Genomic DNA, 144,179 nt, shown 5'->3' on the forward strand with positions numbered 1-144,179 from the left:
GTGGGTGCCGACACTGGAACCACTGAATGAATGTGAAGAGAAGTAAAGTTGGAATATGGCCATGGGGCTATCAACACAGCTATACTCCCTGGTGGGGGTTCCAGGAAAATCAGAGACATTGATAAGAGTCTAAGAGGTTCATCTTGGTTAATATCTTGGTTACAGTTACCAGATAAAGCTTTAAAATCTACTGGTTGGCAAAATCTAGACTAGATGACCATTAAGATCCCTTCCAGCTCTGATGCTACATCATTGTTTCTGGGATTTTTGGAAAGCTGACTTTGTTTTCAATGAATTTTGCAAGCACTTATTAAGTATACAAATGTAACAGGAAAGGCTCATAGTACATTCACTCCTACTGATGCCATCTTTTGGTGTGCAGAGTTAACTGGCTTTTGTTCTGGCATGGGCTTTGGTTATATCTGTCTAATTTTGTAAGGTGGGAATTAGTAAGTGGAAGAGCTTCTATAATATACATCCTTGACAGCTGGTGATGGCACCTCTTACCTACCTTCCATAAAAATCACAGTGAATATCTGTCCTACAGTGACCAATGATGGGCATTTGTAAGATTGCTGGCTAGAGTTAGAGTTTCAAGCACAGGACTTCTGCAATGTGAAATTAAGTGATTTCAGGACCTACAGTCTCATTCCTTCTTAACCAGGCAAGACTTTAATAAACACTCAGTAAAAACTCTTTGGAGGAATGTAATCAGAACACTCTCTGGCACTCCATGAAACTACAGATTATTTTCAGAATGGTGAAGATCCAGAAGTGCCTTCCAGAGCATAAAGACCCATACAGGCTGTGGCTTCTGATCTGCTAACTACATCCCTGGTCCCTGGTGTAGGCCCTGTAGAGGATGCAGAATAATTGTGAGGATGACTGCACTTTCAAAGAGAACACAGAATTCGCACTGACTAGGCAAACATCTAAGTGCTCAGCTGTGTGCTCATGCCTCCCCCCTGGGCTAGGCCTGGTCCCCTCTACTACAGACCCTTCTCTTTGTCAATCACAATGTTCTTCCCACTTACACTTAACTTCCTCAGTGTTTGTCTCACCTCTAGACTGTGAGCAAAGATCTCCCCAGTTCACGGCTATATTCTCAGAACCATGGCCAGTGCCTGGCACAGAGCAGTCCCCAGTAGACATTGAATAAAAAGTTATAAGATGACATTTCCATTATATAAAACAGTTTGAAAACTCAAGTTATGTCAGGTGAGGTTTTTCAAGGCCTTTCCTTTACAACACAAGTATGCCATTCTCCGAAAGGCTTCCTTGATCCCTGACAGCAACCTCCTCTCCACAAAAGCTGGTCCCACTTATGTGCCTTGACCCTATTACATTTGAAGCATCTGTTATGCTATTTATCACTCTCTACTGTTTGGGTTTTTTTTTTTAGTTTTTTTCCCTGTATTATTCCCCACTAGACAGAGTATACCTTGAGGACAAGATCCCTGCATCTCTGTATTCTAGAATCAAGATAAGCTTCCATTTCCTGAAGTTATTAAAGCTGAATCCATTTATTAAACATGTGGTAGATAGAATTAACCAGACTCAAGAGTTTGTAATATTTTGATAAGATTCCCCTCAATGAGTATTTGTTGAAAACTGTTAAAGATAAATTATTAACTCCTTGCAATTAGTGTTCCCAAAGGCATCTAAGAGCTCATTTCCTGTTCTGAGTAAACACTATCATCTTCCAAGGTCGAAGGTTTATTTCACAGGAAACTGAGGCAGATTCTCTCTGACAGTATGTTGGACAGTGGTGGTAACTCTCACTGAGAGGACTGCACTCCTTCTCCTCTTTGGTAGAGGAAAACCAAATTTCTAGGATCTCTGAGGTTGACATACAAGGCTAATAGTCTAGAATTAGTATTGGAAATTGGTAATTGCCATGGGGGTAATTATTTAACTGGAAAAATAGATGTTTACGTTACTGAGGAACATTTCAAAAAGTAGGCTATACCAATGTAGATATAATTTTGTGCTAGTGAGTGTCAAGGAATAAACACTTAGTAATTCTACTCTTTCTTTAAAATGAAGACCCCCAAACATGCTGTTACATTGAATAATCTAACAGCAAAATTATTATCTGAGATTGAAACAGGTCTATCTGATTCCACAGTCTATACTTTCCCCTTCTGTAAAAAGAACTCTCATAAATGATATACATGCTGAAGTGTTAAGAGATGAAATATATCGATGTCTCTCAATGTATCAAAAATATCAGCTGGATTGATGGGTGGACAGAGGAATAGGTAGATGGGACATTATATGAAAAGGCAAATATGGTAAAATGTTAATCGTAGAATCTAGGTAGTCATATGGATGTTTGCGGCATAAGCCCATTTTTCTGAAAAATTTTCACAGTAAATTTAAATAATTTATAATTATTTAATAATGTATAATAAAAGTAGTAAAATAAATAAATAGAAATTTAAAGCTAATAACTAAAACATTTGAAATTGTTCATAATAAAATGTTGGTGAGGGAAAAAGTGGCATTATAGTCCTTTCCAGGCCAACCTGGTCTAGGAAGCTAATGCTCAGAGAGCGTGTCTGATCCTATTATTCCATTGTTTAAGATCCCTGAAGCCTCTCCATTCCCTGTACAATAAAATTCAAGCTCTTTGGGTTGGCACACAAGGCCCTTCATGACCCATCCTCTGACCCGCTCTCTGATCACATCTTCAATCCTTCAAGCATAAAAGCAGAGCCGTAATGCCACACGCGGGCAACTGAGCTGTGTAATAATTTGGTGCCCCTTGACATTTTTAAACTAATTTTTACTTATCAAAGCAATATATGTACATAATTTAAAAGGTCACGTAGTGCCCCAAAGCCTATAACAAAAAACCAACAGTATTTTCACACAGCTCTGTTCCACCCTCACCACGCTATTTTACAGACACAATCATTTCCAGTTTTTATAGTTGTTTCTATTTGCCTCCAAGTTTCTCAGCATGTGATCCTCTCAGTCATCAAGTTAGATATTATCTATTGATTTTCTTTCATTGCAGGCAAGGCAATTAGCACTTGTCCCCTGCCCCTTCCCTTACCCCCCAACATAGTTGTATCATATTTTTTGGCTGAGTCCATATTCAGTGTTAATTAATAGGACTGTAAGTATTGTTTGCCGATGAGTCAAGAACAGTGATTGCATTTTCTTTCTTGGAAGTCTTTTAGCTTGTCCTGAAGTTGATAACTGCCTTTATTTTGTCCTTTCCTCAGATTTCATTTCATTGAACAAATTGTGTTTCTATACCCACCGACAGACAGTTCTAGAAAATGCTTCTCACTAAAAATTCTCATATGACCAAACCTGTTAGATAATCTAGTAGCTCTGTTTTGTTCCCCGCTGACAGCATCCTTCCTGGAGCCCTCCATTCCACTTAACTTACATAGTGACTCAGGAAAACACTTACTTAGGTTTACCTGATTACTAAAAGATATAATAAAAGATACAGATGAACAGCCAGATGACAAGATACATAGGGCAAGGTATAGGAGGATCCTCAGAGCAGGAGCTGCTGTCCCTGTGGAATCGGGGTGTGTCACCCCCCCCCCCCCCATACATGGATGTGTTCACTGACCTGGCAGCTTTCAGAATCCCATACTTTTGGGATTTTTACAGAGGCTTCATCACGTAGGCATGATCAATTATTAACTTCTTTCCAGGTCCTCTCCCTTCTCTGGAGAATGGGAGGTGTGGCTAAAGATTCCAAGCTTCTAATCATTGCTTGGTATTTTTGGTGGCCAGCCCAGATCCAGGAGCCCACCAAGAGTTACTGCTTTCACCAAGGAAATTCCAAGGGATTTAGTAATTCTTTGTCAAGAATGGGGATCAAAGACCAAATATTAGAACAAAGGGTGATCTTACTACTCTTATCACTTAGTTTTAAATTACAAGGGTTTTAGGAACTCTGTGCTGGGAATTGGGGCAGTGACTATACACACACACACACACACACACACACACACACACACATATGTATTTTCTATTATCTCACAGATATTCTTTATTATTTGTTCAAGAAGTTTTTAGAATAGTGGCTGAGAGAAGAATGGGGAAAGAAGACCAACAGTGGTAGAGAGCTGAACTCTGCCTGCTAGTAAGTCTTACAACTTCACAGGTTTAATCCAAAAGGGAATGTACTTGCTTATAAAACCAAACCCCTGATAGGGCAGGGGTGACTGGATCTTACTAGATGTAGACACCTGATCCTCTCAGAACTCTCTAGAGATGGCTATATTCTCCAAGTAGTGGGGAATAACTTGTGCTTATACCTTGACATTAATACTAACAGAGAGGAAAGAACTGCTATCCATTACTCAGCTATTGGAGGAAGAAAACCTACAGAGATCCTTTTTTTTTTCTTTAAGGATTTTTAAAATTCATTTTAGAGAAAGATAGAGAGTGGGGGGGGGGCAAGGGAGAGGGAGAGAGAGAATCCCAAGCAGACTCCACATTGAGTGGGGAGCCTACAGGGGGCTGGATCCCAGGACCCTGAGATCATGACCTGAGCAGAAATCAAGAGTCAGAGGCTTAACTGACTGAGCCACTCAGGCACCCTTCCCTCCTCCCTGCCCGAGAGAGATGTATGGCCTTTCTTGGCTTGTATCATAGAGAGTGGCCTGGGAAACTCCATTTGGGCCACAAGAGTGAGAGAGAAAAGCAGCAAGTTTCTAAAGTAAGGGGAAACAACACCTATGTTACCTGGGAGCATCGCTGGTGTCCTGCACCTTCACTGAGCTATGGACATACAGCTCACCACTGCCCTTAAAAGGTTGTTTGTTGAGGTGTTTGTTGTTTGCTGTTTGTTAAGGTGTTTGTTGTTTGTTGTTTGTTGAGGTGTTTGTTGAGGTGGTCAGAAAACATAAGCTTCACTTATTACTTCAATTTCCAAATATCTATGAACATCAACTAATGCCACTGGATACTGGGAATAAAAAGAAGACGACCCAGTCACTGGACTTAAGGAGCTCACAGTTAAGAAAGCCATGTAAACAAACAATTGCAGGACAGTATTGTGAGTATAGCAATCCAGATGCCTAGAAGATGTACAGAGAAATGAGGCCATAATTACCTTCTAAAGGAGCAGTATCTTGGAGTAGTAATATAAGCTAGGTTTTGGAAAACATAAATATCAGATCATCAGCCAAAAAGGAACTGGAAAGACAGTCAAAGCAGACAAAAGAAAAAAACAAAAACAAAAAATAAAACATATGCCAAAGCTCATTTGTTCAAAAAATATTTACTGATTACTACTAGATACCTTGTACTTGGTAGGCATTGGAGATACAATTCTAAATGAAACAGTCATAGTCCCTGTTTTTGAAATTTGTAGTATGATGAAGTGAGACAATCAAATTTTCAAACAAATAAATTAATTATAAACTGTGTTAACTACCACAGAAGGATACAATGCTCATGCAATGCTATGAGAAACCAACAGGGTCGGTAACAATGGGATGGGGATGCAGGGGGTGGGATCCACAACATGGAGTATTCAGGGAACCATAACCATTACCATGTGGCTGGATAAGAACAGAAGTCCAGCTATCTTGCACAGGGCAACAAGTTCATTGCCCCATTTTACCCATAGGGTTGTTTCACACTTGTAAATCGTTCTTCAAAATGAGAGAGCAGAGAATCATAAATTCTAGAGGTCTTTCCTTCTTTTAGCAATTTAGCTTATCTGAGAATTCCTAAGTTCCTTTTGAAAATTATGGATACTCGAGTCAGACCTAATCTGTCATATTGCTCCCTGCTTCCATCAACAAGTTCAAATCCATCTGGAGTTTCTCAAAATTCTCTAGTGGGTTTTCTTGTCTTTTTTTTTCTTTTCTTTTTAAGATCTTATTTTTAAGTAGTCTCTACACCCAAAATGGGGCTTGAACACACAACCCCAAGATTAAGAGTTGCATGCTCTACCAAATAAGCCAAACAGGCACCCCTGTGTTTTCTTTTTTGACCTGTTTTTCTTTTTTTTTTTAACTTCTCCAAACCACCATGTCATCAGCTGCCTTCTCCAACGTAGAGTTTTTTTATTTTTCATATTTAAGATCAATTTTTAACTTAAGCATACATACCATACAGAAATCTTATCTCATAAAAATATGCCCCAAATTAAATAGTTTTAAGGATACATAATTACTTCTGTAAAATGCATCCAAGTAGTTTATCTATTATCATGAATACTTTTGGTCCTCGAACCTGCATTTGTTTCTTCTCCTGGGACTGGGTGTAGAATATAACTGCCCCTATGGAGAGGGGCAAGAAATCAAGGGTACTAAGGAGACCGGGCTCAGTTATCACTGATGATGCCGAGAAGCACTCAGCACCAGGACCATGTTGTTTAAATATAAATGAGAAATTAAGCTGTATGAGTGACCTTCAAGAGATGTGTCCCATAAAGCGTATTTCATATATCACTAAAGCCTGAACTATTAATAAGCTATACCTGAGTTACCTATTTCTGAGTCCTTCGAGATAATATCAATATTCAGCTTCCAGTTTCTACCCTTTGTTGAACCTCTTTTTGTTGAATGCTTTAAGCACACCAAGAACTGGAGACATTTTTATAAGTTGACTTTGGATGTACTCACCCTTCCACTATAAAAAAAATGACTAGTATTTTTTTTTAAGATTTTATTTATTTATTTGAGAAGAGAGAGTGAGAGAGCGTAACCAGGGGGAGGGGCAGAGAGAGAGGTAGAAGCAGACTCCCAGCTGAGCAGGCAGCCCAACCTGGGGCTTGATCCCAGGACCCCAGGATCAGGACTTGAGCTCAAGGCAGACATTTAACTGACTGAGCTATCCAGGCACCCCCAAAATGACTATTTTTTTTTTATGCCCATTTAGCAAACCAAGGCTATCAAGTTTTATCCTTGTGTGTGATATTACCACATCGTGGCAGGTAACTGGTCTGTCCCATAGTAGCTTCCTGGTTATGCCAGACTGGGTTCCTCTGATTCACACTTAAGTATCTGCAGTGTCCAGACTCACATTCACAGTTTCAGAGAACACCATCTAGAGCAGTCTATGAAATGCTTCACCTAGAGATCATGGCCAGAAGCACTCAGATCAGTTATGAAGGGCCCTCAACAAAACGGCAAAGTAAGTATGATGTTATATTTGGTGTCTTCCCAAAGTCTATAGTTTTGCCACTCCCGATGTCCCCTTCTCCTCAACTGCAGTTTTTTATGCTCTGCTAAGAGCATAAAAGGTCTGAGGTAGCATGAGAGAGGCATTGAGAGAGAGGTCTTAGAGGGACTCTGACAGTACATGATTCTTTGGATATGGGAGTATTTGAGTATCTTCGTGTCTACACACAACCTGTACACATCTTGAAAGTGAGGCCACCAGGGGAGGAGGAAGGGATCTGTGGGAACAAGATAAGGGACGGAAGAGGTGTAGAAAGGAGGAGCTCTGATGAGAGCTCCACCCTCAGAGGCAGAAAAGGAGCCATCTACACTTCTGGGTACCAGATAAGGATAAAGTTAAATGCTGTGTAAGGTTTCTGGAGACTTCATAACTTCTTCATGTTGTTATTTTTTTAGACCCTCTGTTTCCCCATGATGCCCCCTCAAAAAGTCCTTAGGATTGAAAGGGCCTATGTACTTATTTTGGTGCCCAGCAAGGAAGGGATACATACTACTCCACAACCACTCTTGGAGGAAAATGAAAACCAAGAAGTATAGTAGGTATTAACAGGTCAGAAAGAAAAAGAAAAAAGCTGAATTTTTTAGAACTGTAGAAAGGAGGAAAGAGGGTAAGGAGTCAGGTCACTGAGGATAACTGGGAAGAGTTCCACAACAACCCCTAGGGCAGTACAACCTTCCTCCCCCACAGTGTCTGTCCTCCCCTAGTCCTCCATGGTTTCAAATGACTAACTTTTCCTTCTTCACACTTAATCCAAACTCCCATTTGGGCAAAAGAGGTAGAGGCAGTATCTGGACCACCACAGCAACATCGAGGAAGGTTTTGCAGAGAAGGAAGACACACATAAGCTTCTTAATTTGGCATCATGTCTAACAGAATTTACTTTTTAAAAGATCATTTATTTGTTTGAGAGAGAGAGAGCACAAGTGGGGTGAAAGGCAGAAGGAGGAACAGACTTCCTGTTGATTTATTTGACAGAGGGAATGAGCAAGGGGAGCTGGGCGGGGGGGGGGGGGGGGGGGGGAGAAGCAGACTCCCCGCTGAGCAAGGAGCCCGACTCAGGACTCAATCCCAGGACCCAGAGATCATGACCTGAGCCGAAGGCAGGCACTTAACCAACTGAGCTACCCAAGCACCCCTCTAACAGATTTCTTGTATGACTATACCCTTCTGGGTCATTATCCACGGGATCTATAGGGCAAAGATCATTTTTCAAGAGGAATAGGTACTTTCTATTTAATTTTTGGAAGGAGAATGTAGGGCAGAACCAGTCCCAAGAGAAATATCCAGTAAGAGAACTTTTCAGAGTCTCCTACCTGTACTTCAGAATCCATGATTTCCTTGCATTTATTCCTGGATGTGATTATATTAGCCAGACACAAATGGCAAATGGTTCACATTAATGACTGTAATTTGTGTTTCTTTCACCTTGCCAAGTCAAGTGTCTGTATCTTTTCCTTTTATTGGGTTAATTATGCAGCATTAAGGAAAAGCACCCTTGCAGTACTTTGTACCAATACCAGATTTCTTATGTCACTTTCACACATATTAGGAAATGAAGACCTCAATCACCCCATTGGAAGCAGGAGATCTCTTTCTTTAACTGTCTCACTCTATCTCTGGTCCTGAGTGTTCTTCTGATCTAACCACATATTTACCTTCCTGTTTTCTAGGATGCTCTACCATATACATCCTCATGGGAATCTTGAGTAGGACTCAGGCTATACCCCATGTCTGGCCTTGGCTCCCCCTCCCCTTATTCCTTGGCTTTGGACTGGTGGCTAGAAGGCACTATGAGAGTATAGTCTGCCTTTGGAGGGTAGGGCCTTATAGAGTTCTGGTTGGGAGATTGACCTCTGCCATCTGGTATCAGAATCCTTCTCTCATACTAATAGTAGTATTACCTTGAGCAAATGTCTAAGTTCCTAACATCTATAAAATGAAAATCAAAAAACCTCAGCATGCCAGTCTGACAGTGGTACCAACCTAATTTCTACTAAAATAACAACTGATATAATAATCCCCAATTGGTTTTAATAATCCCTAAATGGAATATGAGATGGTCTTCCAATAATCCACACCTCCTGGTGGAGTTCTCTCCTACATTATATCAGAGTTGGTCTATGTGATGGATAGAACATGGCAGGAGTGACAGAATCTTACTTCTGAGACTAGGTTACAAAAAGACACTGTGGCTTCTGCCATGCTCTCTCTTGGATTAGTCTTTCTGGAGGATGCCAGCTACCTGGCTTGAGGCAGCCATGTGAGGAGATAGATGATGCGAGGAACTGAGGTCTTCTGCTAACAGCCAGTGAGGAACTGAGTCTTGTGTCAAGAGCTGCATGTGTCAGCCACCTTGGAAACAGATCCAATAGTCTGGTCAAGCCTTCAGATGACTGCATCCCTTGCTGACACTAGACAACCTTATGAGACCCTGAGCCAGAGCCATACAGCTAAGCTGCTCCCAAGTTCCCGACCTTCAGAAACTATGAGATAGTAACAGTTTGTTGTTTTCAGCTGCTAAATTTGGGGTAACCTTGGGGAGTATATACAGTAATACATAACCAATATAAAAATGCTTTCTCTCTCTAACCTAAACCCCAGAACCAAAACTCTGTGCTGTTTTGCTGCCCCCAAGAAATGTCCACTCAGAGCTTACTGTGTGGTAGTTAACAGTGCCTATCTCATCAGGTTGGGAGGTTTGAGCATGATAATGTATGTAAACTACTTAGTGTGAGTCTAGCTCATGGTAAGTAGTCAACCAATGCTAGTTACCACTATCCTGCAGAAACACAGGCTTGTGGGTAGTTGCCCCAGATTTTGGAAACTGGGAGGCATAGTGAATGAAGACTTAGAGTCAAGGGGGCAGGGAAGGAAATCCTAAGGCACTTCCTTCCACTCCTAATAGCTCTTAGGGATTAGGCCTCTAGCTGCTGCAGCCAGGGCTCCCTTCCATGAGAGCAGGAGGAATAGGTCAGAGGAGAGACATTCCCTTTGACTGGCCTTTAAATGACTAAAGCAGTATGTAAAAAAATACACTGGGGTGTAAGCTGCATAATTTTTATCTGTTTCAATCACTATCATGTTCCCAGTGCCTATCAGAGCCTGTCACATAGTAGGAACTTCATAAATATTTGTTAACTAAATGAATGAAGATGTAACTCAACATAGGTCAAGAAGAACGGGTACATAGAGATCTATTGTTTACATAAACATATGGACTTATTTCTTAACTTACTCACTTTTGATTCACATTGGTTTTTTACTGATCTCCAATTATCTCAGTAGTCAATAAGTAGTATGTATCCCATCTGAAGACTTGGTCAGGTTTCAAATTCTTCCTGTCCTCAAACTTTGAGCTCCACTCATTTATTAGACAAGTTAGAAAGAATACTATAGCTCTGTGGATTGTGGAAATAGGCAAGCTGGCTGTTTCATATATGTTATACGAGAAAATTCTAGCTTGAATTCATAGGTTAGTAGCAACATATTAGCCCAGAATTAATTGTCCTATACTTCCTTTGAGGGTTGTAAGCTATCAGTTCTTCGAGGGGTAGAAATACTCAACTGGTTGTCTAACTTATGCCCTAGTCCCCAGCCCCCCACCCAAATGATCCACTCTTAGAGAAACTGCTTTGGTAAGACGAGCTGTTTACCTTAACATAAAGGCTCTACAGGGCCACTGCGTTACTGTTTTTCCACTTGTATGAACAAAGAGGAAACCTAAGGAATTTCAGTATTTTCTCTGTCATTTCTGGTATGGAAAAGAGACATGAACTTTATTTGACTAGAATCCTTTAATCCTGGAGGACTGTATCATTTCAAAAGTCTCCTGTGAGGTAAACAAATCTAGACAAGGGGATCCTACAGCATAAAGTTCAGGTCAGAGGACACGTAGGAAACACTTTCCACAGTTTCCCACAAGTTTCACCAATTGTCTGTCCACAGCCAACTTAGTTTGAGCTTCCTCAGAGCTCAAGTTGGGAACAGTACAATCATCTGGAGCCATTCTGTGCCAGATTAACAGCCATCTGCTTCCCACGTGCCCTTTCTACTTGGACAAATAAAAACAATCACCCCACACGAAAACCCGTGAATTCACATTACCTCAAAGACACTCAGCCCCACCTCACAGCATACTACATACTACCTCTGACAGCAATTCTTTGGGTATTAAGAATGGATCACCTAGAACAAACTTTGGAAGTACTTAGAATGTTTGTGCATTTCCACTAGAAAAAGACTCCTTATTCCTTTCTGGGAAACTTTTTTTTTTTTTTTCTCCTTTCTGGGAAACTTTTATCTTCCCATCTGTCTATAATTGGATTACTCAAATGATGTACAAAAAAATGGGTGAACAATTATTTATAAGCCTTTGCTTAAAGCACTAAATTTTGACCAGAGCAATATTATTTTTCAATGACGCATGATTTGTTATAATCCTATTATTTATGTTAGTAGCATGTTTCCTTATCTTCACAGATAATCCGTTCTTTAGATATGAAGGATCTGGGAGTGGTGGATAAAATAAGTGAATTTAATTCATTCATTCAACAAGTATTATTGTACTTACTGCATGTTTTTGGCCTGTTAGCAACCCTGGGTGATTTTTAAAAAATATTTTATTTTTTTATTTGAGAGAGATCGAGAATGAGACAGCACAGGCAGGGGGAGCAGCTGAGGGAGAGGGAGAGGCAGGCTCCTTGCTGAGAAGGGAGCCCAACAGGACCAATTGTATCAATTTGCACTATAATTTTTTTAAGAACAGAGTTTTATCATTTTTATACTATATGTATAATAAATCTGGGGCAGTTTGGTGGAAATGTATTTAGTTTTCCTATCAAAGATTATTTTGTCAAAACAAATGAAATCAGGGAAACACTTACTTTGAGAAATCAGTGTGGTCCCAGGACTATAAAATTTGCCACTTTGACACAATTGATGAAATAAAAAACTGTGGTTAAGAAGTAGCCAAATTCCCAGGCTTGTGGAAGCTTGGGAATTGCTTAGACCAAAAGAGCAGGTGGTGAGAGAGCTCCAGCATCAAAAAGAGAATCACAAAGGCAGAGGTTTACAGCTTTGGCACCCTCCTGCCTTTGATAAATCTCTCTAGAGGGCAAAGGGTACTAAGGTGACTACTGATTTAAAAATAACAATCTCCCCAGAAGAGAGAGAGATGCATATGTACAAACGTACAGATATATAACCATCAGTATACGTCTGGGGGAAGTACTAGGGAGAAGTACAGTAGTCAAAGGGAAACTGTGAATCCCCTTCCACCCCAGGATTTTGAAAGGTTCTCCTTGACTTTTTGAAGAATGTACCTCCCTGAAAGGGAGAGCGATCAGAAAGAATTCATACCTGCTGAACCTGTTTTGTTTTTTCTTTTAATTTGCCTGCTACTAAGCAGCAGAATGGGCTGGGAATTCTTTTTGGACGAAGGGTGGTTTAGCGCCTGCTACTGTGGGAAAGTTAGTCATTTTAGAGTACATAGTTTGGGGGGGAAAGACGAATCCTGGGATTTTTCCCTTATTCCAACTATTAAAATGGAAGTTTCACAAGAGCACATGCTTGCTCATAGCTATATAACTGCAGCGTAGAGTCGGTCTTCAGCAAATACTGTTGACTGAATACATGGAATTATTAAAGGATCAGTCAATGAAATCAGTGAATACTGAGTGTTTGTTTTTAACTTCTTCTTTAAAGATTTTTATTTACTTATTTATTAGAGAGAGAGAGAAAGAGAGAAAGCACAAGCAGGGGGAGGGGCAAGGGAGTCTAACACAGGGCTCCATCCCAGGAACCTGGGATCATGACCCAAGCTCAAGGCAGACACTTAACCAACTGAGCCACCCAGGCACCCCAGTACTGAGTGTTTTCTATATGCAATGAAAAGTGCAAGAAAGCCTAAAACATCACTGCTGCCTTCAGGAAGTACTGTAACCATATAAGGACACAAAGTTAATAAGCATAAAGCAGTTGAAGAGCAATGTACAATACTGGCAATAATAAAGACTAGGTTATGCAGTTCAGTTTAAAAAGCTTTCAAGGGGCTTGAAGAACAGAGAGATGATACTGAGCTGGGCCTTAAATAACTGACAGGATTTAAATAACTGCCTGCTTAACCTTCTTTTCTAAATGGCACCTTGGGGGTTCTGGGCATATCCTCGGAACCTCCTGGACCTGTTCTAAAAATTTAAAAATTTAAGAAAAAGTTAAGTCCATCTGTCAGATCTACCTATAAGGGCAGCAGTGTTTTCATTAACACTGGAAGAAGAAAAGGAAAGAATGATTTTATAAAATAGGTATGGTGACCATATATTTGGGGCTCCAACCCCATATTTGAAATTAAGAATTTATAGAAAAATCCGTGCTCAATAAATACGTGCAGGTTGTCTGATCCAGAGCTCACAGCCCTCTCTTCGCTCATTGCAGGGAATGTGTTATTGCTTACACAGTGGACTCTGGTTCTTTGTTTTAATGAGTACTTCAGGAAAGTTAGCTTTCAGAGAGATCTTGCTGATAACTTAAAGATTGATTTGGGGTGCAAACTGATCTCCACGTAGACTGTGCAGCTTTAAAAAAGATCAGTGGATCAAATGGATAGAAGCCACTTTGTTTAATTTGAAAGAAGTGAAGCTATAAACCTCAACAGACAGTGAGGGATTCTGTAGTTTCTCAGAGAGCTGTTATGATACTACTATACTAAATGCTGCCATTTCTATACCTGGGCTTTCCCAGTTTTGCCATATATATATATATATATATATATATATATTTTTTTTTTTTTTTTTTTTTTGCAGGAATATGCTTGGATGGCAAAACGTTTTTCTTTTCTACTTTGCTGATCTCTCACTTGCTTTTCTTCCTACCCAGCCTGTAAGCCAGGTTGTAGACAGAAATGAGTTTGCCTATTATCCCAAGAACAGGCTTTGCTGAATTTAATGGGAAATGGGGTCACAGTAGCACTTCTGGAAGACACTGACAAGTATCCTGGAATGAAAGCAGCATATGGCATGGAGCTCTTCTAAAGCTCTTTGTTTTGCTCAGCTCTTAAACCAAAACAAAACAAAAACACAAAGAAGACAAACTTTTTTACTGAGAAACAAAACAGGTACAGAAAAACACACAAAACATATAGCTTAATGAGTCATTATAAGGCAAACATCTTTATAAACACTACCCAGGCCAGGAAATATTACTCTGCCAACCCCAGCCCCTACCCAGAAGCCCCTCCCTATACCCATTCCAGTGATAACGCCTATGTTGACAAAAGTAACTGCTATTCTGAAGATTAAAGCAATCCTTGCTTTATGTTTATATTACCCATGTATAATAAGATATCCAAGTGTGCAACCCAGGGATACTGTTTAGTGATCTATTGCAAGTCTCTTATTGCATAGGTTTCTCCTCCAATTCTTTTCTTCACATCTTATCTGTTGAAGAACCCAGACCACTTAATCCATATACTCTCCTACACTCTAATTGGGGGGGGGGGTGGATATAAAACTTTTTATTTTATTTTTTATTTTATTTAGTTTTATTTATTTAATTATACTCCAAATGTTGTTGACTATGCACCCATAGGGCAGTTCAACAAGTTTCTTTGTCCTCTTCATTTCCTGCACATTGGCAGGTGGACCCAGAGGTATGCTCAGGTTCATGTTTGGTTCCTTAAGGAAGACTATGTGGTATGAACTGAATGTTTGTGTCCCCTCTAAATTCATGTTTTGAAATCCTAATCCCCAAAGGTAATGGTATTAATAGGTGAGGCCTCTGGGAGATTATTAGGTCATGAGAGAGGAGCCCTCATGAATGGGATTCATGTTCTTATAAAAGAGATCCCACAGAACCCCCCAGACCCTTCCACCATATGAAGATACAATGATAAGTCTGTGACCCAGACGAGGGCCCTCACCCGACTATGCTGACACCCTGATCTCAGACCTCGAGCCTCCATACCGGTGAGCAATACATTTTTGCTGTTTTAAGCCACCCAGTCTGTGCCATTTTGTTAGAGTAACCTGAATGGAAAGATAGTTTTCTTTCGCTGGAGCCACATGTTGGGTTGCCTCCCTTTTTGCGATGTCAGCATATTGCTAATGCTCAATGCCTATCCATTAATTTGCTAAGAATTGGAAAATGGTGCTACTCTAATTCTATCATTTCTTTTCTTAAAAAAAAATTACTTATTTACTTATTTTGAGAGAGAGAGAGAGAGAAAGAGAGAGAGAGTAGGAGCGGAAGGAGAGGGAGAAGAGGGAGAGAATCTCTAGCAGACTCTGAGCTAAGTATGGAGCCCAATGAGGCGCTCAATCCCATCAACCCAAGATCACAACCTGAACGAAAAACAAGAATTGGGCCCTTAATCAACAGCCATCCAGGCACCCTTCTTTTTTCTTTCTTTCTCTCTTTTTTTTTAAGAAGGCTCCACACCCAATGTGGGGCTTAACCTCATGATTCTGAGAGCAAGTCGCATGCTCTACCAACTGACCCAGCCTGGCACCCCCATCATTTCTTTTTCAGTTATTAGTTGGAATACTTCTATAAAAAGATGCTTTCCCTTGTTTACTATTTAGTAACACAATGGCATTGTTCATATAGGAAATAAATAACTAGTTAATTGTTTTATATTCAGTTCTCATAATGAATTATTTCCCTGTCATCCTCAAAAGGAAACCAATTTATTACATATAAAAATATATAACATATTAATAATATGCAATAATATGCATAGTAATTAATATATGAAATATAAATTATATATATATATATATGTATAAAATCAGCTTTGAAGCTCAAATTGTAATTTTCCCACCTTTTCTTTGGCCAGTGGGAGCCTCTTTAGGTTGTCTCCTTGGCCTTTGGACATGACTCTGATAATCCTTTTTTTTTTTTTTTTTAAGATTTAATTTATTTATTTGAGAGAGAGAGAGAGAAAGAGAGAACCTGAGTGGGGGGGAGGGGCAGAGAGAGAGAGGCAGAAGCAGACTCCTCACTGAGCAGGGAGCCCAACTAGGGCTTCAATCTTAGGACCCTGGACTCACGACCTGAGCCGAAGGCAGACACTTAACTGACTGAACCATCCAGGTGCCTGATCCTGATAATCTTAATAAACTTCCTCACTGTTTAGTATAACAAGGTGTTTAATGTTCATTTTATATATTTACTACCTGTTATTGGTTGAATTATAGTCCCAATGCATACCATGAAGTCTTAACCCCCAGTATCTCAGAATGTGACCTTATTTGGAGAGAGGGTCTTTGCAGAGGTAATTAACTAAACTGAGGTAGTTACAGTGGTCCCTAATCTAACTGATGTCCTCATAAAGAAAAGGGACTACAAAAATACATATAGAAAGAAGACATTGTGAAGAAGCATAAGGCAAAGATGGCCATCTATAAGCTAAGAAAAAAGGCCTGAAATAGAGCCTTCCCTCATGACCCTCAGAAGGAGCCAACCCTGTCAATACCTTGATTTTGGATTTCTAGCCTACAGAACTGTGAGACAATAAATTTCTTCCATTTATGCTATTTTGCTACAGAAGCTCTAGCAAACCAATACACTGCCCCAAACCTGAAATCAGCCATTTCCTCAAGAAGTTCAGATTTCTTTTATTTCCTTTTTAAGATTTTATTTATTTGACAGAGAGAGCTAAAGAGCACAAGCAGGCAGAGCAGTAGAGGGAGAGGGAGAAGCAGGCTCCCCAGGGAGCCTGGGATCCCCTGGGATCATGACCTGAGCTAAAGGCAGTCGATTAACGGAGCCACCCAGGTGCCCCTCAGATTTCTTTTAGAGAGAAATGGCATCATGGTATTTCAAGACCACAAGCTGGCTGCTAAGGATGCTCATGGCCACAGGATTAGTCATTGTTTCTAGGGTTCTTCAGTGGACAGAGATAAGAAAGTTTAAAATGAAAACCTCCTTAACAAATAATCCAGTCAAGAAATGGGCAGAGGACATGAACAGACATTTCTGCAAGGAAGACATCCAGATGGCCAACAGACACATGAAAAAATGCTCCACATCACTCGGCATCAGGGAAATACAAATCAAAACCACAATGAGATACCACCTCACACCAGTCAGAATGCCTAAAATTAACAAGTCAAGAAATGACAGATGCTGGCGAGGATGCGGAGAGAGGGGAACCCTCCTACACTGTTGGTGGGAATGCAAGCTGGTGCAACCACTCTGGAAAACAGTGTGGAGGTTCCTCAAAAAACTGAAAATAGAGCTACCCTACGACCCAGCAATTGCACTCCTGGGTATATATCCTAAAGATACAAACGTGGTGCTCCGAAGGGGCACGTGCACCCGAATGTTTATAGCAGCAATGTCCACAATAGCCAAACTGTGGAAAGCGCCTAGATGTCCATCAACAGATGAATGGATAAAGAAGATGTGGTATATATACACAATGGAATACTATGCAGCCATCAAAAGACATGAAATCTTGCCATTTGCGACGACGTGGATGGAACTAGAGGGTATCATGCTTAGCGAAATAAGTCAATCGGAGAAATATAACTATCATATGATCTCTTTGATATGAGGAAGGGGAGATGCAAGGTGGGGGGGTTTGGGGGGAGGTAGGAAAAGAAAAAATGAAAAGATGGGATTGGGAGGGAGACAAACCATAAAAGACTCAATCTCAAGAAACAGACTGAGGGTTGCGGGGGGGAAGGGGGACGGGAGAGGGTGGTGGGGAAATGGACATTGGGGAGGGTATGGGCTATGATGAGTGCTGTGAAATGTGTAAACCAGATGATTCACAGACCTGTACCCCTGGGGATAAAAATACATTATATGTTTATTAAAATAAAAAATTAAAAAAAAAATATTTTAAAAAAAAAAAAAATGAAAACCTCCTTGGGGCACCTGGGTGCCTCAGTCAGTTAAGCATCTGTGTTCAGCTCAGGTCATGATCCCAGGGTCCTGGGATCAAGCCATGAATCTGGCTCCCGGATCAGTGGGGAGTCTGGTTTTGCCCCCCCTCCCCGCCACTTGTGCTCTCTCTCACTCTCTCTAATAAATACATAAAATCTTTAGAAAAAGAAAAAAAAAAAGAAAACCTCCTTGTAAAAAAGTTTTCATATTAAACAACACACAGATACAGAGAAATATGCATTTTAAAGATTTTTTTTTTAATTTGACACAGAGAGAGAGATCACAAATAGGCAGAGAGGCAGGCAGAGAGAGGGAGGGAAGCAGGCTCCCCGCTGAGCAGAGAGCCTGATGTGGGACTCGATCCCAGGACCCGGAGATCAAGACCTGAGCCGAAGGCAAAGGCTTAACCCACTGAGCCACCCAGGTGCCCCGAAATACTCATTTTAAACATAAAATACCTGAGTTAATATTGATATTTCCAAGTCAAATTCAGGACTACAGGTTTTGTGGTTAAGCCTGCCTGCATTTAGTCTTCCACACAGGAAAATCTGGGTTTTCAAGGGCAGAGGGTGATAGACAATTTGAATATCCCAGAATTGCCATTTACATGATCCCATGTTATATACATCATGGGCACAGAAAAATACAATTACTGAGGAAAGATAGAAGTTTTTCATGTATTCCTCTCCTGTTCTCCTCTCAGTTTGTTTTTTTTCTTCTCTCAGTTTTAATAGTTGTATGGTAACTCCATTGTCAGAGAGCCATTACATACCATACTCTCCCTTTTAGCCCTTTAGTCTGCGTCCTACACGTAATTATTTGTTTAATGCTCATGAGCTGGTCTTGTGTCAATGTCTCTCTAGTTATTTTGGTACTCTAAAGCCTGATCTCTAGTAGATTCCTCAGAGAGAAAAATGAAGGTACTATTCCCTGAATTCCTGCATGTTGATAAACATTTGTTTGTGCTTTTGACACCTGATGGTCAGTTTTGCTAAATATACCCTTGGTTCACATTTGATTTCTTTGAGTGATTAAATATGTTACCCCATTTATGTCTGGCATTAAAGTGTTGACAAGACTGATGATAATATAATTGTGTTTGTCATATAAATCACACATTCCTTTTGCCTAGATGTCTAAAGACTTTTTATCCCTTTTTCTTTAAAGTCCAATAATTTGGGGTGCCTGGGTGGCTCAGTTAAGTGTCTGACTTTTGGTTTTGGCTCAGGTGATCACTTTGGGGTCATGAGATTGAGCTCTGTGTCAGGCTCCACACTCAGCAGGGAGTCTGCTTGGGATTCTCTCTTCCCCTCTCCCTCTGCCCCTCCCCCACTGCTTCTCTCCCCCTCTCTCTCTCTCTCCCTCTCAAATAAATAAGTGAAATCTTAAAAAAAAATAAAAATAAATAAAACCCAATAATTTTACTAAATTATGTCTTGATGTTGGTTGTTCTGAGTGAAGATTCTCAGATACATGGTGTACTCATTCCATACGTAATTTAAATTCTTTTTTCTTTTTGTTTTAGGAAAGTTTTCTTGAATTAATGTTTTTTAGTCTTTGTTTTGTCCCCTCAACTTGATTTCTCTTTCTTGAGGACTTCCTATTATCTATATGTTAGATATTCTTTGCCTTAAATTTGTCACTTTCTCTTGAATTGTGTCTATCTTTGTTAACTTATTTTTCATTTTGAAAATTCTTATTCTTTTCAGCTCTTGCTTAACATACTATTTGTCAGGGCACCTGGCTGGCTCAGTTGGTAGAGCATGTGACTCTTGACCTCAGGATCATGAGTTCAATGCCTACAATGGGCATAGAGCTTACTTAAGAAAAAAAAAAATATTGTTTTTATGTTCTCTAGTGTTCTTTTTATTTAAGACTCCGTTTCTGAAGTGATTTTTCTTTTATTTTTAATTCTCTGAGTTCTAGCATCCCATTTCTGAATTTATAATAAGATCTGATTTATGGTTTTCCTTTTTTTTTTTTTTAAAGATTTTATTTATTTATTTGACAGACATCACAAGTAGGCAGAGAGGCAGGCAGAGAGAGAAGGGAGGAAGCAGGCTCCCTGCTGAGCAGAGAGCCCGATTCGGGGCTCGATCCCAGGACCCTGGGATCATGACCTGAGCCGAAAGCAGCGGCTTTAACCCACTGAGCCACCCAGGCGCCCCTATGGTTTTCCTTTTTATCTCTTGATATCTTTTATATTATTTTTCTTAATATCTTCTAGATTATTTTGAAATTAAAGGTTATAATCTTGACATATGCCATGAACACGTTTCGGATGTGCTTTCACTGTCTGATGCCATTGTGCTCTTTATTCTCTTTCTTTTCATATAGTAAGTGATATGTTGCCCGTTTTAGAAGGTGGCATGGTTCAGGGTAGCTTGGCTAACTTCACAGAGCTCCCTCTTTTATTTCCATTAAGTGTTTAAAAAATAACTCTTTACTTTCTGAGATTTCCTGGCTATGGCTCTTCTCTTTCCTTTGTTTCTATTGTTTTTATCCTGATCAATTTGATTCTGCTCTCAGAAGTCTAGGTCAGGATCTATACTGGAAGGGAACAGACTGGCCAGCTGCATGAGTTCATTGGGACCAACATGTTCAAGTGCCTTCCATCCTTACTGGAGACCTCTTGCATTCAGCTGTCATTTGAACTACCTCCCAATTTCAGCTGCTATTCTCAAATCGGTCTTCTACACTTTCCAGTAGATAGCTGTTGGCCATTTTTTGTGCTCTGTTTTCAAGTTCACTTAGAGGCTCTATTGCTTTCCTCTGCTTTTTACCACACAAGTGGTAGGACTTGCGGATTTTTGTGGCTCATTTTCATTTGCTTGTATTGTGGGTTTTCAAAGGATACTCTGTCACCTAATTTCACTGTAAATGTTATCTGTCTTGCTATCTAGTGGCTCAGTGTTTTGTTATGCAGGGATTTGGAGAGATTAAAATACTATGTCCTGGCTGCCATCATCTCAGAATCTTCCCAATCCTAAAACATTTTTTTAAAAATGTATATTGTCAGCACAACAGTATTGTCCAGCACACAGCCCACACACAGGAAGATGGCCTCCTGACCAGGCAGGTTGCATCAGAGATCTTAAAGCTAGACAGAGCTCCAAGAAATCATATGGACCAGTTCCCTGTTTTCAGGTAAAAGAAGCATCACCCTAAATTCAGAACAGATAGCAGTGGTATTTCAGAATTAAGCAAGACGTGGAACCTATTATTTAGCAGTTTTAAATTCTGTGATTTTCTTAAGTGTTCATACAGTAAAATCTAAATATATATGTACACATACCACAAAATATTGCTTACTCAAATTAAACTTGAACATTCAAACAGTTCAGAAGTACAAACAGCAGGCTATGTTACATCTGTGTATGGATGGGTGTTAAGATTTCTGTATTAGTTATAGTCATGAAAGAAATATTAATTCAAAGGAGCTACTTTTTAAGACAAGTCTGAAAATCAGCTAAGAGTAACATCCAATTCAATCAGTTTGTGAATGGCTTTTTGAGTAAGCCAGAATATTTTAATGCAAATTCTTGTGAATTAACTAGGGACTAAAATCTCTGGTGATGATAAAATATTGAATTAACAAATGATAGAAGCCTTTTTTTTTTTTTTTTTAGAAAGGAAAGACAGCTCTCCATAATAACAAAAAGAAATAACTATAATACAAGACGAAAATAACCTAAAAGCAAACAGAACATGTCATTAATAGAGTCCTTCATTATCTAGCATGGGCTGTAATGGAGAACACGGCAAGTGTAATTCTGTTATCTCACCCTAGGCAGTACGCGCACACTGTAAAATCCATCTCTTCATTTTCTGGTTGAAAAGATCATTGTAAAAAAGGACTGCCAGGGAGTGGAGGTCATGCTGATTTATTGGCAATTAAGTCTGCAGGATTTCTGCACTCCCTTCAAAACAAAGTATCTGAGGCTATTCAGCCAGGATGATTACATAGTGGGCTATCTACTACAGCCCAGGAGTCTTTCTGTTAGTGCACAACAGATACAATTGACTTGGCTGTATTTAGAAGATTACTGCTATTTTCTGCGCAAATTCTTGTTGTATCTTCCTCAAATCACCTAGGCCCAAAGAATTACCTTGTTAGACAGTTTAATAAGCAGAATATTACCAAATGGTATATAATTCTGCTTGGGTGTATAAGAACTTTGGTATAAATACAAATATGGATTCACATAAAGCAAATGAATATATTACTGAATCTATGTAATTGGCATATGGTGCCTCAGCCCTAGCTTTCTGAAATGTTTGAGATGGTGTTTCTAGGGTTTGATACTTGTGATGAACTGAATGTTTGTGTCCCCCCAAAATTCATATGTTGAAATATTACTCCCTAAGTGTGATGGTTTTAGGAGGTAGGGCCCTTGGGAGATAATTAGATCATGAGGGTAGAGCCCTTACGAATGGGTTTAGTGCTCCTATAGGAGGGACTCCAGAGAGATCTTTTACCCTCTTTTTGTGATGTGAGGACACAATGAGAAGTCAGCAGTCTGCAACCCAGAAGTGGGCTCTCCCCAGAACCTAACCATACTGAAATCCTGATCTTGGAGTTCCTGTCTCCAGAACTGTGAGAAATAAATTTCTTTTGTTTATAAGCCATCTGGTCTATGGTGCTTGTTATAGCAGCCTGAACCAAGACAATACTGGTGCATATTACTAGCTTTTACCTATTCCATGTCTAGACACAACCCAGGTTACTTAGGGCAGCTATTTAGATCATGGGTGCGATAGATAGATAGATAGATAGATAGATAGATAGATAGATAATAGATAGATATTTCTGCTTGTCCTATAGATGGTGATGGGCAGGCTTAGGTGCTACGAATGATGGAATCTTAGCAACACATATAGGTGGGACAGAGAAGGAAGGAATACATTAGCTGAGGGTGGAGAATAGTGATCAAGTTAATAACATTTCTGCCTCTGCCCAACCCCACCTGCCAAAATGAACGTGATTATACCCAAGTTGTTCTGCTCTTTAGAAACAGGAATATGGTCACTCTACCTTGTACCATATGGGATTATCTGCCTCAGGTGCTAGCCTGCCTGTACCAATCCTAGCTTTCTTTTCCTCCCTGCTGGTTTGTATTGCTAAGGTCTCATTTATTCACCCATCCATCCATCCACTCAATCAGTAAATATTTACTGAGATTTTAATATATGCCAGTTACTGTTCTAGGTCTTTGCAATATAGCATGTCTCTGTAACGTACTCTGGTTTTTAATTTTTAAAAAGATTTTATTTATTGATTGATTGGAGAGAAAGAGGGAGCATGTGGCAGGGAGGAGCAGAGAGGGAGGAACAAGTAGACTCTGTGCCCAGTGCAGAGCCTGACACAGGGCTTGATCCCACAACCCCAAGACCACAACCTGAGCTGAAACCAAGAGTCAGACGCTTAACTGACTGTGCCACCCAGCGCCTCTTGGGTTTCTTCTATAAAGTCATTTATCCCATGAGCCCTCATGACCCAATCCCCTCCCACAGGCTCCACCTCTGAAATACTATCACTTGGGGATCAGGTTTCAGCATATGAATTTTGGGGGAAAATAAAACATTCAGTCTATAGCACATTCAGAAAACAATGGTGTTATTGTAACAGAAATATCCTGCCTCTCTATGCAGTAAGTGTGCATTTTACTGCAGACTTCTAACATATTTTCAGAATATTTTAGAATAACATGTTATTACTATATTTTAAAGATTTTATTTATTTATTTGACAGAGAAATCACAAGTAGGCAGAGAGGCAGGCAGAGAGAGGGAGGGAGGAAGCAGGCTCCCCGCTGAGCAGAGAGCCTGATGCGGGGCTCAATCTCAGGACCCTAAGATCATGACCTGAGCTGAGGGTAGAGGCTTAACCCACTGAGCCACCCCGGCGCTCTTACTTAAAATATTTAATTACATTTTTTAATAATAAAAATCTCAATTACCAGCAAGATTGCCATCAGTACAGGCCCATATTATTTTCCTTCCCATGGGTATCCACAGCAAGGTAAAAGTTTTGCATCCATGGCTAGGAAAGAGCTGGGTCATTCCTTTTTTTTTTTTTTAAAGCTGGGTCATTCTTAACTAGGAGCTAGTTATCTGAACTAGTTATCTGAAAAAGCTATTAGAAAGTCTCCCTGTCACACTTTCTCTTATCAAAATGGAGCTACTCTAGATCACCGCAGGACCTAGGTAACTCTGAGACTAAGAAAAAAGGAATCATTCATTAGGAAGTGTGAGAAATGTCTTAGGGTTGATTTTGTTTAAATGCCAATGTGAATTGATCATTAGCATTTGCGAGAGCTGTGCAAATAACACCACCTAAGGGGCTAAACCAACATGGGATTGTTTCAAAGCAATTAATTCACTTCCAAGCTTCTTGTATTAACACCACCTTATTTCCCCAGTGTAGATATACAATTTGTCTTAAAAATCAACCCAAAACTGTGATATTCCACCAACAAGATTACAGGGTGAAAGCACAACCCCCTAGTCAAATGCAAATTATAGTCATATTAGTATGCTAATGAGCTAGGTGATAAACTGCGGGTCAAATTTCTCCTTCTTCAGCTTAAATAGCACTTGAAGAGGCTTATTTCTAAATGTTTGGAAAACCTAGGAGCAGCAACAATTAAGGTTTATAACATGAATGTTATCTGTTCAGCAATATGAAAAATTAATAGACAGGACTAAACTAAAATGAGACATAATTCTTTCTAATGATTTGCAAGTTAATGGGAAACATGGCTTCAAGGAAATATATTTAATTATTCTAAATTTGGAGGGAAGTCTTTTCAAAATTCCTTGTTTTACAATTTTAAAAAATTAGGTCTGTTTTGTCTAGCCGAGGGAAATTTCAGGAGAAGCCAAGGAGGAAAATACTCGAGTAAAAAAAGGGTGAAAGGAGATGAAGCTTTTCATGAGAAAGAATGTTTAGAGATGTCAATTTCTCTTTTCTGACAACTTATCAAAGACTTTCCTGATTGAACCTACTTCCATCACTAGATTTCACCCAGTCACAAAACAGCTTTGTGCTTCTACAGAGTTTTTCTACAAATATTCATTATCTTTTATATATTCATGTTCATTTTCCTTAAAATCCAAAGCGAGTCTGATCATATTTTGCAGCATCCGGCTCAGCTCCTTGCCTGCAGGGCAGGCTGGGGAAAGCCCAGGGAAGACTCCAGATGTCCAGGAAGTGTGTTGGAGAGAGCCTGAAAATGGGGTCACATAGACACCCCCACACACTCCGTTTTCTGTGCATCCATGTCCAGCTCTAACCCCTGCACTTTCACAAGCTGTATCACCATGGGCAAGTTATCGAATCTCCCTGGGCCTCAACTTTGACAATTGGAAAAGACACATAATAAAGCTTTAGGTCCAAGGCGGTGGTCCCAACCTTGGCTGCACAGCGGAATCACCTGGAGAACTTTAGAAACACTGCTGACTGGGTCCTACTCCCAGAGCTTCTAAATTTGTCTGTATGGCTGTTGCAAGGGCATAGGGAATTTTAAAACTCCCTATGTTGTTGTAATGGGCTGTATAATGTAATGGGATGAAGTCAAGAACTAGTGCTGTAAGGGTGTTATAGGAATTAGTTTGAACAAAGAAAAACAGTGCCTGACAAGCAGTAGTCAAAGTATTTGTTTCCTTTTTTTCTGTGGTTGGTTTTTCTCTTTGTGCTGATAGCTGTGCTTGATCCTAGCTGGAAGCTAAGAGGGAGAATTCATTCAAAGATTTGTTTTACTTTTTAAAAATTTTTATTTTGAAACTATCTTAAACTTACAAAAGAGTTGCAAGAATAATACACAGAATTCCCATATACCCTTCAACCAGATTCACCAGCTGTTAACAATGAAATACATTTACTCTATCTCTCCTCCACATTCTCTGTACACATATAATTTTTTTCCTGAACTAGTCAAGATGTAGTTGCAGAAAACATGGAACTTTACCACGAAAGAACACATATTTATGAAGAACAAGGGCATTCTCCTACATACCTACAGGACAATTATTTGGCAAATTTAACCTTGTACAATAGTATTATCTAATCAACAGTCCATATGTAACTTCTCCAATTTTTCAGTAATATCCATATGGCATCCCACCATCCCCTCCCCCCAACAATCAGGATCCAATCCAGGATCATGAATTGCAGTTGGTGTCATATCTTTTCATTTCTTTTATTCTGACATAATTCTTCTGCCTTTCATGAAACTGAGAGTTTTTTAAAAGAACTGGCTGGTTGTTTTGTATCCCATGCCATTTTTCTTGTAAGTGTACTGTTTAATGATTTCTGGTAAATACACAGAGATGTGCAGCTATCACTATAATCCAGTTCAGAATATGTCCATCATTCCCCCCAAATTCTGCTTTCCCCACTCAAACCCCCAGCCCTAAGTAACAACTAGTTTTCTTTCTGTTTTGATAGTTCGGCCTTTTCAGAATGTCAAGTAATAGAATTATACAGTACTGTATTTGATCTTTTAAGTCTGACTTCTTTCATTTAGCCTAATGTTTTTGTGGTTCACACATTTGCAGCATATCTTGGTAGTTTGTTCCTGTTTTTTGCCTAATAGTACTGCTGCATGGATTTTACATAGAAGTGGGCAAATTCAAAATGGTCTTAGATGACTCCTGCCTTCTGGTATTCATGCCCTTGTGTGGTCCCTTTCCATTGAGAGTGGGCTGGACCTAGCAACTTGCTCCTAATGAACCGAATTTGGTGGGATGTCATTCCTAAGATTAGGTTATAAAGAGACTATAGCTTTCCTCTTAGGGCTCTTTCTCTCTCTCTCTCTCTCATGAATCCCTTGCTCTGAGCAGCCATGTTGTAAGCAGCCTTATGGAGAGATCTCTCATGGCAAAGGAACTGATGTTTCTGGTCAGAACTAACGAGAACCTGAGGCCTATGAACACCACATGAGTGAGCATGGACTTCAGATGAGATGCAACCCTGAATAGCACCTTGACTGCAATCTTGAAAGAGACTAGAGTTATCCAACTAAGCAAGGTCCAGATTCCAAATTCACAGGAACAGTGATAAAATAAACACTTTTTTTAGTCATTACATCTTGGCGAGAGGCGGTGATTTGGACATAGTAATACATAACTAACATATCATATTTTATTTCTTCGTTTACTCGTTGATGGACAGTTGGATTGTTTCTGGGTTTGGGCTCTTATGTCGTATTGCTATGAACATTCACATACATGTTTCAAAGGACTTTTCTTATGGCACCAAGCTCTCTTGGCTTGTACTATTCCTATAGTTCCATTTACCACTTTGGTTTTTAAACTATTTCTGTGCTTAAAGCACTTTCTTATCTTGTCAAATAAAATTGTGCAATCTACCACCTATCCCTACAGTAATATTTTAAATCAGGACATTGTATGTTAGAGAAGGAAATTTACTTAGTTTAAAAAATCATTAGGCTCCAAACTATACAGAGCACTAACTACTTCTTGATAGCCAGAGTATTAATAGTTCAGGATATTAAAAAACTATTTGGGGACAGCAGTGGTTATTTGCTTAATTTTATACTGGATATGTGTATGGGGTAAAGGGTAGCTTTGTGTCCTGGTAGAATTAAGGTCATATTTTCTTTTTCGGCTTCCTTGCACTCCAAAGAATATATCTCTTAGAAAAAACATTTTTAATCTAGTATGCCTGCACAGTGGTAACTGCATTCCTTTTGGTTGTTTTTTTTTTTTTTTAAAGATTTTATCTATTTTTTAAAGATTTTATTTATTTTATTTGCTTATTTTTAAAGATTTTATTTATTTATTTAACAGAGACAGACACAGCTAGAGAGGGAACACAAGCAGGGGGAGTGGGAAAGAGAGAAGCAGGCTTCCCGCTGAGCAGGGAGCCTGATGTGGGGCTCAATCCAGGACCCTGGGATCGTGACCTGAGCCAAAGGCAGATGCTTAACCACTGAGGCACCCTGCATTCCTTTAATTCTCAACTAAGAATACAGTCACCATGACTATGTTTTCAAGATTTTCTTTGCATAGCTAAGATATGGACCAAATTCTAATAGTTAGCATCTAATGAGCCCTTACCATGTGCCAGGTATTATTCTAAACCTTTCATATGCATTATACTTTATTTAATCCTTATAATGATCTTAACTGTTACAACTCCCTCAGGTAGGTATTCCTGATGGTCCCTTCACACATTTCTAGGGGATGCCATTCATATGTTGGGGTCTATATGAATGCCTGCAATTATACAGCGCCAGGCTGCTTGTTAGCATTGTCTATTACATTCTCTACTCAACAGATGAAGAGGCACAGAAATGTTAAGTATCTTGTCCAAGCGGCTTTGTAAGTGGCTGAGCTAGGATCTGCATCTAGGTTATCTGGCTTCTACCAGGGCATGAACTCTCTTAGACACTGTACTCTTTTGAAGAATTTTAATTCAAGGTTTTAAAAAATTCAAGTTAGGTATGGTCATTTTATTTTTTTATATGGTCATTTTAGATAATTATTTCTAGAGCGTTGTTTCTCAAGGAGTGATCCTTGGACCGGAAAGATCAGCATCACCAAGGAACTTGTTAGAAAAGTGAAATATGGGGCGCCTGGGTGGCTTGGTGGGTTAGGGCCTCTGCCTTCGGCTGGGGTCATGGTCCCAGGGTCCTAGGATTGAGCCCCTGCATTGGGTTCTCTGCTCAGCAGGGAGCCTGCCTCCTCTCTCTCTGCCTGCCTCTCTGCCTACTTGTGATCTCTCTCGCTCTGTCAAGTAAATAAATGAAATCTTAAAAAAAAAAAAAAAAAAAAAAAAGAAATGTGAAATATAATGCCCTCCATCCCATCCTGGACACACTGAATCAGAAAGTCTGGAATGGGACCCAGCAATTTCCACTTTACAAGCCTCCAGCTGATTCTGATGCATGCTCAAGTTAGAGAACTACTAGATTTAGGAAATAATAGGTTATTTTTTTTTAAGGAAAACAACAATGGTATTTATATTTTTTTCTATTTGCTTTAGACCAAGTTTTATTTCAAGTAACCTACTCAAATTAGCCCATGTGTTTATTATACTCTTGATCTATACTATAAGAAGTAATAATCTTACAGAATTCAAGGAAAAGGCAAGGGTAAGAACAGGGCAGTCACTTTCTCCAGCTCCCCTATGAAAGTGATGTAGCTACCCACTCTCTAGGTTTCTGTCTCCTCTTTCAAATGTTCAAAAAGGAAAATTTGATTGATTTAGCTGTGCAATGGGGTGTATCCTCTTGTGCCAGCCAACTGTCTACACATGGCTTACTTGCCTGAGTCTGGGGGAGGAGTGAGGTTACATAGTACAAATAGGCCAGAGGGGGTCTGTTGTGATGGAGGCAAGTCAGAATCTTTTGGAGGGGAGGATGGATGGAATCAATGACCTGCATCTTTGATACACAATTTATGTTTAAAATAACGTGGTAAATACAAGAAGAACGCATTTGTTCTATCATGTTTGTTATTGAACGTGCAGAATTTGAGCTTCTTAATTGGTTTGGGAAAGGATTCTATGGACCTGGCCAGAGCAGAAGCCCAGTGTAGAGCAGCAATGAGGTTCAATACATTTCTCCGTCAAGTGGGAACACAGACACTGAAGTAAATAAAAGGAGAAATTTTACATGCCAGATTAACTGAATTAAAGTTGGCATTTTTTTCTCTTAATGATCTGAAGATATTTTCCAAAAGAATATGAAATGCAGTATCTGCTTATGAGAAAATAATTCCAGTGGTAGTTCAGACTTGTTCAAAGTGACACCATCATTAGCTGACTTATGTATTGTATCCAGCTATTACCTGAACAGTATGTGACCTTTGAACAAATCCTAGCTGAGTAGTCTGGCTGCCCTGTTTCTATCCCATTTACGTTCTCCTGAGCCACAGCTGATTGGATCAAAGGTAGACATCTGACCAAGGAGAAACAAGCCATTTCAGCAAATTAGGTTTTCTATCTCCATACTTTGGTAGCTGAGGCACATTAATGATGGAGCACTAGAGCAAAGATCTCTAAAATCTTGATATTGAGAGTCCTCAAAAGTATTGATTTCTGTCTTTCCTGTGACTTAATCATTCTCTGTTCCTTTGTGGACTATGAAAGTATTTTTATAATGTAACTACTTTTAAAATAACATATTAGTGGTGCCTGGGTGGCTCAGTTGGTTAAGCATCTGCTTTTGGCTCAAGTCATGATCCTGGAGTCCTGGGATCAAGCATCATATTGAGCTCCCTGCTCAGTGGGGAGTCTGCTTCTTCTTCTCACTCTGCAACCCCATGCTCTCTCTCTCAAATAAATAAAATCTTTTAAAAAAGGAAAAAAGAATTTTTACTTGAGCAAATTCAATAGGTTTCTATTACGTTCATACAAACATGTTCTAAGACCCATCGTTATTAAAAATAGTTTAATAGTAGTAGTATTCGTTAAAAAAAATAAGAGTGTGTGTGTATGTGTTTAAAGCATGATTCAAATATCACTAAACTCCAGGGTTGGAAGAAAACTGAGAGATTTGCTACTTAAGAGCAAAAGCCCAGTGCAGAGCAACAATGAGTGAGGTTCAATACAGGTCTTTATTTATTAACAAAGATAAAATTGGGAGCTAAAAAAATTAAATAATTTGCCCATTTTCTTCTTCTAATTCAGAATTCTGGGTTCTTTCTACCAAGCAGTACCACTTCCCTAACACGGGAAGAGACAGCAATCATATCAGTAAGAAATGCATATTTCGAAGTTTCAATTATTTTTAATGCTTATTTTATTCTTAGAAGACTTGACTGCCACAGAACTGAAAATAAATTCTCCTATGTAATATAATATCTATACATAAGCAAAATTTTATATCATGATTGCTGGATATCAAGGACATTCAGAAAAGAAATTACTGCAATTTAAAATGGAATTTTACTGACAAGTACTAAATTTTCTTCCCTGCTTATTCATTTTAAATCATATAATAAAGTGAATTTAATGATAGAATGATTCTTATGGGTATAGGAAAAAATTGCTTCCCCTTTGCTAAACCCATCAAAGGTAATTGAAGATTAATAATACTGTATGTTGTAAAAATTGGCTTATTTTCACTAATGGAAGACACATCACCATTCAGATGTTATAGTCTGTGACTTGGAAAGGAAAAAGAAGTAGAATGCCTACAGACCGGACTGACCACATTATTTGTACAGCCCAGTGAAATATGAAAATATGGCACCTTGTTCAAAAAAGCAGAAAAAGTGCCAATGTGCTGCAATGCTAAAGGTACTAAAATATAAAATGTTTTTCTTTCTTCTTCTCCTCTATCTCAACTCATCTTGCTGTTTTTTAATACGTTACTTAATGTCTTGCACAGGGATACTTTCAAGATGAGGGCAGCTGCTCATTGGTACCTCAGGGCCCCATCCCATGACTGTGTACACTCACCATCCTCTAGCTGCCAGCTTCACCTCTCTACAGCTGCGGGACCTACATGCTGTGCCCTGGGAGGGACAGGAAGTCAGCCTTCCTTCACATGGCCCATCACCCTAACCCATAGCAGACAGGCAGCCCCAGAAGACTGCAGTCTCCACACCTAAAATGTGTCTTGCATAGTCCTGCCATGGAAAGCCTCCACTTTCACCCGATGTCAACCTTGAAGTAGGAACCAGAACATATTCAGATCTCCTCAAAAGAAAATCCATCCATCAAATATTTATAGGTGATGCAGATTCTGCTGAAGATTTTGTAAGGGAGCCAGGGGAGGATTTCACAAACCACAGTGAATAGCACACACCTTTATTAATGCCCTCCTCCAATTTGTCCTCCTTCTCTTGTCCCATAGGGGGAGTAACAAAGATTCATCATTTTCCCCTAGATGATCCAACTTTCAAATCTTCCTCTGTGCACCACTACTATTCTCTCTCTTCTTTACTGCATTAGACCTAACCTGAACTATTGGCTTGAAAATGACTGCCTCTTAGCCAATACGTAACACCAGGCAGTCCCAGAAATAACGGCTATTTAGAGATAAAAGTTGTGCTCTATGAACAGATTGGGTATGGCTGAGTACTAGAAGGGGAGTGGGAAGGGCAACACGGGCAGCACTAATTCTTAGGTGAGAAAATGCACATCAGCTTAAAGTAGAGTCATATTCAGGACATTTGGGGGTTTCAGCATGGCATGAAGAAGAAAGTGAAAACAAAGAGAAGTCGAAAGAAAATGAAAAACCCCCACGATGTAACAATTGGCTTTGTTAAATTATCATCCATTTGTTTAATCTTTGTCTGAATAAGACAGTGCAATAAACACACACAAACTAACCACAAAACTAATAAGTTAATTCAACAAATATTTTTTTAATTGTTTAGTGTGTGCCAAGCAGTGTTCAAGATAATTAGACTATATCAGAGGACAGAAGAAAGACTTGTCCCTGGGAAGCTTACATTTTAGTCAGGGAGCCAGACTTAATGAAAACATAATAAATAAACTATCCAGTGTGTGGGAAGATGATGATTGCTATGGGAAAGAAAAGGTACAATAGGGAAAGGGGATTAGGATTCTTGGGACTTGGTTGGGGATAATTTGTAGTATTAACTAAGGAGGCCAGGGCAAGCCTCATTGTGAAAGTAAAATTTAAGCGCAGACTTAAAGGAAGTGAGAGAGTTAGCTAAGCAAGTATCAGGAAGAAGAACATTCCAGGCAGAAAGCAAAGGTCACAGGGCTGGGTGTGCCTGACGCCGTCAAGAAAGAACAGGGAGGCCAGTGGTGGCGGTGGTAGGGTTAGAGCATGTAAAACGTGGTGGGATATAATAAGGGTTTTGGCATTATTCTGAATGAAATGAGGAAGCCACGGAGTAGTTATGAGATGAGGCGTTACATGAACTCACAGATTTTAAGAGAATCACTCCGGCTGCTATGGTAAGGAAATACTGCCTAGGCGCAAGAAGAGAAGCCGAGAATTAGGAAGTATTAAAGTCATTCAGCTGAGAGAGGACTGTGGCTTTGAGCAGGATGGTGACAGTAGAGGTAGGGAGATGGGGTGAGATTCTAGACATATTTTAAAGAGAAAGAGAGGAGCCAAAGGTGACTTCAAGGTTTGGGGCTTGCACAATCAAAGAGACAGAGTGAAGCAATTGACCATAGTTACTAAAAATGCCTAACTCTTAATGCAACACTACTGGGGAACAAAAATTTGTATTTGCTACAATATAATTTGGAATCTCTTGAATACTGCCTTCCCTAAACAATTACCTCATTGGTCAAAAGTCAGCTTCACAACTGTATATTAAGTTTTGAATAAACTCTATTTACTAGATAGCCAATTGTTATAGACATAATTTGTTTTATTCTTCTAGCAGTAGAAAAGGAAACCGACCTCTCTAGCATCTCTTATGCAATCTTTTTGCAATTCCTAAAATTGCAGTAGGTTGACTTTCTAGTTGTTGTTCATTTAAAAAATAACAAGGGCCGCTAGCATTTACTGAGCACTTATTATTCACCAGGTCACGTGCTCCATTGTTTTACATACATTGGCCTCATAGCACCCCTCTGAGGCTGGAATTGCTATCTTCATTTTAGACACAAAGAGGTTCAGAAAATGTTGAAATATTTTGCCTGGGCTAGTAAGTAGCAGAGCCAGGATTCTAACCTGAGTCTAAGCCTATAGCTTTTAAGAACTGTACAAATTGTCTCTCTACTTGACTGCTAAGGAGGGAGGGACCAGGGAAGGGATATAGAATTTCAGCACTTTTTGTCCCTAAGAATTATTGAAGCTTTAGGTTTCCCTCTGTCTTAGTCTATTTGGGCTGCTATAACACAATACCAAAGATTGGGTGGCTTATAAACAACATACATCTACTTCTCACAATTCTAGAGCCTGGGAAGTCCCACTATTTGGTGTCTGGTAAGAACCCAATTCCTAGTTCATGGCCGGTCATCTTCTCACCGTAACCTCCCATGATGGAAGGGGCACGGGAGTTCTGTGGGGCCTCTCTCATGAAGGCACTCATCCCATTCCATCTCCCCTCTCAAGACCTAATCACATATGACTTTGGCGGGGGGGGGGGTAATATTCAATCTATAGCAGCCTCTTCTGTGACTGATTAGTATAGTTTTAAATGTGCCTATGTTTTAATTGAGTTTCATTGGTCACATTCTAAGCCTTAGTTTCCCCATCTTTAAGACAGGAAGCTAGACTGGTGATTTCTAGGTCTTTAAAAATTTCAACTCTTGGGGGATGCCTGGGTGGCTCAGTTGGTTAAGCAGCTGCCTTTGGCTCAGGTCATGATCCCAGCGTCCTGGGATCGAGTCCCACATCAGGCTCCTTGCTTGGCGGGGAGCCTGCTTCTCCCTCTGCCTCTGCCTGTGCTCGCTCTCTCTCTCTCCCTCTCTCTCTCTGACAAATAAATAAATAAAATCTTTTAAAAAAAAATTTCAACTCTTGGGATTCTTGGGTGGCTCAGTTGCTTGGGTGTCTTCCTTTGGCTCAGGTCCATGATCCCAGGGTCCTGGGATGACACCTGCATGGGACTCCTTGCTCAGTGGGGAGCCTGCTTCTCCCTCCACCTGCTGCTGCCCCTGTTTGTGTTCTCTTTCTCTCTCTAATAAATAGGTAAAATCTTTAAAAAAAAACAATTCAACTCTCTCAAGGTACATACCCTATCACTATCAGGTATTCATTGTAGAAGTTCTCAATGAGGTAGAAGTAAGAGAGCCTGGGTGGCTCAGTAGGTTTAAGCTTCTGACTCTTGGCTCCAGCTCAGGCCATGATCTCAGAATCATGAGATGGAGCCTGGCAAGAACTCTGTACTCAGTGAGGAGTCTGCCTGAGATTCTCAAGATTCTCTTTTACCCTCTGCCCCCCCCCCATTCTGCCCCCCCCAAGCCCGAATATTCTCTCTCTCTCAAAAATATAAATAAATATTTAAAAAGAGAGAGAGAGTGTGAATGAGTGCCTGGGAATTTGACAGAACTTGGCCCTAAAGATTCTGATAGTAGTTCCTCTAGATCCATTAGAGCAGTGGTTTTTCTTTTCTTTTTTTTTAAGATTTTATTTATTTATTTGACAGACAGAAATCACAAGTAGGCAGAGAGATGGGGCGGCGGGGGGGGGAGGTAAGCAGGCTCCCTGCTGAGCAGAGAGCCCAATGCAGGACTCATCTCAGGACCCTGGGATCATGACTCAAGCCGAAGGCAGAGGCTTTAACCCACTGACCCACCCAGGCGCCACAGATCAGCGGTTTTCAGATTGTGTTCCTAGAGGAACACTGGATGAAAATGCCTGGGCTTTCCCAGCCTTTCAGTATCAGCCCATTTTCAACCACAGCAGGTCCACTCTGATCTGTTTTATAGAGTTGGATTACATATAAGGTTTCAAAGAAAACAAAACCCTATCAGTCTACTTTGAATAATATGAAAACTGCCATTCTAATTAAGTGCTCCTTATACTTTAATGTGTATATGAATCACCCATGGGGAGTTCTAAAAATGCCGATTCTTATTTAGTGAGTCTGGGTTAAGGCCTGGGATTCTGCATTTCTAATAAAGTCCTGGTGATGCCAAAGCTGCTGAGCATGCTCGGATTACACTTTGAATATAGCAAGCACTAGAATGATCTCTAGAGCTTTAAAAACTCTAATCGTTTTTCTACTCAAATGAAAAGTCTTTCTTTGGAATTTTCCTCAGAACAATCTTAGCTTAGGTTACCAAAATTGTAAATTCTAGATTTCGTCTCCTCTTACTCCCCAGGTCTTTGTCTTCCTTTGTCTTTTCAACTGTCTGTCTCATCCTCTCAATGCCTCTCTTTTCTTCCTCTTCTGAAAAGTAGATACTGAACCTTTCGGACATGCATTTAAAAATCTTTCTACACACCATGAATGTTGCGCCTCAGCCAGTTCCTCTCAGCAAGAGCTAACTATGGAGGGTCTGTGAAATTTGCCACAAGTGAGTTATTTAAAGGTAGTTATGGTGACACTTTCTTCTAGATTTAGCAACTTAATGAACTTCTCCAGATTAAGGAGTAACTGTCTTGCACTCTTCCACCCTTTGTGTGAAAAATTTAGCACATACTTGAGACTGATTATTTTCTTTCCTGTGTTAGAGCCTTCAAACATTTCCTTTCTCAAAATACTTCCTCAGCTGCCTTTCCCCCACATTATCCTTTTTCTGCAAAGAGGGAGAAGGGTTTATCCACTTCTCAAAGCTTTGATACCCAGCACTGTCTCCTCCTGAGCCTCTATACAGCCCTATGTCTCCACATCCAACTATCCAACCCAGGGGTCAGCAATTTTCTTCTGCAAAGGTCTAGATAGTAAATATTTTCAGCTTTGTGGTCCATAGGTTCTCTGTTGCAACTACTCAACTCTTTCTTGTGACGTCAAACCAGCCAAAGACAACACGTAAATAAATGTGTGTGGCTGTGTTCCATTAAAACTTTATTTACAAAAGCAGGAGCCAGGCCAGATTTGCCAACTCCCCTCCCACCCCTCAAGGCCATAAGTTTGCTGACCCCTGATCTACATGCATGTTGAAACTGGACTAGTCAGATTGTACAGCTCCTGGGAATTTGGAACTGGCACTGGGAAATGGAGTTAAGTAATAAATGTGGGTTGCTTAGCAGGAAAGTTGGGCAAACTGGGTGGAGACCAGAAGTAGAGAGCAGGGGCCGCTATTTGGGACTGCCATAGTAGCATGCAAGCACACAAGTTAGCAGAGGAGCCCATCTGCAGAGGAAATGAAGCAGACATACAAAGAAAAGCTCAGATTAGAGACTGGAAGTTGAGAGAGAGAAAGGGGGAAGGAGGGTTCTTGTAATGTTGGCTTTGCTTTCCACAGTTTTGTCTCACAAAATCCCTGCCTATTTTTATATTCGTTCCTCCTTTACTTTAGCCAGCTGGTGCGAATTTCTGTTTCTTGCAACCAGATAACCCCTAACTCGAGCAACCTTTTATACACCAGACATTCTAAATGACTGACAGTTCTCTGACTTGAACAGTTAGGCTCTCACATAGCTGAGGCTTTGCTAGGTGTAGTTCCACTCCTCACCCCCACCCACATTGCCACTTCTCCTCCATACTCTTTTCTTTCTGCAAACTTTGCTCAGACATTATCTCCTATGGCTGAATTAGGACTTGGTTCCCACAGCTCCTTATGTAAAGCTTTATCATTGCACTCATAATGCCACATTATATTTTCTGATTTGCTTCTCTGTAGTTATAACTACAACTTTTATCCCTGTGCTGTGTACAGGGCCTGGTACATAGTAAGAACTTAACACAGAGGTAAAGCTACCCAGTGGTAAATAAATCTGTAAATTAAGTATAGGTTCTAACCACCCTGAAGGCTCCAGATCCTCAGCTGTCCCTTCCAGCTTCATGAGCCAAAACAGAAATAATATAAACTGATAAATTTATTCATATGTAAAGGATTATAGAAAAGTAGTCAATATGTCTTTATAATCGACTTTGCTAATTGTTGTTCAAACCTATGTTCTCAGTGAATATTTTGTCTGTCTATTTTATCAGTAGCAGAATATGTTAACATCTCATGCTAAAATGTTGATCTTTTTACATTTGCTTTCAGTTTTGTAAAGTTTTTGTGCCATCATTTTCCAGCTTCAGACTATTCTATTAAAAAGTCAGTTCTAAATCTATTGTTTCTTTAAAGATAAGCTCTTATTTTCCCTAGTTCTTCTTTAGATTTTTCTCTTCGTCTTTGGATTTTATCATTTTTTTCATGATGTATCTACATGCCAACTGTATCCTGCTGGTGATTCATTAATTCAAATATTATTTCTGCCCAATACTATTTTTTCTTTCCTTCCAGAATTCCAACTACATGCATATTAAGTTTTATAACTATATCTTCTATGTGTTTTCCCGGTTTTGTGTATTTTCCATCCTTTTTCTTATGCCTCATTCTGCATAGTTTCTTCTCAACTATCTTCTAGTTCACAAACTCTATCTTTATCTGTGTCTAATATGCTGTTATACCCACCACTGAGTTCTTATCTTCAGCTAGTGAATTTTTGGGTCTAAAATTTTCATCTGATTCTTTTTTTCAGGTTTCTAGTTATCCATCTAAATTTTTATTCTTATGTTTTATTTACTTATACATAGAAAGTATTGTTATTTTAAAATCTGTGTCTGATAATTTCACTATCTGAATCCCTTTTGTTCAGTTTTTGTTGTTGTTTCTGTTGGTTTTTTTGTTTGTTTGTTTCTTTGTGTGACTGATTATTTTTCATTGTGTACTAGACATAGTTTTTGTAAAATGGTACAAAGGATTTGAGGCCTAAAATGATAATACTTTACTCCAGAGAAAATTTCAGTTTGCTTCTGCCAAGGGCTTCGGGGCATTAGCTTAAAGGAATTACTCTAATCCAATCTCAGGGGTGAGATGATTTGAAATGGAGATGTCTCCCTTTACTTCTAGGATATAACCACTTGTATTCCTTATCCAAAGCAAGGGGGCTTCAACCCAGTCATCCTCCTTCCCCCTTTGCATACCTTGAACTCTAATCACTATCCCCCATTCCTGTTCATACTCTCAACAACCTTCTGTGGAATATATAAGTGGATTTACTGGGCCTCCATCAACCCTCAGGTCATGGACAATAATTTCTATCTAACATATTCAAGCTGATATTTTTTATATTTTGCTAAGTTTTTCCAGTGTCCTTAGTAAGACACTAGTCCTAGTAAGTGTCCTTAGTAAGAAACTAGTGAGACACTAAGTCCTAAGTAATTTGGTCCAAATTACTGCCAATAACAGGGTCTATAGAAATGTAGGTTCTGGGGTACCTGGGTGGTTCAGTTGGTTAAGTGTCTACCTTCAGCTCAGGTTTACGATCCCAAAGTTCTGGGGTCGAGCCCTGAGTCAGGCTCCCTGCTCAGCAGGGAGTCTGCTTCTCCCTCTCCCTCTGTCTCTCCCCCTGGCTTGTGCTCTCTCTCGCTCACTCTCTCTCAAATAAATAAACTAAATCTTTATAAATAAATAAGATTTTAAAAAAGAGAAATGTAGGTACTATCAAATACAGGTAGTTGCACTTAGGAAGTACATTGAAAAAGAACCTCAAAGGAAAAAAAAATAGACCTTCATTAACAATTCCATCTTTTTAGCCCAAGTGGCAGACCAGTACTTAGGACTGTTGTATCCTAGTCCTGGCAGCTTGTAGTTTGAGAAAAGTTACTACTTTTATCAACAAATATCACTGTTATATATTATATATTATATACATAATATATTATATGTCACCTCTGTCCCAGAAACTGTTCCAAGAAATTAGACTATAAGAATGAACAAGATATGGTCATTGACTTCAAAGGGCTTAAAGCCTACAATTGTTATCGGTAAAATCATCACCAAGTCATGATTAAAGAGTCTTTGTTAAATATATGTAATACGATGATAAATACATTTAAAATGTAAACATGCACATTCGAGTTTATATCATATTTCAGCCTAAATATGAGGGCATTTCAAACAATATATTTTCTAATGCATTTGTCTTCCAGGGAGGTTTATTACTGAATATGTTCCTTTAAACTATTTTGGAGAACGAAGAATACAAACTTCGCAAGATATCTTAAATGCCAGGATCCTCTTTTTCCAAAAGAGTTAAACTATGGCTTCATAGCCTTTTTACTCTTGTAAACTCTTGGGAAAAGCTACTCACTCTGAATCATCATTAGTTTTAATCAGAGCTTTTCCTTGATAGGTGTCCAAATTCCTCTAAAATAGCCTTTAAGTATACAAGTGTCCCTGGACTCTAAACTTAAAGTGTAACAGATTTCCTAAGGGACCTGAGCTTTACCCACAGAGATTATTTAAATGTTCCCAGCCTCTCTACTGAATTAGTTGAGAGGACCAGCAGAGAGATCTTAGTGGATGCCAGTGCAGTACATTCATTATTTGACCTTGAACAAGTTACTTAACTGTTCTGGATTTGTTTTTGCAACCATGATAAACCAGGCTCCTAGATGACATATCTTTAAAGTACATATTAATTCCAGATCTCAAATTCTGTGATTCTCCTAGAGTTGAGGAGGACTGTTTGGTCACCTGAGTTTAAAGTTGATTAGAGGGGCACCTGGGTGGCTCGGTGGGTTAAAGCCTCTGCTTTCAGCTCAGGTCATGATCCCGGGGTCCTGGGATAGAGCCCCACGTCGGGCTCTCTGCTTGGCAGGAAGCCTCCTTCCCTTCCTCTCTCCCTGCCTGCCTCTCTGCCTACTTGTGATCTTTGTCCAAAAAAAAAAAAAAAAAAAAATTGATTAGAAGGAAAAATATAAACTGAAGTTCAATATATCAAATAAGATGCTATTACAATAATCTGTAAGGAGATGAAGACCTATATTATATTAGGGATCACCATGGGCAGCAGAGATAAAACAAAGGACTAAGTTATGAGAAGGCCATGGCTCACCAGAAGCTACCTCCTCTCAATCTTCCCTTCATTCCTCTGCTCCCTTTCTACTACCTTCTCCCTCCAGGAACTTCCTTCAGTTTGTCCACACGAGGAGGCAACAGTGATTACTCTAATGGGAAAAAATGAAGCAACTCTTGCTTTAACTGAAGCTGACTGTATATTTACCTTGTGGCCTCTTACTCTAAATACAGTTATGAGGGCTTTCAGGACAGTGTAATGAGAACCAAATGGAACTGGCAGGTGATTTTGGACAAATCATACAGACACAGCATTCTCCTCTGTGGAATGAGGACTGAACACTTCCATTTTTTATTGTATACATTCTGATGCCTGTAATTCTTCTGTGTCTCTGTCATCCCCACAGCTTGACTTGTTTTATTATCAGTAGGAAGGTTGTTTCATAATCAGCTCACTTTATACTCACAGCCTGGCACATAGTGAATATTCAGTTAACATTCATTACTCAGGAAGAATGTGAACCTCCCATGCATCAGTCACTATGCAGGTCTCTTTACCTTTTCTTTCAATCCATTCAGCACATTTGTGAGATAGGTATGACTACTCTAGTTTTTGAAGATGTGGATATAGATATTCAGAAATCTCGTAATCAGAATCATAATCTTAGTAAGACGGAGCCTTAGTTCTGCCACTTACCTTATATTTGTCAGGTTATTTTTCTAAGCCTTGGCTTCCTTATCTGTAAAGTGGGAATTTTTAAGAGTTAGGATAGGGTTTGCAGATTTAGTAAAAAACAAAACAAACCACCAGAAGTGTATCCCCAAATGGAACATTCTCTTGTTAAAAAATATGATTCTGTATTTATCTGAAATTCCGATTTAATGGGACACTCCTGTGTTTTATCTGGCAACGCTATCTTAGCATTATGGTTATTACAACGCATGTCAAAAATTTAGCTCAGTCCCTAGCACTTGGTGAGGGCTCAATAAATGCAATGCTTACTAAATTTTGGATCTGATTCCAAAGTCCTTTTTTTTTTCCACCACAAACACGCTGAGCTCAGTTTTCACTTAAAATTTCAGTCAAGCGAGTGTAATAACTACTTTTATATCATATTAATGTTTTACCGTTCCTACAGCGCTTTCAAAGCCTGGCCAATGGCGGAAAGCTCTTGGGGAAGCCCCCAGAAGCTCCGGCTGTTGGAGGTCTTCAGGGTAGTCCCAGCACCAGGCTCTCCCGGCCGACAGACCCGGGAGGCCACCCTAGCCCCGCCTCCGCACCATATCGACCACTCAGGGGCCGTGCCGCGCCCCGCCGTCCTCCTATAGGTCCTTCCGGACAGGCGAGGCCTTTCCATTTTTCCCGCCTTCCCAGCCCCTCCTCAGCCCGAAAGCGGCACTGGCCCACAACGTCTCCTCCCTGCTTTCCGTACGAACCCCGCCCTTCCGGACACTGCATCACCCTTCCTTCCCACCAGCAGTTCAGAGCCGCAGGCGAGGTCCCGGGCCGGCCCTTAGGTAGGAGGTGGGAGGGGACACCGAGGGGCGGGCCGAGCCCCCTCCGGAGGGGTCGCTAGAGGCGGGGACCAGAGGGAGGGGCGGGGCTAATCCCCTGGGCGCCGCGTTGCCATGGCATCGGGGGGAGGGTGCAGGGAGGGGGAGGAAGCGAGCGGGAGGGGGATGTGGTGCTGCCGCGGCCGCCACCGCAGCTGCCGCTGCCTGCTCTTTGCCGCGTCTTCCCGGAGGCGGCTGCTGGAAGCCGTCGGGAGCAGCTGCGCTGCTCTGCCATATTGTGTCTTCCCCTGCCCGTCCCTTGCCTCCCCGCTGCGGCGGCCGAGCAGACGGTGAGTCCCGTGCGGAGTGGCGCCCTCCTGGGCTGGCGCCGCCGGGCGGCTGCGCTGCCAGCCCCGGCCCGCCGCGCAGTTCCCGGGCGCAGAGGCAGCGCGTGCGGTCGGCGCCCGGCGTGGGGCGCGGAGGCGGCTGTCCCGTGACGCGCCCGGACATTTTTGTCCTGTGAGGAATTGGCGCCGGCATGGGGGTCTCCCCTGCGCTTGGCTTGGGTCCTGCGTGGGCTCCCGGGGGTGTCGAACTAAGGGGAGCGCGGCCCCGTGAGGAGTTAGGAGTTTTTCGTGAGAGGTAATGACTGCCCCGGAGCGGGTGCCGCGCGGCGGGATCCCTGGCGAGGGGTGCCCGCTCTCCGGCAAGGCTCGGAGGTGGCCCTGAGGACGCTTCGGGCTCCACTCAGGGCGAATCTGCTGTTAGAGGAAGTGCCTGAAGCCCCTTGGGAGTGTGTGCAGCACCCCCTCCCCCGCCTCCAAGTGGAGCGAGACGTGCCGGGCGTGAAGTCCTGGTCCGGCCCCAGGCGGCCTGGCTGGGCCGGGCCAAGTAGTGCCCGGGGAGGCGCCCGCCGCTGCCTGGAGTGAACTTGTTAAGCCCCGGAGCTGCCGGGCGTTGGGGGTACAGGGGCGGGTCCCGGATGTGGGGGTGGCCGACCCCGGCACTCTCTGGCCCCTCCTCCAGCGGGCGCGCTGGGGGCCTCGCCGGGTGGCTGTCTTAGTGGGGTGCGAGTTAGGGTTTTTCTGCGCGGCAATATGGACACTTCCTGTTCGCCAACTCTCTTGGGCCCGTGGTTACTTCTGCCCTTCTGTCTTGTGTCTGGGAGGGTGAGAGGTCTTAGGCGAGGCCCTCCGCGTGCTGGGTTTGCCCCACCGCAGCAGCAGCAGCAGCAGTAGCGAGTCTGAAACCCGGGAGGACGGTGGGAGTCAGGAGAAAGCGGGCCCCAGTGCATAACCCTCCATCCTCCAGTGTTACTCAACTCCACCTTTTACCCCTTTGCAAAATGCTTCTGTTCCCATCTTAGCTCGCGGGAGTGAGCTTAGCGAATTCAGTGGGGTGCACACTCGGGATCTTCTTGGACCTGATTTTTTATTTAAAGTCTCTTTAAAGCAGCCCCTGTACTTCGTTTTCATCTTACAGAAAAAAAAGTCTTATCATGCAAAGAAACGGCATGGTCTTTCTTCTACCCCAGCTCCGCGGTGGAGGGAGGAGGAAGGTTATTTGTTTCCAGGTTAGTTTGTGCTGTTTCTCCTGTCTTCTGATTGTGACAGCCACGTGGCCGGCTGAGTGTAATAGAGTGCCCTAGCGCCACTAGGTGTGAGGCTTCACTGGTACCCGGGGCTTTGCAATCGTGCTGTAGCCTCAAATCCACATTTATTTTGGTGTTTTCTGAGATGAGGAAGTGGAAAAAGCTGAACTGTTTATGTCTATCTCTGTTCCATCCGAATTTTAAGACTTACCTGTTACCTTGCAGTCCTTCTAAGGGTATATATTGACGTGGTTTTTTGCCTTCCTATGCTGTTTTGATGATTCATCTCTAAAATCTCAGCAGTATTAGGTACCATTAAGAGGTGGTGGGGCAATAGAGTAGAACATTATGGAGTTCCCCAACTCTGGAAAAAAAGTCGTTTGTATTTCAAAAGCGTTAGTGAGAGGTTCTAATGCAATAAGAAATAATCATGTTGTGGGATATTTCTTTTTGAGTTTTATAAAAGACTTATTTTTTTCTTCTTACATACAAATTCTGACCTGAAAAAATATATTATTAGTGAAAATACTTGTTTAGGGATGAAATAAATACCCGTTTGATTTGTATGTGAGCGCTTTAAGCTTTTGGGGGGAAAGTTTTAATAGTTAATATGAATGTTAATATGAACATATTTTAAGGAATGACATTTAATTTTAAAATAGAGGGTCAAAGGGTTGAAGATGGAAAAAATCCAAACTTTTGGAGAGTTGGCAAATTTTAGAATTTAGGTGTAATCCCTGGACACTAATGCATCATGTTTCATTTTGTAAAAGCTTTGGTGGATTTGAATTATTTCTGTAACATATGTTTTTATTTGAATCAATTTTACTTGAAGGGTGCTAAGCCACAGGAAACATTTAGAATGTGTAAAAGAATTATGTACAGAAGTTACAGCAGCACCCTTTATTAGAATTTAATTATGCCATAACAGTGATTCTCAATCAATGAAGTTAATAAAAGGTTAGAGAGGCTTCAGAGCAGAAAAGATAACGTGATTGAGAAATTAGTATATGTGTTGACCACTGAGAGGAATGCTTAGTTGAGAAAGAAAAGTAAATGAGGTGATGAAATACTTATATAAAGCAGGAAGCACTGAAAACATATGCTGTCTGACACATTATTAGTTATGGGCTTCAACTATTGAATGAAACTTTAAAAAGTGCTATCCCAACAGGACTTAACTCTTGTTCTTATGGTAGCTTAGCTACTCATAGTATGTATGTTGTGTGTTGCTTTTAGATTGTTGTCATTTTGGTAACTGGGTTTTGCACAAATGCAAAAAGTCCTCCCGAAATAAAGCTTCAGTGGCCCAATGCTTTTCTCATTTCTTAGGGAAAAAACAGAGGTCTATGATATGATCCCTATTCTTCAGTTGAAGAGACCAGACTAACACCAATGAAAATAAGAATTTATATTGTGAGAGGATATAGTTAGGAGTTAAATTTTATAATGCAGGCAGGTACTGTAAGGCTTAAAAGGAGAAGGAACCTAAAGGGTTTTGATTGGGGAGGCTTCTTCAAGAAATAAGGCTCTTGCTTTCTAAAGTCTAACCTATGTCATTCCACTCTTATGTCAAGCATGAATTGTATCACCCTTTATATCAAACATGAATGCCATATTTCTTCTCAGGACTTTCCCAACTTTGGTCCCTGTCTTCTCCTATCTTATTTTCCAGTAACTTTCAGGAACTGTTCTTTAATTACTACTTCAGTGTTATAAAAGAGTTTTACTTCTTCTTACCTTTGCTGGTGTAACATTTTTCTGTTGGAAATGTACCTGCACACATCCTCTTAACCATGCAAGAAATACTTGATCTTGAGTCTTGGCTGCCCTTAGAGCCTTAGAATCACAGAAATACAGACCTGCTTTCACTTCTCCAACTGAAAATTCTTTACCTTCTCAAATTGCATATAATTCTTTTGGCTGTAGCATTCTATACTGCCTTGTTTTCACTTAATGAATACTTTTTGAGCCCTTACATGTGGCAGGCACTGTTATAGGAACTGAAGTTACAGCTTTGAATGAGAAAAATTCCTGTGTTCTTTGTTAGTCATCTTTTTAGGTTTTATCACCCCCAAGGAGATTATAAAGTCTTTGACCACCCAGAAGAATCTTGTTTTCTTGTGTATATGTGATACGCTTAGTGACTATTGAATTATTTTCTGAATAAAGGAAAGGCTTATGGTATGACATAGAGAGATGGATGAAAGGATCTTTACAAGTGAAGGTACAAAAAAGCATAAGCAATTATGGATGGCCCTGAAAGTATCACTTCTGAATTTAAATACGGTTTAGTTAAAAGAAAGTGTTTGAGCCTGGGTTTATGATAAAATCCTTATTTGAGGAAGATTCGTTTGATAGCAGTGTGTACTACTGATTATAAACTGTGGGGATGGAGAGGCATAACTTTGAGAGGGAGGTTTGGAAGAGGAGCATTATCAAGAAGATGAGTTTAGTTAGTTGAGTGTAAGGTGAATGGGAGATAGCAAGGGGGAAATGACCTTAAAGTGACTAAAGATTAGAGATGTGGGATAGTCCATTCAATACAGAATGACAGCTAATGTTATGAATTTTTGTCACAGAGTAAAATGAAATGTTGAGGACCAAGAATGATACTTTGGGAAACTAGAATTCAGAGGGCATTTGCTTTGGCCATATGTAACTTCGTAATTAATACTATAGACTTATACGATGCCTACAGTGTGTTTTATTAATAACTTTATTTCCACTATAGGAGAATGCTGTCTTTATCTTACCACAAACATAAAGGGACTAAAAGAATGTTTATCATCATTTACTTCCAAGGGATTTTGATTCATTCCTTATTTTCCTTACTCTGTTTTTATTTAAATAAACTTTCTTAGATTAGTTTTTTACATTTACATTTACAGAAAATTTGCAGGACAGTACACATGAGTATACCTTACTCAGTTTCCATTTCATTTTTGTTAACTTCTTATATTACTATGGTACATTTGTTATAACTAAGGAAACAAAACTGCTGCATTTCTAATATCTAAACTATATACTTTATTCAGATTTCACTAGGTTTTTCCTAGTATGCTTATTCTGTTCCAGAATTCCATATTCTCAGACTTTTCTTGTTTTTATGACTGACAGTTTTGGGGAGTACTAGTCAGAAATATTAGAGAATGTCCCTCAATTGAGATTTGTCCAGTGTTTTCCTCGTGATTAGACTGGGGTCATGGGGTTTAGGGAGGAAGACAACAGAGGTGAAGTGCCGTTCTCATCACATTACTTCAAGAGTACATACTAACAATATGATAAAATCAATGATAATCTTGATCACTCTTTGAGGTCTTTGCCACATTTCACCCCCACCTTCCCTATTTTATTGTTTTAGAAGCAATTTGCTAAGCATATCCCATCCTCAAGGCCTTAACCTAATTTTGATTAATATATTTTTCCCCCTCAGCCTAATTTTCTTTTCCATAAATAAACATTTAAACTTAGATAGATATTTTTTGAGCATCTACTGCATTTCAGTGCTAAGAATATAATGGTGAGCGGGAGATGTCATTTCTACTTTTCTGGAGTCTGCCTGATAAAAAACATAGAATTTATCCCCTCACTTACATAGGTATTGATTTCACTGTCGGTTATGAAGGTAGTGTTATAATAATGTGTTATTGAGAATATTATCAATAAAACAGTGCTGTTTTATTGGACAATAAAATTTGATTAAAGGCATGTTGAATGAGAATTTCAGTTAATTTTTTTTTACTTTGAATTCTTACTGAAGTTCTTTCTAAAATGTTTTTAATACATTATACCTTTCACACTATATTGTACAGCCCACTGAGCATAATTTATTATTTAAGTTAGAATTTTGACACAGAGCTAATATAGTACTTTTGAGTTTTATTTGTTACCTTGGAGGTGGTGAATTGAGAAAATTGATAAACACATATCCTTGTGGTTTGTTTATCTTAAAAGAGGAAATACAGAAAAAGAAGTGATTTCTTGTAAATATTTTTCTATTCCTTTTGTTTGCCCCCTGCCTTTGTCCAGCTCCTCCATCCTCAAAAGTTCAGTTTGAATGCTACCTCTTATATAGTTATTGAACAACATTTATTAATAATCATAGCAGCAATCAATACCTTTTACTGAGCACCTACTGTAGTCTTATGGAATTATACTATATACATAGTATATAGTATATAGAGTTTATTAATTCCCTATAACAACCCTATAGGAAATATTTTTTCTTATTGATAAAGAAAGATAGTGAAAAGTTATATAAATGCACTGCTGGGTATTTGAATTCAAATCTGTCAGACTTTAAAAATGCATACTCTGGGGTACCTGAGTGGCTCAGTTGGTTGAGCTTTTGGGCTCATGGTTTTGACTTAGGTCATGATCTCAGGGGTCCTGAGATCTAGCCACATGGGCTCCATGCTCCTTGGGGCATCAACTTGAAGATTCTCTCCCTCTGCCTCTCTCTCCCTTCTCTCTCTCTCTCTCTCTTTGTCTTAGGTAAATAAATAAATCTTTGAAAAAATACATATTCTATGTACTGTGACGTGAAGTCTTTAAAAAAGGGTTATTTGCCAGGATGAGACACATCTTGATCTGTCTCCAGGAAGGAGTAGGGAAAAATACAGGGTAGGGAGAGGAAACTAATACTAATTTCCAGGACATTTTCACTCATTTGATGCCAAATTTATAGAATGCCTCATCTAGGAGTGCTACTACTTTATTGTTATAATGAGTTAAGTAACTGGTGTTAACTCCTTGGGACTCAAGGAGGTTAAGTCACTTCTCAGATTGTATAAGCTTATTGGCTGATGGGTCTGTTTGATCTCAAAACCTTGCTCTTTGACTTTTCTGGTACAGGATGCTGCTAAATTTTTCATTTATTTAAACATTTGCTTACTAAATGGTCTGTACGAGAGCATAAAAATGAATATATTGAGTTCTGCCTGCAAGGATTTATAGTCTAGTGCAGTATTTCTTAAGTGGATGATAGAACCAATGTAGTAAACTGTAATCAGCATTTCTTAAAAAAAAAAAAATCGAATAGAAAATTTCAATGTATTGTATACGGTAAGTGTAAAAGTGTAGTTTCATTTTGTATCAGTTATATATGTATATCATGGATCTCTAGGAATGTCATAAACAGCAAATAAGTTCTATAATAGGGTTCTGTATAGGATGCTAAGGAAGCTCGGTGGAAAAGCAAGTAATTCAAGGAGGGCTGGAAGATGACTTTAAGCAGTTGTAACAAATGGGGTAGGGAGCCTTAAATACATCTAAAAGTCTGAAGGAATAAAAGAGCATACTATATTCAGGAACTTGAAGTGGTGTGAAATACTGGCATACAGGAGCCAGATTTTTCCAGGAGCTTGTAGGTTACTGTACCAAAAAATTTAGATTTTACTAGCCCCATGATTTTCTAGAGTCTCATGGTGTTCTTTTGTTAAAGAACAAATACATGTATATATTTGATTGTATCATATAATCCAGAAGCGGTTTTAGCAAAAGACAGTTTGACCAGGGGTGCCTGCGTGGCTGAGTTCTTTAAACGTCTGCCTTTGGCTGAGGTCCTGATCCCAGGAACCTGGAAGAATCCCATATTAGGCTCCCTACTCAGTGAGGTGTCCGCTTCTCTCCTGCTCCTCCCCCAGCTCGTGCTTTCTCTTTTTCTCTGAAAGAAATAAATAAAATCTTGAAAAGAAAAGAAAATTTGACCATATAACATGTATGCAGTATAAAATGGTGCCCATGAATATAATTGTTGATAAAAACAATCACAACCAAAAACTGGTTAAGCAATTTTGAGGTAGCTCTCAAATAAATGTTCCTCTTTTACTTTTCCTTGTGTTTTGTCATCTGTTAGCCATTGCTAGCCAACCAGTGGTAGCAGGTGCTAACGTTTTAAGAGAAACTTTGTAATTGTTCACTTTTCCTTTGAATTAGAAAGACAGTCATTTTTGCAGTTTTGAGGACACTTGGGCCAGCTATTGGGATATTAATGTCAGACCCATTTCTGAAGGCAGAGTTCACAAATTTTGCCTACAGCTGTTTTTTGTTTGGGTTACTTTTGTTATTTGTTTTTGTTTTTGTTTTTCAAATTTTGCATTATTTGCCAACATTTAAATATTGGTACATTTCACATGCAATGACTAGAGTTCTGTCATCTCTGGAAAAATTGAACATTGTAGTAACAATGGTTTCCTGTTCCTACATGGTGGTAATTGGCTAACCCTTATAATAAGAAGTTGCCTTCTTTTTGACAGTTTCCATCATTCTCTATTGTCTTACACCGGACCAGCTTCATGCATTTGTTGCCTACCTTGTCCTTGTAAGGCATTTAAATTGCCTGTGGACTGTACATTGTGAAGAGTTTTTAAAAGGGGATTTGGGTGTTTGAAAGATCATTCTGCCATTACTGGAAAGGATAGATTGGAGGAATATGAGAAGGGTCTGGTTAGAATATTAATGCAATAGGGCAGGTGAAAAGCCCTTTCTTTCTTCTGTACCTGCAGTACTTTGTACCTTTTCTCAAAACACACTCTATATATAGCTTTCTATTATAGGTGTTATTTATTTCTTCAAGTGAAGTGTAAATACCTCATACATAATATGTCCTGGATAAATGTTTGTTGAATTTAATTTTATTTATTTGGAAGACCACCATATTTGTTGCAAAGATGAGCTCTCCAGGCAGTTTTAGAGTATCTCTTAAAAAAAAAAAAAAAAGTTTTATGTATTTTTTATGTATGCAGTTAATTCTAAGAATTAGTCGATATCAGATACTTTTTAAAGTATGTGTTACATGTGAGAAACAGAAGGTAGGTACTCTATATTGAGATAGTAGACTTTTAATTCACCATCCTGTTTGCCTGTAAACATAAGGACAAAACATTGTGAGAAAATTTGTCTCTTGGTTTGCCACGTCATTTTATCAAGTTGGTTTGAAGATTATTCCAAAAGTTTTTTGCACCTGTTTTCCTTTGATACCTAGTAGTTTTAAATTAATTTATCTGTAGTTTTTGGTTTTCTTAAATTCCTTTTTTACCCTTTTTACTGTAAAATAAAATATAGATGTAGAAAACAAATGTGTAGCTTGGTGAATTGTAAGACCAACACCCATGCAACCATCTTCCAGGTTAAGGGATAGAATTTTGCCAGCTACCTTAGAAGCCCTTCCATATCTGCCTCTTTCCCAAACATAACTCCCTTCCCTCAAGAAATAACTGCTATTCCTGACTTTTTTTGAAAGTCACTTAATTTTCTTTTTTGTTTTATTACCAGGTATATATCCCCAGACACTAGAATTAGGCTTGCACACTTCCTTCCTCTTCATTTCTTTTTGACTCTTTTCTTTACACCTTCTGTTTTTCTTAAGGCTTTATCTTGTATGTTTATTTTTTCTTCTACTTTTTAAGTCCTCATTTCTGAAATGATTTTTTCCTTTCATAAATCCAGATTCTTTCCTGAACTCTTGTCAATTTATTTCTGAGTTTTTATTTTGATAAATTTTTTCTTTCAGGTCTTGTATAATTTTTTTAAGTTCATTTTGAAATAGAAGCTCATTTTTATCTCTCCTATGAGCATCCCTTTCTGGCATGCTTTAATTATCTGTAGGATGTTATTGTATCCCACCCCCCCCTTTTAAAAAAAATTTATTACTCTGTGTGTGTGTGTGTGTGTGTGTGTGTGTGTGTGTGTGTTGAGTACATTTAACATGAGACCTATTCTGTTAAAAAATGTTTATGTGTACAATATAATATTGTTAACTGGCACTGTATTGTACAGCAGATCTCTAGAATTTACTCATCTAGCATAATGGAAACTTTATACCTATTGAACAACTCCCATTTCCCCCTGTCTCTTGCTTCTATGAGTTTGACTCTCTTCCTGTTTCTTTTTTCTTATTGTAACTTTGTATGATATTCAGCCCCAACACTTGGACTTGTTTTTTGTATGGAAATAGTTTTCTTGAACTTGTAGGAGGAGACTGAGTTCAGATAGCTCTTCTGACTTCACAGATTTCTCTTTTGTTGTTTTTGTGCACCATTAAAAAAACGGTAGATGGCTTTCTGAAATTTCCTGGCTCTGTTCTACTCTGACACTTCTATTTGGACCTTCTCTTTCCTGTATCTTGTTTGTATAACCTGCTCAATTTTATTTTCATTCCCAGCACTTTCTCTTAAGTGTAGGCTCTATCCTGGAAGACAGCCCCAAGTGCCAGATTCAAGTGACCTAAGGGGACCAGACTGCTCCAGGCCTGTATGCCTTATTGTGAACTGCTTGCACTTATTACGAGAGTGGTTTTAGCTTCTCACAAATTGTCTCTCACTGCTTTCCACTGAATACCTTTTTGGCTGTTTTGTACTCTGTTCTCAAATTCTTCATACGTCTCATTGCCCACCCCCCCCTTCTCTCACTTAGACACCAATAGAAAACAGGTTGGGGGAGGAGTGAGGGGAAAAAAGGTTGACTGTTTGTGGTTTGTTTCAGTCCTTTGTATTATGGGGTTTGTGGTGAGACTGTCAAATAGTTTTGTTGTAAAAGTTACCCATGGGTTTTTGGTTTGCTCGAATTGCTCTCTTATGTAAAGATTCACAGGGAATCAAAAATTTGCTGCCACCATAGCTGCCATTTTCCATAATCCTCTTCCTGATAATTTTAATTTGGGGAGTGGTTATATCTCTTTCCCCCCCTAAAATCTTGGCAAAAAAACTAATTTCTTCTAAAATTATTGCCACTTAATGCTGTCCATTGATTTTATATGTCATAGCACTCTGAAACTTTTATTTGGCCCTGATTATTTCTTCTTAGTTGAGCAAGCATTTAAAAGTCTATTAAAAATCCTTTGGGAAAGTTTGAAAGGGTCATGGGATTATCTTTCAGTTGCAAATACACAAGTGTTAGCTCTTTGACATTTAATGCTTTAGCGCTTTCCAATATTTAAAAGCTAACCTACATTATTTGCACCTAGGGCTATTCTTAAATTATGGAGAAAGAATTGGTTAGTTTTGAGAACTTGTTGATTTTACTTTATATAAGATAGTAATTAAATTCAGAAATAAATAATCGGAAGACTTAATGGGGTAGTTTCTTGATGTTTAGAAAAACAAAGATTTAAATTATTTGTTCAAGGTAAAGATACTTATTTACAGGGGCGCCTGGGTGGCTCAGTGGGTTAAGCTTCTGCCTTAGGCTCAGGTCATGATCTCAAGGTCCTGGGATTGAGCCCCGTATTGGGCTCTCCGCTCAGCGGGAAGCCCCCCCCCCCACCCCGCCTTGTGATCTCTTCTCTCTCTGTCAAATAAATAAATAAAATCTTTTTTTTAAAAGATATTATTTACAAATAGCAGATGCTGCATGTAAGTAAATAATTGCAGTATGGTATATACCCTTCTAGACACAGATTCAAGAGTAGTGTAGGAACCAGCTTTCCCCAAGGAGTGGGGAGGGTCAATTTTTTCGTTATAAAAGAGGTTTACTAATGGTGTATCATTACCTTTAATAAGCTCATTTTCTCTTTGTTTTTTGTTTTGTTTTTAAATATTTTATTTTATTTATTTGACAGAGATCACAAGTAGGCAGAGAGGCAGGCAGAGAGAGAGGAGGAAGTAGGCTCCTTGCTGAGCAGAGAGCTCAAAGGGGCTGGATCCCAGGACCCTGAGATCATGACCTGAGCCAAAGGTAGAGGCTTTAACCCATTGAACCACCCAGGCACCGCTTCTCTTTGTTTTTGTAAACTTTTTCCATTATAGTGCTTCATACAAGTGGTTTTACTGTAGTCTTCCTTTAATTACTACTTCCAAATAGCAGATTTTCAAATGGAATTAAAATAATTAATGCTTAAAAAGTTTTCTGATGCAATATGGGGGGTTGGGGGTAGGAAAAGAAAAAATGAAAGAAGATGGGATCGGGAGGGAGACGAACCATAAAAAATCTCAAAAAACAGACTGAGGATTGCTGGGGGGAGGGGGGACGGGAGAGCGTGGTGGGGATATGGACATTGGGGAGGGTGTGTGCTATGATGAGTGCTGTGAAATGTGTAAACCTGGTGATTCACAGACCTGTACCCCTGGGGATAAAAATACATTATGTGTTTATTTAAAAATTTAAAAATTAAATTTAAAAAAAAGTTAAAAAAAAAGTTTTCTGATACTATTTTCCAAATACTCCTTGCTTAAGTACTCTGCTGAGGGTTGTTATGTCCATTGTTTTCTAGGCTTTTTGTTTTTGTTTTTCATTCTGGAGTAAGTCTTTTTTTAAGGTATAGAACCTTAGTGTTTATAAAGTGTTTTCATTTCTGTTGTTGCTTTGAGCTATTGATACAAATAACCACAGTAAAAAAAAAAAAAAAAAGACATATAAATGCAATTGGAACATAGTAGGAGAGAGAAACATTTCTAAAAGATGTTCAGGTGGTAATTGCATGGAGGAGTTGTCCTTAGGGTTTTGGCTGAATGGTGGTAGGGAAGGTAGACAATCCAGATGTTAGAAAAGCAGGAACAAGAATATAAATAAAGAAATGCACAAGAAGTTTTTGGACAAAATTAGTCAGGTTTGGACTAACTTCAAGTAGAGGAGTGTTAGCTTGATGCTATAGAATTTGAGTCAGATATATTTATGTTCACATGTACTTTTTTTTCAGTCTTTTGTACTTGTGGAGCAATCTAAGCAGGGTAGCAACTAGTGTAGTGGTGAGAAGTGTGAGCTCTAGAGCCATACTCCCTCAGCTTGTATCTCGTTTGTGCCACTTTAGAGTTTGTGGTAATGAGCATACCATTTAATGTTTCTGTATCTGTTTCCATATGTAAAATGGACACTAATAATAGCAATTGCCTGGCAGAGTTGTTGTGAAGATTGAAAGAGTTAATACTGATAAGTCACTAAAAACAATTCCTCGTATCAGTAAGCATTTAGTGAATTTTTTTATATAAGAAACTACTAGCTCTCATTTACATAAATCCATGTGTACATGATTTATATACACACATAAGAAATATGGGTAGGATATATAGGTTTTACCATGTATGTATCTATAAGAAAGCTGGTAATATTTTAATTTCAGTTTTTGATGGCATTTAGATTAGTGTAGAATGAAAATCCAACCATCTCATTTTATAGATGTCCAGGTTATGTGGTAGCAGAGCTAGAACCAAGATCTGACAGACAAAAATTATTTGAGCCGTAAACAAAACAGAAAACCAGCTCTGCCATTGTGCAGCTTTCAGTCAGTTAGGAAAGATAGGTCTTAAGCCATCTCAGGTGTGCTAAATGTTACTAAAAAGTATAGAATATTGGGTGCCTGGGTGGGTCAGTGGGTTAAGCCTCTGCCTTCAGCTCAAGTCATGATCCCAGGGTCCTGGGATCGAGCCCCACATCGGGATCTCTGCTCAACAGAGAGCCTGCTTCCCCCTCTCTCTCTGCCTGCCTCTCTGCTTGCTTGTGATCTCTCTCTCTGTCAAATAAATAAATAAAATATTTTTTTAAAAAGTATAGGATATTATGGAAGGACAGAACTTAGGGCCCTGTCTAGTCTGGGGTGTAGAGAAGATTTCCTTTAAGATTTTACAACTGTGATGTGAGTGATAAATAGCAGCCAGGGCTAGGTGAAATCAAGAGTGTGTCAGGCATAAGATGTAACATTTCTAAAGGCCCTGGAGGAGGAGAAAGCATGGCCTATTCAGACATCTAAAGTGGGGAGAATCAGGGAAAGAGTGGCAAAAGATGTGGCCAGAGAAGTTAGGGGCTAAGTCATGCCGGGTCTCATGTACCATGTAAAGGACTATACATTTGGACCTCAAGGTCCCCTTGCTGGATTAAGAAAGAAAGGGACCTTGTCAGATTTGCATTTTATGAGATTATATTGTAGAGAACAAATTAAGGGAAGATCAGACATAGATGCAGGGAGACTAATTAAAAAGCTATTGTCAGAGCCACTGTATATGTTTGTGCAGCAATTATAATGGGTACCATTCATGTAGACTACTATTATAGGGGTCTAGATGAGCAATATCTACCTCCAAGAAGGAAAGCAGCCATTTTGCTGTCAATATTCTCTGTATTATCAAATGGAACTAACATCCATTTGGTGGCTGATCCTATCTACTGGTAGTGACAACTAGACCTCCTAGCTACATATAGCCACAGTTGATTTGGCTGTTTAGGATTTAGGTTATATTCTGAGTACGTTTATTTAGAAACTTAGTTATTAGGTTAAGTTTTACTTTCTACAATGCCCTGGAGATAATCTATTTAATAACATAGGTGTCTTTAATAATTTTTAGCATAAATGTATTTTACTTCAGTAATTACTCAGAGAGGGTTAGTTGAGTCTTATTTAAAATGTACTTACTTTTAATCATACTTTTAATTAATCATATTTTGTGTTTGTGATATATATTATATCAACTGGTATAGAGTCCTAAGTTTTACTTTTGCTTTCCAAAGTTAATATAGAAGGCTATTAAGGTAAGATACCATTTTCTGCCTTTATTAAATGTAATTTCCGATCTTGAATGTTCTTTTAAAAGATGCTTATTTTCAGTGGAAAAATTTAATTGGCTGTAGGGGATTTATTGCATGGCTGACTGATTATGGCTTATTTCAAAGGATTAAAAATAATTTCTATATAAGTAAATTTTGATGACAAGGAATACTTACTATTTGTATTCAAATGCCAGCCAAATTTACCTGTATAGTTTAGGACATTAGATCTGTTGACTTTCAGGTTTCTGTAACTTTGTTCCTTTCAGCATTACTTTTCCAGTGTGGTTGGCATAGGACTGTCAAAAAACCAAAGGGCTGGTTAGTTAACAGGTCACACTATATGGTTTGTGGCATGGTGATATTACTTCTAATACTAGATGGCATGGATAGTTCCTTCTATTAGCAATTATTTTTATTTTTTTTATTTCTATGTTGTCAGTGTTTTCCACCCTTTAACATATTTTCCTCTGTACACAACACTGATTGCAGCCCCAAAGGTTTAATTAATAACAGGTAAAGTAAATTAATGCTATGTTTTAGATGGTAATAGAAGTTTTCAAGTTATTTTGTCATCAACTTTTTTAAAACATTTATTAGAACTAGTAATTTTCCTTATCAGAGAAAATAGTTTTCACTGCATTTAGATCTTTTGTGGTACTATTCTTTTAAATCAGTATTTCTGTGTGTGAAAGGTGGGGTTATTTGCTAGCATTCATTTTGAGGAAAAGTATTTGGTCTTTATACAGAAAATACCAGGTTTGTTGACTGGTTAGAAGCAAATGTGTTTCATTTTTTCTACTTATAAAGCTTTTTCTTCATTTTAACTTCCCCAAGAAACTATGAAAAACTGAGACTTTTTTTTTAAAAGACAAATGCTGCAATAATGTGTAGGGGAAGTCTATATACTGTGTACAGGTAGCACAAAACTATTTAGATAGAAATGGCATTTAAATCATGGTTTACACTAAGTACCTAGGCAAGTTAGGGGTGGAGAAAAATGGATTCAGTGGAAGGTTACAACAGAATTTTTCCCCAGATTTTAGTGTTTGATGCTTTCAGCATGAGTTGGAGAAAGGTCTTTTCCTTCACTCAGTTTTATTTCTTTTTTTACCCCTATTCGAAAAACAGTTTCCCTATGAGAAAAATCTTTGACCCTTTTGTATTCTGCCCCCCGCCCCCCACTTTCCTGCCCTTTCTTGACTGGAAAATGCAGCTGCACACATTTTTTGTGTAGAGACAATGGATCACATGCTGTGTCACCTAAATCTATGATCAAGAGGCAGTTTTATCCCTAAGAGACCATAATGCTTCAGTTGTCCTGGATACATGACATCATGTAGCATTATAATCAAACACACGTCTTTTTGCAGTACATTTGGTATTTGACTCTGCCCTCTAATCTCAGTATTGGATTTTATGGGATGGACAGTATTTATAATAGAGAAGAATCTTAATCAAAATGAAGGTTTTATTGTTATTCGGTAGAAAATATTGAGTTCCTTCCTTTTACGTGTCTAAATTTTTTCTTACCTGAGGGTTACCAACATTATCAGATATTTTGAGTTAATGGAATATCATAAAAGTTCCAGTATGTGTTAGGTTTGTTACACAGTGCCTTGCAAATAGTATGTGCTCAATAAATGTTACACTTTGTTTTTCTCTCAGTATGATAAATTAATAGGAATAAAATTGTTTTCTTTTTTTAAAAATGAAGAACTCTTAGGATCTTAAAAAATAATTAGTATCTGTAAACTGCTAAAATAAATATATAAATATATATAAAATATATATTTTAAATATATTAAATATATAAATATATAAAATAAAATAATTTTATATTGATCTTATGATAAGTTTCTTATACTGTTGAATAAATCCTGGGAATATAGTGCTGTGGGTTGAGAAAAGGTATTTTATTATAATTAATCAATGAAAATAGTTCACTCCCAAGGAGAGTGGAGGTGAGGGAATGAGAGGAAAATTGAGTGGAAATTTCTTTTATATATTTATCTTCATCAGAGAAACCTTTAAATTATGGTAAAGAATTGAGATAATTGCCAGGCTGTGCTATTTAAATTACAAACATTTTGGAATTCTGTATTATGCCATGTAGATTTGTTTTTTCTATGTCAAACATTGTTTAGTGATCTGAACTAAGTGAAAGACTATTTCCCTTTGCTAGGGTTGTCTTAGCCCAAGTCAAATAGTTTTTTATATTGGTTACTTTAAAGTGATTGGATGAGTAAGCCATAAATCTAAGATGGGGCCTACCCTTTGGTTGCTCTTTTATATTTGCAGGATTGTTTGGTTTCTCATGACATTAAGTTATTGGTAGGAAGGAAGAAGGAAAGTCAATTAAAATAAAGTTTCCAAATGTCTTAAGGCCATGTAAAAAGATAGAAATTGTAAATGCATTTAGTTAAATATAACCAAAAAATAATACTCATTTGTCACATGCTTCATGAGTTTACATGTTGAAAGTATTTATAATGAGACTGATATTAAGTAGAAAGCTAGACTAGAAGAGTGTAATAGTGAGAAATAACTTTATCTGTGGGTTAGATGCTGCCATATTGTTGAAGGTTAGTCATCCCTTTCTTTAACCATAGGACTGACAGCAGTCTTCTTCAGGGTTTCTCTGTACAATTGCTCATGTGTTGGTTTCATCTGCTTCCCAGTTCTAGTAAAACATAACAGATGGCATGGTTCCTTTTTACTCTAGTGTAGTAAAAGCTTTTAACAGCAAAATTGATTTTCCTTTTGGAGTATTCCTTTTTTTTTTTTTTTAAATGAGGAACTCTCTAGATTTAGAAAATAATTAGTATTTGTAAACTGCTAAAATAGTTTATGTTGAGCTTATAATCTTATATGCTGTTGCATTAATCTAGGAAATATGGTATGAAAAGAAATATTCAGTGATTAGCTGGCAAGGGAATGCAAGGAAAAAATTGAAATATTTGCTTTGGGATATCAAGAATTGATTGTCATATTTTATTTTGATCTGAGTATTTTTTGGTGCTTTTTAAAAAATTTCTTAATGAGAATTCCTGGGTAATGAATTAAAAATAAATTTTTAACAATTAAAAAATTATTTCACAGATAGTATCTTAGAGTTAGGGGGCTTGAAGAGCTATAATATAGGTAAAGTAAAAACTTAATTGAAATTGAAAAATGTAACATCAGGAGATTCAGTTATATTGAAAAGCACTTCTTAGAAGTATTGAACACATCATTAATAGAACTGAATTAATTGCAATTATTCCTTATTTGCTATGGATCTATATTACTAAAATATACACTAAAAAAGTCTCATATACATGAGACTTGCTGGACTGAGCCTGATTTGGAGTGTTTTAAGTAAATTTTATATTCATTAATGCATTTTTTATGAACCCTTTTTTTTTTTAAAGATTTTATTTATTTATTTAACACAGAGCGAGAGAGAGAGAGAGAGAGCGAGAGAGAGATCACATGTAGGCAGAGAGAGAGGGGGAAGCAGGCTTCCCTCTGAGCAGAGAGCCTGATGTGAGGCTCCATCCCAGACCCTGAGACCATGACCTGAGCCGAAGGCAGAGGCTTAACCCACTGAGCCACCCAGGCACCCTGAACCCGTATTTTTAAAGTACTATAGATATTATGCTCAAATCACAAAACTATAAGTAATACCTTCAAAGAAGAGATTATTATCTTGAATATTCTAACTTGATAGGAATTCTGTAACAGTATAGTAGATTCTGAATTAGTTGGCTATAAATGAATGTACTATATAATATGTAGATATTTATATTCCTGTTCCGTTTGGTTATAGCTTTATATTTGCCACTATATTTTTTCTTTTTGTTATTGAGAATGTCATTACTAGTGAAAACTCAACATTTTTTTTTTACTTGAGAGGTAATGTATTTTCTTTATTTTTTTATAAATTGTGCGTGTGTATGAGAATGTTAACATCAGGCAGAGCTGTGAAACAAGGAACTTAAAAGAGTTTTGGGAAGCCCTTAATAACAAAATTTAAAAAGTTCTAAAAGTTTATATGGTTTGATTTCTTTTAGTTATTTAAACTAGAAAGATTTGAAGAGTTCTGTCATGTAGTGTGATTGGTAAAATACTGATATATAAAGTGCATAGAAACAAATAGAATAAGGAAGTGAAAGTCACGTCATAAAGAAAATGATGAAATTTTTATTGCAGCAATTCTTCTGAGAAGTCCTAATTTCAGGTGGCTGCCTTGCCAGTCATTGGTCATAAAGGAGACCCATCCTTAATGTTAGGATTTTTTTAAATTTCCGAACTTCGAAACATGAAGTATTATTACTGATTTTGTACCCTAATTTTTATATTTGAAAGATATACCATTTATAAATCTACCTTAAGAAGGAAACTAAAAATGATTTAAAAAATTAACAACTAACAATAATTACCATACCTCTAGCTAGTATTCATTGTACCATTACTCTCTACCACTCTTCTAAGTGCTTTATATTCTCATGTTAATTTGTATTAACAGTCTTTTGAAAGTCAGTACTGTTAAAATTCTAAATTAGGTTTTATAATCTGTTGAGTGGCAGAGCTGGGATTTGAACCCAGGCAATATCTCTTCACAGCTCATGCTCTTAACTCTCTGCTTTACTGCCATCAGATGTGAACTGCCATCAGATGTGATTATAATATCAAGAATAGTGATTTAGATTTTACGATTTTTTGTAATATGAAATTGCTTATCCTTCACAATTTTAACTTCAGATACACTGTCCCCTCAAGTTTCTGTTAAGTATCTCCTAGTATTACATGTATTAATTCCTTTCTCAAGGACGAAGCCTGTCATTTCACAGTGTGCATACATACATATACACATAGTTGTTAGATTCTGTGGTAAAATAGTATACAATTACGGCAATAGAGCCATGAATGTAGTAGGAGTAAAAGGGTTGGGTGTGTTTTTTTTTTTGTGGGGTGGGTTTGTTTGTTTTTTTTGGAAGCTTCTTTGAATAGGGCCAAGAAAGGTTATTCTGAGTCATATATATGTTATACTTCTCTTTCTCTATCTTTTCTTCACATTGCAAGATGTATAGATAGTATAATCATAATCCAGTATAGCTAATATATTAGCTTTGGGATGTATTTTAAATTTCTGTATACATTTAGGTACTTCTGACATTTTTAGAATTCATAATATATATTTCCTGTTGATCAGGAAGTTACTTAATCTGTATCCTCAACTATTAAACCACAAATGGACAAAAAGGGACTCCTAAATAGTTGGGGAAAAAACTACAAAGTTTATGCATTAAACTTATGCACCCTAAGTATAGATACAATACTATACTATATATCAATACCAGTATATACTATATATCAGTACAATACTATACTTCATATACTTTCATATAAGATCACAGTAAGATCAATAAGTATAAAGAACTTAGAATATAAGTATACTTAGTATTATACTAAATATTATACTAAGTAAAAATACTTAGAACTAAGTATAAAGGAGAGTTCTTTATACTTACTGATCTTACTGTGATCTTATATGAAAAAAAAAATTTTTTTTTTAAGATTTTATTTATTTGACAGAGAGAGACATAGCAAGAGAGGAAACACAAACAGGGGAGTGGGAGAGGGAGAAGCGGGCTTCCCGCTGAGCAGGGAAGACCTGAGCCAAAGGCAGATGCTTAAGGACTGAGCCACCCAGGCGCCCCTGTATATGAAATTTAATAAAAATTTTTTGGCTTTCTAGTTATAGCAGATAATGGTAATATAATACCATGTTAATGATTTAGAAATCCAAAATGCTCTGAAAACCAAAGTTTTTTCTTAGCATATTTAGTAGCAAAACATGATCTGAACTGATGTAAGACTATTAATGGTCTTTGTTTACTCTCTTCTTAGTGTGAAACTACATTTTGCTACAGAAATATTAACACGTTTATTAGGGAGTACTGCCTCAAACCTCACCAACATATCATATTTGCATTGTAGTTCCTTTCTAAACTCTAAAATATTCTGAATTCTCAAATATATCTGGCCTCAAGGATTTTAGATAAGGGATGACACACCTGTGTAATCAGGTACAATGAGTGCAGTACAAATGAAAACTAGTATATAATGAACTAAGAAGATTAATCCAGTAACTCAAGCATAGCAAGGTGAAGCCTTTCAGCGTGGAGCATTATTTCTCAACTTGAATGATACATGGATCTCTTTTATCTATTTATTTTTAAAGATTTATTTATTTGAGAGAGAGAGATCACAGTTGGAGAGAGCGAGGCAGACTCACTGCCGAGTGAAGAGCCCAGCATGGGGCTCCATCCCAGGACCGTGAGGTCATGATACATGGATCCCTTTTAAAGAAAAAAAGTTATAAGTCCCATTTTAAGGATCACTGACTTTAGTTCCTGAAGTTTTTAATAAGTCTTTCATTATTCTCTTTGAAAATAGTAAAATACATTTTTATGCTGTTACTGAAGTAAAAGCACAAAATGAAAGTTTGCAAAACTCTTGGCCCCCAGAGTATATCTATGGGACATCCTCACTTGAGAAACACTTTTTTTTTTTTTTTAAGATTTTATTCCTTTATTTGACAGAGGGAGAGATCACAAGTAGGCAGAGAGGCAGGCAGAGAGAGGGGGAAGCAGGCTCCCTCCCGAGCAGAGAGCCCGACGCGGGACTCGATCCCAGGACCCTGGGACCATGACCCGAGCCGAAGGCAGAGGCCTTAACCCCCTGAGCCACCCAGGCGCCCCTTGAGAAACACTTATAAAGTGGCAAATAGTCCTGTATGCTTGAGGAATCCATATACATATACCTTACAAGTCTGTTTATAACGACAAGCCTGAATCGTAGTTAAAGGGGCTAAAATGTCTTTATGTCTTTAATGAATATGATTTTTTTAAAAGGGGTGAGAAGAACCACCTCTATTTAGAAAAATGTGCACAATTTTTGATAAGTACCTTCCACCTCCAGGGAAGTGTCCTGTACCCACTTCCAGTTGGGAATCATTATCACAATGAGCGACTCTTACTGATAGAGGAGTGAGTCAAATTTCTCAAGTGTGTTGAAGCAGAAGAAACAGTGCTTTAAGATACAGGATAATGGGGCGCCTGGGTGGCTCAGTGGGTTAAAGCCTCTGCCTTTGGCTCAGGTCATGATCTCAGGGTCCTGGGATCGAGCCCCGCATCGGGCTCTGCTCCGCAGGGAGCCTGCTTCCTCCTCTCTCTCTGCCTGCCTCTCTGCCTACTTGTGATTTCTCTCTGTCAAATAAATAAAATATAAAAAAAAAAAAAGATACAGGATAATGCAGGTTAGTGATAGTGCCATCAGGAACTAATATAAATATCTGTTTCCAGCAGCATGGCAAACTAAATGGCCTTTCTGCTGAAAACAACCTAAAATATTCAATAAAATGCATCAGTGCTCTGGCACAAAAGTAAAGAATATTTAGACCGAACACTAATTGGAAACCCAGAGAGAACCCAGTGCAGTAAGCTGAGTATTGAAGCTGGCTCTTGCCTTGAGGGTATTTACCAAATCAAGTGAGTTTCTGTTTTCTTAGCCTTGTGGGGCTCAGGAACAGGAAGCAAAGCCCAGACCCAGCCAAGGTAAAACACCTAGCAGGAAAGAGTCTTCCCCATTACTGTGGAGCCCCAAAGGGCTATAACTTCTAGATATGTTATCTAGGTACTCTTTCTCTTCATGTCCTTAGAGAAGACAAAGAAAGTTATAAGAATATTGCTGCTAACAGGAAGAATAGAATCACTATTGAAAATTTTTTTAACCACAAACTAGCCTCTCACACAGGTTTACTTGAATTCACACTAAGGATTTAAAATGATTCTTCATTGTTACTACTCCTGGGGACTTGACAGAAGCAACACAAATCATTATCATCGAAGAGTTGCTTTTAGTAGAGTTCTAATGAAATGAGTAGCTTAAGGGCACCTGGGTGGCTCAGTTGGTTAAGCATCTGCCTTCGGCTCAGGTCATGATCCCAGAGTCCTGGGATTGAGCCCCACATCAGGCTCCCTATTCTGCAGGGAGTCTGCTTTTCCCTCTGCTCCTCTCCCCGCTTGTGCTTGCGTGCTCCCTCTCTGAAATAAATAAAATCTTAAAAAAAGAAAGAAAATGAGTAATTTGTAATAAAAATTTACAAACGGTCTAGGGAAACAAGGCATAATATAAGAGAATCAGCAGAATCAAACTTGCCAGTAGTTCACATCTTGGGATTATTAGATGTAAAATATAAAAATTATACATTTAATATGTTCAGTGACAACTTAAGGAAAAGCAGATATTTCATTAAGAATCAGAGGTTCTAGAAATAAAAATATATAGTAATTAAAATTAAAATTCAAAAGATAGATAAAAGTAAATAGACCCCACTGAAGGAAAATTGGTACAATGAAAGGTGGTACTCTGAAGAAATCCAGAATGCAACACAAAGAAGAAAATGGAAAACATAAAAGAGGCTAATAAAGGGGAAAATTGTAAGAGAAAACAGAACACCTTTAGAGGGATATCAGGTCTCAGTAACAATAATGGAAGTAGATGACCATGAAATTATATACTCAGTAGAAAGAAATTTAACAACTGTGACCTATTCTAGTTCAACCTAGAATTCTATAGCTAGCAGAAATGTCTTTCCTAAACAAAGGATAAAATAAAGATATGCTCAAGTAAATAAAATCTGGAAGTTCAAAAGCAGTCCATATTTTATGTAAAAAGAAAATGGTCATAACTAGTATGAGATTCAAGAAGGAATAATCAGAGTGGTAAGTATATGGGTAAATTAATAAAAATTAACTATAAATAATATTATTATTAACCATGAATAGTAAAAGCTAGAACTAAATCACCAGTTATTATAGTTGTTTACTAAATACCCATTATTTTATAAACCAGGAGGAGATGATTGGAGCTAGTATTCAAAAGGTCTTTTTTTTTTTTTTTAAGATTTTATTTGTTCATTTGACAGAGAGAGGGATCACAAGTAGGCAGAGAAGCAGGTAAAGAGAGAGAGAGGAGGAAGCAGGCTTCCTGCTGAGCAGAGAGCCCAATGTGTGGCTCGATCCCAGGACCCTAGGATCATGACCTGAGCCGAAGGCAGAGGCTTTAACCCACTGAGCCACCCAGGTGCCCCTCAAAAGATCTTTTTATTACTCAGATTAAAGGTAACTTTAGATTTTGATAAGAATGCATGATAAAAATTTTAAGGTAACACTTTAGTAATAGAAATAAATATATAACTTCCAAACTAATAAATGATAAAAAAAGAAAGCAGGGGAAAAAGAATTCTAAAGAAGGCCTTTTAAAAAAAAAGAGAAAGAGGGGCGCCTGGGTGGCTCAGTAGGTTAAAGCCTCTGCCTTCGGCTCAGGTCATGATCCCAGGGTCTTGGGATCGAGCCCCGCATCAGGCTCTCTGCTCAGCGGGGAGCCTGCTTCCCTTCCTTTCTCTCTGCCTGCTTGTGATCTCTGTCTGTCAAATAAATAAATAAAATCTTTAAAAAAAAAAAAAGAGAAAGAAATATGGAGTAGAATATCAAATAAAGTGTTAGAAATAAACATATCTATACCTTATATTTAAAATGGGGTTTAAAGCAGAGACTGGAAGGAAACAAGAGGAAAAAATGTTGAAAGTAAAATATATATAAGTAAAAGTATAAAAGTAAAAAAAGTATAAAAAATAAAAAGTATAAAAAAAGTATAAAAGTAAAAAATATATAAGGCAAATATTAGTGGAAAGAAATCTGGCGTATCATTTGAAATAGATGTTAAAACTAGTAGAATTACTATAGAAAATTGATACAAAATGGTAAATGCTTCATTTTTGCCAGGAATACTAGAAGCTTTAAATTTGTATGCAACTAATAACTGTAACCACAAAAAAAAGCAAAAATTAACAGAACTTCCAGGAAAATCTGATTAATTTCACCAGCGTAGTAGGAGATTGTAATATATCTTCCTCAGTATTTAATAAAGAAAACAGACCCCCCAAATTGGTACAAATAGAGAAAATTTAAATTATGTAGCTTAATTCAGTGGACATCTATTTCATCCAATCACTGGAAACATCAGCTGAATCATGAAAATCAACTACACAGTAGGACCAAACAAGTTTTAATACATTTCAAAGGATTAGTATTCTATGGACCATTTAAATTAGAAATCAGTTAGAAAAAAAAGATCACATGGCAATTAAGAAGCATTCTTCTAAATAACTCATGAATGAAAGAAAAAATGTTAACGGAGCTTGACCTGCTCTTTGGGAGGAGATGTTAGTTAGGTCATCCCTCAAGTTTGCTTGCAGCAAACAAAACCTTGAAAAAAAGGCCCAAGTGAAGGCTTTTCATTCTTGACATATATAGCAAGAATGTTCAAGGATGCCAATGCTCAAGATTGGTTCCCATAACAGAAAGGATACAAGTTTTTTTAAGATTTATTATATTTTAGACATAGAGACAGAGAGCAGGACCTGGCAGAGGGACAGAGGGACAGGGAGAGAATCTCCAAGCAGACTACAAGCTGTTGAGGAGACCCATGCAGGACTCGATCCCAGGACCCTGAGATCATGACCTGAACTGAAATCGAGTTGGATGCTTAACCAGTTGAGCCACCCAGGCACCCTGGGAAGGAATTCTTTTTTTTTTTTTTTTTTTTTAAGATTTTATTTATTTATTTGACAGAGATCACAAGTAGGCAGAGAGGCAGGCAGAGAGAGAGGAGGAAGCAGGCTCCCTGCTGAGCAGAGAGCCTGATGATGTAGGGCTTGATCCCAGGACCCTGGGATCATGACCTGAGCCCAAGGCAGTGGCTTTAACCCACTGAGCCACCCAGGCACCCCTGGGAAGGAATTCTTAAATGAGAAATAAACTACAGTAACTATAAAGCAAAGGGTTAATAAATTCCATCATATTAAGGTTAACTTTTTCATTCATAGACAACTAATAGACTAAAAAGACAAACCACCTACTAGGAAAAGATACTTGCATCACATGTAAGGATTAGTATACAAACAAGTGACTTAAATAGACAATTAATAGAAGATTTTTTAAAAAAATAAAGATTACTTATTCATTTATTCATTTGTTTATTTGTTGGTTGGTTGTTTGTTTGTCAGAGAGCCAGAGAGCACAAGCAGGGAGAGCAATAGTCAGAGGGAGAGGCAGGCTCCCCGCCGAGCAAGGAGCCCCATATGGGACTCCATCCCATGACTCTGGGATCATGACCTGACCTGAAGGCAGGTGCTTAACCAACTGAGCCACCCAGGTGTCCCAGAAGATAATTTTTATGTACAGGTTTCTCCTGCTATCCAAAAGTAGAATCTTCCTACAAAACTTTAGGAAGCCCAAGTGGTGTAAAGTGAAGAAGAAATTACCATTAATTTATATGGAAATTTATATGAACATTCCCAAAGCCAAAAAAAGGAACCTCCCATAGGCTTTTCTGGTACCTTAGGACACATCTTACCAAGGGATACACAAAATAAATCAAGATAAAGCCCAGAATTCCACAGGTACCATTCAAAGCTATGGCAGTTTGACACTGAGGGGCTGAATATAGACCCTCTGGGGAAGGAGCTTGGCAGTGCCACTCTCCTGCTCAGGGTTCACACATGCTTCAGAACAGACCCTAAATCCTATTTTCATTTTGTGCCTTTTCCTAAAAGTGAAAATCATCTTCAACAGGTACTAATGTAGGTCTTTTGTAGAAGCAAAGTAGTATAATAACTTCAAAAAGTGGGGAATACCTGCATGTTCAACCCCATTACTAATCTGGGAAATGCCAAGTAAAACACAAGGAGATGAAATTTCATAGTCATCAGGTTGGCAAAAAAATGTTTTTGATGAGTACATGGAGTAAACAGAATACACGTGTATTCCTGGTAGCAATTTGTCATGGCCAATTAAAGTGGAAGAGAAGAATGCTCTGTGACCCAATAATTCTACCCAACATATCCTGCTTTTAGTTGTGTACCCCACTAAAGTTCTTGGCAGTTGTATTCCAAGAGATAGGAACAAGGACATCCATAATAATGGTACTCATAATAGCCTCAAACATAAATAAATTGTCCACAAGAGTATAATAAATTTTGGTATATTCATAATGTAGAAAGAATAGTTGTCATCTTTAAAAGTGAATTATTGCTGCAATAATGTTAATGAATTTGAAACTTACTGAAAGTAAGTTTCAGTACAATTCAATTTTATATGATGTTTAAAAAACAAAGGGGGCGGGGCACCTGGGTGGCTCAGTCCTTAAGCATCTGCCTTCAGCTCAGGTCATGATCCCAGGGTTCTGGGATAGAGGCCCCACATCAGGCTCCTTGCTCCACGGGAGGCCTGCCTCTCCCTCTCTGACTCCCCCTGCTTGTGTTCCCTCTCTTGCTGTGTCTCTCTCTGTCAAATAAATAAATAAACTTCAAAAAAAATAAAAGGCGGGGGGGAGCTAAAATAATGGTTAGGGGTCCTAACATGATAGAAGTATGAAGAAAAAATGTTTTTGTTTGCCTAGTCTTTGATACAGTCAATTAAAAATATGGATAAATAAATCAAAAAACTCTGTGTGTCAATAACCAGCATTTTGTGTTTAGAAGGTTTCTAGTTATTTTGGGCAAAAGAGCTATCAATAATAGCTCTTACAATACCTCTAATACCAGGGTAATACTGAAAATTCTATACCTTAGTTTCCCTTCTCTGAGCTCTGTCAAGCATTTCCTCTCAGACCTTTGTTAATACTGACCTAAGCAAAAATGCTCTTCTCTAACCTTTTGGGAAATGATCCAAGAATTCCAATATGGAATTTTATTTCTCTTGTCCTAGAGTAGACTATCAGTATAATATTGAACATAGTATGGAAATATGCAGATCTCTATTAAATATCTTTGAGAGATGCATGGGCTGCACAGATGTGAAAAAATGTTACATTTTAATCCTGAGCCCTCTTCTCAAGATACTGCTATGGCCTTACCCAGTGAAGCTCTAGGCAGGGGTTGCAGAGTGATTATACTGGGCTTGTTTGAACTTTCCACTTTTAAATTATTCTTGTCTAAAGAAATTCAATTTTTTCCTGAAATGTAGAAGACTTGCGAGTCTTAACACCAATGTGTACTTTGCAAAATTGTCTTGTACGTTTACCTACTTTTTTTGTAGCATTATCTTGGTTTTAGGAATTGGTTTATTAGTGGATATATTCATTACTTGGGTTATGCAAGTTATTCTCCTAAGAAATTAGAGTACAGTTTTTAAACCCCACATCATAGTCTCTTGACCCTAATGCTTATTTTGAGTGACATTTATTATGTGTAACAATTACGTGTGGTTTGTTGAGGTATTGTTCTTAAAAGATTAATAAAATGAAATGTTACATCACTAGCTCAGATTTCCTTTTATTTCTTTACTTGTTCTGCTTTGAAGCAAACTTCCATGCACATTATTAATGACATGTTACTGAGTGGTTTCAGTTCATTTTAAGAAGCAGTTTCTTACAAAACTAGATTTTGTTTTGGTATAAAACTAGAATTTTCCAAACAAAAGTAAAAGCTTTTAAAAAAAATTTTTGGTGTGAAATATACAGGTCTTTCTTGTGTAATATTACATATTATATATTTCTGAAAACATTAAAATACTGTGCTAGCTGATAGTCAACTTACCTAAAAGTATGAAGCTTTGTAACCAGAACACTAACAAAAATAAATTTTAAAAATATTAGAATATTTTAAAAGACATATTAAATTTATTACAAATAAAGAAATACAGTTTAGGAATTTTTTTTAAAAAAAGGTGAAAATAGCCTGATGGAAGGGTATGCAAGGAAGGGTTGAAGCTGCAAGGTTATGGAGGGCAGGGTAAAATGCATAAAAATTTGTGGAGAGAAGAGCTCATTAACACTTCCAAGAAAATGCATGTGGCCAATCTGTGCCAAGAGGAAGAACATGGGTTGAATGAGAATTGTGTACAATACTGTATTTTCAGCAGCTTGCAGCTTTCCACTACGTTAGCCTATTTTGGGTTCAGTTGTTATTACTTAGTATTGCAAAAACATAAGCTGGTAAAAATCACTTACAAACCAGTGTGATTTTCACATTGTACTAAAATCTTTCCCCTATTTACCAGTGAGCTAATTTGTGTTACAGAAAAGCTTGGTAGCAAAATAGACTGTACTGAGTTTAAGAGGTGACTTTTGTTCAGGTTTTTTTTCTTTTTGTTTTGTGTGTGTGTGTGTGTGTGTGTGTGTGTGTTTCTGACGTGGCTTCTGTTTTTGACTTAAGATCTTTGATAAGTCCTTGATCTTTTTGTGATTTGATTCTTTAAGTGGAAACACTAAAAAATAATCCAGCACAGCTCTTCCCATTGAATGTACTTTAATTTTTTACTCTAAAAATAATAAACACATTAAAGAAAAAGTGGTAAAGAGAACAAAGAAAAAATTATGAAGTTAATATAAACCACTTTTAGTGTTTTATATATTTTTACTTTTTTGTTTACTTCACAGTCTTCAAGAAAGTTATTTTTAATGACTAAATATTAGATTGAATAGATGTACTTCAATTTAATTAGCTGTTTCTCTATAATAAAAGTATAAAGTTTATACTTTTCTACTGTCTTTAATAATTCTTGGATGAGTGTGTGTGTGTATAAAAGACGAGGGAGACAGAGACAATATTTTTCCTGTGTAGGATTATTTCACGAAGTGATTCATAAATGGAATTATTGGGTCAAAGAATATGACTTTTTTAAGTTGAAGTATAGTTGACATAGCATATTACACTAGTTTTGGGTGTACAGCATAGTGATTCAACAGCTATATACGTTACAAAATCCTCATCACAATAAGTACATTACAATAGTACTGTTATTCTTTTGAAGATTTATATATTTATTTTAGATGGGGGAGGAGCAGAGGAAGAGGGAGAACATCCTCAAGTAGACTCCCCACTGAGTGCGGACTCCCCCTCAAGATTATGACCTGAGCTGAAATCAACAGATGCTTAACTGCCTGAACCACCCGGGCACCCCAGTACATTACAATATTATTGACTATATTCCCTGTCCTATACTTTTCATCCCCATGACTTACTTATTTTACAACTGGAAGTTTGTATTTCTTAATCCCTTTCACCCATTTCACCCATCCCTCCATACTCTTCCTTTTAGTAACCACCTGTTTTTCATATTTATGAGTCTCTCTTTTTTTTTTTTTAAGATTTTATTTATTTATTTGACAGAGAGAAAGAGTGAGAGCAGGAATACAAGTAGGGGGAGGGAAAGAGGGAGAAGCAGGCTTCCCGCTGAGCAGGGAGCCCGATGTGGGGCTCCATCCCAGGACCCCAGGATCATGACCCGACCTGAAGGCAGACACTTAACGACTGAACCACCCAGGTGCCCCTATGAGTCTGTTTCTTTATTGATATTATTGGTTTTGTTTTGTTTTTTAGATTCCATATGTAAGTGAAATCATATGGTTTTTGTCTTTCTGTCTTATTTCACTTAGCGTAATATTCTCTAGGTCTATCCGTGTTGTCACAAGTGACAAGATTTCATTCCTTTTTATGACTAATATTCCATTGCTTATATATACCATATCTTATTTATCCATTCATTTAATAGTGGACATTTTGCGTCTGTACTTTGGCTGCTGTAAACATAGGGGTGCTCCTATCTTTCTGAATTAGTGTTTTTGTTTTCTTTGGATAAATACTCATAAGTGGAATTACAAGATCCAGTGGTACCTATTTTTAATTTTTCAAGGGACCTCCATACTGTTTTCCACAGTGCTGTACCAATTTCTATCTCACTAGTGGTTCGTGGGAGTTCCCTTTTCTCCCCAGCCTCACCAATACTTGTTATTTCTTATATTTCTCATAGTAGCCATTCTGCCTGATACAAGGTGACATCTCATTCTGGTTCTGATTTTGCATTTCCCACATGGTTAGTGATGTTGGGCATCTTTTCATGTGTCTGTTGTCCATCCTGTGTGTCTTTGGGAAAATGTCTATTAAGGTCCTCTGCCCATTTTTAATTGGATTATTTAGGGGGGGGTTGGTGTTGTGTTCTATGAGTTCTTTATATATTTTGGATATTTAACCCCTTAACATATATATCATTTGCAAAACTTTTCTCCCATTCAGTGGAGAAAACCTTTTATCTCGTTTATGGTTTCCTTTGCTCTGCAAAAACTTTCTAGTTTGATATAGCCCTATTGTTTATTTTTGCTTTTGTTTCCCTTGCCTGAGAAGACAGATCCAGAAAAATATTGCTATAGTTGATGTCTAAGAGATTAGTGACTGTTTTCTTTTAGGAGTTTTCTGGTTTCAGTTCTTTTCTTTCTTTTTTTTAAATTTTCTTTAAAGATTTTTATTTATTTATTTGACAGACAAAGATCACAAGTAGGCAGAGAGGCGGGGGTGGGGGGTCGGGGGGGAGCCAGATGCAGTGCTTGATTCCGGGACCCTGAGATCACCACCTGAGCCGAAGGCAGAGGCTTTAACCCACTGAGCCACCCAGGTGCTCCTGGTTTCGGGTCTTATATTTATTTAGATCTTTTATCTTTTTTTTTTTTTTTTAAAGATTTTATTTATTTATTTGACAGACAGAGATCACAAGTAGGCAGAGAGGCAGGCAGAGAGAGAGGAAGAAGCAGGCTCCTTGTTGAGCAGGGAGCCCAATGCGGGACTCGATCCCAGGACCCTGGGATCATGACCTGAGCCGAAAGCAGAGGCTTTAATCCACTGAGCCACCCAGGTTCCCTTTTATCTATTTTTTAATGTACTATTATTATTTTTAAAGATTTTATTTATTTATTTGACAGACAGTGAGAAAGGGAACACAAGCAAGGGGAATGGGAGAGGGAGAAACAGGCTTTCTGGTGATCAGGGAGCCCAATGTGGGGCTCAATCCCAGGACACTGGGATCATGACCTGAGCCGAAGGCAGACGCTTAACAACTGAGCCGCCCAAGCCCCAGGTCTTTAATTTATTTTTAGTTTATTTTTGTATATGGTTTAAGTGGTCCAGTTTCATTCTTAGGAATGTAGCTGTCCAGTTTTCCCAACACCATTTATCAAAGAGGCTCTCTTTTCCCCATTTTATATTCTTGTCTCCTTCGTTGTACCTTAATTGACCATATGTGTGTGGGTTTATTTCTGGGTTCTCAATTCTGTTCCACTGATCTGTGAATTATTGAGTCAAAGAATATGACATTTTTAATGATTCTTGGTGCATATTGCCAGTTAGTATTCCAAAATGGTACTCCTTGCCCAAAATTGTGTATTAAATATGATATTTTTTAAACCATTGTTAATTTGGGCAAAAGTAGATATTATTTTTATTACTAATATTTGTGCTTACTGCAAACCAGGTACTGCCAAATACATTGTCATATTTAATATCACATTTGTGTTTTGCTTTGAGTTTCTTTGATTATCAGTGAAGTTGGGTATTTTCTAATACATGTTTGCTTTTTATATACTTACTTCATTTGTGAGAAAAGATGATTTGCCTGTTTATTGTGGTGGACTTATCCATGTTCTAAGTGGATGATGTGCTAAAGTATACTAAAAGGATAGTTTAGAAACAGCTCTTTTTCTCTCCATGAAAATACAGTCACAGTTCAAAATTCCTAAGAGAATGTCACCCTTTCAGTGTCAGTACTTGATTTTTTTTTTTTTTTAACTTGGCTTGGCTATACACTTTGTGTAATCTTTGGCATGTATGCTGCCATAATACTGCTTTACATCTTAAAGTAATGGATTTTATTCTAAACTTGTAATTCAGAGAAATAATATATATTTGCAACCATCTGAATTAGTTTCTGAGGAGAATATATGTTATTCTCATATCTGTCAACAATGTCTGTCTGAATTAGTATTGCTAAAAATATCAGTTACTTAAGAGATTGAGTGTACTCTAACGGACAAAAGAACTTGCATATTGAACTCAGTCTGATTTATAATTTTGGCTCTACTGTTAATTAGTTTTATAACTTTAGGCAAATGGCTTTTTTTGCTTCAATTTCCTTATTAATAACAGGGAATTTCAATTTTCTGATTGTTACCAGTTAGAATGTTTTCTAGCATTAAGGATTTTCTTCTAAAATAAAGTAATTCTTAAAGGCAGGTGACATGGCACTTGGTACAGAGTAAACATATATGTTGATTTTAAGTTCATTTTAGTTTGAAATGATTATAACTTGGATGCCTACTCATGCGCCCAACATATTAAGATTCCTTAGGAATACAAAAGTAAAATACTCAAACATTATGGAATCCATGGCTGTGAATAAAGGACCATACACAGAACTAAGTAGCAGTGCAGAGTAGGTAGAGATTTTAAAGCCCATAGCATAAAAAAAAAAAAAAAAAAAAAAAAAAATAAAGCCCATAGCATAATATCTATAATATAGTAAAATCTCAGTGTTAGCTACTGGCTTTTGGTACTCTCTGATTTCTGTATGTGATTGAAGATCAGTGGAGATAGATGTGAAAGGCAAAAGTAGAACATTGGAAGTTAGTCATTCCCGTCTTTGAACACTGACTACTATGTGTGTTTGGGTTTTTTTTTTAAAGGAGTCAAGATATTCTTCAACCAGTGAATTCTCATTGACACATTTTTTTGAAATTCTCTATGGGTGGAGAGACTTTGGTGGTAAAGTGAAATTTGGTCAGCTACATAGGACAGAATGTCATCTCTGACATATATTACTTGCGCATATGCATGCACATGTGTGCATGTTTAGGAATATGTGGCTTTCATACCTGAAATACAAACCAAATTTTTACAGTTTGATCTTTTCCTTCTTAAAGTATCTTGGTGTGTCAAGTTATAAGTACAGGTCTAAGTAAGAAAAATAGGAACTGGATGTGGAGAGAACAGTAGTAAGATTTAAAATAAATGGGACTGGAGCATTGGTATTCAACAATGATGAGTTTGCGTTCTTACCAGGATAATGTAGTAGTTGTGGTTCCGAAGTCAGTCTGCCCAGGTTTAAATTCTGTTGTTTCCCATCACTAACCAGGTAAGCTAAAACAGGATGCTTAACCTCTGAGTCATTTTCCTCATTTATAAAATTGGGTTAATAATAGTGCCTACTTTATAGGGTTTAATTGATGGTTAATTGAGATATAGTTTGTAATGTTTAGCACAATGCCTGGCCTCAAAAATATTAGCTGATGCTGTTGATAATAAGAGCTTTGAGACTACATCTATTAATAGCTACCAGAATCCAGATAGACTGTTATACATGTAAAATTGACTGGTTTCATAGTTCTTGGAGTAACCTGCCAGCTTTGTTCTAAGTGAAATAAAACTGTGGGGGTATTTCTCTTATTTCAGTTATATAAGCATAAGTAGATTGAATAGGATAATGGAAGATAGAAAGTTTTTCACTGAATTCATAAATGAGGTACTTTTATGAACCACTAAAAATGAATTTAATAGTACATTACTTATATCACTTTTCTCTTTGGTCACTTATTTTCCCATGATAGGTTTTTTGCCTTGAAGTATGTTTCAAAGGCAAAACAAAAGACATTTAAGAAAATAGAAATAAAAAAGGATAGTTTAGAAATAGCTTTTTTTCCCTTCTCCTGGAAAATTATGGTGATAATTCAAATTTTACTTAGAGAATGCCAGCCTTTCATTGTCAATACTTGATGAGATGATATAGAATTCAGTTAAAATATTGAATGTAATAAATTTATAGTAAATAATTTTGCTGTTAATGAATTTAGTAAGAAATGTTATCTTTTTAGTATAATCTACAAAAATATTAGAAGTTATTTATCTCTTTGTAGTAAATATTTCGATTTGAGGAAAGGGTTTGTTTGGAATTATTGTTTAAGCAATATTTTAAATTTGGCTTAATATCGAATTTAAATTTGTTAAATAAATATTTATTTGAATTTCAATGTATTAAATATAAATTTGGTTATTTTCTATATCGAGTAAGGTCATATATCCTTAAAATGCATGAATTATCTAGTCTTATAATTCAAAGAAAGTCTGCTCATTTTTTTAAAAAAAGATTTTATTTATTTATTTGTTAGAGAGAGAGAGAGAGCACGAGCACAGGCAGACAGAGCAGCAGGCAGAGGCAGAGGGAGAAACAGGCTCCCTGCCGAGCAAGAAGCCTGATGTGGGACTCGATCCCAGGACACTGGGATCATGACCTGAGCCAAAGGCAGCTGCTTAACCCACTGAGCCACCCAGGCGTCCCAGAAAGTCTGCTCATTTTTAATAACAAAAACCACTACAAGGCTGTTACTGTAGGCTGGGACTTTAATAAGTATTCAAAATACATTATTTACTTGTTTTAATATCACTCACATATGGTGTTACAATGCTGTATTTTATTTACAGCCATTTCAAATAACATGAAATAAGTTCTCTTCCTTGGATTATAAGCTTTAATGTCTTTGTTATACAAATATTGTACTTCAATATTATGTGGGATAACTGATTGCAAAATTTCTCATTTGTGATATTTAAATATGTATTTTCATTTTCCATGAGCTTAAGAGTCTTAAGTATTATTGATTGACAATTGTTTTCTTTATTGCAGAACTGTAAGAGTAAATGGGTCCAGTAATTGGAATGACTCCAGAAAAGAGAGCTGAAACTCCAGGAGCTGAAAAGGTTGCAGGATTAAGCCAGATTTACAAAATGGGAAGCTTGCCTGAAGCTGTTGATGCTGCCAGGCCAAAGGCCACTGTAGTGGACAGTGAGTCAGCAGATGATGAACTCACAAACTTGAACTGGCTTCATGAAAGTACTAATCTTCTAACAAATTTCAGCTTTGGAAGTGAGGGTCTTCCAATCGTTAGTCCATTGTATGACATAGAGGGAGATGATGTGCCATCCTTAGGACCATCTTGCTATCAGAACCCAGAAAAAAAATCAGCAACTGCAAAGCCCCCATACTCCTTTAGTCTTCTCATTTACATGGCTATTGAACACTCTCCAAATAAATGTTTGCCTGTCAAAGAAATTTATAGCTGGATTTTGGACCGCTTCCCATATTTTGCTACTGCACCAACAGGCTGGAAGAATTCTGTTCGACATAATCTGTCCCTGAATAAATGTTTTCAGAAAGTGGAAAGAAGCCATGGCAAGGTCAGTGTTTATGAACATTGCTGTATTTAGGGAGGTGGGGGAGAATTAACTTCGAGGCCTTAAAATATGGAGAAACTAAAGGAAGACAAAAAATTGTCAACTCATAATTACTTCAGTTTGAGCTTAATTATATTCATCACTTGCTTTCATTGAGATGTTTTAAAATTTCTTAAATATTGATATAAATCTAACAATTTCAGTCTACTATAGGACATAAATTAGTTTTCTAATGTTCTAATTTTCTATGCTTAGTTTCTATAGTGTTCTGCCACTCTCAGTATGTTATTTATTCAGTATGACAGTCTCAGTCTTATCATTGGAATGTACACCAGTTATATTAATGTAATGGATATGGTTGGCTATAAATCTGTCATTGTGCTATTTTTTGTTTGCTCTATTCTTTTCCCCCACTTTTCCCGTCTTTTTAAGGATTGAGTATTTTTTTTTATGATTCACTCTTATCTCTACTATTGGCTTATCAGCTATTCCCTTTTTGGGGGCTGCTGGCGATGGTGATGGTTGCTCTATACTTTTCAGTATTTATCTTTAATTTATCACAGTCTATCTTCGAATAATATCATCATTATACTATTATACCACTTATTATATGGCTTTACACAGAAAAAGTTGACTAATCCTGATATTTATCAGGATCAATTCCTTTTTTGTGGATAAGTATATGTAATATTTCTTATAGTTGAAATCTAGCAATGAATTTATAAGAATCTTTTTGTGGATGTTAAGAAATTTCCTCCTTTTTTTTTTCTTGAAGTATTTTAAAGATGGTACTGTCTTGTGTTCTGGCGTATACAGTGTCTGATAAGAAGTCTGCTGCCATTCTTATCTTTGTTCCTCTGTAATGTTTCTTCTTTTTCTTTTTCTGTCTTACTTCCAAGACTTTTCTCTTTATGTCATTACTTCAGCAGTTTGACTGGTGCACCTAGGTGTGTTTTTCTTTATTTTTATCCTGCTTTGGTTTTTTGGAGGTTCTTGGATCTGTGATTTGTTGTCATTTATTTAATTTAGAAAAGTTTTGCTCATTAGCTATTCAAATATTTCTGTGGCTCACTTCCCACTTCTGGGACTCCAAGTAAAAATATGTTAGACCATTTGCTATTGTCTCACCTCTTAGTTGCTCTGCTCTAGTTTCTAGTCTTTTGTCTCTTTGTTTCAGTTTGGATAATTTCTTTCAATCTTTTTTGGTTTAGTCTTCCCTCTCGTGTGTTCATTCTGTTGAAAAACCTGATAAAGGACTTCTGCATATTTATCATTTGTAGCATTTTCATTTGCCTTTCTTTTGTTTGGCAGCAAAGCAAGGTTTATTGAGTGATAATAAAGTGATAATACAAAGGTCCCAAAGAGGGAGGGACCTCAAGAGGTTTGCCCTTCATTTGCCTTTTTAAAAGTAGTCTCCATCTTTCTGCTGAAATTTCCCACCAGATCCATAAACATATTAATTATAAATATGGTTTCTGTCTAATAATTTTAATATCTCCTCCATCTCTGGGTCTGATTTTGTTGACTGTTTTATCCTGTTCTCTGTGTGTTTCATAATTTTGGATTAAATGTCAAACATTGTAAAAGAATGGTAGAGACTTTGGTCTGTCCAGAAATAAACATGCCTCTACTTTTGTAAGGTTGTTAGTGTGAAACAGATACAGGTCAATTTAGGTAATAACTGGGCTGGGTTAACTTTTGTGGTTGTCATAGTTACCTTCTGAGTACCACAGGCTTCAAATTCATACAGAGATGGACTGCTAATACTTGGGCTTAATGTGAGTACTGGAGTGTCAGATGATTTTTTTTAGCATTTTTGCTCTACCTTGATCTTTCAGCTTGTGATACATTTGGGGGCAAGAAGGGAATTAGATATTTTGCTCTGTGCTCTTGCCCCTCCCATAGCAATTGCTGTTACTTGGTATGAGGTTCTTGGGGTGGGAGCGTTAGTTTCTTGATTCTTCTGCTCTAGTTTTAGTATTTTTTTTTAAAGATTTTTTATTTATTTATTTGACAGACAGATCACAAGTAGGCAGAGAGGCAGGCAGAGAGAGAAGGGAGGAAGCAGGCTCCCCGCTGAGCAGAGAGCCCGATGTGGGGCTCGATCCCAGGATGCTGGGATCGTGACCTGAGCCGAAGGCAGCGGCTTTAACCCACTGAGCCACCCAGGTGCCCTAGTTTTAGTATTAAGCTGGCTTTGTATGCCTGTGTCTCAAAAGTAGGACTTTCCTTACCTTCCCTTGGAGCAGACAGTCTCTCCCATCTACTCAGAGTGAAGTCTAGGGCTATAATCATCAGTAGTCAGTTATCTTCATGTGGCTAGTGGTTGGCATATTGGACAGTACAGATACATGATATTTCTGTCATTGTAGAAAGTCCTATTGGACAGCACTGCTCCAGAGCTCAGGCCAGTTTCCTGCTCATTCCCTTCAAGGTAAATAAACTCTGCCTAGTATCAATGAGAGGTCCTGGTACAAGTAAGTTACCATTCCCTTTCTCAGGGCAGCAGATTTCTGCTTTGTATCATCTGGGCATGAGCGGATTTCCTGCCCATTACCTAATGACACATGGCCATTGCCTAGTGTCACTAAAGTGTGAGGATAGTCGAATGTTGTATTTTTCTCCAGCAGTAGCCATCCCTTATCTAGGACTGGGGTGTTTTGCCTCTCTCTGAGTGGCAGACAGCTTTTGCTTCATAGCGGAGCTTTGTCCAGTATGTAAGGCAGATTGTGTTCCTGTCCCATAGTGACACCTGATCTCATTTTATGGTCATGTAAAGCCCAGATTATGGATGAGGTTTGCCTGATATCTTTGTCCAGGCTTAAACCTTAGTATGTTCTGCACATCCATCGCCATCTCCATGGGTGTCTCTGTTAGGTCTCCTGTCCTGTCTAAAGTCTTCCTATGGAGCACTGGATGGAGGCCTGTAGAAAAATGCTGGCTAATAGATACAGACCTTTTTATATGGGAATGGCAAGGATGCTAAATTATCTTGCTAGCTCACACCTGGGTTTTAAAAATTTGTTGTTGTTTAAACATTTTATTTATTTATTCTTGAGAGAGAGATCATGGCAGAGATAGTGAGAGAGAGCACCAGCAGGGAGGAGAGGGAGAAGCTGACCTCAGCTCAGGGGTCAATCCTGGGACCCTGGGACCATGACCTGAGCTGAAGACAGACACTTACCTGACTGAGCCACCCAGGCACCCTGCTTTTAAGAATTTGTTAAAATTAAAAAAAAAAAAAAAAAAAAAGAATTTGTTAAAATTTAGTCTTTTTTTTTTTTTTTTGAAATTTTATTTATTTATTTGACAGAGAGAGAAAGAAAGACAGCGAGAGAGAGAACACAAGCAGGGGGAGTGGGAGAGGGAGAAGCAGGCTTCCTGCCAAGCAGAGAGCCCGAAGCCTGATATGGGGCTTGATCCCAGGACTCTGGGATCATGACCTGAGCTGAAGGCAAACGCTTAACAACTGAGTCACTCAGGTGCTCCATGTTTTGTTTTGTTTTTTAACCTTACTTTATGACAGCCACTATTTCTGTGCTCTCCCAAAGGTAAAACAGTTCCTGTATTCCATCTCTCCTAACAGGGGCCTGTCACACTTTAGAATTTAGTTCTTTCAGTTGTCTGTGGCCTTAGCTCTCAGATGAGCTCATAAAAAATTATAATTTTATGGATTATTTTTTTTTTCTTGTTAGGCTGTGAACAATGTTCTCTAATGGCTTTCTGTACCCCCAACTGGTAGCAGAACTCTCCTGTTCTTGTTTTGAATAAAAATTATGAGCAAGTAATTATGTTTTTAAATGACTGAAGGATTTTTTTAAGGTAGTTCTGTTCAAGTTTAAGTGTATACACTGATATCTGGGGCTCTTGTTAAAATGCAGATTCCGACTCAGGAAATCTGGAGTGGAGATGAGGCTTTCTTTTCTAACAGGTGCCCCATTGATCCTGGTGCCATTAGTCCATGAGTAGCAAGACATTAGGATATATCATCATCCATCATCATCTTACAGCTAACTTAAAGGAGGTTGTATTAGTTATCTTTCATAACATATTGCTATCTAACACACTGTCTACTACACATGGGATATTTATGAAGACCAACTAAGTGTTATGCCATTAAAAAAGCCTCAGTAATGTCAAAGGATCAATCTTTGTCATAGCCTCCAAGAGGCCTCCAAATGAGCCCTACCTTCCACTATTCTTGCCCTAGTAGAATTCCCTTCAGTAATGAATAGGGTTGACCTGTGTAACCATGAGGATATTGTGGAAATGATGCATCATGCCTTTTGAGGCTAGGTCATAAAAAGCAGTATAGCTTCCATCTTGGGCTCTTGGATAACTAGCTATAGGGGAAGCCAGATGCCATATCATAAGAACATTAAGCAGCCTTATGGAGAGGCTTATGTGTCAAGGAAATATGGCCTTCTGCCAATAGTCATGTGAATAAGCCATCTTGGAAGCAGATTCCCCCAGCCTCAAACTTTCCTTTCAGATGACTGAAAGTTTTAGGAATGTTGGACATGTTCTTTCCAACATGTATTATTAGATCTTATTTTGAATTATATCACTTCTTTCTTTTCTAGTTTTAGACCTATTGTGTTTATGCTTATATTGGGACCTAGAACTAGAACTGTCTACTAGGTACTTAGAAATATGGTACAGGAATAATGGTAATGTTAGATTAAAGCTCTAAGTTTGGAAGTCATCAGCACTGATTTTTTAGTTGAAAAATTTGCAACTGAACTAAACAACTGAAACAACTGAAAAATTCAGTTGTAGGAGGGTAAGTTTAAGTGTGAGTGAGCAACAGTATCAAATGTTGCAGAAATCTTGAAAATGATTGGTTAAGAAGTGATTGAGACAACTAGCTGCAAACAGATTAGGATTCAAAATATGGTGTGCTGGTATATGTGGGGTAGGGATTGAGTAGGGGTGAGGATATAGCTTTTATAGATTTTCACGGTATAAATATTTCCATCATGGCCAGTTTCAAACTATTAGCATTCTGTCATTAAATGTGAAGTTGATAGGAGATGTTTACAATGAGCAGTACACACTGTGTGTAAAGAATTCATCTAATTCAATAAGAGAAAGAAAATTAATAAGAAAACAAAATGGATAAGAATATGAACAGGCAGTTAACAGAGGAGGAAATACAAATGGCCAATAAGCATGCAGAGATGTTCATCCTCACTAGTAATCAGGGACAAATTAAAAGAACCCACAAAAATAGTTGTACCCCATGAGAATGCAAAAATTTTAAATGCTTGATAATATCAATTTAGATAAGAATGGGAGAAATGGGGGCACCTGGGTGGCTCAGTGGGTTAAAGCCTCTGCCTTCAGCTCAAGTCATGGTCCCAGGGTCCTGGGATCGAGCCCCGCATCGGGCTCTCTGCGCAGCTGGGAGCCTGCTTCCCCCTCTCTCTCTGCCTGTCTCTCTGCCTACTTAGATCTCTGTCAAAAAAAAAAAGAATGAGAAAAATGATACCAGCATTTTCATACCACTAATAAGAGTGTAAATTAGTATGACCATTTTTGAGGGTACCTTGGCTACAATTATTAAAATTAGAAATGTGCATATCTTTTGATCTAGTGGATTAGATTCTGATTTCTCCCCTAGAGTAACATTCATACTTGCATACAAAGAGGTATATATCCACTGTGGTATTGTTTGTAATAAAAATTGCAGAATAATATGTCCAGTGTAGTTTAATTTGTGGTAGTGATCAAAAGGGATTTGTTTTTATCCTTAATTTTTAAATGTGTGTATTATTTACATAATTGACCTGAGCATTTTTAAATGCTCAGAGAAAGAAAGAAATTAAGGAAGTGAGAGCTAGCGGACAAGAAAGCATACAGTCCAGAGTACAGGGAGAATGTGATAAAGAGAAAGAAATCATCTTAGGAGATAATAAAAAATATTAGGATAAATATAGAAATTATAATATATTAGGATAAAAATTAGTCAGCAATTACAACAGGTCAGGGTAGGAGGAAAGAAACTGGCAGAATCAGTAGCCACTCTGCTTAAATGTCTGAAGTTTGGACAGAAAATGATAAATTCAGGTAGAACTGGGGCTGCTTGTGGGTTTGTTGTGGGTTTTTTTTTTGTTTTTTGTTTTTTTTTAGTTTATGAAATACTTCTAGAATCAGTGTTTCAGAATAACAGTACTTCTGTTGTAATCTGCAGAAGGCAAGTAAGTTACACTTTGAATAAATGTTGGAATTGAATTTGGCAACCTTGCCAGCACTTTTCTGATGAATATCTCTTATCTATAGATGATAATCTCAAAAAAATGGCAAGATGGCAAGGTCTGGGTCAAACTACAAAGTGGTAATGATACGCAGCCAGCTGGATAGCTGCTGATTAGATTTTCTCCCCTATCATCCATACCATAGTTACTACTCTGAATAGACAGATCTAAAAATCTTGGCTTGGTGTTTATCTGCCTCAGTATTTTAAAATTATAAAAGTTAGACATTGTCTTTTTTTGTTTGTTTTGCTTTGGGTTTCATGTTTTAAATATTTAAACATCCAGGTCTTATATCTACTTCTCTTAATTTTTATAAAGCCAAACCAAGACACTGTAACTGTGAGACTTGAGCTGGGAAACACAAAATTAGAAATTTTGCCTGGGTTAGTACAGTTTTAGTCTGTACATTTGCATAGTGATGACTCGCTTCAATAGCTGAATTCCAGGAAAAGAAGTCATGCCAACCACTATAAAAGTTCATGCTTTAAGCTATAAACTGGACTTATGAATGCCCTTTTTAATCAGTTATTTCTTTTTAATTCAGTCATTCTAAAAACCACAGAAAAGATAGTTGGGGAGAAGCTGTTAAAATATACAGGGCAAATACATAAAAACATTTCAGGAATAGTGAATATTATTTGCCTTTTCTCCCAAACTGTTCTTTACAACTAATCTTAAGATCTTTTTAAAGTTCATTTCTTAGTATATTCCTTGTTTCTTAAAAACCTTCAGTGGTTCTCTATCAAATAAGTTCAGAAGCCTTGTAATTCCAAAATGCAAAATAGTAAATTAGAGAATGCACATTTTCTGTTTCCATTGCACAGATTTATTTTGTTTTAGGCAAATTTAGTTTAAAACAATACCTAATGTCTAAAACTCTTCATTATTTGTGTTCTGTCATCTAAGCAAAATAATAAAGGGGCAAGGTTTTTAAGTGAGAGTTAGTTTAAAATAAATTCCTCTTTGCTGAAAACTCTAAAACATAGTGTTAGCAAATACATAATTTTATCTCTTGTTACTGATAGTTTGTGAACAGACCCAAGTGAAAGGAAATGCTGCCATGGTAACATAACCAGACTGTTATTTGGAGACCTTACTCAAGATACTTAACTGCCCTTAACAGCAGGTTTTCGGTACTAGTTCTTCCAATTTACTATTTCAAGGAAATAGCAATTCTACTATGATCAAAACAATTTGTAATTCTCACAGTAGAATTTAAAAAGTAGACTCTTGAACCAGTTTCTAGGAGTGTCATGTCAGGAATACTAAGATAGAATGTGGCTAGAATTGTTAAAATAATTGTCTTAGTCAATATATGAAAAATAATACATAATATATCTTTTCTATATGAAACTGAAGTGGGTTGGGGCAAAGGATGTTGTGGCTGGTAATGTTTTAAAGTTTTATTTCCCTATCATTAAAAAATACATTTATCTCCTAAGCCAACTGACAGAAAACATACCTAATTTAAGTAATTTCATCCAAAAATACATTTGTAAAATTTAACTTCCTTTAAAAATCAAATCAAAATTTCAAATACTTACATAGTATATACATATGATATTTTGCTGCTGAAGGCCAGAAAAAAGTTTCACCTAATAGTATGGTATGTTTCTTTTTATATTACAGCATAATGTGACAGCTATGGTTTTTCTTTTCTGATATATTTAGGTTGCTAGGATGTTAAAAACTGCTTACGCTGATAGCATACTTTTTCTAAAACAAGAGCTATTTTCCTTTCTGAATTTAGTTTATTTCTTGTTCTTTATTACCTTTTATCTCTTACTCAGAATTAATTGATTTTGTTCCTATTGTTCATTTTTTCAAAGCTCCATCTTAGAGGTAAAGGAGAAGGAATACGCTGTTACTAAACCATATAAACTTGGGGCACATTGGTGGCTCAGTCCATTAAGCAGCCGACTCTTGATTTTGGCTCAGGGTCCTGGCGCTCAGTGGGAAGTCATGTTCAGGATTCTCTCTTCTGCCCCCTCCCCACTTACTCACTTGAGCTCTCTCTGAATAAATCTTAAACAAAACAAAACAACAACAAAAAAAAACCGACAGCGGAGACCTGGGTGGCTCAGTCGGTTAAGTGTCTGCCTTTGGCTCAGGTCATGATCCCAGGGTCCTGGGATTGAGCCCCATGTCAGGCTGCCTGTTCATCCAGGAGCCTGCTTCTCTCTCTCCTTGCTCGTGTTCTATCTCTTGTTCACTCTCTCTCTCTCTCTCTCTGTCAAATAAATAAAATCTTAAAAAAATAAACAAACATATAAACTCTAACCTTATGCCAATTTCAGAATAACCCCCAGAAATAGGTAAGTATCCACTTATTTTGCAGCTCTATATCACTTACACATAAATTACCTTATTTTTGTTGTTCTAGTTTAAAGATTTTATTTATTTATTTATTTGACAGAGAGAGAGAGAGTGCACAAGCAGGGGGAGTAGCAGGGAGGAGAGGAAGAAGCAGGTTCCCCGCTGAGCAAGAAGCCTAATGCTTGGCTCTATCCCATGATCCTAGGATCCTGGGATCCCGGGATCCTGGGATTGTGACCTGAACCAAAGGCAGGCACTTAACTGACTGAGCCACCCAGGTGTCCAGAATTACCTTATTTGAATCTAATCAAAACTCAGTGAAGTGGACTGGTTTTTTAAAATTTTATGAATAAAATATGAATAAGAACACTTACATGATCTGTCCAGTATCACATAAGCAATGATTAGGACCTGTTTTTATACCAGTGGAAATATTCTTATATTATGCCATTGGGCTGTAATAACTATGACATGATGTTCAGAAGATAAAAGAGCCTCAGTAATAGAATAATATTGCCTTGAAAAAAAGTTTGGGAAATGGAAGCACTCAAATTCATCACGTTAAATCTTAAGCAATCATAATAGCTTACATCGTATAGAATTTTATATGAACAAAAAGGAACCAGGGAAATAGAACACACATAAATTTTATTGTTGTCTGAGTAATTCTTAATGAATTGTGAAGTGTAATTCAAATTTTAAGAAAGGATTTTTAAAGTAGAAAAAGTGTAATATAAAACAAAAATTAACAGTTTGGATCTCACTAATCTTATGAGTTCTGAGGAAGTTTTGTACATCACATGGTGGGAGAGGAGGAAAGTTATACCTTATAGTTGGTATTTAGTATTTGTAGAGAAAAAGAAAAAAAATCTTCAGAAATATTTGTTAAAATGTAATGCCAATATCTGGTGGAATAGAAACAGAAAAACAAATTTGCATGCTATTAGACTGGAGGAAACAGGAACTGTTTTTGAAACTACAAAGAAAATGAACATATATCAACAGCAGCAGCCAATGTTTATTGAGTGTTTATTGTCTGTCAGTGCTCTAAGCACTTTATGTGAATTAACTCTTATAATACAGTAATTCTTAAAGTGAAGTGGGTACTATTTTTAATATAGTTCTATTTTGAGTATCCTAATACATAGGAAACAAACACATTTTTCTGAAGAATACACAGAGCCAGGATTCCCAAGGAGGCAAAATTGCTTTTAGGTTCACACTCTTAACCACTGTACAAGTAGTGTTTAGCTCTGGAGGAAGTGAGAAGAGATTGAGTTTGGATTTCCTTGCATGGCTGTGGAGTTCTGTATGTAGGCTGTGTGTGGATGTGGTACATGTGCTAGGATATACTTATAGTCCAGCTTCTTTTCAGGATGTGCAGTTAGGGATGTTCAGCTAAGGAAATAGAAAAGGTTTATCCTGAAGGAAGAAAGAGTTAGCAGGTGATAGGAATCATAGCTCCTAAAGTTCTTCAGTCATTTCCTTTGACTACCTCAACTAGGGTGTGTAGCATATTGATGGTTTTTTTTAGAATACTCTCTTGATTTATCAATTCCATTCTTTTCCTGATTTCCAATTTATTTTATTTTTTTTTAAAGCTTTGATTTATTTTTTTGACAGAGATCACAAGCAGGCAGAGAGTCAGGCAGAGAGAGAGGGGGAAACAGGCTCCCTGCTGAGCAGAGAGCCCGATGCAGGGCTCGATCCCAGGACCCTGAGATCATGGCCTGAGCCGAAGGCAGAGGCTTTAACCCACTGAGCCACCCAGGCGCCCCACCTGATTTCCAGTTTAACAGTTTATCATTTTTCATATGATATAGTTACATTATATAAATTATATAATTTTCTCTCCCCCCTAATTTTCTCTCTCCCCTTCTCCAGATATGATAAAAGCTTATTTCAGATATTTCAGTTGTTTAAGAATGAAAATGGATAGGGACACCTGGGTGGCTCAGTTGGTAAGTGTCTTGACTCTTGGTTTCAGCTGAGGTCAAAGTCTGAGGGTCATAAGATGGAGCCACCAGGAGGGCTCTACACCAAGTGTAGAGTCTGCTTGAGATTCTCTCTCCCTCTCCCCCTCATGCGCACATGTGCACCCTCTCTCTCTCATAAATAAATAAGTCTTTTAAAAAATGAATGAAAGTGGATATAAATTTGCCTTTGGCCACATTCTCTTAGTTTTCATATAATTGTTTATACCCTTTATCTACCAGATAAGCTATAATTGTAGTTTGGATATCTTTTTAATCTAAGAGAATTATAAATTTCCAAGTGGTCATAGAATTTTGTTGTTGGGATTTTTTTTTTTTTTTTTTTGCGCTGGAGTCTTAAAATTGTGAACTTTAAGAGGGAATTTATTTTTCCTCATGGCCTAATCAATGTTTGTCACTTTTTCCATTAATATTGGGAAAGTATATTCTACCAGAATTGATTAATTACATCAGTTTTTCTCATAAGTGGTCCACAAAACACTAGCTTCCTCAAATACTACCTGGGAGAAGGAGGTTCTATATCAGATAACTTTAGGAAACCGTATAAAACAGGTATAATGATAGCAAGACTATTTAGATCCCTTAACCTGCTGGTATGTAGTGTGACCTTCTAAGAAGAAGGGGAAGTAAAATAATGCAGCATTTTTCAAACCTATTTGAGGGAGTTAGTAGCTCATAGCCTGGCCTTGTTCCCTGCATGTTAGATAATACTAGTGAGGTTTTCCATGTATCTTGTCCACTTGCTGTTCCTTCATAGTGAGGAAACCGTGGATCACACAAGCCGTTCTTTCAGGCCCCTTCCATTTGAAATTTAGCAGGCTTTTTTTTTTTTTTTTTTAATTTAAGGTTTTATTTATTTAGTTGAGAGAGGGGGAGAGACAGAGATAGCAAGAGAGACCAGGAGCTGGGAGGAGAGGAGAAGTGGGCTCCCCACCGGGCAGGGAGCCAGACACGGGCCTGGATCCCAGGACCACAGGATCAGGACCCGAGCCGAAGGCAGATGCTCAACCACCTGAGCCACCCAGGCACCCCAAGCAGGCACTTTTGTTAATGGTTTCTCTAGTTTCTAGTAATCATAAAAGTTCCATAATTTTTAGATTCTGTTGATTATTTCAGTGGAATCTGGGTTTGTGTGCTCATTGCCATATTATCTAAAAGTCCCTCAAATGTTGTAATTTAATCATCTTGCACAAAGATTCTTCCTTCCTCTTTGTTATCTTTTGCAGGAGTCTTTTCCATACCTCGGTTGTTGATTTACCCTTCTTTGAGACGTTTGCTGTGCTTTTCATGAAACCATTTGCCTTTTTTTTTTTTTTTAAGAGTTTATTTATTCATTTAGAGAGAGAGTGCATGAGGGAGGGGCAGAGGGGAAAGGGAGAGAATCTCTAGCAGACTTGGACCTAGTGCAGAGCTGGATGCTGGACTCAGTCCCACAACCCTGAGTTCCCACACCCAAGCTGAAATCAAGAGTTGGTTGTTTAACTTACTGAGCCACCCAGAAGCCCTTGAAATCATTTGCTTTTGAAAATTAAACTTACCTTAAATGAGAACTTAAGCAGTACTGTTAATGCCATTAAAAAAAATTGTTTTTTGCTATATCACTTGATCTCATACTGCTTATCACTTTGGGGGAAATGATGCTGCATAGAAAGCTTAATTTTTCCTTTTCTTTCTGGTTTTTCTGTAACAGTAACACTAATGGCTTGTATTTGTTACATCTTACCATGTGGAAGACCACATTGTACATCTTGAGGTTGTACCATTCTCACAGACTATGAAGTGGTTGGCATGTTCTGTGGCCCTCTGTGCCAGGCACCATGCAGAGTGCTTTAGGCATAATTTAATCCACATGACAGCCCTATGAGATAGGTAGTGTTATCATCCCTACTTTCCAGATGAAGGAGTAATGGCCTGGAGAGGTGGAGATTGATTAACTTCCAAGATCACACAATAGGTAAATAATAGAGCTGGAGATAAGAACCCAGGTAGCTGCCTCCAGGGCCTTTAAACATACAATTTATTTACAACAGTCTGTCTTTTTTTTTTTTTTTTAAAGATTTTATTTATTTATTTGACACAGAGAGCACGGGTAGGCAGAGCAGCAGGCAGAGAGAGAGGGAGAAGCAGGCTGCGCACTGAACAGGGAACCCGATGTGGGGCTCGAGCCCAGGATCCCAGGACTCCGGGATCATGATCTGAGCTGAAGGCAGCTGCTTAACGGACTGATCCACCCAGGCGCCCTCCCCCACCCTTTTATAAAGATTTTTACTTATTTATTTGACAGAAACCACAAGTAGGTAGAGAGAGGGTGGGGGAAGCAGGCTCCCTGCTGAGCAGAGAGCCCCAAGCAGGGCTTGATCCCAGGACCCTGAGATCATGACCTGAGCCGAAGGCAGAGGCTTTAACCCACTGAGCCACCCAGGCACCCCTACAGCAGCTACAGCAGTCTTAATTCAACCTTTGCATTGTACTCAAAAGGGTACGTAGGGTTCTTTTTTCCCCACCCAAATTTAGTAAAAACATTCAGGCACTGATTCAGGCACTGTATGTCTTAAAGTTGCAGGTTAATAATTCTTGTGTATTTTATTTTAGGTTAATGGGAAAGGTTCCTTATGGTGTGTTGATCCAGAATATAAACCCAACCTTATGCAGGCACTGAAGAAGCAACCTTTTTCCTCAGCATTGACATTTTACACCCCGCCTGCATCTCCACAAAGGTACAGGATCTTCCATATAAGTGTCAGTGGTGACTTACAAGATTTCATTGTATGACATAGAAAAACCTAACAAAGTTGTATGGTTTGGGGGAGGAGGGGTTTATTGCATTGAGAATAATTTATGGGTAAGAAATTAGCCTAAGGTAATTTAACTTATAGTCTAACTTGTGTTATTAGGAAACAGGATATTTGATAGGTGAGAACATAAATTTTGGAAAATATAGTCACTCCTGAGTATATTATAAGTAGACCCTAAAGAAAGTTATAATAATGATTTCAGGTACAAAAGGTTTAAATTATTTTAATTGCCTACAATACTAATGCAGACTGATGAAATGGGAAAAGTATATTTGAACTTTTTAAAATAAGATGATTAAGTTTGTCATTATAACATTTTTATGTATATATTTACTCCTTTTTCTTTCTTTTTTTTTTTTTTTAAGATTTTATTTATTTATTTGACAGAGAGAGAGGTCACAAGTAGGGAGACAGAGACAGAGAGGGGAAGCAGGCTCCCTGCTGAGCAGAGAGCCGGATATGGGCCTCGATCAGATGACCCTGAGAGCATGACCTGAGCTGAAGGCAGAGGCTTAAGCCACTGAGCCACCCAGGGGCCCTCCTTTTTCTATTTTAGGTTGGTTTTCTTTCACAGCACATTTAATATTTGAAAATTATGTTCACAGTCTCAAATCTTAAAATGTCTGACAAGTAAAATAATGCTTTGACTTTTTTATTTGTTTTGTTTCTGCTGGTAAATATTGTAATGTATTTCCTTAGCTCTTGTTTTCAAACTCAGTGACTCCTATTGATCTTACAGCTTTCCCATTTTAAGTGAAAGCTGAAAATGATACCTCAAATCTGGTTTTGTTTCCATTTCCTAAAGAAGCCTTCAGAATCTTTTTTTTTTAATCCTCTTATGTAAATTCATTTGAAAATGCCAGATTTTGTTGAGATACTTTTGAGAGTGGCCTTATAATGGTTAAAAAGCTTTTTAATAGAATACTAGATGGAGAATTTCAAACATACACAAGAGGAAGGAGAAAACTATAACGAACTCAACTGCAATAATTATCAATATTTCCATACAGTGTTTAATTTCTTAAACTATTATTAAATAACTTAGTTCATAATAATAATAATAAAGTTACTATTAAATAACTTTAAGTGGAGTGACTGTAGCTGAAATACAATAAATTAGGCTAAAGTCGAAATTAGTAATATATATCTACTCAGTGAGATCTTAAGCTTGTTTACTGGTAGATTGGAAGGATTATTGTCACAAGAATGATTGAGTGGTTTATCTTTATGAAATGAAACCTAGAAAACTTATCAGAGTTTGTATCTTCATTGTTTGGAACTTGGTATCCTCTTTATCAGTTAATGTTGGTGCTTATGAGATATCCTAGTTTAAAAAAAAATTAAAAAAAATTTAGAAACTAATGGTAAGTTCTGCTTATTGTCATTTATGTGTTTTATTTAGCTATACTTTTTTTTAAAGATTAAATGAGGGAATTGACACTCTTATATACCATCAAATATGCGCTTCATTGTGCCTTTGATAGGTTGCATTTTCATGATTATATCTTTTAGCTTTATCATATGTTAAATAAAAATGATTTTATGGTTTAAAAACAGATAGATAAATGATAGCATAAAGATAATTTTTGACTTTAAGACATTACCTTAATATTTCTGGAAACATTTTCTCTTTTTCATTGTTTGGCAAAATGATAGTTCCATGTAACACACCTTTGTGTAGCACTTTCATGTCATAATTGGTAAGTTGAGAAAAAGAATGAAATGTAGTATATGTAAAACTATTAATGCAAAATAGAATTATAATTTAGTTAGCAAAACAGATTTTTTATGCTTTCACAAATTTCAAAGAACAGAAGTAGTATGTCCCAAAAATGATTTAATTTTTGGATGAAAATAAAAAAAAGGCCAAAACGGGACACCTGGCTAGCTCAGTCAGAAGAGCATATGACTCTTGATCTCAGGGTTGTGAGTTCAAGCCCCATGCTGGGTGTAGAAATTGCTTAAAACTAAAATCTTTTTTAAAAAAAGCCTAGGGGCACCTGGGTGGCTCAGTGGGTTAAGCCTCTGCCTTCGGCTCAGGTCGTGATCTCGGGGTCCTGGGATCGAGCCCCACATCGGGCTCTCTGCTCTGCAGGGAGCCTGCTTCCTCCTCTCTCTCTCTGCCTGCCTCTCTGCCTACTCATGATCTCTGTCTATCAAGTGAATAAATAATAAAAATCTTGGGGGAAAAAAAAAAAAGCCTAAAGACCTGATCTCTTTATGACTATAGCAAGTTTAATCTGATACTGATATTTCTTAATAAAATCAGGAACTTTATCTGTTTTGCATCATTACCATACATTCTCTTCACACATTTGTTTTGATAAACGCTTTCATTTCTGTGGTAACACCTATATGATATCATATCAAACTTAGAAACATCCAATACAAAACCAAATAGTAACTATTATGTATTGTCTATTGTTACAGGCATTTTAAATGCATTATTATTATTCATCACAGCAGCCCTATGTGGGAGGTTTAATTATTCCTATTTTACAGATGAAGAAACTAAGAAATTAATTATTTTGCCTAAGAACGTCCAAATAGTTGTGATTTAATCTTGGATCTAATGCTCTTTCTGCTTTGGCAGACTCTTCCTAAACTGAATAGTATTAGCAAAGCAAACAAGGTAAAAATAGTTTGTGTTTTTTATTGTATAAATTGGTTGTATTTGTGACTAAGTTCTATAAAAAGTGAAACAAAGATTTGTATAAGTGCATTTATCTTATCTTTATTTTTCAGTGGCTCTTTATCGCCTCACTTCTTAAACTCTGTACTCAAGCAGAACCAGGTGCGAACCCTCAAAGGTATGTGTATAAAAACTTTATTTTAAATTGTAACAGCTCAGGTCAAAAATCAGGATTTTTGGTTTATTTAATATTTTTCTAATTATAAAAGTATTACATGTTCATTGTAGAAGATTTGGAAAATAAAAACATTTATAAAAAAGAATCTAAATTTTAAGAAACAAAACTGATGAACATAGGAGAAGGGAAGGAAAAATAAAAAGGATAAAAACAGAGACAAACCTTAAGATACTCTTAGATCTAGAGAACAAACTGTGTGAGGGTAAGTGGACGGTAGGGGAGTGGAGTTAATGGGTATTAAGGAGGGCACTTGATACGATGAGCACTGGGTGTTAAATGTAAGTGATGAATCACTAAATTCTACCCCAAAATTAATGATAGACTATATGTTAACTAACTTGAATTTAAATACCCCCCCCCAAAAAAACTAAAGCTTACTCTTTATTATCGTCCACATTTTGTTTTAGTTACTTTGATTCTTCTTACACCTTATACATGAGTAGATGTGTCTGCCCATATGCACACACATACACACACACACATTTTTTTCCAAATGCTAGGCTCATACTGTGTATACTGTTGTATATTCCGTTTTTTAATTTCCTTTTGTGTATTTCTCCTTGAAAATAGGAAAATATTTCTTAGTAATACTATCAGTACAGAGCTGTCTTTTCAAGCCTGTCTTAGACTAGAATAGAAATTGGCAGAGTATGCCTTGGGCCATATCTGGCCCGCCGTGGTTTTTATGTGGTCTGTGAGTTTATATTTATAAATAGTTGAAAAATAATAAAAATAATATCTCAAGGGATGTGAAAATTCACTATAAGAACAGAGTTAAGTAGTTGCAACAGAGATCTCTGTATGGTATCCTTGTTTTTGCCTCTTCTCTGACAAAATCTAAAATACTTACTGACCCTTTACAGGAGTTTGGATCAGAATATAGTTTAGAGTATTTCTTTTATAGGTTAAGTGTAAAAAACTTTAAGGAGGGAGCAAGTTAACTTTCAGAATTTCGTAGGTGACTTTTCTAAAGTATATAAAAATTCTGAATTAGTAGTTTTTTTCCCCCTACTCATAATTAATATTGTAAGTTAGTGATGTAGTAACATAAGGTTTTCTAGCATTGTTGCTTTTGGGCCTAGAAACATTTCTGTGACCTTTAAAAACAGAAATCCTCAGACCAGAGGTCTTTTTCTGCATATCAGATACATTTTGGCTCTTTGGAACTACACTAAGCCAAGCCTAGGAAGCAGTGTGATGATGGTCTGTAAAAATGAGGGAGAGAAGGGGTGTGAAAAAGCTGAAGAGAATTCTGCAAAGAAGTTAAGTGTATTGAGCGTACATTCAGATTATGTTCTGGCTTAACATAATGCAAATATCTATTTTCTCCTTCCTTCATGGGTAGATGTGGTTTCTCTACATTTAGGCATGCGGAAACTACATATTTTTATTATCTCAATAAGTTCTGACCTTTAGTCTTTCAAGCTCCATTCATACACAGATTTTGAGAACATTTTCTTTGTGAATTCTGGGTTTATTTAGAATCTCTTCTTGCTCTTACTCCGTTCTATCCTGATTCTGCTGCTGCTTTTGGTGAGCAGACACTTCTACAATTTTTTCTTCTGCTAGTTTTATTTAATTTTTTTTTTTTTTTTAAAGATTTTATTTATTTATTTGACAGAGAGAGAGAGATCACAAGTAGGCAGAGAGGCAGGCAGAGAGAGTGAGAGAGGGAAGCAGGCTCCTGCCGAGCAGAGAGCCCGATGTGGGACTCGATCCCAGGACCCCGAGATCACGACCCGAGCTGAAGGCAGCGGCTTAAACCACTGAGCCACCCAGGCGCCCCCTAGTTTTATTTAATTTTTTAAAAAAGATTTTATTTATTTATTTGAGAGAGAGAGAGAGAGCTGGGGGATAGAGTAGAGGGAGAGGGACAAGCAGACTCCCCACCAAGCAGGGACCCTGAAACAGGGGCTCGATCCTGGGACTCCAGGATCAGGTTCAAGATCTGAGCTAAAGGCAGCTGCTCAACTGACTGAGCCACCCAGGCACCCCTCTCCTGCTAGTTTTGCCGCAGTTTTTTATAACTAGAGCATAGCCCTCTCCTTCATCTAATGACTTAGACATATGGTGTGTCACCTCTCCAGTGCTGCTAATAGCTTACTTCCCTCCATCTCTGCACTGGTGAGTCTTAAGCTTGGGGACACAGGGGCTTGGAGTTCCAGGTTAAAACAAATGCAGGCCTTTTGTGGAATAGAATATACAGTTCTCATGAGTTTTAGCAGAAAATATAAAACCACACAAAAACTTACGAAAATTTTATATTTAAATCAGGTTGATTTAGGGCCTACTGATAGACTTAAGAAGAAATTTGCTTTTTCTTCTCTCAATGTTATTTCTAGAGAAAGGTTTGGGAAAAAACAATGCTAAATGGACTAAACATTCAACTGTTTATTCTACAAGTAACTGTTGACTTCCCACATAGTGCCGAACAATGTGTGGGTACTTTGGGATATGCAGAGATAAAAGTGACCCAGGCCCTGTTCTCAAAAACCATACAGTTTAGTTGAAAAAGGTTGGCAAGGTTATGCAGAGTACTTTGGGGAAAAGGAAAGTAAGTTGGCGGGGTGCCTGGGTGGCTCAGTGGGTTAAAACCTCTGCCTTCGGCTCAGGTCATGATCCCAGGGTCCTGGAATCGAGCCCTGAGTTGGGCTCTCTGCTCAGTGGGGAGCCTGCTTCCCTTCCTCTCTCTCTGCCTACTTGTGATCTCTGTCTGTCAAATAAATAAATAAAAATCTTAAAAAAAAAACAAAAACAAAAAGGAAGTAAGTTGGCAAAGTAAGCTTAGAGGTAGATCAGGAAAGGCCCCTTAGAAAAGAAAGTGGTGCTTGAGCTGGACCTCAGAAGTTGGGGAAATACTTGACCTTGTTGGAGGGTATCTGCTAGGACCTGCAGGCCAGTGAGTATGGTTGAAGCCTAGGATTATAGAAGAGGATTCGGCAGCGTTGGCCCACTGACTGTAGACGTGATCATTTAGCATGTGAAAGCCAAATGAAGAAGTTTAAGCGAGCATTAGTCAAGTCAAGGAGAACTTATTTAGCATTATGAGTTGAACTCCTTCTATATAATTATAACATTAGTTAGCATTGAGTTCCTTACTACGGTGCTTTGAATGCATTATCTCATTTAATCCTTATAATTCTTTGAGGTATTGTTACCTACTTTTACAAATAAAATTTGGAGAAGATTGGAGTGATTAAGTAACTTTCTCAAGGCCACATCACTAGTAAAAGGCATACAAGGAATGCAGAAACTCTGATATCAGAACCTGTACTCCTACTAGGTATGAGGCATTGGGGGAGCTACTGAAGCGCATTAAAGAAGGAGGCAACATTGTCAGTTTTGTGTTTTATAAAGGTCACTTAGGTGTCATTGAGTTCCAGTATTAGAATCCAGTATTAGGTTTATCTCTCACTTCACAAACTCGTCTTTACTAATCATTATAATAAAGCTACGTTTAAACACATAAGAGCAACAGGAGAACTTATTTAGGCGTAGAAACTCCAGAAATAGTTACTATCACCCAAAGTAGTTATAACAGTTTGTTTAAAGTCTAGTTGTCTCTCTTGCTCACCTTACAATGACAAATTTTATGTGCCAATGTATATGTTAGAGTAGTTTATAACAGAGGGCAGGAGGCACAGGGATCTCTTACTGAGATAGCAGAACAAAATCTTTTTTGTCAATATTTTGGTTTGGTGTGGATTTAGAATAAATTCATCTGCTTAAGAAATATTTATTGAGCATACCTGTGGGCTAGGCACAAGGATATATCAGTTAACAAAGATGACAAAAATGGAACTTTACTGAATTGTAGTATTTATACTGAAGTCATAGTATACTGCAAATATAAATATACATCTACATATATAAATATATATTTACATATATACACATATTTACATATATATACATATTTATATATATAAATATAAACTTTAGATGGTTAATGATGATGTTAGGGGCTAAGTGCAAATCTAGATTCAAATTTTAAGATTCTAAATTAGCATAATTTTAATCTATTTTTATTTTTATTTATTTATTTGATAGAGAAGACAAGTAAGCAGAGAGAGGGGAAAGCAGGCTCGATCCCAGGACCCTGAGACCATGACCTGAGCCGAAGGCAGATACTTAACCCAGTGAGCCACCCAGGCACCCCAACATAATTGTTATCTTAATAGAAATGAAACTAAACCAGTGGTCCAAGCAGCTTACAGTATTGGCATTTTATCAAAATTGCTCTCCTCTATTAAAGAATCACAAGAGACAGCTTCTCTGTTTGGATGCTCTGTAAATGTATATGTTAGCTTTGATAGAGCTAGGAAGTCCTTATAGTTATTACTGAGCTTATAACCATTTAAATTCTGCCTCTATGGTTCTCATATCATTCCTTAAGCAAATGGATTGAGAATCGGGTAACAGAGACCTGTCAGTTTGTGTCATAACCCTTAGTTTCACATAGGTGAACCTAGTGTCTTAGAATTTTTTTCTCAGTTATTGTTAGTAATTCCCCAGCATCAAAGCTAAGAAATTATAAACCAGGACATACAAATTAACACTTATGACAGAAATTTGTTGGAATCAGATATTAAATCAGTAGCATGTTTTCAACTCCAGTCAGAACTATGAAGGAAAAAAGAGAAATAATATGACTTTGAACTAAGTTGGCTTTTTTAATCACTATTTGGATGGCTCTCATGAATCTTAATGACAAATGACTTTCAACTAGAAGTGAATTATTTGTTTAATCTAAATAGTGTCAGAGAAAATGTTTATAAAAGAACCAAATTTTTATTCTTTATGAACTGGATATGCTAGGTAATAGTATGTCTTTAAAAACACAGAGCTCCATTTTAAATAGCTTAAAGTATTATCAGTGAAAAAATAGCATGAGGTATTTTCAATTGTGACAATAAACAACTAAGTCTTCAGTTTAATACCAAAACAGATTGAGTACTCTAAATAAAAATTGTAAAGTCTGTACAGAGTGTTTTTGGTTTTTTTGTTCTAAAAAGTTCAAGATTGTACCTTGGACAAATAAATGGTAATCAGGTATTCTTGATTACTGAGTGTTTGGGGTCATCTTTCTTTCAGTTAAGACATTTTTCTAGAGTTAATTGGCAAGTCATTATGGGAAGCATCCTTAAAATGCTTGAAACCAAACAAATTACATGTAGATAAAATCATTTTGCAGGGAAGTTTTTGGTTTCATAAAGTTAATTTCATGTGGGAGAGTTCAAATTAACTTGGTTATAATAAATCTATTACAAGAAATAAATGCATTTAAGGTACACTTTTCCTGTCCTCCTACTGTTACAAAAATAGTATCTAATTGTGTTATCATATTAAATATTTGGAAACTAAGAAGAGAAGTGGTGTTCATGCAGCTTTTTTATGTTGTCCAGATAAGGCTCACCATTTTTCTTTAGTTTTAGATATTGTTTTTAAGAAACATGACTCCTTGAATTCTAATGGAAGTTTCTATAGGAAGTTAAGCTAGAGATACACTAATCTTTTTGTTAAGATTTTATAGGTACTTCATTTGTAAGATTATAAATTTTCTGAAATTATTTCCTCATTATAATGCTTTTCAGAGTTAGATTCTCCCTCAGCATCACTTCCTTTTTTTTTCCCTTGATGAAATTGGTAACAAGGTAGCCCTTTTTTTTATTAAAAGACAAATTATTTCCTGGAACAGGAAACTCTCTGTCAGGGCTTTTACATAACGCCATGCAAGATGTCCCCTGTGCAAGGCCGCTTGGCTGAGGCAATGAGTGGGGTCTGAAATTCAGCCCACGCTCCAGTCTTCAAGCTGTGTGCCTTCACACAGGGAAGCATTCACCTGGAGGCAGACTTGCTTTTTTCCAGTTCACACAGAGCTACAATATGGGCTGGAGTCTGTACCTTTTCTTCTTCAAAGACGTGTTGGAATACTGAACTCTATCAAATTATAGTCAGGTCTCATTCTAAAAGAAAAGATCTCTAAAGGAGATCTTTTCTTGGCCATGACATGAGAAAAAGTGATTCATACTCTTTTTACTTACTGTTCTTCCTGCCTTGAAATACTTTTCCTTCAGATAGCTACATGGCTTCTTTTTCTCATCTCCCTGAATCTGTGCTCAACACTTGCTTCTTGAAGCCTTCTCTAACCTCTATATTTAAAGTGCAGTCACCCTTCCCAACACTCTCTATCCCCCTTTCCGCTTAGTTTCTCTCCCTTATATTTGTCACCTTGTAACATACTGTGTTTTAATTATTCCTTTGTATTCTGAGAGGTTAGGGGTTTTCCTGTTTTGTTTTTTGCTATCTTCCCACAGCCTGGAATGATGTCTAGCTCATAACAGGATACTCATTTTATTGAGTGAATAACAGAATACAGAATTTCCAGTATATTCTGTAAATCCCGCAGAATTTCCTACTCTAGTCATGGATACCTGGATACAAGTATTAATGATTAATAATTGATAGAGTACAAATTGAAGGCCTAGGTTCTAGAAGTAGGCTATAGAGAGGTTCAAGTACCGCCTCCCCTAAAGACCTGTCCATGTCTGTTTTTTTCATATTTAAGATGGAAATACTAATAGTACCCACATCATAAAGTAGTGAGGATTAGATGAGTTAATAATACTCAGAACATGCCAAGTCCATTGATACCCAACATCAGTAATTTGGTGCTAATTAGCTTAATCTAAGGAAAGGAGGGCAAGGAGGTCATATACTTTATTATTTACACATTTATCAAGGACCCACTATTGTTCCAAGCATTGTGGAACATAGGAGATAAGACAGGTTCCTACTTTAATTGGGAAGGCATTCATGAGGTCACAGTTTATTGAAGGGGAAAGAGTAGTAGTATTATGTACTTCTTCATAACAACCATCTTCTGATTTACTTAAGTCTATTTGGTAAAGTCAGTAACAGTAACTTTTTCTGTCTTCACAGAGTTTATGGTCAAGTTGGGGAGAAGAGAAGTCAATATTTTTATGGCTTTACTTTCTAAAATAACTTTATAATTAGGTATTACAAATAAAATGAAAAACATTAGGATAATAAAAATTTTCTAGCTTTGAGATAGAAATGGGAGGTTTCATAATCTGAATCTTATTTTATGATCTAAGGTTTTTCAGTATTTTCTAACTTTTCCTTCACGTTAGGTTATACCATATTACTTTTATTTAATTACAGTTATTCAGAATAATAGATCACCAAGATGGAGAGGAACTTCTAGCAGAAAAGTGATATGAGAGCATAATAACTTTATCTGGAGTAGAACCTGCTGATTTTACCAGCCTTTTAAAGTTCATTTTCCTTGTGGAATATCCATAATTATGTTTGGCCTCTTACAAAGTCTGTAGTACTTGTGGGCTCATAGATAATTATGATTAAAAACATGACTAATACTTTTGTGCCAACAGTAATTATTTATTTAGCATTTGTAAATTCACATGATCTAGACTGACCAAACATACATATTTATAACTCCTGTAATTATTATGTAATTAATGCAGTACTTCATAACTGCAGATATGCACAGATAAAGATATTTTTTACATGTTAAAAAGGGTAGGGGAACCTCAGTGGCTCAGTTGGTTGGATGTCTGACCTTTGGTTTCTGCTCAGGTCCTGATCTCATGGGCCGTGGGATTGAGCCCTGCCAGTGGGAGTCTGCTTCGATATTCTCTCCCTCTGGCCCTCCACCTGCTTGTGCTCTCTCCCTCCTTCCCTCTCTTTTTCTGTCTCATTCTCTCTCAAATAATCTTCTTCTTAAAAGGTAAAAATTCTAAAAAGTAATAATGCCTTAGTGTACATTTTTAGTCAAGTACAGTTGACCCCTGAACAATGCAGGGGTTAGGAGTGCTGACCCCTGCCTCCTTCCCCTATACAGTTGAAAATCCACATATAACTTGATTCCCCAAAAACTTAACTAATTCCCCAAAAACTTAACTACTGTTGACTGGAAGCCTTAGTGATGACATACACAGTTGTGAACACATATTTTGCATGTTTTATGAATAACAAACTGTTTTCTTACACTAAAGTAAGCTAGAGAAAAAAATGTTACTAAGAAAATCATAAGAAATTTTATTATCTGGTACTTCTCAATTCTCTTGTATTCGATACTATCACAAAACTGTTCATAATTTCTTAATTAAAGATTTTTATTTATTTATTTGACAGAGAGAGAGATCACAAGTAGGCAGAGAGACAGGCAGGGACAGGGGGTGGGGGGAAGTAGTCTCCCTGCAGAGCAGAGAGCCCAATGTGGGGCTCGATCTCAGGACCCTGAGATCATGACCTGAGCCGAAGGCAGAGGCTTAACGCACTGAGCCACCCAGGCGCCCCATGAACTGTTCATAATTTTAAGTGAACAAAAACAGATTGCAGAATAATATGTCTCATTTTGGGTGTGTGTGTGTGTGTGTGTGTATTTAAGTAAAAGAATATACACCAAATCTTAACACTGGTTACCTTTACAAATACTTATAATAGCCTCTCTTTTATAAAGAACATTAATATTGTTACTCTCTTCCTTTTTCAGAATCTGATATTGATGCTGCCACTGCAATGATGCTTTTAAATACTTCTATAGAACAAGGAATTTTAGAATGTAAGCAATCATGCCATTCTTCCTAAAATACATTTTTGTGAGTGCTTTTTCAAATGTAATTTAGAATGCAAAATATGTAAGTGTTATAGGCAGAATTGTTTTTTCTAACTAAATTGTGTTTTCATTTGAATTACTTAGTTTCCATTTTATTGTATTTCCATTAATATATGTGAGCAGTTATGAGATTGAAGTTAATACCGTGATATTTTTACATGGACCAGGAAACGAGGAAATAAATAGCATGTGTAGAAATTAAAGTTGAGAATTTAAAAGTAAAAATGAAAGTCATAAGAAACAAAATATAAGAAAATATATTTATCCATATAAAAAGAAAATATATTTATAACCTTGGAATTGGAAAACCCTTTAGATACTAAGTGTAAAATACATAAAAGAAAACATAGGTAAATTTAAACATCAAAATTCTGTAGTTCGGACAACAAAAGGTATTTGTAAGAAAAGTCACACAAGGAAAACACTTGAGAGAACATTTTTTGTACTATGTATATAATAAACAAAGGGTTAATATTGAGTATATGTAAAAGGACTCTACAAATAAGAAATAAGAAAAATGTTGAGAAAAGCCAGTATATGAATTAGGCGGGTCTCAGGGAAGGACAACACACATTTGAAAGATATGCAACTTCTCTAGAAGACAGGGAAATGCAAAATGAAACAATATTGAGATACTACTTTTTTTGGTCCATGAGATAATGAAAAATTAAAATGATAATAGTAAGTTTTAATTGTGAGAACTGGATATTGTCGAACACTGTAGGATGTAAGTTAGTACGACCATTTTGGAGCACAATTTGAAAATACCAGCTACAAATACAAATCCCACAGTGAAATCTCCTACTAATTAGAATGTCTAGTATCAAAAAGATAAGAAATAACAAGTGTTGATGAGAATGTAGAGAAAAAGGGAACCTGCTGTTGGTGGGAGTGCAAATAGGTGCAGCCACTATGAAAAACAGTATGGAGATTCCTCAAAAAACTGAAAATAGAAGTACCATACCATCCTGTAATTCCACATCTAGGTATTTACCTGAAAAAACAAACACTTAATTTGAAAGGATACATGCACCCTGTGTTTATTGCAGCGTTATTTGCATAGCCAAGGTATGGAAGCAAACAACCTCTGTCCATCATCAGTAGATGAATGGATAAAATGTGATATATATACACAATGGAATATTACTCCACCATAAAAAAAGAATGAAATTTTGCCATTCTTGACAATATAAATGGACCTAGAGAGTTTTATGCCAAGTGAAAGAAAGCCAGAGAAAGACAAACTGCATGTGATTTCACTCATATATGGAATCTAAAAAACAAAACAAATGAACAAACAAAAAACAGAAGCAGATGCCTGGGTGGCTCAGTCCATTAAGCACCTGACTCTTGGTTTCAGCTCATGTCATGATCTTGGGGTCCTAGATTGAGCCCCGAGTAGGCTCTATGCTCATGTGGAGTGTGCTTGTCCCTCTCCCTCCCCCTCAACCCCTCCCCTCACTCCTTCTCTCTGTCTCTCAAATTAATAAAAACCCTAAAAACAAAAAAAAAAAACGGGCACCTGGGTGACTCAGTCAGTTAAGCATCTGCCTTTGGCTTAGGGCATGATCCCAGAGTCCTGGGATCAAGCCCCATGTCACGCTCTTTGCACAGTGGGGAACCTGCCACTCCTGTTTGTACACTTGTGTGTGTGTGCATGCTCTGTCAAATAAGTAAAATCAAGAAAGAAGGAAAGAAAGAACAGAAACAGACTTACAAGAGAACAAACTGGTGCTTGCCAGGGGCAAGGAAGGTGGAGGGATAAGTGAAATAAGTGAAGGCAATTAAAAGGTTACAAAATTCCAGTTATAAATCACAGGGGGATGAAAAGTACAGCATAGGGAATAGAGTCAATAATATTGTAAAACTTTATATGCTGACTTTACTTACATAATGTTTAAAATTGTCAAATCCCTATATTGTACTCCTAAAACTAATGTAAGATTGTATGTCAACTATACTTCTGTTAAAAAAAAAATACCAATTACAATTTAAAATGTATATATTCTTTTACTTAATAATTCTGTTTCTTGCTATTCTAGAAGAATATTTGCATATGTGTAAGAAGAGGCATCTAGGATTCACATTGCAATATTTATTCATAGTGAAAAATTGGGAAAACCTAAATATCAATAAGGAAATGGCTAGGGCGCCTGGGTGGCTCAGTGGGTTAAGCCACTGCCTTCGGCTCAGGTCATGATCTCAGGGTCCTGGGATCAAGTCCCACATCGGGCTCTCTGCTCAGTGGGGAGCCTGCTTCCCTCTCTCTCTCTCTGTCTGCCTCTCTGCCTACTTGTGATCTCTGTCTGTCAAATAAATAAATAAAATCTTTAAAAAAAAAAAAAAGAAAATGGTTAGCTCAAAAGTGGTACATTATTAAGGCATTCTCTACAGACAGCTCAAAATAATTATAATTTTCCTGGAAAGGTCAAGACATATCATTAAGTGATTTGAAAATGTTTCAAGTTAACACCAAAGGATGATATATGGTCTAAGTAAAAAAAGAAACAAGTGAACAAAAATCTACAGAACTTTACTAACCCTTAAATACTCACTACTCGTTTAAATGGCCTAATCTTGGCAATCAAATGCATTTGACTTATTGATGGAAGTGTTCTTTTCCACAGGTGAGAAGCCTCTTCCTCTTAAAACAGCAATGCAAAAAAAGAGGAGTTATAGCAATGCATTTAATCATCCCAGTACTGTGCGATTGCAAGAGGGTGATTCTTTGGCTACGAGCATTGATCCAAAAGAAGACCACAATTACAGTGCAAGTAGCATGGCAGCACAGCGCTGTGCATCCAGGTCTAGCGTGTCTTCTCTGTCCTCTGTGGATGAGACATATGATTTTATCCCAAAGAGTAGCCATGTGGGAAGTGATGGCAGTGAAGGATTTCACAGTGAAGAAGACACAGATGTTGATTATGAAGATGATCCTCTTGGAGACAGTGGCTATGCATCACAGGCTTGTGCAGATACCTCTGAAAAAGGGCAGCCAGGCAAAAAGATGCGCAAACAGTTATGTCAAGAAATTGATGAGGAGCTCAAAGAGGCAGCTGGATCTCTGCTCCACCTTGCTGGAATCCGTACATGTCTGGGTTCCCTAATAAGTACTGCAAAGACACAAAATCAAAAGCAGCGGAAAAAATAGAAATACTTATTAGTGTGAAATTATTTTCAAGTGTGGCAATACTCTTCTACTTAATTCTTTACAAGGGATATCAAAGCCATAATGGACTTCTTTTGGTTTAGGGTGGGGGAGGGGTGCTAATTACCTGTTTATTTTGAAACATTTGTTTTAATCTTTATTAAATAATTGCTGTTAGGACCATGCCCAACCATAGATACGATGCCAAGTCCTAAAAGCATAATTTTTGTGATAAGTGTCTTTAAAATTTGGAAATTTTTTATAGGAAAACCCACAGCCTGTGTCTTAAAACTTGTAGGAAATATCTTTTATTCTGTTAATATGTTAAAGTATAAGAATTGGCAACTCTGTAACTTTTTCTCATTTTCTTTTCCAATCATTTGTATTTAGCTATAGTTGCTGATCCAGCCAAAAATGTTGCTGATGTCTTTCTCACATACTTCTCTCTGGACACATGCAACCCAGTAGAATGAGATTTGGATTTTTTATTTTGTCTTAATTTTTGTTTTTAATTATTTTTTGTTGAAGCGTGGACAAACTTGAATATAAATTGGAAAAGGTCCTAGATGTCTAGAAAGCTCCTTTTGGTTACATAGGCAGGAAGTACAGCAAAGAATTCTAAAATTTAGAAAAGGCAGTTTTGTGGTAAAATTTCGTCTAAGAACACTCCAATTCCTATTACAATATTATCTTTGATTTTTTTTTTTCTTCCCAGATGTTGCATAACATTTATTGGGGCCTTTTGTTTGTTCCCAAAGTGCTTTGCAGCCATTGTTTGAATTTTAGCCACTAGCTGTCTTTGTTGAGTAGAAACAATCCAATGAGAGGATATAGCCATAAAGTGTGTTACAGGGTTAACACCCATTTTGACACACTTTTTGCAATAAGAGAATCTTTCATGTGTTGTTAAATGGACTGCATTCTGGGAATTTTGTAGTAGGAATGGAGTGTAATCAAATAGAAATATTTTGAATAGTTACTACTTATGTCCTTTTAAATAAAGATAGATCATTTAGGAAAAAACTTCTGTCCAAGGTTTATATGAATTAAGTCTGTATGTATTCCTAGTTAAATTTAAAAGGATTTAACAAAACTATAGAGACAAAAGTACCTTCATGAGTTTCAAAATTCATATACAATTAAATCTTAATACAGTATACCCTTTGGGGGAGGCAGTATAATATATGTGCCATTTATTCCATGCTAAAAGACTTTATATTGCTGTTCCAGAGGTGCACTGACTAAGGCTTTTAAGTATTTGAACAAATCTGCTTCTGTGAGACATTTTTCCATATCATTTTTATAGTTTGACTTTATTATTTAGAAAGAACACAGGATACTAATAAAACTAAACTTACTCATTATGTATATATTTTTACAGTGGTGGAAGCAACTTTCCAAAAGTTCAGTCTTATCTCATGGTACATTCTGTTTTATAACAATGACTTTGTTTTCATTTTTCTGATAATTTCATATATACATACATACATACACACATAGATACATAGGCTCATGATTTGGGTTGGTTACTTCAGCTGTTTCTATGATTAAAACATTTTCTTGGATTTTTTTTTTAAGAGATATTTTATTTTAACTTGTAAATTTTATTTGGGCAAAACTGTTGAATGAGAAGCATAATGGAAACATCTTTTTCAATTGGCAAAACTTTAAGCCAGGGATAACAACATTAATATTACCTGTCCTGTTTCCATGTTAATTGTAATTGAACTTGGATAGCCACATTATATCGGTGCTGTTGAAATACAGTAATTTTTAAATTTGTTGATAATGAAAAATAGTTCTTAAGTATGCAGGATGAGGTATTTGGGTTTTTTTTTTTTTCCTTCTTCATACATGTCACATCTACTACGGAAAATGGCTAATCCAAGTTAGTACCTTTTGCTGTAGATGGTGACTGTAACGTACACAAAAAAATGCTTATACCACAGTATAAACAGCACACAGATTATAAAAATCATTTTAATAACAATATCTTAAAGCTGTTTACAGTGGCCCTTTGGATAGACCTTAGTAAGTGTGTTTCAGTGATCTGGTTCCAGTGTATTTTGTTCTACTGAAATTCTGTACCACAGATGTTCTCTCTCGTTCCTGTCCATTAGATAATTAATCTTCGTAAGCAGAGGAAAATGTTCTAAGTTAAGGAGGGGGAGAGTTGTTCCCTCTTTAAAAGGGATCTTCAAAATTATTTTCATTTAATATAAATAACAATAATTCTTTAAACTTAATATTCTTTCCCTCTTTGGGTACTCTTCCCACAAATCTGAAAGTTTATATGCATCACTAGCAAAGACAGTGAACATTTTCATACTGAAAGCCAATGGGAAGAAGTCACATGGTATTTTACACAATTCTTATACAGAATTCAGTGCATCACTTTCCATTTGCTGATTTATCAAGGCAGTTATTTACAAGGGGAAGTACCTTTTTAATTATGATTCCCCCATTATTACTTCCATAGATACTATGATCCCATTCCTCAGGTGTGTTGAGATAAAAACATGGCTAATCACCACCCAATTAAGGAAAGTCATTTCAAGTCCTATGGACTGGAAACTGTATTTCTAATAATATATTAACAAGAAATTATACTGTAATAGAAACAGTTTGGCAGCCCCAGAGAGGTTCTATATGTTCCAGCATATTTTAAGACTGTGATTTAAACTAACATGATTTGCCTTACATCAATACAAATTGTTACAGCCAGTTCCAGTTTATAATAGATCTCTAGTGAAAGTTTTGAGTCAGCACAATTAATCTTCGTCTTTCACATCCCAAATAGAATCAGTGTTTCTTGAATATAGATTTTTGAAATTTATTTGTGCAATATTATTACTAAATTGATATTTTATTTTACCTTTCAAATTCAGAGAAAGAAAACATTACTTGTATTCATGGAAAAGCTAATTGTTGGTGGATTGCCTCCTTTTTTTCCACCTTTGAGCCTTTCCTTTCCTCCCTAGAGCCAGCATGACTTCTCTTAACGTAGATTCCCCTGTATATAATAAGGTTTAGAATATATTTTTTTTCTTTTGCTACTTTCTGAGGCATTATGTAAAGGGTTCATACTAGGTGGTCAGTTAAATATATGTAAGCACGAATTCAAAGGTAGAGAAAGTGTTGAGGGAATGTGTGTGTCTTCATAGACCAGGAGGCCTTTCCTAGCAATTTAACCAACAGATGTGAATACTTCACAAAGCTGTAAAGACTTTTGTCTTAAATACTACAGTAACTTAACAACCATTTGTGAAGACCATAGCATTTAATTAAAGGCTTTCTGGTTTACATATACTTTACAGGTTTTTTGTTGTTGTTGTTGTTGTTGTTAGTTTGAAATGTGTAAGCTTTGATTTAAACAAAGTTTACTTCACTATGTTAATGATGTACTCAAAATATTTATTGAAAGACAAAGTAGAGTATTTTAATGTTATACCTGCCATTTTTTCTTAAAGCACATTTTTTTTGCATCTAACTGCCAGTGCCATTGTCAAAACTTGTTTTTAAAATTGTTGTACATTTCTTACTAAACTAAGTGCTTAAAGTATTATGTTGCCATCATATAGTGTATAAAAATGTATAATTGCCAATTCACTGTAACTATTATTTATTTTTAAATGAAAGTGTAATGCTTTCTGATTCAAGAAATTTGAGTTATTAAACTGGTTTCCTTATCCTTTTTTCTAATGTAGCATAAAAATTGCCCTGAGTTTGAGTTATAACTGCCAGTCACAAGTAGATGACCAGTCACAAGTGAACCACTTCTCAGTTGCCAGTCTTTGCTCATATTAAAAGCAACCTAACAGATATTTAGTTTTTGTATCTAATCTCTGATTATTAAGATGTTTATAAAGTTTATTTTTACCAAAGAGATGCAATTCATTATGATAAAGTATTGCAGAATAAACCTTGTTTTATAACATTGTTGTACTTTCTCTGTTCTTTTGGGGTGGGTAGTGTAGATGTAAGTGGCTCATACTTATACATACACATGCCATTTCCATTTTGGTGTTACAAAGTTGAAGTCATACAAATGAAAAATAAAGTTTTAATTTCAGAATATTTGTCTTTTTTTTTAAGTATTGTTTTTCCTGGTTTTTACAGGCCATTTTAGTAATTTTGAAAGCTAAAATAGTGTTAATTAAATTATTCTCTTCCTGAAGATGAACTTTTCATATATATTTTTTCATATACATAAGAGATATTTTGAAATATAAGAAAAATTGTGCAGATAATGAAATTAAGATTACTTCTAAATATAGTAGTGTTGTAACTTCAACAATATCCAGTACTACCGTGTGTTTAAAAATTGGGGCATCCATTATAAAATGAAATAATGGACAACCAACATCTTAATTTTAATCCCCCCACCCCCTACTTCCCTTTGAAATTCTGTGCTGGCAATTTAAATGGTATAAAGCTATGTGGAGTTGTTTATTTAAAATGAGTCAAATGAGACAGCTGTATTGATTCAAAACTACCACACTCTCTAAGCCCTCCTTCCAAAGCATCTTTTTGATACACAAAATTATTTACCAAACATAGGCATTTGGGACTCATGTATTTATTCCTTAAGAATTTTATTCTCAAGGCGCCTGGGTGGCTCAGTTGTTAAGTGTCTGCCTTTGGCTCAGGTCATGATCCCAGGGTCGTGGGATCAAGCCCCGCATGGGGGTGGGGCGGGTAGCCCTCCTCCTCCGCGGGAAGCCTGCTTCTCCTTCTTCCACTCCCCCTGCTTGTGTTCCCTCTCTCACTGTGTCTCTGTCTGTCAAATAAATAAACAAATTCTTTTAAAAAAAAGTATTCTCACTATTGCATTCATCTAGCTCATACTAGTTCTGAAGGGGAAAGAAATATATGCCATTTTTAGAAAAATAACTTACTTAAAAATGGGTTAAAACATTTAGTCTTTCCCTCAGGAGTTTTGGGACGTGCTGATTTGACAGATTTAAAAAAAAAATAGAAATAAAGATCTCAAAAATTTAGATGTGAAACTGTTGAAAATCTTTAAGAGGGCGCCTGGGTGGCTCAGTGGGTTAAAGCCTCTGCCTTCGGCTCGGGTCATGATCCCAGGGTCCTGGGATCGAGCCCCACATGGGGCTCTCTGCCCAGCAGGGAGCCTGCTTCTATTCCTCTCTCTCTGCCTTTCTCTCTGCCTACTTGTGATCTCTGTCTGTCAAATAAATAAATAAAATCTTTAAAAAAAAAAATAAAAAAAAAAAAAAATCTTTAAGAATGAAAACAATTATTAATCTTAGTAACTGTTACTATGTTTCATGAAATTATAAATAGAGAACTGTTAAAAGCTGTCAACTAAAAATTGAAATAGCCATGTGCTACACATGTGTTTGATAGTTTGTGTTCCAAAAGTTTGTTTAAAAATATATTCTTGGAGGAGGCATTTTTCAGTGAACTCAAGGCAAGTTGTGAAGCCTTATTTACCTCATAATGTAGTGGGTAAAAACAATCCTTTTTTAACTAAAGTGATTCTTATGCAAAATTTTTGTAGAAGTGGATTTACTTCCTTATAGAACTTTCCTCAACCTTGAGATTTTGGTTCAAGTAAATACTTATAACTCAATCTTGTGGGGACAGTGTAATAAAAGCAGAAACTAGGAATTGGACAGAAAGGAGACACTGCAAAGAATAACATATGGGAGATTTTAGAACCTGAAGCATAATTATCTAATGGTTACGAGTTCTTTTTTATTTTTTTTTTTAAGATTTATTTACTGTAGAAGGGTTAGGGACATGGTGCTCCATGCAAGGCTCCAGGCAGGGCTTGATCCCAGGACCCCAAGACCATAAACCTGAGCCAAACCAAAAGTTGGCCAGCTCAACCAACTGAGCCACCCAGGCATTGGTGGTATAGTGGTGAGCGTAGCTGCCTTCCAACTGAGCCACCCAGGTGCCCCTAGTGGTTGAGAATTTTTTTTAAGTTTTTTTTTTTTTTAAGATTTTATTTATTTATTTATTTGAAAGAGTGCAGGGTGGGGGGGGGGGTGCTGGCAGAGGGAGAGAATTCACGATGAGAACAGTGCAGTGCAAGACTCCATCCCACAACCTGAGCCCAAACCAAGAGTCCAACAGTTAGCTAACTAAGGCATACAGGCGCCCCAATTGTTGAGAATTCTTAAGTGGAAACTGCAGCCATCTTAAAGTACTCTGCATTGTAACTAAATTTATATGATAATCTTGTGTAACAGGAAAGGAGTTGAGAAAAAATTCCACACCCTTGGTAAACTGAGCACTTTTTCTTTTTTTTTTTTTCTTCTGTGCATTGACTTTGTATCCTGCCACATTACTGAATTGGGGTATGAGTGCTAGTAGTTTAGAGGTGGAGTCTTTTTGGGTTTCCCATATAAAGTATCATGTCATCTGCAAAGAGAGAGAGTTTGACTTCTTCATTGCCAATTTGAATACCTTTTATTCCTCTTTGTTGTCTGATTGCTATTGCTAGGACTTCTAATACTATGTTGAACAAGAGTGGTGAGAGTGGGCGTCCTTGTCGTGTTCCTGATCTCAACAGGAAGGCTGTGAGCTTTTTCCCATTGAGGATGATATTTGCTGTGGGTTTTTCATAGATAGATTTTATGAAGTTGAGGAATGTTCCCTCTATCCCGATACTATGAAGCGTTTTAATCAGGAACGGATGCCGGATTTTGTCAAATGCTTTTTCTGCATCAATTGAGAGGACCATATGATTCTTCTCTCTTCTCATTGATTTGTTCTATCAGATTGATTGATTTGCGAATGTTGAACCATCCCTGAAACCCAGGGATGAATCCCACCTGGTCATGGTGGATAATCTTTTTAATGTGCTGTTGGATCCTATTTGCTAAGATCTTGTTGAGAATCTTAGCATCCATATTCACCAGGGATATTGGTCTGAAATTCTCCTTTTTGGTGGGGTCTTTTCCTGGTTTGGCGATCAGGGTAATGTTGGCTTCATAAAAAGAGTCTGGAAGTTTGCTTTCCACTTCAATTTTTTGAAACAGTTAACTGAGCACTTTTTCAATGAGGTATTTCACTGCCTAATCCCAAGCATTGTGCTTTAATTGTTGGATATCCAATGTGCACTAAGAAGTAAAAATAGACAATCCCTCTCCCCCAAAAATGTAAATGCAATTATGAATTGTGATGATTGTCATGAAAGAAAAGAATAGGGAGCTATGAAAACATAATACTTTATCTGGGTTTTTTTTTTTAAGATTTTATTTATTCATTTGACAGACAGATCACAAGTAGGCAGAGAGGCAGGCAGAGAGAGAAGGGAGGAAGCAGGCTCCCTGCTGAGCAGAGAGCCCAATGCGGGGCTTGATCCCAGGATGCTGGGATCATGACCTGAGCTGAAGGCAGAGGCTTTAACCCACTGAGCCACCCAGGAGCCCCTTATCTGGGGTTTTAAGAGAGGCTACCATGAAGAATGTGATTTAAGCTGAGATCTGAAAGAAACAGGTATTGGAACTAAAAGCATAGCTTATCGTTGGGGCAAGGACAACAGCAATCACTGAGATCCTGGGATAGGAGAAAACAGGAGATTTTGGGTGAATTAAAAGGCTAACGGTGTGGCCACAAGAGAGCTGGTGTCAGGTCTTCCAAAACCATGTGAGAGAAAGATCTGGGTTTCTGTTATAAGAACCTTAGGGAAGCCATTGAGGAGATAGGCAGTTTAAGAAATCATCCTCATACTTTGACTTGCATCCATAATTGACAGGACCAGACTTAAGCTCCTCTGTAAACAACCAGAAAACTAGACAGTATTGGGGGGGGGGCGGGGGGAGTATGAAACATTTTCTGACAAAATCAGTAAGAGTGATATACTTCTAGCCAGATTAATTAATGGGAAAAAATGAGCAAATTAGCAAAATCAGAGATGAAAGGAGACATAAGGACAGATCCTATAGATATTAAAAGTACAACAAAACATTATTAAGAACTTTATGCCAATAAATTCAACAATTTAGATGGAATTAACAAATTTCTTAAAAGATGTAAATTACCAAACTTAAATCAAGAAGAAATAGAAATCTAAATAATCTTGTACCAGGGCACCTGGGTGGCTCAGTGGGTTAAAGCCTCTGCCTTCAGCTCAGGTCATGATCCCAGGGTCCTGGGATCGAGCCCCGCATCAAACTCTCTGCTCCACGGGGAGCCTGCTGCCTCCTCTCTCTCCGCCTGTCTCTCTGCCTATTTGTGATCTCTGTCTAATAAATAAATAAAATCTTTAAAAAATAATAATCTTGTACCTATCTATAATTGAATTATAGTTATTAGTAATTAAAACCTTACAACAAGATGCAACAGCAAAAGCACAAGCAATGAAAGAAAAAATTGGTAAGTTGGACTTAACTAAAATTAAAAACTTAGGTTCTGTGAAAGTTACTGTTAAGAAAATGGAAAGACGGGGTGCCTGGGTGGCTCAGCCATTGAGGGTCTGCCTTCGGCTCAGGTCATGATCCCAGGGTCCTAGGATCAAGCCCCACATTGGGCTCCCTGTTCTGCAGGAAGCTGGCTTCTCCCTCTCCCACTCCGCCTGGTTGTGTTCTCTCTCTCTCTCTCTATATATATATATATCTCGGTGTCAAATAAATAAATCTTTAAAAAAAAAAGAAAGAAGGAAAATGGAAAGACAAGCTACAGCCTGGGGGAAAGTATTTGCAAAACATTTATAATAAAGAACTGGTATCAAAAATACATAAAATACTCTTAAAAATCAACAATAAGAAAACAATTTAAAAATGAGCAAAATAGGGGTGCCTGAACGGCTCAGTGGGTTAAAGCCTCTGCCTTCGGCTCAAGTCATGATCTCAGGGTCCTGGGATCGAGCCCCGCATCGGGCTCTCTGCTCAGTGGGAAGCCTGCTTCTCCTTCTCTCTCTGTCTGCCTCTCCGCCTGTCAAATAAATAAATAAATAAATATTTAAAATAAGCAAAATATCTGGACACTTAAAGAAGATAAACAGATGGCAAATAAATATATGCAAAGACAGTTCAACATCATGTCATTAGGGAAATGAAAATAAAATTAAGGGGCACCTGGGTGGCTCAGTCAGTTAAGCATCTGCCTTTGGCTCAGGTCATGATCTCCAGGTCCTGGGATGGAGCCCCATGTTGGGCTCCCAGCTCAGTGGGGGAATCTGCTTCTCCCTCTACCCCCTGCTTGTGTGCTCTCTCTCTTGCTCAGATAAGTAAATAAAATCTTTAAAAAAAAAAAAAATTGTGTGCAGGTTTTTCTGTGGACATATTTTCAACTCATTTGGGGAAATAAAATGAAGCATAATTGCTGGATCATACAGTACAAATATGATTATTTTGTGGGAAGCCACTGACCTTTCTTCCAAAGTGGTAGTGTCTTGCATTCCCAGAAGAAATGAATGAGTTCCTATTGTCCCACATTCTTGTCAGCATTTGATGTTGTCAGTATTTTGCATTTTAGTCATTTTAGTAGGTGTGTAGTGATATCTTAATGTTTTTTTTTTTTTAAGATTCTTTTTTATTTTTTCATTTGAGAGAGAGGCAGAGACAGACAGAGAGCACAAGCAGGGCTATACCCAAAAGAAGTAAAAGCAAGGTCTCAAAGAAGTATATGTATACCATCTTCATAGCACCATTCACAACAGCATAAAGGAAGCAACTCGGGTGTCCACTGACAGATGAATGGCTAAACAAAATGTGGTATTATACATACAATGAAATATTATTCAGCCTTTAAAAGGAAGGAAATTTTGATAGGTAACACAGAAAAACCTTGAGGGTATTATGTTAAGTGAAATAAACAAGTCACAAAAAGACATTATATGATTCCACTCAGTGAGGTACCTGGAGTCATTTAATTGATACAGAGTGAAAGGGTAGTTGCTAGGGGCTGTGGGAAAAGGGAAACGGGGAGCTGTTTTTTAATGAGCATGGAGTTTGAGTTTTGCAAAATGAAAAACGTTCTAGAGATTAGTTGCACAATCAGTTGTACTCAACACAACTAGAAACAAAGAAGGAAAAGAAATGAGCTACCAAGCCACAGAAAGACACGGAAGAATATTAAGTGCATATTACTAAGCGAAAGAAGCCAATCTGAAAAAGCTACATACTGTGATTCTCACTCTATGACATCCGTGAAATGCAAAATTATGGAGACAGTAAAAAGATCTGTGGCTGCCAGGGGTTTCAGAGGGCGGGAGAGGGGAATAGGTGGCTCACAGAGAATTTTTAGGATTTTATTGAAACTACACTAAACTACTGTTACCGTAACAGTGGATCCATGTCATTAGACATGGGCTGAAACCCACAGAATGTACGAGATAAAGAGGGACACCCTAGTGTGAACTATGCATTTCAGTTAATCATAACATATTAATATTGACGATCGTCACAAATGTACCACACTAATGGAAGAGGTTCATAGTAGGAGAAACTTGGGGCAAGGAAAAATAGGGCTGGAAGCAAGTATATCGGAACTCTCTGTACTTTCTACTCTATTTCTCTGTAACCTAAAACTGCTCTAGAAAGTAAAGTCTATTAATTTAAAACAAAGTGAAAGAAAAGCAAAACAACCCCCCACCCCTCAGCCCAGCTAACTGCCAGCTGCAAGAGCTCCCAATGGTCAAAGCTGGAACCATTTAAGCAACAAAGTACACAAAATAGTGTTGGTTTATAGCCCAAAGCATAAAATAAATATCCATGAGTACACATTGTTACAAATAATGATTGAATAAATTAATAAATGAGGGAAAAGAGACAAATCTCACATACAGAAGGATTCCCAATAAATGATGCAAATACTCCACCTACAAGGAGGGGGAACTTAACTTTTCCTCCTCGTAAGTGGGGGCTTCACACAATACTTCCTTCCAAAGTCCAAGTACGGTCTGGACTGGGAGTGGGGGAGGAGGTGGGTAACTTTGCAGTGGAGAAGCCTGACAACCACTATTTTAGCGCAGTGACCTTGGTCAACGTCAACTGTCAAAAATCGGCCTCCACAAATTTGTCTACTCTAGGTGCCTCCTAAAAGCGGATGGGACGCCTGGGTGGCTCAGTTGGTTAAGCGGCTGCCTTCGGCTCGGGTCATGATCCCAGCGTCCTGGAATCGAGTCCCACATCGGGCTCCTTGCTCTGCGGGGAGCCTGCTTCTCCCTCTGCCACTCTGTCTGCCTGTGCTCACTCTCTCTCTCTCTCTCTGACAAGTAAATAAATTAAAAAAAAAAAAAGTTTTTTAAAAGCGGAATCATACAGTACTTGTCTTCTTGTATCTGACTTATTTTAACTTGGAGTAATGTTTTCTAGGTTCTCACATGTGGTAGCATGTATCAGAATTCCATTTCTTTTTAAGCTTGAATAATATGCATTGTGTATTGATGTATATATCCATACAATGATTTATATACCGTATTTTGTTTACTCATTCACCTGTTGATGAACATTTGGGTTTTTTCCATCTTTTGGTTCTTGGGAATGACAATGTTATGAACATTGGTGTACAGTTATCTCTTTAAATCCCTGTGGTCAATTCTTTTGGGTATATACTTAGAAGTGGAATTGTTGGATCAGATGGTAATCATAGCTTTAATATTTATTTATTTATTTATTTATTTATTTATTTAAAATAACCATCATGCTATTTTATACAGTGGCTGCACATTTTGCATTCCCACCAGCAACACACAAATGTTCCAAATTTTCCATATCCTCTCCAACACTTGATCTCTTCTTTACTTTTTTCTTTTTATAATAATAGTAAAATCCTAATGGAGGTGAAGTAGGGTGTCTCACATTTTTTCACATCTTGCAAACAGGCAGACTGACAGTCTTTTCTTCTTGACTACATTTTTAAGGATGATTGTATGGTGAACAGCCATGGATGAATAGGGAGTGTGTCTCCTCCAAGAGCAGAGAACTGGTTTGGTTGCTGTCCAGTATAATAAAGAAAATGGCTCACTTTGGCAAAGGCCAGACATATTTGCTTACACCTGTTATAAAATATTTGGGTTTCTTATGAAGCATCCACCTGGGCTGCTCTGCAGAGCTCCCAGACATAATGAGAACTCATGAGACTGTGAAGCTCATGTTGCTTCATGTGCTGTAAGTAATCAATTCCTTTTTCTCTGACCCAGCAGTCTCTTGTTTGCTGCAAGCATCCATGAAGCTATAGCCACTAACTTATTAAAAGTACTATTAAAAGCTCACATCCTTCACAGTTCTTGACATTCTTCTGTCTGATAAAAGGTATCTATGGGGTCGCCTTGGTGGCTCAGTCGTTAAGCGTCTGCCTTTGGCTCAGGTCATGCTCCCAGGGTCCTGGGATCAAGTCCTACGTTGGGCTCCTTTCTCAGTGGGAGCCTGCTCCTCTCTCTGCCTCTGCCTACCTCTCTGCCTACTTGTGATCTCTCTCTCTCTCTCTCTGACAAATAAATGAATAAATCTTTAAAAAAAAAAAAAAGTTGTCTATGAAAACCCTACAGCTAACGCCACACTGAATGGTGAGGGGTTGACTGCTCCCCTCCCCCCACCTCCATTATGAATAAACCGAGGGTATCCCCTCTCACCACTTCTCTTTAGTATTATCTAACCAATTCAGTAAGGCCAAAATAATAATAATAATAATAATAATAATAAAATAGAAGAAGGAGAAGAAGGGGGATAACAAAAGGGCATACTCCTTGGAAAGGAAGAAATCACTTTTATTTATAGACAACATGACTGTGTCGATAAAAAAAAAAAACCCTAAAGAATCTACAAAAGGCAACTAGAACTAATAAATAAATTAATCAAGACCTCAGGATACTAAGTCAATATTTTCAAAATCACTTGTACTTCAATATATTACCAATAAACTTGGAACATGAAATTAAAAAAAGAATACCATTTGCAGAAGTATACAAAAAATGAAATACAGAGGACCAAATTTAAAAATCCAATTGTTGCAAAATATGTGCCAGACCTATTCAATGAAAACTATAGATCATTGCTGAAGAATATAAGAAGATCTAAATAAATGAACAGATACACTGTGTATGAGGATTCAAAGACTTAAATGCTTTTAGATGTCACTTCTCTCCAGATTGATCTATACATTCAGTTCAGTCCCAACCAAAATGTAAAAGGCTTCTTTGAGGAAATTGGCAGGCTTTTTCTAAAATTTATATGGAAATGCAAATGGCTTAGAATAGCCTAAATAATTGCAAAAAAAAAAAAAAAAAGTTGAATGTCTTGTGCTACCTGATTTCAAAATTTATTATACAGCTATACTAATTAAACAGTATGGTATTTGACATAAGTTTAAATATAAAGATGGATGAAACAGCATAGTCTGGAAATAAAATCTACACATACATGAGCAATTGATTTTTGCCAAATGTCCCACATTAACTCAAGGATTTAAGGGTAATTTTTTTTTTTTTTTTTAACAAATGGTGTTGGAACCGCTGGATATTCATGTGGGGAATGACAGACCTTGACTTTACCCTCTCAAAATACATAAAAATATACTGAAAATCAATTATAGACCTAAATGTTAACATTGGAAGACTTTTTGAAAAAATCTTTTTGACCTCAGAGTAAGCAAAGATTTCTTAGAATACACAAAGCATAATCCATAAGAGAAACAAATTACAAAGTGATCTTTATCAAAATTAAAAACTCCTACTCTCTAAAAGATACCATTAAGAAAATGAAAAGGCAAACAACACATTGGGAAAAAAAATCTTCACAACACATATCTCTGATAAGCAGTTGTATATTCAAAACATATAAAGAGCTTCTACAACTCAATAGCAAAGAGACACAAACCCAGTACAGAAACAGTAAGATTGAAACAGACCATTGACCAAAGAAGTTATATGAATGGCTAATAAGAGCATGGAAAGATGCTCAACACCATTAGTCATCAGGGAAAGGCATACTGAAACCCCAATGAGGAGCTTCTACACATCCAAGGGTAAGTCTGAAATTAAGTGTTAAAAGACAATTAAAAGTCAATACCAAATTTTTTTTTAAATGTGGAGCAATCATGAATCTCATATATTGCTGGTGAGAATGGAAAATAGCACAATTACTTTGGAAAACAGTTTGGCAGTTTCTTAGGAAGTTAAGCATGCAGTTGTCATAGAGCCCAATGTATTAGTTTGCTGGGGCTACTACGATGAAATACCACTGACCGGGTGGCTTAAAAACCAAGAATCTATTTTCTCACAGTTGTGGAGGCTAGATGCCCAAGATCAAGGTGTCTGGCAGGTTTGGGTTTCTCCTGAGACTTTGTTTCTTGGCTTCATTCAAGAAGGCTGTCTAGCTCTGCCCTTACGCAGCCTTTCCTTTGTGATTGTGCACCCCTAGCATCTCTTTTGTGCCTCTTTTCTGTCCGAGTTCTTTCTTCTCATAAGGACACCAGTCAGATTGGATTACGATCCACTCTTAATGGCTTCATTTTGATCTAAGATCCTCTTTAAAGGCCCTATCTCCAAACAGTCACATTCTGAGATCCTGGGGGTTATGCCTTCAAGATACAAATTTGGGGGAGGGGCTAGACAGATCAGTCCAGAACACCCAGCAATTCCACTCTCGGGTATTTACCCGGGAGAAATGAAAGATTTGTGCTTTAATGTTCACAGCAGCCATATTCAAGATGGCTCCAAAATGGAAACAACATAACTTCTATCTCCAGGGGAATAAATACATTATGGTGAATTCTGAGAAGAGAGCCCTATTCAGAAGTAAAAAGAAACAAACTGCTGATGCTAGTAACAATGTAAATAAAATCAGTCTTAAAAGAATACCCACCATGGGATTCCATTTACATGGAATTTTAGAAGAGACAAATGGAATCTATAGAGACAGAAAGCGGATCAGTCCACTGCCCAGGGCTGGGGTGTATGTGTGTGGAGGGAGGTGAGGGCCAAGAACTGTCCACCTACAGAGAAGAGTAAAGCTCCTTGGGATTCAAATTTCTTTTTTTTACAAAACAAAAATAATGTGTCCTGTTTTGAACTGCAGAACCAGGAAGATAATAAAAGTGTGTTAGTAGGCAACAGATGAGAAGGTGAAATACATTTGACAGCTCTGTTACTGTCAGAGCTCAGAGCTGAATAAAAAACTTTGGTTTTGGCTCAGGTTTTGATTTCAGGGTCCTGGGATAGAGCTCCGCGTCGGGCTCCACACTGAGTGTGTAGTCTGTTTGAGATTCTCTCTCCTTTGCCTCTCTCACTTGTGTTCTCTCTCTCTCTAAAAATAAACAAATAAATCTTTGGAAAACAAAAACAAGCAAACAAATGAAAATCTTGAAGTCAGACCAATGGCTGCCACATAGACTCTGAGACACACTGGGGAGAGAGAAATCTTAAACAGTTTCGGGGGAGGTTTGGGTAGGTGTGGGGACCAGCTGCTAGAAGTTCAATGGCTCTTTTTATAAAATTAAATGTAGACCTACCTGAAGCTGATTTAGTAATCTGTGATGGGTCTGATCTGGAATATTCTAACAACTACTTACTGAGTGTCTTCTGCTCAACCGCACGGTGAGCACTAAGCCAAGCATTTGGATTTTGCTTGTTACCTCATTTAATATTCACATGAACTCTCTGAGCTTAATGAGGTTAATTTGTAGATGAAAAAATCCACACCCAAGGAGCTTAAAGTGCCGGTGTTTACATGCACCAGTAAATGGTTAAAAAACCAAGTCTGATTCTTAAATGTCTGCCTACGTCACCAGGTGTTACTGGCTCTGGTTTACAGGAATATCCAGGCACAAGAATGCTTGACCTTTTGTTCTTTAATTCCACAAATCTTCACTGAGCACTTGTGAGATGCCCATCACTGGGCTAGGCCCTGGTGGTTTGGCAGTGGACAAAACAGATGGAAGTCTCTGCCCTCATGGACCTTACATTCTTGTGGGAGGAGACTGACAAGACAAAAATATGAAATTAAATTTCAGAAGTGGTAAGTGCTATGAAAAGAACCAAAGCGAGGAACGGAAGGGAGAAGGGTGACGGCTGCTCTTTTAGAAAGGGTGGACGGGAGAGATCACTCAACTCGGTGGCTTTGAGCAGCGATTAGAGTGATGCGCAGGAAGGAGACAAACCAACACCCTGAGGAAGGGCCATCCAGGTTGGGAACAGGATGGCTACGAAGTAGGGAGAGGCTGCAGCCTTGGGATGTTTTTACAGCCTTAGCAAGAGGAATAGATAGGTGTCTGGAGTATCGTCCCCAAAGGAAAGGCTGGAGGAGATGACCGGAGCAGGGACCTTGCCGGACAGAGCTCTGTGAATGCCAAGGTAGGAAATGAGTTTCTAAGGCTGGGGGTAATCGAATCATATGTGCATATTCAAACAATCACCATTACACCTAGAGATTTGGAGATTGTTCACTGCAAATCTTAAATACACATTCTTAATCAAATACCTTCAGACAAAATACTGTCCCCTGTAACCAGATACTGTCACCCTTCAAGCCAAAACCTTCCAAACCCAAGAAGTGGATAATCCAGGAAGTTGAGAAGGGGTTGTTTCCTCTAACCTGGTATACATATACGAGCAAGGTGTTTCAGAGGATAAAAATCTTACTGCTTTTTATTAGTGTAAAGGTCAGCCTACATTATTGAAAAGTCTACTAAAATAAATATTTGTTACTTTTTAAAATGTAATTGGATCTAAGCCTTCCAAGTTTTTTAGGGCATTAAGGGAATAGAGAAGAATAATTTTATAGTTAGCCCTCTGACAGTTTTCATTAAGTAATTCAAGCATTCCCTTTAAGATCTTGTTTATAGTATTAAATCTCTTAATAGGTAGAGTAAAAGAAAAGATGACACTGAGGGCACCTGGCTGGCTCAGTCAGGTAAGCGTCTGCCTTGGCTCAGGTCATGATTCCAGGGGTCCTGGGATGGAGCCCCACGTGTTGGGCTCCCTGCTCAGTGGGGAGTCTGTTTCTCCCTCTGCTCCCCCCACCCCCGCTCACCCTCTCTCTCACTCTCTCGCTCATGCTCCCTCTTGTTCTCTCACTCGAGCTCTCTCTCTTGAATAAATAAATAAAATCTTAAAAGAAAAAAGAAAATATAAAACTGAATCTTGATCAAGTTATAGTACTGTCAGTTCTATATTACCGTAATTTACTGCTATGAAGCAAACACTTGAAGAACAGATGTTTGCTTTCTTTTCAAATGAGCAAGAACCATGCCAGCAGCAGAACTTTCCCCTCACGTGTATCAAGATTTCATTTAAAAGAACTCACACCCACTTTCTGCTTTCATTTGCACACCAATCTCAATTCTTAAACAAAATTGTTTATGAAATTGATTTTTCCTAAGTGTGTTTGATGTTATTCTGAGAATAAGTGTTTCCTTGTAACTTACTTCTACGTCAATACTATCTTTCCCTTCTTTTAGATGAATTTTTCCCAGGAAATGTTCGGTAGGCTTTAATTCATTTTAAGAACAATGTTGGTTATTCGAATGAGAAGTTACAATATAAATTTGCCGCCAGCTCTTGGGAGAGGCAGTGGTGTACTTACACATTTCAACTGACATACTACAGGTTCCTTATCAGTGGAGGTAAAAGCAGAGCCATATATAATTTATTAGTACTCTCTCTCTCTCTAATTGCTTTCCAGTAGAATTGCAGGAAGGAATTCGCTCTCTCCTGTTTCCCGGGGGGATTGCCTTTGTTACAGCTCAACTATAAGCTTTATATGGAGTTGTAGCTTTCAAAATAGAGCATTAATTGAAAGCAATTATCCAATTATACCAGCTGTGACTATGCTGTATACTGAATATTTACCAAGAAAAGAACGCATTTAACAGATGATTTAATATAGCAGCCTGGCATAATGAATCTGCAACCGACACTTCAAACCCATAGCTAATGTTGTCAGTGGCTGAGATAGTCAAGAGAACACAAGTAGCTCAAGTCAGTGCAAAAAAATAAAATAAAGACTATCAGGCTTGATTTTCAAAACCTTGCAAACGTGTGAGATGTGAATTTCAAAAGTAATCAAAGAACTTGTGTTTATTATCTACAATACGTGAGATCTCTCCAACTGCTCGATTTTAAAAGTAGATGTGCATTCAACTTTAATAAAAAAAAATTTTTTTAACTCTTTTGATGCCTTATGTAGGTGCCCTGAAATCTTTGAGGGCTGTCCTTGAAACCGATGCTTTGGAACCACTCTAGGTAATTCTCAGATAAGCACCCAGAAGAACCTGCCCTGTGTGAAATTCCACTCTGCAACCCACAGTGTGATAATGAGCTGCGGGATAGTCTTTTTCTGTCTGTAATCTATTCAGCTTCTCAAGTGCTCACCAAGTGCTAGGAGGGAAAAGGCTTTGGCTGGGCTGGCCATTGATTAAATGGACTCGGGGATAATCCATATTACCAAGGAATATTTTTATGGGCAAAAAATCCACGACTAACCCTTGCAAAAGGGGCTCTGCAAGAAATGAAGACAATGTTTCCCTAAATGCTCTATATTAAAGAAACAAAACAAAGGAACTACAACACTTTGCTACCAACTCTGGAGTCATCTTATTGGTGCTGTCTTGACAAAGGGATGCCGTTCCTCTATGCTATGATGTCACCTTTGTCCAATCATAACCTTCCTTATGAGAGTGGGGGAGAACTCTCTGGAGACAAGGTGAGTGACAGCAGCAGGCAATGTAGCAGTCACTAGGCAACAAGATCCAGCCTTTGGTGGGAGAGAATTCTAAAACATTTAACCCTCACGCTGTCAGGGCTTTCTGTTGCTGGCATGGCAATAATCTGTGGACAAAAGGCCTAATACGAATACTACCACTTTTTTCTAAAGCTGTGCTCCTAAAGGCAATTTGAGGACACTTCCTACTTAGACCAAGGACATTATTCAGTTTGACAAGATTGGTAAAGGTAGATATGTTTACAATCTCCTTTTCACAAGGTTACAGTTTAAGACCTACATGATTATCTCCTCAGTATGTTGGGGCCTGTTAGTCAATTGTTCCCTGCAAGCTGGGCTGTCATACAGGCGTGTGCAAACAGCCCTGTGCAAAGTCATATCACAGGGGAGTGAGCGGAGCTGAAATCAGCCTGTGCTCCATTCGCCAAGATGCATCCTCATTCGGGCAATCTTCAGGAAGGTCCTTTATCAAATGTGTTGTCTTGATGAGGCTCCATGTTGTAATTTGTCTGCCGGGAGGGGTTGCTTTTCCCAGTTTTCACAAGGTTGCTGATGAGCTCTTGGGTGGGGGTGCGGCTACAAGTACCTCTTATTTTTCCAACTAGTGAGAAAGTTCTGCAAGATTGTCGGTCCTCTTTCACTTGACTCTGTTAGAAAACTTAGCACAGGTGTGGACAGACCCAGGTGTGGCCCGGTTGTATTGTTTCCACACTGGATTTCTGTCATTTCCTTCAGATGCTTTTGTTTTGTTTCGAGAAAAAAATTAGAATTTTTCTCATAAAGCTAATTTTTAATTGATTTGAAAGATCTAATAGTTTAACATTTTTTCTGTACCCAACAATTACATAGTATAATGATTTCCTCAAGAAGAGAAATCCTTTTTATTTTTTCTTTAGCCAGATAATAAATCATTTAGTACACAGTTTTTGGGTTGGTTTGAGGGGATGCACTATAGTTTATTATTTCACTTTTTGTGTTTTGTTTTTGGTTTTGTTTGAGGACAGTCGACACACAATGCTGCATTTGTTTCAGGTGTACAACATAGTGATTCAACATCTCTATACGTTATGCTGTGCTCCCCACAAGAATAGCTACCTTCTGTCACCATACAACGCTATTACAATACTGTTGACTATATTCGCTATGCTGTACCTTTTATACCTGTGCCAGAGGGCCAGAGGTGGACCAATGGGCCAGACGGGTGAAGGGGAGTGGGATACACAGTCTTCCAGTTTTAGAAGGAAGAAGTCACCGGAATAAAAGCTACAGCAGACACTTTGAGAGAGCTTCTTGAGGACATCGGGTACCATGTTTTCTCTAACAGTGCTTGGCACGTAATAAGTGCACATATATCTTCCCATGAATGAGTTAATTGTTTAATTAACTGATTATTTAATGGTATTCACTTCTGGGGGGATCCAACAGGAGAACTATATATGTTAAAATTGTCAGACATCTTGGGTGCCTGTGTGGCTCAGATGGTTGGGCATCTGCCTTCAGCTCCGGTCGTAATCCCAGGTTCCTGGGATCGAGCCCCGCATCGGGCTCCCTGCTCAGCGGAGAGTCTGCTTTCTCCTCTGCCTTTCTCCCCTTCTCACGTTCTCTTTCTCTCTCAAATGAATAAATAAAAATCTTTTTAAAAAAAAATCGTCAGATACCTTCCACGTTATCTAGTACAACACTTATTTTGAAGTTGAGTACGCCGAGACCCAAATAACTAACTAGTCAATATATCTAGTTAAAATCATAGGCAGGTTTCCGTTTCCCTATAATTAGGTCAATGAGGAGACTAATTTAGATGTTAAATAAATAATTAAAAGAATAAAATAAATATGCAGCTATTAAAATACAAAAATGTTGACCTGTGTGTCACCTAAAATTATATTAAGGTTTCAGTGATAATTGTAGCACTCTTTGGAAAATATTACATGTTTTTAGATGAGCAATGACATTAAATACAATGAAGATCTAAACAATGCTGTGGATTGCCCAAAAGGGGAAAAGTCAGGGCTGACTGCAGCTGATTTAAACTGATTCTAACAAACACTTCATGCAATTATATTAGATATTACAGTCTTGTGTTCAAATTTAGCTAGTGGTTTGAGCCTTGCTCCTAAATGGTGTGCCTTGTACTGGTCTATTTCCTCATCTGTCCTAGAGCAGATTGGATTAGATGAACTCAGAAGGCCAGCATTCTATGAGCTAAAATCATCTGCATTCCTTATTACTCCCTCCAGTTAGAAAAGATCTGCATACAGGGAGATCTATATAATGTAATGGAAACAGTGACCACAGTAAATGTGAACATATTAAATTCCTTATTGGAGACTTTCAAATGATTTTTTTGAAAAGGGCAAAATTATGTATGTTAATGAGACATCCTTAATTTGAATTTTTTTAAAAAGATTTTATTTATTTATTTGACAGAGATCACAAGTAGGCAGAGAGGCAGGCAGAGAGAGAGGGGGAAGCAGGCTCCCCGCTAAGCAGAGAACCCAATGCAGGGCTCTATCCCAGGACCCTGAGATCATGATCTGAGCTGAAGGCAAAGGCTTTAACCCACCGAGCCACCCAGGCGCCCCTGAATTTTTTTTTTTTAATGTAGTCTCCATGCCCAGTGTGGGGTTTGAACTCACAACCCTGAGTTTGAGAGTCACATGCTCTACTGACTGAGCCAACCAGGTGTCCCAATAAAACATCCTTAAAAACAAAAACACTGGGGCTTCTAGGTGGCTCAGTCAGTTGAGCATCTAACTCTTGGTTTCAGCTCAGGTCTTTATCTCAGGATCATGAGTTCAAGCTCCATGTTGAAAAACAAACACCACACAAACTAAAAATAAAGAGCTGGGGGTGCCTGGGTGGCTCAGTTGTTAAGCGTCTGCCTTCTGCTCAGGTCATGATCCCAGGGTTCTGGGATCGCGCTCCACCGTGGGCTCTCTGCTTGAGGTGGGGGGAGCCTGCTTCTCCCTCTCCCCCGGCTGCTCCCCTGCGTGTGTTCACTCTCTTGCTGTGTCTCTCTCTGTCAAATAAATAAATAAAGTCTTAAAAAATAATAAAAATAAAGAGCTGGACAAACATATCAAACAAGAAAGAAAAAAGTGGCAAAATTAGTATCAGATAAGATAGAGTTTGAAGCAAAAAGGTAAGATAAAGGGGAATATTTTATATTTACAAATGTATAGTTATACATACAGTTATAATTGCAATAGTTGCAAGTATTTGTGGACATAATAAAGTAAAAATTGGTGGAAATATATAATTTGACAAAATCACAGCTATAATGAAAATTTTAATAAATATCAATCTGGATTTATACAATAGAAAGAACAAAATTGAGATAAAGTTTGGCTAATATATAGTTAGAAAGTTTGAATTAATAGATACATGTAGGTCTTCAGATGCAACAAAAATCTTTTTCCTTATCAAGTAGATATTTGAAAGGTAAGAATTATACTGTCAGTTTCTGACCACAATGAAATAAAAAAAGAATTATTAAGAAAAAACTTTCTTCGCATCAAATTAAATTATTCGGAATTATTCATGCAAATTTAAATCAAAGAGGAAATCAAAACTGAAATTATAGATAATTGAGACATTAATATGTGAAAATACACAGTAAAAGATGTATTCAGGGGAAAGTCATAAGATTAAATGCCTTTATTAATAAACATGAAATGTTGAAATAAAGAAAGAAAGAACAACAAAATAATATGAAGGCAAAAGCAAGAATTAATAAAAAAATAAAAGCAGAATCTAATTTATTAGAAAAAATAAAAAATAGGTTTAACATATAAAAACAAGAGTTATTACTTTGAAGGTCAATGAAACAAACTTCTTACAAGTCTGATTATGGAAATAAGTGAAACCACAAATATAAAACACTAGAAGTATAAAAGGGAGACAACAAGAGGCCCAACAAATTTTTTTTATAAGAATACATGCAGTTTTATACCAGTTAATCTGAACATTTAGAGGGGCACCTGGCTGATTCAGTCAATAGGGCATATGACTCTTGATCTTGGGGTAGTGAGTTCAAGCCCCACATTGGGCATGGAGCCTACCTAAAGAAAAAAAATCTGAATATTTAGATAAAGTGGAGAATTTAACAGAAAAATTGAAAAATCCAAAAAGACCAATTTACCAGAAATTAATAGAAAAGTTTATTGAACACCTCCTCACCTCCATTCCTCAAAAGAGTACCAGTCTGATGATTTACCAGATGAATTTTACCAGTCTTTCAAGAAGCAGATAATTTCTTATTTCAGCTGTTCCAAACAACAGGGAGAGGAGGGAAGGAAAGTGTCTTAATTATTTTACAAAGTTATAAAGCCCTGAAAACCAAAACCAGCAAAATGTCACGAAACTTCCATAGATCAATCTTCAAAATAGTAATAAAACTGGTAAAGATTTACAAGGCTGATGTAACTCAAGGTTGGCTTGGTGTTAATAGGTATATACATTGGTATAACCTTTATGGAGAGCTCTCATTACAACTCAGTGTTCCTATTTAATTTGGAAATTGAATTTTAAGGAATTTATTCCAAGAAAATAATAGGATAAGTGTGCAAAGATGTATAAGTATTTTTAAAAGTTCATTACAACATAGTTTACAATTGAGGAAATTTGGAAATAACTCTAATGGCCATCAACTGGGAATGTTAAGATCAATTATATTGATTACAATAAAATACTATGAGATTTCCAATAGGGATCAAATATATGTATTGTCATGGAAAAACATCCGTGGTCTATTGTTAAGTGCAAAAAGGAGATTATAGAACAGAATGTGTAGCACTTATTTATTTAATGTAAATTAAACCACTATGTTTATATATGTGTGTGTAAATACATTCAAAGTAGTCTAAAGGATTCCTAAAAAAAATGTGAGAGGTTATCTCTTGAGTGTGAGTTTAATTGACAAGAAGCTACTTTATGTAGTTATGTATTGTTTGAACTTTGTCCTGAGTATAAAGAAATAAACACAAGATTACCACTTTTGTAAATAGATAAGTAGATAGGTAGGTAGATAGGTAAGTAGGTAAAAAATAAATACATGAATATATAAATAGATAAATAAAGGTGTTAGATAAAGTGTTCCTATCTTTCTTGCTCTTACCCTTTGAGATCAAATATAACTTTTGACTTTATAATTTCCACTATTATCATTATACCAATATCCTTGCTTTTTCTCTTCCTTTTCTTGATTCTTCTTCTTAGGGACAGAAAGGAAGAAGAAATAGCTCATCTGATGGCCCAATTCTGAGACGTAATCCTCAAAGTTCTTCCTGAAATTTCTTTTTGTTTCTTCAGTTTTCCAATTATTTTAAAGTCATTTAATACCCTGTAATACATTCTTTTTGTTTCAGCCATTAGAATGGATTCTATTTCTTACAACAAAACCCTGAACAGTGCTGAGGGTTATTAACACACACAACAAAAATAATGGTTCACAAGTTGGACTTCTTTTGTAGGTATGTTTATAGTTGCATCATTGCAAACAATAACTGAAAAACAAAATTGACTTATTTTACTCTATGTGAAATTTGCTACACTAACAATGAAGTTTCAGAGCTGGATGAACATGGTTGCTTGTTGGTATTGAATTATGAGATTTGTAGAGTATGTGTATCCATTGAAATTGTGAAAACAGTAGTTAAAAAAATAATGTCAGTAGTCTTTCCTTGAGGAGAAAATTCATTGATCAGTTACTTGTTCCTAGAGACATGAAAGAGTCCAACCAGGGATTCAGGAACTCTTTGGGTCTGTCGTGAAACATAGGTGTATGAGGCAAAAAAAAATGCCTTCCCAAAGACGCCTCTGTTCTGGTCCCTGAAACCTGTTGTTACCATTAATTGAGAAAGGTAATTAAGTTTGCTAATCAGCTGACTTCAAACTATGATTATCCTGGGTTATCCAGGTGGGCCGAATGTAATTACCGGGTCTTTATACGGAAGAGGAAGACAGAAGAATCTGCGTCAGAATGGTGTGATGGGAGAAGGGCTTGCTGGTTGTTGGCGTTGCAGAAGGATGGGGGCCGGTGAGCCCAAGGTGGAAAAGGTAAGGCAAGGGACTCTCTCCAGAGCCTGCAGCAGGTAAACAGCTCTGTGTATGGATACTTTGATTTCAGCTCCGGGAGACCTCTTTTAAACTTACGACCACCAGATAATAAATTAGTGTGAAGTCATTAAGTTTGTGGTAATTTGTTGTAACAGTGATGGAAATGAATAATAATAGATTATTTGATCTATCGGTAAGCTAACACCATCTTCTTTCCTTTTTTAAGATTTTATTTATTTATTTGAGAAAGAGCACAAGTAGGGTGAGCAGCAGAGGTGTGAGGGAGAAGCAGACTCCTCTCAGAGCAGGGAGCTCGATATGGGGCTCGATTCCGGGACCCACGGATTCATGACCTGAGCCCAAGGCAGATGCTTACCCAACTGAACCACCCAGGCGCCCCAAAAATGCATTTTTCTTTTTCCTTTTTTTTTTTAAGATTTTATTGATTTATTTGACAGAGAGAGAGATCACAAGTAGGCAGAGAGGCAGGCAGAGAGGGGGGGGAAGCAAGCTACCCACTGAGCAGAGAGCCCGATGTGGGGCTTGATCCCAGGATGCTGGGATCATGACCTGAGCCGAAGGCAGACGCTTAATCCACTGAGCCACCCAGGTGCCCCTCAAAAATGCATTTTTCTAAGGGGTGCCTGGGTGGCTCGGTGGGTAAAGCGTCTGCCTTCGGCTCAGGTCATGGTCTCAGGGTCCTGGGGTGGAGCCCCGTATCAGGCTCTCTGCTCAGCAGAAAACTGCTTTCCCCTCTCTCTGCCTGCCTCTCTGCTACTTGTGATCTCTCTCTCTCTGTCTGTCAAATAAATAAATAAATACTCTTTTTTTAAAAAAATGCACTTTTTTTTTCTTGACAGAGATCACAAGTAGGAAGAGAGGCAGGCAGAGAGAGAAGAGGAAGCAGGCTCCCTGCTGAGCAGAGAGCCCGAGTGGGGCTTGATCCCAGGACCCTGGGATCATGACCTGAGCTGAAGGCAGAGGCTCAACCCACTGAGCCACCCAGGCACCCCTAAAAATGCATTTTCTAAGACAGACCTCGAGAGTAGTCTGAAAGTATGGGACGGGATGACTTCCTTAGTGATATTCTAAGCATTTCCCCAGCAAAGACTAAATGCATCTGTAATAATCTATTTCTGTGAGTCTGGCCTTTAAAACATATTATGGCATGAAGGAAAATTACTTGCATGTCGAATATCCTAAGTTTTTCCTGAATTTCCAAAATGAATAACTTTCCTGCATCAGCATCTTGCCCATTAACTAATGAGAGGGTGCAGATCCCCTCCCCTTGCCAGGTGGTAATTGTAACCCCAGTGCTGGCTGTCTGGATGTCCTTCAGTCACCCAGTTTTTCTGAGATCATCTTATTTTAGTAAAGTTGTTAGTGCTGAAGTAGAATTGGGCTCACTTCTACTGAAATACCTGATGGGAAATCAACATCCTTGCAAAGATTTCCAGAGATGGCTGAGTCCACCTATGTTGTAAAGGAATGCTCTTGTTGCTAGAAATATCCATCTCCAAATTTCTACTGACCTTTCTTGATCTCCACTTTGCATTTTACCTCCCACAGCTGTCCCCTATTTTACATACCATGGGACCCAGCTAGATATTTTCTTTCCAACCCTTTCATTCTCCCAAATATTATGACTCAAGGCAATGGCCAGAGCAGTCTTTTTTAATAGTTTGGAGCAAAGGAGGGGTTGCACAGACAACCACTTAATGCCGAATATTAGAATTCCTTATCTTTAATTGCATATTGGCCCGTTTTCAAGACTGTGGAACATCTCATCACTTTTGCTTGTCCTTCTGTGATTCAGGGTTTCCTCTCTTCTTCCTTGATCCTCTTTTTCCTCTTTATTTTTAAAGCTTTATTTATTTAAGAGAGTGCACTAGTAGGAATGGGCAGAGGGAGAGAGAGAATCATAAGCAGGCTCCACACCCTGCTCAGAGCCTGATGTGGGGCTCGATCTCACAACCCTGAGATCATGACCTGAGCCCAAATCACGAGTTGGATGCTTACCCGATTGAGCCACCCAGGTGCTTTTTTTTTTCCTCTTTAATTCAAAGGCTCCCAAGCCCCAAACCTACTGCCCAGTTTTCAGGGAGAGTGGTTTACCTATGTCTCTGTCCCCCTGGGGCCATGCAGCTACCCTAGAAGAGCCTTGTCTTTTAAACCATACTGTGCCAAGAAGGGGCATGCCAGGATAAGACAGATCTCTCTGGCTGAGAGGAACTCTTTTGTCAGCTTGCTGCAACACTTGTTTTCTCTCCCATCCAAGTAATTTACAACTTTCTCATTTAAAATAAATGTCAATTTAGCCAACTATAAAATCCATCTGAATGTTTGAAGTAAAATAGGAAACTCAAATATCTTTATTGTATTGGAGCTCCTTTGCACCATATCCTCCAAATTCTCCTGGGGCTCGAGTACTGTTGCTTTCCTTTGCGTTTTGAGGTACACACATGGAAATTTAAGAAGCGCTGGTCTTCTACTTCACTTTTTTTGTAATAAAGACTTTCAAGCAAACACAAAAGTAAGGCACAAGAAAAGAGGATAATGAATTTTCATATATTTATAACCCAGCTTCAATAATTATCAACATATGGCAAATTTTTTTTAAAGATTTTATTTATTAGAGAGAGAGCACAAGCAAGGGGAGGAACAGGGAGAAGTAGACTCGCCACTGAGCGGGGAGCCTAATGTGGGGCTCAGTCCCAGAACCCTGAGATCATGACGTGAGCCAAGTCAGACATTTAACTGGTGCCCCTCATCATATGCCAATCTTGTCTCCGATACCCCCATCATTCTCAGATATACCACCCCCTCCCACACTGGATTATTTTTGAATGAATTGCATACATCCTATTCTATCCATAAATAACGTCATCATGTGTATCTAAAAGATAAGGACAATTATCTAGACAGTGTTCAAATGTCCCCAGGTGCCTCACAGAAGACTTTTTACAGTTGTTGAGAAGCGCTGGGTCCAAACCTTGTCCCTGTTACAATCCACACATACACGTACCTCTCAAGTGCTTGCATGAAAGTAGTTGCCACTTGGTAAGGAAAAGGACATATTGTTTCTGGGCACCTGGGTGGCTCAGTGGTTAAGCGTCTGCCTTCCACTCAAGTTGTGATCTGGGTCCAATGGTTGAGCTCTCTGCTCAGCGGGGAGTCTGCTTCTGTCTCCCTCTCCCCCTGACCCTCCCCAGTGCTTGTTCTCCCTCTCTCTCTCAAATAAATAAAATCTTAAAAAAAAGAAGAAGAAGAGGGACACCTGGGTGGTTCGGTCGGTTGGGCAGCTGCCTTCGGCTCGGGTAATGATCCCAGGGTCCTGGGATTGAGTCCCAAATTGGGCTCCTTGCTCAGCAGGAAGCCTGCTTCTGTCTGCTCTGCCTGGTGCTCCCCCTGCTTGTGCTCTCTCTGACAAATAAATAAAATATTTTTAAAAAGATTGTTTCAAGACTGGTCCAGCCTTGGTTTTCTTTTTGTTTTTAGGTTTTTTCTTATTTCTGGAGTAAGACATCTCTAGAATGGTGTTCTATTCTCCAGGCTAGTTGAATGGCATTTTTGGTTTGCTCCATAAGCAGGCTCATCCTTATTAGCAACTAACCAATGAACAACTTAATCATATACAAGGACTTCTGGCCTGGGCCATCTGTCACTCAACAACAGGGAAAGAACTTTGAACTCTTCGAAAATCTGTGCCTTTAGGAGGCAAAAAAGAGAGCTGTGCAAAGAAGGCCAGCGGAACCAGCTGTCTTCAGAGAAGGCTGGCCACCAGGTCGAGACTACTTTACCTCCTGCAAAAGTGGCCAGATGCAGCACATGGGAAGTCAAAACAGTCCTGCCGAGTGGAACACACCCACTGTTTGCTGGGAGCTCCTGGCAGGCAGATACCATCACGTTAACCCTGTGTCTGTCATGACTATCCCCACAATAGCACACAGCAGACCCTTGAGAAGGTGGAGAGTCTCCAAGGGCAGACCAATGCCCTCATGCAACTGGGCAGGGATCCCGTGCACTGGAGGAATTGGGGGTTGGGGTGGAGGTGTGAGAGGTGGTAACAAGGGTGGGCAACTTGAATTGGGCAGGCCCGGGGAGCCGGGCATGGGGGTGCCCTGAGGCTCCAGCTCTTTGGGGCGAGGCACTTAGAGGTGAGATAGAGATGCTAAAAGGATGACCAAAAAATTTCAATGACAAAGTTTGCTTATTTTTAAAATGTGCCCTGCTTTGGCTGAGCCTGCAACCAGATCCCCATGGTCAGAATCCTAGAACATAAAGCCACACAACCGGTACTTGAGTTAAGTACTTTAACCTGTGGTGAAATGGGCTCTTGTGGGAAGCCCTCAAACCTGTCAGGATCAGGGTTAGGGGTTTGGGAAGGTGGGTCAGATTAGGCAAGGTAAAGACTGGGATTCTAAGAAAGACACACAGGGGTAGTTAGTGGAGAGACGGACAGATGTATGGCAGTGTGTCTGCCAATTCACCCAAATGAAATTGCTAATCAGTTAACTTACAGGCAGAATTAATAAGCTACAAGGATCATCCAAATTGTCCTCTGAGGACTAACTTTGTTGAAGTCCGTGCACCCCCTTTACTCATCCTCACAAAGAGGTGCAGGTCCAGATGAGGACTGAGAGTCTACCCTCACTGAGTCAGGAGCAGTGGTTGGTTGGTAGAGGATCAACAGGCAAGCAATCCGCCAAGATCCGGGCACTAAAAATATCAGGAGGAACACACCAAGGTGAACCAGAAGCTTGATTTTCAAGGGATTATGGCAGAGCTGGGGCTGAAGAGCTGTGCCTTCATCAGACAAGGACTAGGTCACAAGGAAACATGGAGTACAAAATGAAAAAAGAGAAAGCTTCCAGGCCTGCTCCACACTGAATCAGTCAGCCTCAGACCAGGGCTCCTGGTCGTCATGCCGTGGCCTCGGATGCTTGGTTCTGGAGCGTAGAGTGGAGGTGGTGGGAATGAACCTGTAGGCAGGATTTCCAGAGGTTATAGGATAAAGGTAGAAGTCCTGCAAGGTCAGGGATTTCAGTGCATCAAATGATGTGAGTTCTCAAATGGCCTGTATGTTTCTTTCTTTCTTTTTTTTTTTTTTTTTAAACATCTAATGTATTATTTGCCCCAGGGGTACAGGTCTGTGAATCATCAGGCTTACACATTTCACAGTACTCACCATAGCACCTACCCTCCCCAATGTCCATACCCCAATCACCCTATCCCTACCCCCCCACCCCCAGCAGCCCTCAGTTTGTTTCATGAGATTAAGAGTCTCTTATGGTTTATCTCCCTCCTGATCCCATCTTGTTTCATTTTTTTCCCTCCCTACTCTCCATGACCGCCTGCACTGCCTCTCAAATTCCTTATATCAGAGAGATTATATGATAATTGTCTTTCTCTGATTGACTTATTTCGCTCAGCATAATACCCTCTAGTTCCATCCATGTTGTTGCAAATGGCAAGATTTCATTTTTTTTTTTTTTTTTTTTTTAGATTTTATTTATTTGACAGATCACAAGTAGGCAGAGAGAGGAAGGGAAGTAGGCTCCCTGCTGAGCAGAGATCCTGATGCAGGGCTCGATTCTAGGATCCTGGGATCACGACCTAGCTGAAGGCAGAGGCTTTAAACCACTGAGCCACCCAGGTGCCCCAAGATTTCATTTCTTTTGATAGCTACATAGTATTCCATTGCATATATATACAACATCTTCTTTATCCATTCATCTCTTGATGAATGGTTCTTTCCATAGTTTGGCTATTGTGTACATTGCTGCTATAAACATTTGGGTGTATGTGCCCCTTCAGATCACTACATTTGTATCTTTAGGGTAAATACCTAGTAGTGTGATTGCTGGGTCATAGCGTAACTCTATTTTCAACTTTTTGAGAGACCTCCATACTGTTTTCCAGAGCGGCTGCACCAGCTTGCATTCTAACCAACAGTATAGGAGGGTTCCCCTTTGTCTGCATCCATGCCAACATCTGTCATTTCCTGACTGGTAAATTTTAGCTATTCTGACTGGTGTGAGGTAGTATCTCAATGTGGTTTTGATTTGTATTTCCCTGATGCCCAGTGATGTTGAGCACTTTTTCATGTGTCTGTTGGCCATTTGGATGTCTCCTTTGCAGAAATGTCTGTTCCTGTCATCTGCCCATTTCTTGATTGGATTATTTGTTCTTTGAGTGTTGAGTTTGATAAGTTCTTTATATATTTTGGATACTATTCCTTTATCTGATATCATTTGTGAATACCTTCTCCCATTCTGTCAGTTGTCTTTCGGTTTTGTTGACTGTTTCCTTTGCTGTGCAAAAGCTCTTGATGAAGTCCCAATCGTTCATTTTTGCCCTTGCTTCCCTCACTTTTGGCAATATTTCTAGGAAAAAGTTGCTGCGGCTGAGGTCAAATAGGTTGCTGCCTGTGTTCTCAAGGATTTTGATGGATTCCTCTCTCACATTGAGGTCTGTTATCCATTTTGGGTCTATTTGTGTGTGTGATGTAAGGAAATGGTCCAGTTTCATTCTTCTGCATGTGGCTGTCCAATTTTCCCAACACCATATGTTGAAGAGGCCTTTTTTTTTTTCATTGGACATTCTTTCCCACTTTGTTGAAGATTAGTTGACCATAGAGTTGAGGGTCCATTCCTGGGTTCTATTCTGTTCCATTGATCTATGTGTCTGTTTTTGTGCCAGTACCATACTGTCTTGATGATGACAGCTTTGTGATAGAGCTTAAAGTCTAGAGTTGTGATGCTGCCAACTTTGGTTTTCTTTTTCAACATTCTTCTGGCTATTTGGGGTCTTTTCTGGTTCCATGTAAATTTTGGGATTATTTGTTCCATTTCTCTGAAAACAACTGATGGTATTTTGATAGGGATTGCATTAAATATGTACATTGCTTTAGGTAGCATAGACATTTTCACAGTATTTGTTCTTCCAATCCATGAGCATGGAACATTTTTCCATTTCTTTGTGTCTTTCTCAATTTCTTTCATGAGTACCTTATAGTTTTCTGAGTACAAATTCTTTGCCTCTTTGGTTAGGTTTATTCCTAGGTATCTTATGGTTTCGGGTGCAATTATAAATGGGATCAACTCCTTAATTTCTCTTTCTTCTGTCTTGTTGCTGGTGTATAGAAATGCAACTGATTTCTGTGCATTGATTTTATATCCTGACACTTTACTGAATTCCTGTCTAGTTCTAGCAGTTTTGGAGTGGAATCTTTTGGGTTTTCCACATAAAGTATCATATCATCTGCAAAGAGTGAGAGTTTGACTTCTTCTTTGCTGATTCAGATGCCTTTTATTTCTTTTTGTTGTCTGATTGCTGAGGCTAGGACTTTTAGTACTATGTTGAAAAGCATTGGTGATAGTGGAGATCCCTGCCATTTCCTGACCTTAGGGGGAAAGCTCTGTTTTTCCCCATTGAGAATGATATTTGCTGTGGGGTTTTCATAGATGGCTTTGATGATATCGAGGTATGTAATCTCTATCCCTACACTTAGAAGAGTTTTGATCAAGGAAGTATGCTGTACTTTGTCAAATGCTTTTTCAGCATCTATTGAGAGTATCATATGGTTCTTGTTCTTTCTTTTATTAATGTATTTTTATCACATTGATTGATCTGCAGATATTGAACCAACCTTGCAGCCCAGGGATAAATGCCACTTGGTTGTGGTGAATAATCCTTTTAATGGACTGTTGGATATTATTGGCTAGCATTTTGGCGAGAATTTTTGTATCCATGTTCATCTACACTATTGGTCTGTAATTCTCCTTTTTGATGGGGTCTTTTTCTGGTTTTGGGGTCAAGGTAATGCTGGCCTCATGAAATGAGTTTGGAAGTTTCCTTTCCATTTCTATTTTTTGGAATGGCTTCAGGAGAATAGGTATTAATTCTTTAACTGCTTGGTAGATTTTCCCTGGGAAGCCATCTGGCCCTGGGCTCTTGTTTGTTGGGAGACTTTTGATGACTGCTTCAATCTCCTTACTGGTTATGGGTCTGTTCAGGTTTTCTATTTTGTTCTGGTTCTGTTTTGGTAGTTTATATGTCTCTAGAATGCATCCATTTCTTCAGGATTGTCAAATTTGCTAGTGTATAGTTGCTCATAATATGCTCTTATCATTGTTTGTATTTCTTTGGTGTTGTTTGTGATCTCTCCTCTTTGGTTCATGATTTTTATTAATTTGGGTCTTTTCTCTTTTCTTTTTGATAAGTCTTTATTAATTCTTTCAAAGAACCAGCTCCTAGTTTCATTGATTTGTTCTACTGTTCTTTTGGTTTCTATTTCATTGATTTCTTTTTTTTTTTTTTTAAAGATTTTATTTATTTATTTGACAGACAGAGATCACAAGCAGGCAGAGAGGCAGGCAGAGAGAGGAAGGGAAGCAGGCTCCCCACTGAGCAGAGAGCCCGATGTGGGGCTCGATCCCAGGACCCTGAGATCATGACCTGAGCCACCCAGGCGCCCCTATTTCATTGATTTCTGCTCTCATCTTAATTATTTCTCTTCTCCTGCTGGGTTTAGGCTTTTTTTGCTGTTCTTTCTCCAGCTCCTTTAGGTGTAGGGTTAGGTTGTGTACTTGAGACCTGTCTTGTTTCTTGAGAAAGTCTTGTGTTGCTATATACTTTTCTCTCAGGACCCCCTTTGCTGTGTCCCAAAGATTTTGAACAGTTGTGCTTTCATTTTCATTTGTTTCCGTGAATTTTTTTAGTTCTTTAATTTCCTGGCTGGCCCATTCATTGTTTAATAGGATGCTCTTTAGCCTCCATGTATTTGAGTTTTTTTCCAACTTTCCTCTTGTGATTGAGTTCTAGCTTCAGAGCATTGTGGTCTGAAAATATGTACGGAATGATCCTCAATTTTGGTACCAATTGAGACCTAATTTGTGACCGAGGATATAATCTACTCTGGAAAATGTTCTATGTGCACTAGAGAAGAATGTGTATTCTGTCGCTTTGGGATGCAATGTTCTAAATATAGTTGTGATGTCCATCTGGTCCAGTGTGTCATTTAAAGCCTTTATCCCCTTATTGGTCTTTTGCTTTCATGATCTGTCCATTTCAGTGGGGGGTGTGTGTGTGTGTGTGTGTGCTAAAGTCCCCTACTATTATTGTATTATAGTTGATGTGTTTCTTTCATTTTGCTATAAATTGGTTTATATATTTGGCTGCTGCCATGTTATGGGCATAGATATTTAAAATTGTTAGATCTTCTTGTTGGACAGACCCTTTAAGTATGATGTAGTGTCCTTCCTCATCTCTTACGATGGTCTTTGGCTTAAAATCTAATTTATCTGATATAAGGATTGCCATCCCAGCTTTCTTTTGATGTCCATTAGCATGGTAAATTGTTTTCCACCCCCTTGCGTTAAATCTGGAGGTGTCTTTGGGTCTAAAATGAGTTTCTTGCAGACAGCATATCAATGGGTCTTTTTGTTGTTGTTGTTGTTGTTTTAATCCATTCTGATACCCTGTGTCTTCTGATTGGGGCATTTTAGCCCATTTACATTCAGGGTAACTATTGAAAGATATGAATTTAGTGCCATTGTATTGCCTGTAAGGTGACTGTTACTGTATATTTTCTCTGTTCCTTTCAGGTCTGTTACTTTAAGGTTCTCTCTTTGCTTAGAGGACCCCTTTCAATATTTCCTGGAGGGCTGGTTTGGTGTTTGCAAATTCTTCTAATTTTTGTTTGTCCTGGAAGGTTTTTTATCTCTCCTTCTATTTTCAATGACAGCCTAGTGGATATCGAATTCTTGGCTGCATATTTTTCTCATTTGGTGCTGTGAATATATCATGCCAGTCCTTTATGGCCTGCCAGGTCTCTGTGGATAGAAGTATATGTTATAGACCTCTTGAATGATATAAACCTCTTGTTCCAAGTTGCTTTCAGGATTTTCTCTTTGTCACTGAGACTTATAAGTTTTACTATTAGATGACGGGGTGTGGACTTATTTTTATTGATTTTTGAGGGGAGTTCTCCGTGCCTCCTGGATTTTGATGCTTGTTCCCTTTGCCAAATTAGGGAAATTCTCTGCTATAATTTGCTCCAATATACCTTCTGCCCCCCTCTCTCTTTCTTCTTCTTCTGGGATTCCAATTTTTATTCTAATATTGTTTCATCTTATGGTATCACTTATCTCTTGAATTCTCCCGTCGTGGTCCAGTAGTTGTTTGTCTCTCTTTTTCTCAGCTTCTTTACTCTCCATCATTTGGTCTTCTATATCACGAATTCTCTCTTCTGCCTCATTTATCCTGGTAGTAAGAGCCCCATTTTTTAATTGAACCTCATTAATAGCTTTTTTTTTTATTTCAATGAGGTTAGATTTTAGTTCTTTTAGTTCTCCAGAAAAGGATTTTATTTCTCCAGAAAGGGATTCTCTAGTATCTTCCATGCTTTTTTCAAGCCTATCTAGAACCTTGATAATCATCATTCTGAATTTTTTTTTAAGATTTCTTTTCTTTATTTGACAGACAGAGATCACAAGTAGGCAGAGAGGCAGGCAGAGAGAGAGGAAGGGAAGCAGGTTCCCCACTGAGCAGAGAGCCCTACTCGGGGCTCGATCCCAGGACCCTGGGATCATGACCTGAGCTGAAAGCAGAGGCTTTAATCCACTGAGCCACCCAGGCACCCTGATAATCATCATTCTGAACTCTAGTTCTGGCATATTACTCATGTCCGTATTGATTAGGTCCCCAGCTGTTGATACTGCCTCTTGTTCTTTTCTTTCTTTCTTTCTTTGTGGTGAGTTTTTCTACCTTGTCATTTTATCCAGATAAAAATAGATGAATGAGAGAACAAAATACGAAAAGGGTAGCAATGACCCCAGAAAAATATACACTACCCAAATCAGAAGAGACCCAAAACCAGGGAGAGAAGAAAGGGGACAAAAAGGAAAAAAAGGAAAGAAAAATATATATGTATATATATATTAGACTAGTGAATAGAACGGAGCCACACACTTGATTTTGGATGTATTTTCTTCTGTTAGAAGAAACTACATCCCAAAATATTAAAGAAAGAAAAACTTACATATATATAAAAACAAGGGTAAACACGATGAAGGGATGAAATATGACTGTAAAGATGAAACTTAAAAAGATTCTTAAAAAGGAATTGATAAGAAGTTGGTTGGAAAAAAAAAAAGAGAGGAAAGAATGTGATCAGGCTGGAGACTAGAATAAAGCCATGTGCTAGATTTAGGGTATATTGTGATCTATTAGAAGAAATTGTATCCCAAAATTTTTTTTTAATAGTTTTATTTTTTTATTTATTAAAAGATTTTATTTATTTGACAGAGAAAGACACAGTGAGAGAGGGAGCACAAGCAGGGGGAGTGGGAGAAGGAGAAGCAGGCTTCCCGTGGAGCAGGAAGTCTGATGCGGGGCTCAATCCCAGAACGCCGGGATCATGACCCAAGCCAAAGGCAAGACACTCAATGACTGAGACACTCAGGTGCCCCCGTATCCCAAAATTTTAAAGAAAAAAAACCCTATATGTATACAAAAAAATAAGGTTAAATACACTGAAGGGATAAAATATGACTATAAAAATGGAAATTTTAAAAGATTTTTTAAAAAGGTATTGATAGGATGAAATAGTTAAAAAATGTCAAAATAGGAAAGGAAAAATTTTAAAAATGGAATAAGAAAAAAATAGAATTAAAAAAATTTAACTTTGAAAGCCTAAAGGATTATGGGGGGAAAGCCATGAATTCTATGTGTTGCTTTCCCCTAGCTTTGGAGTTCTGCAGTTCTCATTGATTGGTGAACTTGTTCTTGGCTGGGTGTTCTTGCTGATCTGGGGGAGGGGCCTGTTCCTGAGAGTCTCAGTTGTTTTTGCCCAAGGCGGAATTGCGCCGCCTTTGCCTGGGGCAAGTCTAAGTAATCTGCGCAGTTTCAGTCTCAGTAGTTTTGTTCCCTGAATGCTTTCCGTAGAGCTTTGTGGATGGGAGTGAAAACGGTGGCCTCTCCATCTCCAGCTCCATAGGAATGGAGCACTCAGTGCACCACTGTTCAGAGAGCCCTCAGAGAAAAGCAGTTAATCCCTCCTGTCTTCCTCACCTCCAGCCACACTCTGTGCCTACCCAGCCTGTGACTGAGCATTTCTATCCCTGCTGCATGGCCCCATTTGGAGTCTCCAAGCCCAGCAGATTCCTACCACATACTCCTGCACCACTCCTCCCCAAGGAGGAAGGTGAGTATCCCCAGATCTGCTACTTGTGGGGACCCTGCTCAAAGTGCAATGTCCTGACTGTGCCTCATATCACAGTTTAAGGTAACCCTGAGCTGAGAGCCCCCTGCTCTGCTCTGTCTCTGCAGGTGGCTTCCCTCTTCCAATACCTGGGAGCTCTGCCACACTCAACAACCCTGGTCTTTCTGGGACCCCATGGCTCCCGAGGCCACACTGTCCCCATGAGGGCTCCACCCCCCCCACCCCGCTTAGCCTCTGGAGTGACATCCCTCAGTGGAGCAGACTGCTAAAAGTTCCAATTTTGTGCTCTGCTGCTCTATCACTTGCCAGGAACAAGTGATAGGAAGGAGACCTCCCCTGTGGTCTCTCTTCCCGTATATTGCTTCAGATTCACTACTTTGCATGTCCTACCTTCCGGAAACTGGTTGATTTTTCTGTTCCTATAATTGCTGCTCTTCTTCTCTTCTATCTCCTTTTGAGTTTGTAAGTGTTCAGAATGGTTTGATAACTATCTAGCTGAACTCCTGGGACCGGATCATATTTAGATCTACTACTCTGTCATCCTGTTCCTCCTCAAATGGCCTGTATATTTCTTAGACAAGTCCAGTTGCTTAACGGAGCTTTGTTCTCTGGATGATGCTTTTTGTGGCACATGGGAGGGTGTTGCACAGCCCTGGCCTCTTCCAGGGGCTGACTTCCAAGTAACATTCAGATCTCAGGAGATTTTATTTCCTCTCTGACCCCAGAACTCTACCTACATATCCCTGACATGTGCTTCCTTAGCCTGTGGACATGGCACTATCACAGTGTGATGTAGTGGCCCATTTCCTGGTCTGCGTGCCCCCCATTTGCATTTAACTGTTGTGAATTGGTGTGCCCAATGAGTCTGAATGTGATGTTCTTTGTATAGCTGTATAGTGTTGAGATTACTTATAAAATACCTAATGAAACTTTTCACCCTTGGATAGCCAAAAGAAAGTATATGTGGAAAATAACTGACAAATTGTCTAACTTGGTTCGGTGTGAAGCAACACTCAATGTTCGAACCAATCCCAAGGGGAACCTGGACAACCCAAATATTGTGACAGGGTAGGACTACCAAAGGGGAAATTTATTTATTTATTTATTCTAATGATTTTATTTATTTATTGGACACACAGAGAGAGAGAGAGAGATCACAAGTAGGCAGAGAGGCAGGCAGAGAGAGGGGGCAAAGCAGGCTCCCTGCTGAGCAGAGTCTGATGTGAGGCTGGATCCCAGGACCCTGAGATCATGACCTGAGCTGAAGACAAAGGCTTAATCTTTACACTGAACCACCCAGGTGCCCAAAGCTACGGGTTGTTGTTTTTTATTTTTAAGGTTTTATTTATTTTGTGGACAGAGAGAGACACAGTGAGAGAGGGAACAGAAGCAGGGGGAGCGGGAGAGGGAGAAGCAGGCTTCCCACTGATCAGGGAGTCCCATGCAGGGCTCAATCCCTGGACCCTGGGATCATGACCTGAGGCAAAGATAGACACTTAACAACTGAGCCACCCAGATGCCTCCAAAGGGGAAATTTATAGCTAAATGCCTATATTAGATAAGAAGGAAGATTTCAAATCAATTACCTAAACTTTCACTTTAAGAAAGTAAGAAAAGAAAAAAGAACTAAGCCCAACAGAAGCAGAAGATGAAATCATAAAGATATGAGTGGAAATAAAGTAGAAATCCAATAGAAAAATGTAACAAATGGAACATTGTTTCTTTGAAAAGATCAAGAAAATAGGCAAACTTGTAGCTTGACTGGCCAAGAGGGGGAAAAAAGAGAAAAGACACAAATTATTGAAATCAGGAATAAAATAAGAACATTGTTACCAACTTTACAGAAATGGAAAGAATTATAAGGAAATACTTGAACAACAGTATGCCAATAAATTAGTTAACCCAGATGAAGTGGAAACTTCCCTAGAGAGACATGAATTACTGAAACTCACTCAAGAAGAAAACGGAAAGGGGTCCCTGGGTGGCTCGGTTGGTTAAGCATCTGCTTTTGGCTCAGGTCATGATCCCAGTGTCCTGGGATCAAGCCCCACATTGGGCTCCCTGATCAGCCAGAAGTCTGCTTTTTCCTCTCTCTCTGCCTCCTACTCTGCCTACTTGTATGT

General features: G+C 38.0%; 1 protein-coding gene across 1 annotated transcript; it reads left to right on the forward strand.

Annotated features, from left to right (window-relative positions):
- Positions 1–42,080: 42,080 nt before the first annotated feature.
- FOXN2 (forkhead box N2) lies at positions 42,081–107,057 on the forward strand. Its single transcript, XM_080813202.1, has 6 exons — positions 42,081–42,269; positions 76,546–77,096; positions 90,253–90,377; positions 93,201–93,265; positions 101,865–101,933; positions 104,615–107,057. Exons 2-6 carry the CDS (start codon positions 76,560–76,562, stop codon positions 105,136–105,138), a joined length of 1,320 nt encoding a protein of 439 aa, XP_080669328.1. The 5' UTR covers positions 42,081–42,269; positions 76,546–76,559; the 3' UTR covers positions 105,139–107,057.
- Positions 107,058–144,179: the final 37,122 nt, after the last annotated feature.

This window comes from Martes martes (assembly GCF_963455335.1).
Source record: "Martes martes genome assembly, chromosome: 9".
In the NCBI taxonomy this organism is placed as follows: domain Eukaryota; kingdom Metazoa; phylum Chordata; class Mammalia; order Carnivora; family Mustelidae; genus Martes; species Martes martes.

What these genes read in the sequence shown, in the direction of transcription:
- FOXN2 (XM_080813202.1), top strand. Translation starts at nt 76,560, where the DNA reads ATGGGTCCAGTAATTGGAATGACTCCAGAAAAGAGAGCTGAAACTCCA. An exon ending in CCGCCTGCATCTCCACAAAG is followed by an intron (nt 90,378 to 93,200) that starts GTACAGGATCTT and finishes TTTATTTTTCAG; the next exon opens with TGGCTCTTTATCGCCTCACT. An exon ending in CCAGGTGCGAACCCTCAAAG is followed by an intron (nt 93,266 to 101,864) that starts GTATGTGTATAA and finishes TTCCTTTTTCAG; the next exon opens with AATCTGATATTGATGCTGCC.